The sequence below is a fragment of the Sparus aurata genome, chromosome 5 (genome assembly GCF_900880675.1).
Source record: "Sparus aurata chromosome 5, fSpaAur1.1, whole genome shotgun sequence".
In the NCBI taxonomy this organism is placed as follows: domain Eukaryota; kingdom Metazoa; phylum Chordata; class Actinopteri; order Spariformes; family Sparidae; genus Sparus; species Sparus aurata.
The window spans coordinates 4241104-4385282 of NC_044191.1; the positions used below are offsets into that span (position 1 = coordinate 4241104).

The 144179-nt window shown below is 41.7% G+C and overlaps 2 protein-coding genes across 5 annotated transcripts; both read left to right on the top strand.

Moving 5' to 3' along the window:
* The first annotated feature begins 16512 nt into the window (after positions 1 to 16512).
* On the top strand, positions 16513 to 116105 carry LOC115580980 (ankyrin repeat domain-containing protein 31-like). 4 transcript variants are annotated; one of them, XM_030415747.1, is made up of 11 exons: positions 16513 to 16635; positions 24316 to 24408; positions 82810 to 82971; positions 83108 to 83250; positions 85919 to 86093; positions 93945 to 94084; positions 94315 to 94411; positions 95861 to 95957; positions 109472 to 110072; positions 115545 to 115611; positions 115901 to 116105. In XM_030415747.1, exons 2-11 carry the CDS (start codon positions 24330 to 24332, stop codon positions 116035 to 116037), a joined length of 1698 nt encoding a protein of 565 aa, XP_030271607.1. In that variant the 5' UTR covers positions 16513 to 16635; positions 24316 to 24329; the 3' UTR covers positions 116038 to 116105. The 4 variants fall into 4 exon arrangements, 3 of the variants coding, with proteins under 3 accessions (XP_030271607.1, XP_030271608.1, XP_030271609.1); XR_003983969.1 differs by lacking the exon at positions 109472 to 110072 and having other exon boundaries at positions 115901 to 115970; XM_030415748.1 differs by lacking the exons at positions 93945 to 94084; positions 94315 to 94411.
* Positions 116106 to 118820: 2715 nt separating this feature from the next.
* gcnt4a (glucosaminyl (N-acetyl) transferase 4a) lies at positions 118821 to 121570 on the top strand. Its single transcript, XM_030417861.1, has 3 exons — positions 118821 to 118998; positions 119232 to 119300; positions 119943 to 121570. Exon 3 carries the CDS (start codon positions 119944 to 119946, stop codon positions 121237 to 121239), a length of 1296 nt encoding a protein of 431 aa, XP_030273721.1. The 5' UTR covers positions 118821 to 118998; positions 119232 to 119300; position 119943; the 3' UTR covers positions 121240 to 121570.
* Positions 121571 to 144179: the final 22609 nt, after the last annotated feature.

Genomic DNA, 144179 nt, shown 5'->3' on the forward strand with positions numbered 1-144179 from the left:
TGCACCGGCGTTTAAAGGGACCCTGCGGTTAATTGAAACCTGGCTATTATTTGGTAATTTACGGTATGAACGGCAAACTACTTTCGAAACACTGCCAGATGGTTCGGTCGATAGGACAAAAGTTATCTGCACTACTGTCGACATGAAATGAGTTACCATCGAAGTACATTGAGTCTCAAATATCACTTGCAAGCCAAACACACGGCAGATGCAGAGAGCCCCCCCCCCCTCACCAAAAGCAGACAACAAAAAAGGCCTTTTATTTTCCTGCATGATTTGAAGTGTTAAATAAAAATGTTCTTAATGCAAGCATATTTGCCCTTTCTTATGTTGTTAAAAGTATTAAGAACATGAACAAATACATTAAGGTACATTTAGAACAGAAAAAAATGATTCTCCTTTAACTTGCGATTAATCGCAAGTTAAAGGAGAACTTCGGTCGATTTAAACATGCAGCTTCATTGCTCAAGCTACCCTTGACTTGCCAGTACCGAAGACGCAAACACATTTGGTCAAACCATTACAGAGCTCCGTGAACGGAGATTTAGCATTGAACGCTAACAGCATGGGGTCAGAACTTTACACTGTGTTTTAAGCGTCTTAACATGCTCCACATCTCACACCAAAAGTTATGCAACATCAGCAGACACCTTAGCACACAGCACTGTAGCGTGTATGACTCAAAATGAATAAAAAAGTAGTTAAAACAGTGTGTTTGTGCAAGGAGCTACTTACCTGTTTGTTGAAATCCGTGTCTTCCGGTAGCTAGACCAAACTAGTCAATCCGTCGAGCGTGCGCTTACTCCCTCACTGGCGGAGACGGAAACGTATTCCAGCATTTTCGTGTTTATGTTCATAATTTACATGTCCATGTTACAGCCTGTCATGAGCCATGAGCCTTACAATAGCCTGATAAGCCTGTTGAGTGCACACTCGGTGGATATACTAGTTTGGTCTAGCTACCGGAAGACGCGGATGTCAACAAACAGGTAAGTAGCTGCTTGCACAAACACACTGTTTTAACTACTTTTTTATTCATTGTGAGTCATAAACGCTACAATGCTGTGTTGTAAGGTGTCTGCTGATGTTGCATACCTTTTGGTGTGAGATGTGGAGCATGTTAAGACGCTTAAAACACAGTGTAAAGTTCTGACCCCATGCTGTTAGCGTTCAATGCGAAGTCTCCGTTCACGGAGCTCTGTAATGGCTGGACCAAATGTTTTCGCGTCTTCGGTACTGGCAAGTCAAGGGTAGCTTGAGCAATGAAGCTGCATGTTTAAATCGACTGAAGTTCTCCTTTAACTATGGACCAAATGCGATTAATCGCGATTAAAAAAATTAATCGTTTGACAGCCCTAATATATATATATATATATATGTGTGTGTGTGTGTGTATAATATATATATATTATACACACACACACACAGACACCTACCACTGTTTTTAATGTAAATGACTAAAATGTACACAAATTAAATAGATTACCTTAAATGGGAGTCACGTGGGTACGTCGAGCAAGATGGCGGTACAGTAAAAGAGCTCTGCTCACCCACCAGTATTTACATTTACATTTTTTACATAATACTCCACACTTTTTGGTAATATGAGAGAGAGAGGTTATTTTGACCCAAATGGCGACTTCTAAGTATTTCAAGGCCAAGGCGACAACGAGCCGCATGTCGACTAGAGGCAGCCCATCTCCGGACAAAGACACGGAAACTCGTGGTTCTCCACCACCAGGTGAGGGTGACCATAACACTGTAGATATAGATAACCTGTCTGCTGACCAAAATGAGTACCATGCTGCAGGGGGTGGCAGCAGATATATTAACTATCAAACAAACAACCTCTGAGCTAAAGATAACGGTGAATGGGATTCAGGAAAAGTTGGAAGAAGCAGAGGGCCGTATCCACCACCTGGAGGCAGCGCCGTCGTATAGGGGGGAAAGGTGATGACAATTCTAAGGGCCCACAGCCCGCTATAGGGCCCACACACAGCCCCCAGTAGCCTCTATGACAAAATGGTTATTCATACACTGAACTAATATATATTCATACGAATGAATCCGAATTAAAACAAAGCCACAAGTCATATAATATTCAAATTTTAATTATTTCAATAACCCCCTTGGCCCCTTCTTAAAAAATGGTTTGGTCCACACCGCGGTTCGTTCTTCCCATAGTTCTTCCTCATCGGAATTAAGTGAGCGCGAGCGAACTCCAGCAGGGTTAGGATGCCCACCAAAAAGCACAAGTCCGGACACCAGAGAAGAGTGAGGAGGCCAGGAGTAGGAGCAGCAGAGCAGGGGCCCAGGACATCAACAACTTATTTTCTAAGAATGGTGAGAGTAAAACTACCGAGGGCGGCTGAAACAATTAGCCTACTTGTTCATTAATTTAATGTCTGTAACATTACCTTTGACGGGGCGCAGGCTAGAGCCTACGTTAGCTGTCATCTGGCCGCGCTACACTCTGGACAAGCCGCCAGTTCACTGTAGAGCAACGGTTCCTAGAGTAGCTATAACTGAACGTTACTAATTTAGGAGCTACTACCCACTGCGCAGAGAGACGTCCAAACGAGGTCTTTTCCAAGTCATTTTTGCACATCTAATTTTGGTCACCTCAAGGTGCAGACTGTTACTCCAGACGACGTCTTTTTTTCGACGTACACTTAATGTTCATTCATGACATCCACAGTACCTCCGTACAGGAGCTATTTCTAGTCCAAATATGGTCTTTGTGGACGTCATTTCAACGTCAAATTAGAACTCATATTAGACATTGTTTTTATACTGTAGTGCTTCTAGTTTCTATGCATAAATGTAGTCCCATTTCAGAAGGTGGCATTCTGTTAATAATAATAAATCACAATCCAATCTCCAGGATTCAGTTGAGAAATACTAGTTACTAGGCTACTACTTCTTAACAGCAGGCTGCATAACCCTCAATTAAGTTTGAAAAAAAAAGTGGTAAAATACAATAAATAAAATTACACCTCTTTGGTCTGTACTACAAAAATAGGGTTAGTCCTGAGTGACTATGTACAAATATAAGAACAATTAAAATATAAAACAATTAAACACATATACATATATATATATTTTTATCTATTTATTTTCTAAGTATGAACACTGGGGTAAAAATCAAACTGAACACAGAAAAATTAAAGGGCTTACCAGATTCATCTTGTGAAAATAAACACAAATCTGGCTTTTTTTTCTCCACACTTAAATGGTTAATTTTCAAACACACATTCCCTTTGTCTGTAGCCCACTGTCTCAGGTCATCTTCAAGGCTGCTGATCACTTCAGCTTCATCATCATTTGGTTCATATTCAGAGTCAGTGGACAAACAGTCCACATCAGTGTCAAAATCAAAACCATGTGATGTCTCAGGAACGCTGTCACTTGTTAAACTGCGTGGGGTCCCAGGCACACTGCTACAACTACACTGCTACAACTCCCAGCCACAACATCGATATTAATGTCAATGCTCTGATGTCCATCCTCGCTGTCATAACGTAGAAGTTCATCCATGTCTCTTAGGTGTTTTCGCCATTCTCTCATTTTCATAGCCATCTGTAGACACAGATGCAGTATAAGTCAGTTTAGTCTTACAATTTATTTGACTGGGCGTGTGTGCAAAGGAGCATGAGGTCACAATCTGTACCTTGTTTAGGTGGCTTCCAAAGGGCTGGAAACCCCACTCCACTTTCAAAAGAGGACCAAACACCACCTGACTAAAGGATAAGACTGATTTAGAAACACCCAACTAAAGCTTCACAATACTTAACTCAGTACTCCATTGCACTAAATTGTTATGCATTTGGCTGCAAACCCCCACGTGGTTGTGTCTGAAGCTCCCCCTCCCCGCCTGTATATTAGTATTTTGCTTTGCTTTGTTTTGTTGTGCTGCTAGCCCAATTAGCTGTCCCGGATGTTAGCAAGTGCAGGTACGTCTCTGTCAGCAGCAGCACCGCAAAGAAAAATAACTACTGTCATGACTGTAGATTCTTGGTTGTTGTGTTGTGTCTGGTTTTGTCTTGTGGTTTCTTGTATTTGATTTCCGTGTCTATGTATCTTGTCTTGTGTCTGGTTTTTCCCACGCCCTCATGTGTCCTTTAAGTTCTCCTGTGTTTTTTCCTATGTTCCCTCTGGCTCCCTCTGTCTATTGCTTTGTTCCCTCCATGTTCTCATGTGCTCCTCCCCTTCGTTATCTCACCTGTCGGTCCACCTCACCTGTTCCTCGTCTTGTCATCAGTGTCTGTGTACTTAGTCTCTGTGTTCCCCTCACTCCTTGTCTGGTCACTGTATGGACTCTGGATGTCTTCTGTTTGTTTCTGTCAGCCCCTGTCTACGTCCATGCTCTTGTCCATGTTCAAGTCCCGTTATGGTAGGTTTTGGTTTTGAGTATTCCATGTTTGATTTGAACTTTGCCTTTTTCTTTGTACTTTGTCTTGCCTTTTAGTTGCTACTTTGCCTCGCTGTTTTTGTTTGCTACTTTGCTTCTTGCCTCCGTTTTGTCTGCTTCTATTTTTGTGTTCAGCTTTTAAATAAAGCTCGCCTTTTGTTTCCCCATATCCTTGCCTCTCGTGTTACTGCATTTGGGTCCACCTTCCCCTTTCCATAGTCTTCCCTTTAACCCCCCACCTGACAACTACAGTCTGAGTGAAGCGCTGGAGCCACGGATCTATCCACGGCCGTCACCGACAAAAAAGCCTTGACCGGTAACTTAACAAGTATGATGGCCGTTGTGATGAGGTAGCTTTATGCTAACTTCGATGAGCGGTAGCGGTTAACATCCGCTGCTAACACCCACTTCCCTGCTCACCACAATGGCCTTCCTGCTTGTTAACACTGGAGGCTCCTGTTGCCGACGATGGTCGGGTAACAGCCCACGGCTCAAGCGCGTCACTCTATGTATTGATTTTTTGCCGGCTTCATTGTAAACAAAGTTGGTTGTGTTCAAAAGCTAACGTTAGCAGATGTAATGCTAATTATAGCGACAACAGATTTGAAGTAGATTAACACAACAAAGCTAAAACGGCAAACGTTATAAATGCATAAATTAACATAAAATTAACTTATGGGTCTATGAGCTGTCCGAACTCACCTGCAATTTAGTGGACGCTGATTTTCGGACTGCTGTAAGTTGTTGTATAGGTCAACGGTGCACAGAGCCCAGCGGCCAATTGCTTCAAACGAAGACAAACACCTGGGCCAATGGGAGTGGCTATTAGGATGTACGTTGTAATGACGCAATGCCTCAGCCAATCAAAATGGCGTTGACTGTATATATATTTGTATTAAACAGAATTACACTGTTTTAGAAAAGAAAAACAGGAAAATGTAAACAAACAAACATTACTTTTATTCAAAAATAATGTTTAATCACAAAATAATCATGTCCACACTACTAGTACTACTCCTATGATGATAATAATGATGATGATGATAATGAATAAATAAATAAATTACTTGCATCATGTCAATTCCCTGCACCTGTCTTAGACGTCCAAAAAAGTGACCTAGCCCGACGTTCAAATGTTCAACTGCATATTGACGTCCAAGTGGGGTCATGATTAGACGTCCAAATTGTGGACCTAGTTTGCACGTCGTGAAGAGGTCCAGAATTGGTCTTGGACTGACAGACGCAATATAGACATGATCTGCACGTCCATAAGACGTCTAATGTTTAGTGGGTACAGTGACTGTGTGTTTCACACATATCACTGTCGGACAGTGCTCCAGTATGCGCATTGAAATGTATTATGACGCATTCAAGTTCTACTCAGTAATTATGAGCATCTGACGAAGTTACGTTATCATGATGTGTTCAATGTGGTCTTGTAAAATGTGTTATTAGTGTGACATTTGAATAGCCTAAATACAAAAAATTTAAATGTTCAAAGATTTGTTTGTTTTCATAGCAATATAAAATAAAAGACACCATAATAGCTGACAACAACAAAGTAAAAAAGACTATTTAGAGTTGTGGACAGTTTACACTGACTTTTGAATGGTTTAAGAATATTTTTTGCCTGGGAAAGTGAAGCTGTCCACCTAGAGCTATGGTACTAAGAAGCCCATTTAGAATTTGTCCAAGAATAGGTTAGTTCTGCATCAGTTTCTCCATGAAACATAACATATAATGTTTACAATATATATAATACAACAATAAACCTTTATGCTCTGCTGCACTAGAATCAGCAGTGGCTGCTTCATCTGAGTTTGACCCCACAACAGTCGCTCAGCCCAGCAGTCCAATGATGCCTTTGATGGTGAGTGAGTGATGTAGACACTGGTTGGCTGTTTTGGTTTATTAGTGACCCACTACCTATTTGTTGAGTGGTTAATTGAAAATGTATTTGCAATCAGAGGTGTAATAACGTGTTGCGAATCAGTGAAATGAGAATAAGACAACTAATTATACATAATTACATAATAATACCCTGACTTGTTAAGTCGTTAATCGTAAAAAAGGAAACAAATTGGGTGTATTACACCAGGCACCGTCAAGAATACTGAAAAACAAAAAAATTGAAGGTGGCAATGGATGGGGTAGAGGGGCCCACACCGATATTCTTAGCAACTGCCCTGCATGGAGGACGCAACTGAGGGGCTCATAAACAACAGGGACCAAGATGAAAAAAGGATGGATGCTATGTGGAACCGCTTGCAGATGCTTGAAAATCACAGTAAGAGAAATAATGTGCGACTGGTGGGGCTGAAAGAAACCTACGGGACGAACGGCACAATGGAGAGTTGTGTGAGAAGAGTGCTGAGCGAGGGGCTCGGAGTTGACGGTGAATTTGAAGTCGAAAGAGCGCACCGCTCGCTCGCCCCCTTGCCTAATGACGGCCAGCCGCCCAGACCGGTGCTGATTAGATTCCTTCGAAAGTCTGCGAGGGATAAAGTAGTGAAGGCGGCCAGAGAGAGGCGCGGAATCGATTGGGAAGGCATCCGACTTTCACTGTTTCCAGATATGACACAGGAGCTCGCTGAGAAAAGAAAAACTTTTACAGCCGTGAAGAGAGCGTGAGAACGTGAGATACACGCTGGCTCATCAAATATTGAAGAGCAGAGAAGGTCTATGACGGACCAGCAGCTCCACTGGATAAGGATACAGCAGACATGACAGATATCTGCCTAACACTCCCTCACAAATATAATGCCAACGAACTGGACCTGCTGTGATTCACCAAAACGGGTTTCACTTCAGTCAATCAGTGTTATGGCATTCACATGTGAGATACATTTTATTTTAGCCCTCTCCTAAAGCAAACACTTAAGCTAGCTAAAAAATTCGGCATTTTAGCTAGCCCCTCCAACCCACATAATGAAAAAAAAAAACCCCATACCTTTATCCAGCGAGCGTTTCTCTTCATCTAGTTTCTTCTTTTTTCTGCGCCAGATGAATACGCTAGTTTGGACGCCACGCCGTGAATGACCTGAACTTACTGCTCTGCGCAATTCCCCGCCCCCTCCTAGTTTAGTAGTACTGGTCGTCATAGCAACGCGGCGTGGTAGACACCAGATCTGACCAATCAGCGGGCCAGGTGTCAGGTCCTTTTCATCGAAGTCCTTCTAGGCAAGTCATGCCACTCGGCGGCCATCTTGGCGACGCCTCGAAAAGCCCAAAGAGACCAGACCCCTTTCTAAATGAATGGAGGCATGGTCAAATCCACCCTTTAATGTGATAACAGGACGGAAAAAACATACAGACATGCTCGCCAGTGAAATAAGATACACATAAAAACCAAAAAACATTGACTTTACTGTAGAAATTATGTTTAAAACGCTCTTTTCCTACAGGGAGAACTCCACTGCGCATGCGCACAGATTTACGACACCGACGTCAATCGTACGGCTGAATCTGTGCCGGCTGCAGTGCTCTGGGGCTGCGTCCGAAATCACCCACTCATTCCCTACTCCCTAGTCACTACATAGTGAGTCCAACATAGTGCACTATATAGTGAGCTCAACGGCAGAAAGAAAAACGGACTTTCGGACACTACTCCGGTGCCATTAATGACTCTACCAGAGACGTTCTCGCTGTCGTAAAAACTACTTGTGTGCATGCGCTGGTGAAACAACATGATTGGGCTATAATTTTCCCGATTCGGCTGTGACAACGCAGGTGATTGGCTGTTGGTGAAAGGGGCGGGATATGCGCCATCTTTGGCGTCGCAGATTTCCCCATTCAAAATGATCAGAGTGATCTGTCTCTACAATAGTAGAACGTCTCTGTTTTCACATCTTTTCCTTCGGGTCAGGTATTGCAGCTGACCTTGCAACTTGAGGGGGCCCCCTAGTGGCGCGGGGGCCCTATGCACCCGCATAGTCCGCTTATAGCAAGAAACGGCTCTGACAACAGTTCTATAACGAATTATACACATCAGACATTAACCCTCAACAGGATGAATTGACGGACTTCTTTACAAACATCGATATGCCTAAACTGTCAACCGAACAGATTGAGTGGCTGGACAGCCCGATAACAGAGAATGAAATCAGGAGGGCTGTTTCTTGCATGAAAACAGGGAAGTCGCCTGGCGTGGATGGTTTTCCGGCAGAGTATTATAAGCAATATATAGATATCCTGGCACCAATATTAAAAGATGTATATAACGAAGCTTTCACATTAGGAACTCTCCCTCCAACATTCTATGAGGCCTTGATATCTGTTATACCTAAAAAAGACAGGGATGCAGCAGACCCTGCAAATTATAGACCGCTGAGCTTAATTAACATGGATTGCAAAATTCTAACCAAGATTTTGGCCTTACTTCTGGAAAGTGCATTACCAAGCATCATACATACATATACATCATCACTGTTTACTGATGGGATTCAAGTGGGATTTATGAAAAATAGGTCATCCACCGACAATATGAGAAGACTTTTACACTTGATATTGTCCAATAGGACAGGAACAGATTCGGTTGTTGCCCTCTCTCGACGCTGAGAAGGCATTCAACCGGGTTCAGTGGAAATTCTTGTTTGCGGCCCTATCGCATTTTGGATTTGGACAAACATTTATTAGCTGGATAAAAACACATATAAAAGCCCTAAGGCGGCGGTGATAACGAACGGTCTAATATCACCCTATTTAACCTCACTAGAGGAACCCGTCAGGGCTGTCCTTTATCCCCATTATTGTTCAACATCGTGTTGGAACCTCTGGCTATTGCTATAAGAGGGAATGGAAATATTAAGGGGGTGGATTTGGGTGGGAAGGAGCATAAATTACTATTGTATGCAGATGATATTTTGATGCTGGTAAAAGACCCACTGAATTCAATACCCCACTTAATGGATACAATAAAATCTTATTCTCTATTATCAGGATACAAGATTAATTGGACAAAGTCAGAGGCCATGCCTATCTCGGGATTATGCCATTCGAACTCAGTGACAAATTTTGGGTTTAAATGGGTATCAAATGGGATGAAATATCTGGGAATAAAACTAAGCCAGGATGTCGAAGAAATACCAGCATTTAACTTTGAACCAGTACTACAAAAAATAAAAAACAATTTGGATAAATGGGGAAAAATTAGGCTCACATTATGGGGAAAGGTTAATGTCATAAAAATTGTGATTTCACCACAATTCAACTATATACTTATGATGGTACCAGTTACTATATCTCCCCACTTCTTTAAACAATATGATACGATAATTAAAGACTTCTTATGGGGGGGAAAAAGACCCAGAATTAAGCTCAGTAAAATGTGCCCACCTAGAGATAAAGGAGGACTCGGATTGCCGGACCTAAGATTATATTACATTGCCTTCGAGATGGCCAAAATAGCCAAACACTGGACTAAAGATAATAAATTAGATTGGGTTGCTATTGAAAATAAGTTGGCATCTCCATTTTCGCCTATAGATACACTGTCTCAGTCTTCACTTGACTTACTCAATCCTATCATGTCACACTCCAAAGAAATTTGGACTAAAATGCATAAGATGTATAATCTGTCACACTGTAAGCAATCCTACTCCTCCCTATGGCATAACACTTTGATTAGAATTGGAAAGACATCAGTATTTTGGAAGAAACGGCATGATAGTGATATATGTACCATTGCTGACCTTTTTGAAAATGATGTTTGTGTCATATTCGGAGCTAATTAGAAAGTATAAGCTCAAAGGGAAAGATCATTTTTGGAGATACCTTAAAATTAGGAGCTGTATTACCTCCAAGATTCAGTACAGAAATGGAAACCACATCACAGACTACTTCACACTATCTGAGGAGTGCCATCGAGCTTCTGTATTTTACAGAACAACCAACAATTTGCTAAGCAGTGACTGCAATAACTTAAAGGTGATATGGGAGAAAGACTTAGGATGTATAATAGAGGAAGGGGATTGGTTGAAAATATTATCTGACAAGGGAAAACACATTAGGGAAGCGAAAGGGAAATTCATCCAATACAAAATAATACACAGATACTACTGGACACCTTTAAGATTATATAGGATGGGAGTAATAAATAACAATCTGTGCTGGAAATGTCAGAAAGACGCGGGCACTTTTTTACATTGCATGTGGGAATGTCCAATTATCCAGCCCTTCTGGAGAATCATTTTGGAATATTTAGGTAACTGGGTTAGAAGAAACTTACCAGTATCTCCTAGACTCTGTCTACTAGGTGACAGAAGTCAAATACACAACATATCAGGTAGAGAGTTTTCTGTGATCATGGTTGGCATTACAGTGGCTGCTAGGACAATACTTAAACACTGGAAAACGCCTAAAACCCCTGGATTGAAAGAATGGGTAAATGCTATGATAAAAACAGCTTCTTATGAGCATGCTAAACAGGATAAATATTGTTAAAAAGGGTAAAGCACCAGCATGGGATAATTTCTGGACATATATCACGCTGACTGATAAACCTGTAATATGAACATGGCTAATAATTATTTACGTATTGATTTGCCCCTGAAGCTGATGTGGATCTTGACGCTGTGTATTGGATATTGGATTTTATATATATATATGTATGTATGTATTTTTATATTTCATTATTATTATTCTTGTTATATATATATTTTTTGCTTATAAGACACTATCTGTACTATAACAAGAAATGTCTCTGTATGTGATGCACTTATCTGTCATACACCAAAGGAAAAACCAATAAAAACTTGAATTACAAAAAAAAGAAATTACCTTAAATTTATTGAGGTGACGAACACATTTCCTCAATACTGTACCGTACAGTACATTAAAGAGCATCAGAAACATTTTGACTTCATCATATCTTCATACAGTAGTATATTTTGTGTTTTTATGGGTTTCATTTGGGTTTCATTGAATAAAAACATGGGCAGATCTCAAATTGATCCAGTAAATGTTTGCATACCAAAATTGTTCTAAAAATTTAAGTTGTAAATATTTTTTAAAAAAATTTGCAAAGATGAGATATTATACTCGTGACGTTATGTCAAGTTAGCATACTAACCAGCTAGCAGTGAAAACACCAACCCTCCCCATGTCCTCTGTGCTTCCAGCCCAGGCAGAGTAAGCTAAGAGGGCTGTGGCTTATGGGGCTAACTAGCTAAAAGCAGCTACTGTTAGCAGCAGTTAACAGTCACTCTGGTATTATATGCAGATAAAATGAATCAGACAGGTGGCTAACTCTCGTGCATTACACCTTTAATTATGATTTATTATGTCTGCTTCTTTGCAAAGCAACAGTTCACCTTACACATACAAGTCATTCGGGAACTGCTTGGTGCTCTATGTGTGCAAATATGTTTTGGTACTCTTGTAGGATTTTGCCAAAATCAAATCATCAGCGTACTTTCTTTGGCTATGCTAATGTTAGCCCGGACCATTGAGTCAAACGGATAAACAGCCTTCACGACACATGACACTCCATTACACACTCGTTGGATGATAATTAAAGACTATTTCTCTTACCGTTCCCTCGCTCTCTGTTCATAATCGGTATGGACACCAAATAAGCAATACATTACACGAAGAAGAAACTTCCGCTTGGGACTTCCGCTATGGATTGGATATATGGCGGCGCCCTTGTCGGCCATCTTGACTACAGATGGGTGCCTCTCACTCCCTCTGGATCCATAATCTTGATGAACATCCTCATTGTTTCCTGAGAAACAACAAAACTTCTTTGAATGGCACGCAGATGTAACCACCGATAGCCTTGCAGTTGACCACTACCAGACAGCTCCTTGTCCACAAAAGAAGCAATTTCTTTACAAGTCCGTGTGGTTCTTTCTTCGAAATGTATACAGTCGTTTGCAAAATCGCTTCAAAGTCTTGATAATAATTTGATGCTGATGTGCCAAAAGATTAAGTATTTCCTTATTTGTGAAACCGATACCAAAGTATAACTTTACAAGATACTCAACATTCCTGACTTTAACGCAGGGAGAATACTGCTCTTTCTTGTAAGAGTTCTTATAAAATTACTACTTTATTCTCGTAATATTATAACTTCACTCTTGTAATATTATGACTTCATTCGCGTAATATTATGACTCTATTCTTGTAATATTATGACTCCATTCTTGTAATATTATGACTTTATTCTCGTAATGTTACAACCATATTCTCGTAGACCTAATGTTTTTGACTTTATTCTTGTAATCCCCCCCCCCCCAGTTTTTTTTTTTTCTTAGTCTGGCCCTAATACATGCAACATGCATAACAGCGACATTAGCCTAACAGTATCTTATGTATAAAGGTAAACCACTCCCAGAGATCAAGCGAAACACCTCTGAAGACCTGGATTATTGCAAAGAAGGATGGAGAAGTCATTGCAGCTCATTGAAATTGCATGGCAGGGTAAGTCATTTATGTAGGCTAGGATGTTTACCACGACATCACACACACACACACACACACACACACACACACACACACACACAGACATTAATTAATTTAAAGTGCTACTCCATATTACTATAATTAGTTTATTGCACATCATCAAAATATGCTGATATAGATTGCACTTTGCCCCTGGTGTAGATTGCATTTGAGGTTTCAAAAAATGTCATATTGTATTCTATTCACAGACTATGAGACTCATGTTCTCATGTAGGGGCAGTTCTTTTTTCCACTGAAGCTGGGGTAAAAACGCCCACAATAATACTACTCTAAAAATGCGAGATACAGCCTCCTGCAAACAGACCAGAGTCATGACTACTACTACCAAGTTCAGGCACAGCTTCACATTGTAGATGCTGAGTACTGTGACTTTGTTGTGTGGAACCGCAATGACATTTTTGCTGAAAGGATTTTGCCTGATTTTGAACTTTGGGATGATGTGATTCCAAAAGTTGAGTGCTTTTTTTAAAAAACAATATACTTCCAGAAATACTGAAACATTAAGTTACAAATGTACATGTGTAATGTGATGAAAGGATGTTTACTGGAAAGATTAAATGCCTTTAAGAAGAAAGAATAATACATGGTGGTTTATTTACAAGATTAGATTTTTCAACAATTGTTATAACTACAAGAACATAGTGTGCAATAATACATTGGAATCCATTTCATCATATATAATACATATCGCCAGTACAATTGGACTAGTGGATAAAAACTTACATTTCAAAACATACTTACATTACGTTACATTAACATTACAGTTACCGATGTGTGTCAAGGCTCAGGTACTGGACTGACTGATTATTCCTACCCCCCTCCCTTCTCTCTTCTTCTCACTCTCTTTCCCTCCTCCTTACTCCAATAGGACGACAGACTCTGAAAGATTAGACAAGACACAGCAAATAACCCCAATCTTGTCAATCAATGCTAGTGCCTCACCTGGTTTTGTTGCAATGTGCTCTATGGGCATAGCCCTGCTTTGCAGAATCTGATATTTTCTACTTACTAAACAGATTACTTTCTCAACATGGATACGCAAATTAGCTATTTTTCTAGTTTCTGCCACCTCATATGCTGACGGCTGTTTTCTCCCCTTAGTAAATGCAGGTATCTCTAGTGAAGCACAGTAAAATCCCACACTATCGCCAATATTGAACCCACGGTCTGCCAGGACAATATCTCCAGGTAACAGGTTTTTTAGGAGGCCACTCTCTATTGTGATCTGTTTATCGCTGACTCTCCCTCCCCAGGCACAAGATATGTACGTGACATAGCCTTGGGGTGCAACACCAATCAGAAATTTTACAGTATGGTGATGCTTGTAGTTTGACCACGTTTGTGCTTGGGCTAGTAAATAAGAGGGCTTCTCAATAAAAACTTCAAAGCAGTCAACTATCGCAACAACTTTACATCCAAATGCCTGTCTGAATCCCATTGGCATTGTAGCTTGTAGTACATGTCGCTCTGGCCACTCAATTAGAACTTCTAACCTCTCATGAAGTATGTCAATTATTTTATGCCAAATTCTAGAAGCAGTGGGCAGAGAGATCTTGAACCTGAAAGCTAAATCTTTCAGTGGGAGATTTAGTCTCAGCCCAAGCAAAACTAAAATTAACTGTTCAAATTTTGACAGCACAGACATAGGACCACAGGTGATGTAGGGTTCACACAGCTCAAAAATCTGAATTAAAACTAAGAAGTTGGGGAGCCCCGTGTGGAATTTTGTCTTGTCTTCGTTTTTTTCAAAGGACTCCTGGTTGAACTGTGTCCAGTGCTTTGGTTCGAAGATCTCCAAGCTGTGTTGTGTTCTGTCTCAGAACATCCTCCATCTTCTCAGTGTCGTCCATCGTTAGCTCAGTCTGGCATCCGGCATCTGCATAGCCTGCAATGTAGCAGTGGGGTGCATAATTAGTTATTTCATGAATATGAATTATGTGAATGGTTGTGAAGTTATCTTTTAGACAACCTTTTTACAAACATGCAAGTTCTCTGGCCCAATTATACAGGATGATTTTCTGACAATCACATTTGTAACATTTACCGTAAATTACCAAATAATAGCCGGGTTTCAATTAACCGCTGAGTCCCCTTTAAAAGCCTGGTGCAGGTGTATATTTTGGTAAATAACCGCCGGTTCCTAATAAATGCCGGGTCTTATTTTTAAAAAAATTTTTTGTAAACGTATCAAGGAAGAAGACGTGACCACTGACACTGCACTTTTTTCTTCTTCAGTTTTTACTAACGTGTTGTGCTGCTTTATGTCAGTCAATATCACATTGAAGATCACCATGGCTCCAGTGCAGCAGAAAAATAAAAAGGAGGGCTTTAAATTAAAACTTTGTGTCTTAAAATATGCAGAGAAAAACTCGGGAGAAGCAGCTGCTAGATGATTCTCTGTCGACCAGAATAGAGTGAGGGACTGGCGAAAAAATCAAACTGAGCTTCAGCGTCTGTCCGAGGATGACAGCAACAGGGAGGAAGAAAGAAGGCTAGCGAGGAGCTTGAGATAAACATGCGGGAATGAGTTATCAGCAGACGGGCACGCCACGAGAAAGTGTCCCGCAAAATGATCAGGGCGATGGATAAACAAATGTACGCCACCTTGAGTGACAGCAGAGTTGAGAAGTTTGCCGCGAATGCTGGTTGGCTGAATCGTTTCCTCCGCCAAAACATCTTCACTTGCAGAAGACAACTATTGCCCAGAAGGATGCCAGAGAATTCACCGAGATGCTGGCGAAGTTTGTGACATTTTCATCCCGGATTTTTGAGAGGAAAGAATTAAACGGCTGCTCCAAATTGCGCCTGGTCCCAAATAAACGCCCCGGCTATTATTTGGTATTTTACGGTAATAAAAATGCTGGTTACACATCAGAATAATTTACCTTGATCATTTAATGTCCCATTCAAGCTGATGCCCTCTGATTGTGAGTTGTTGTCAGCTGGCTGTTTCGGTTCAAAACAGTCGGCTGTCTGCGTTAGATCCGGGCTCATAGACTCTGCACATTCCGACTATCTTTGTTGGTCTTCCTTCGGCTTTATCCTCTGCTCTCGCTGAAGAGATGCCTCTGATTTGGGCTTAGTTTTTTGGTAACCCAGGTTGACAGTCGGAGCCCAGTCTACCCACTCAGCTTCACCCAAAGCGCTAGGGCAGCCTAAATAGTCCATATTAGACTACCGGTAACTTAATAATCATTACTAAGAAAATGAGCATTTAACGACAACCTAATGCCACAATAACCGAGTTAGCTAGCTAACATAACTTACCTCCGACGAAGTGGTCACTGTAGACACGGGCATCAGCACACTGCTCCTCCAGACCGCAAATGTAGGTTTAAAATCCACTTTTTACGGCGTTGTTCTGTTAGCTTTTTTTTAAATTAATTAATTAATTAATTTATTTTTTTTACATTTTTCTCCTTTGTGAACGACAATCTTTGGTACTATATAAAACCTGTTTCCCTTTTCTCGATTAGAGCGATTGGAGCAGCCATAAACAACACAGCCATTGCTGTGAAAAACCTGAACCATTGCAGCGAACAGAGGTGGCGCCACTCTCTCTCTTAAGGCACTCTAATTCATACGTCGCTCCACACGGTCCCTCAACCAATACTGTCGTAGCAATACAGCAGCACAAACAGAGAACTTCAGTTCCGCCTCGGAAACATGATAAAATATTTTCGTGTGGTCATCCCGCCAAAGACACGACAGACACGGGAGGAGAGAGGGGTGCCCAGCTGCCACCAGAGCTTCTGTTGCAGGTAATCCCTATTCAACCCCCCCCCCAATAATCTATGTTTGTATTTTGTATACATGTAGTTTATAAAAAAGCAAGAGAAGTTTTGTAAGTTCATCGTCAGTCTCTGGCTGGCAGTCATTGTTTAAGCTAATGGCTGAACCATATCATTGGCAATTAAAGGAACATTTGGCATTTTACCTGAAAAAAACAACACACCATCAGCATCAAAATCAGGGTGAATGGTGTGTTTGTCTCAGCCACTCCGCCCCTATGTCTTTTTTATGAATTCAGGGTTTTCCCTGCCATTATACAGCTTAGGCGCGGCGCCCAAGCATTTTTGCCTCCCGCCTAAGCAGGGTTCTCCCCAGACGCCGCTATACCGCTAGGTCAGCGCCGCTATACTCCGCGCGTGACGGTGACGAGCGTCCGTCCGTCCGTCCCCCGGTTGACGGCTAGGAGCTCCCGGCTGACGGCGATGAGCGTCCGTCCGTCCCCTGGCTGACGGAGTTGATGACCGTCTGTCCGTCCGTCCATGTCTCCCCCCCCACCAGACTGACGTTGACGAGCGTTCGCCCCCCCCCCCCCGGGACAGACGGTGCGCCGCAACACTAAAAATTTCTGGGGAGAACCCTGCAATTCATAGCTGCAAAAAAACAAAACAAAACCCCGGAGTGAGATTTTGCCACGCATGCAGCCACACAAGTTGGTTGCTCAGATATCAGAGAATTGGAATTCATTTGATGTTGTACCCATGTTGTACCCTGCATTCTGGTGGTTTTTGGGGAGGACCAAAGCCATTGATATGGGCAGTCTACTAGAGATGGACAATATTGGTTACATTCTGTGAAGCAGACATAGCTGAAGGTTGGTCAACCCCCAGGAAATTTTGGATTAAGTAGATGTGATTTCCTGCATTCTAGTGGAGTTTTTGGGTGGTCTGATAAAGATGTGCAATACCTGAACTTATTCTGATTCATGTTCGGCATCATGACTTGTAGGGACTTCATGACTTAAGCTGAACATTCAACCAGAAAACCATTGTTGTGCCTAAATGACTGCCTATGTACCACAATATAGCATTATTCATAGACCAGTGTTTAAGATTTGACCTAGGTAGGTTGATTAATATTTTGATTAGAATGGTATTAAACTAATTCTTAACTGAAACCTAACCTATGTTGTGAATAATTGTATTCTTAAGAGCACTTAGGCCTAATGATTTATGTTCAGCCAAAAACAACACAAGATTAGTTGGGGGGCATTCTTCATTCAAAGCCTCCCACCACATGGTCCATCAGAAACAAATAAAATACAGTACTCTGATACAGTACAACTTAAGCAATAAAACAGATGAATACGTTACAAAAATAACTAAAAATAGGTCAACAGTATCAGATCAGAAGCTAAAATCCTTGTCTATGATCTGTGGGCATGGTTATACTGGCTTGTGGCCTTCTTGGAGGCCTTGATGATATCTGAAGGGGGCTCCCATTTGAACTAGGGCTCCAGATTGGCCATCTTTATGGTCGTTATGGATGACAGTGTGCCATCCAATGCTAGGCTGTTTCTTGTCTTGGTTTTGTTCAGTCCCACAACTGAAAACGCCCTCTCAGTGTCTGCATTTGAATGGGGAAACACCAGGACCAGCTTGGCGATGGCTTGCTAACCCTAACCCTAACCCGGCTCAAATTCTTTCGCTCCTGTCACCTATGGAAAATGCACCGAGAACACAATGGAAAAACATACCTTGTTTTTTGATTAATATTGTAAGTATACTGTAGGTTGATCCATTAACAAAGTTCAGATAAAAACATGCATCATTTGCAACATGCATGACACAGTATATGCATGCAACAATTTTAAAGCAACAGATGTAGCCATCCACACCTGCCAAAAGGAAAGAAAAAAAAAAAAATGTTTACCTTATGTAGGGGTGGGAATCTCGCACCTCACGATTCGATTCGATTCCAATTCAGAGGTCAGCGATTCGATTCTAAACCGATTATCGAATCATCTTGTTTTTTTTAATGTACATTACCATGCGTGATTTTAAATTCTATGTGTATATATACAGTTGTGGTCAAAAGTTTACATACACTTGTAAAGGACATAATGTCATGGCTGTCTTGAGTTTCCAATGATTTCTACAACTCTTATTTTTTTGTGATAGAGTGATTGGAGCACATACTTGTTTGTCACAAAAAACATTCATGAAGTTTGGTTCTTTTATGAATTTATTATGGGTCTACTGAAAATGTGACCAAATCTGCTGGGTCAAAAGTATACATACAGCAACATACATTATCAATTTTGGTGATGTAGAAAAGTTACAATCAAATCAAATTAGCTTCATGGCATGGCCTCTTAACTTCATGTGAGTGATTATGATTGACGACACCTGTTGACTTCTCTGAGCCCATTTAAATAGGGCTCATGTGATGCAGTCATTAGGCTCGGTTACAAACGCTACAATGGGAAAGTCAAAGGAACTCAGCACAGATCTGAAAAAAACGAATCATTGACTTGAACAAGTCAGGAAAGTCACTTGGAGCCATTTCAAAGCAGCTTAAGGTCCCAAGAGCAACTGTGCAGACAATTGTTCGTAAGTATAAAGTGCATGGCACAGTTATGTCACTGCCACGATCAGGAAGAAAACGCAAGCTATTACCTGCTGCAGAGAGAAAATTGGTCAGGATGATCAAGAGTCAACCGAGAACCACCAAAAAGCAGGTCTGCAATGAATTGGAAGCTGCTGGAACACAGGTGTCAGTGTCCACAGTCAAGCGTGTTTTGCATCGCCATGGACTGAGAGGCTACCATGCAAGAAGGAAGCCCTTGCTCCAGAAGCGACACCTTAAGGCTCGTCTAAAGTTTGCTGCTGATCACATGGACAAAGATAAGACCTAGCAGGTAATAGCTTGCGTTTTCTTCCTGATCGTGGCAGTGACATAACTGTGCCATGCACTTTATACTTACGAACAATTGTCTGCACAGTTGCTCTTGGGACCTTAAGCTGCTTTGAAATGGCTCCAAGTGACTTTCCTGACTTGTTCAAGTCAATGATTCGTTTTTTCAGATCTGTGCTGAGTTCCTTTGACTTTCCCATTGTAGCGTTTGTAACCGAGCCTAATGACTGCATCACATGAGCCCTATTTAAATGGGCTCAGAGAAGTCAACAGGTGTCGTCAATCATAATCACTCACATGAAGTTAAGAGGCCATGCCATGAAGCTAATTTGATTTGATTGTAACTTTTCTACATCACCAAAATTGATAATGTATGTTGCTGTATGTATACTTTTGACCCAGCAGATTTGGTCACATTTTCAGTAGACCCATAATAAATTAATAAAAGAACCAAACTTCATGAATGTTTTTTGTGACAAACAAGTATGTGCTCCAATCACTCTATCATAAAAAAATAAGAGTTGTAGAAATTATTGGAAACTCAAGACAGCCATGACATTATGTCCTTTACAAGTGTATGTAAACTTTTGACCACAACTGTATATATATTAGGGCTGTCAACCGATTAATTTTTTTTAATCGCGATTAATCGCATTTTGTCCATAGTTAACTCGCGATTAATCGCAAATTAATGGCAATTTTTTTTTATAAATTTCTTTCTGTTCTAAATGTAGCTTAATGTATTTTGTTCATGTTCTTCATACTTTTAACAACATAAGAAAGGGCAAATATGCTTGCTTTATGAAAATGTTTATTCAACACTTCAAATCAGGGGCGGTGGGCTCTCTACATCTGCCGTGTGTTTGGCTTGCAAATGATATTTGAGACTCGACGTACTTCAGTGGTAACTCCTTTCATGTCGACAGTACATGCAGATAACTTTTGTCCTATTGACCGAACCATCTGGCAGTGTTTTGAAAGTGAATTTGCTGTTCGTAAGTCCTTTCTCCATTTCCTTTCACTTTCGCTTTTCAGTCTCACTGTGTTTTTCCCGAACGCCAACCCTGCTTCTTCTTCTTCTGATTCCCTTTCTTATTCTTCTGCCACCCTCTGGATCAAGACTACAGGTGCCACTGATGGCCGTAAATCAAACAATGAGCATTTCTTTTTTTTTTTTTTAATACCGAGCATTAATAGCGCTTTAAAAAAATTAATGGCGTTAAAAGGATGTTGCGTTAACGCGCGATTAACGCGGTGCTGCCAGCCCACCCACACGGCCCACCTCCAGAGTCGACAGACCGGATCCACGGCACGTCCAAAACTAGGGTAAATAATGTCCGCCACGCTTTTTCGTGAACAGTGCCGTCACATTTGCATTGTGTCTGGTGCAGGAAGAAATGGTAAAAACGCAAGCAGCAAGTTTGGTTGTTAGGGAGCAGGGAAAGTTGTGTGAGGGACGCCGATAGTGATACAGACAGCAACAGAGATGGCGAGTTTTGAGAGTTGAGAGATTTGTGACATATAGCCTAGCGTGTTTGGAATGTATAGTTAGTATGTTATATAGTGTTTAGTGTAGTGTGTTTAGTGTGTAGTGCAGTCGTTTTTTTGTGTTGTGAGTCAAAACAATGAGGAGACTGCTGCATGTGAAGCAGGCAGTGCAGCTCTTCATTGAGCTGAGGAGCCTGAGGCATTGCCTGCATTTAAATGTGAATAGTTTTTTTAATTGACAAAGTTATATATAACTTTGTAAATTTCAAAAACTTATGTACAAATTTAGCAAACAACAAGTTATATTTGCATTATAACTAATGCAATTGGGCAGCTGTAGCTCAGTGGGTAGAGCTGAGGACTAGTGACTGGAAGGTCGCTGGTTCGAATCCCTGGCTCCCCGGGACGGGACTGGGCTACATGCTGAAGTATCCTTGAGCAAGATACTGAACCCCAAATTGCTCCTGATGTGCAGTTGGCACCTTCATGGCAGCCACTGCCATCAGTAAGGGCCCTGCGATGAGCTGGCGACTCATCCAGGGTACTTGGATGGCCTTCGCCCATAGAGTCACTGGATTTGGCCCCAGCAACCCCCGCTCCACCTTGAAAAAGGTGGTATAAAGCGGTAACATCACCCGTGACCCGCATGGAGAAAGCGGAAGAAAACGAAACGAAATTAAACGAAACTAATGCAATTGGTTCATTAAACATATTTGTGGTTTTCACTGTAAAAAATCGAACTGAATCCTACTCTGATTTTATGTTTTTGGTGATTTTAGGTCCATAGTGTTAATAATAATACTCTGATTTTATGTTATTTTATGATTTTAGGTCCCTAGTTTTACTATAATATATCAAAATGAAAAAATAACTGTACAGTCACTAGAGGTGGGTGCAATTCATCGATGTGGCGATGCATCGCGTGCGTCACGTGACGATTTGGCATCGATTAATTAAAGTCAATGCTTTGCCGCAAGACCGGAACAAAAAATACGTAACCGGAACCTTAGAGCGTGCGCCGCCCGGACTGTTTAGTGAGTGGGACCGCAACAAACGGAGCAGTAACGTAGTTTCGCTTAGTGGTGCGCACCATGGAGCCGCGCTATAAACTCCCTCACCAATGAGCAGTCCTTCCAGAAAAACACAGAGTTTTTTTGTGATTGTTGCGGGCAAAAATCCTTGATTATGCGGCACGTTTTCTTAAAAAATGCGATGGAATATGCGGGATATTTATGCAATTTTATGCAATGAAATTGCGGGAACTTGGAAAAAATTGCGGGAACTTGAAAAAAGTGATTCCCCCAACACCCTGTTCTCACTAGGCTACTACCTTAATGTAAAGAGTAATTTCTTACTACTTCCTATGATAAGCAGCATACTACATCACCGAAAGTGCTGGGAATATTTAAGTTCTTGTTTTATTTCAGACCTTAAAAAATACATGGCTCAAACTTACAAAACATTGATGAGTCAAACAAGTTCTGTAGCTTTACAAAAGGAATATGCTACAACTTCTGTAAAAATGAATAAAGAAAATATAAAAAAATGTGTGTTTCCTGTTTTACAGAGGTAGCTATACAAAACAGACATCTTCTGTTAAAATTAGTGCTTCCAATGCACAAAGTGCAATCTCTTACTGTACCATACATTTACATACTACTACTTACAACTGTAAGGTTTTCGAAACTAGTATAATTTTTTTGTTGGCAAAACTGATTTGCGGGCTTCATCATGGCTTCATCGCGTGGTTTGCAGCTTTTTGATGATGTTCAAGTCGCATAATTACGTCACTTCATAACGTTCCCATGGCAAAATGGTTGCTCTTGTGTGAAGCAAACACAACATTTTTCAACTTTCTGCTGAGATATATGTGACTTATTTGCAACGAAAATGCGGGGATTATGAAATCATGCAAGCCCCGAATATTTTGCGTGGAAATCGGCAATTTATGTGGCGAAAGTGCGGCGAATTTGAAAAAATGCGGCCCTCGCATAAATATGCGGACTTTGGCTGATTATGCATTGAATTATGCGATCGCATAATTGCATTTTTCTGGAGGGACTGAATGAGTGTGAGTGCCACTCTGCTCTACTGTGTTTGTGTTGTGTTCACAAAAATACATCATACAAACAGCAGCTTTTGCAGCCTTGTCAGTCTGATGGCGAGTTATCACCTTTCTGTCATCACTAACATACTGTTGATAATCAAAGAAGCTCTGAGGCTTTACATTTGTTCTGTTATAATACAAGATTTCAGCATTGAGCTACAATCAGGCTACACTCATGATTTTGTACAGTCAAACTAACCAAACACTTCTTATTGATCTTCATTATAAAGTTTCAGGGCGTTCCTGTAACCATGGTAACTCACGGTGCCAGAGGGGAGGGAGAGACGCTGAATGAAGCCGTTTACACAGATACACTGCAGACAAAGTCCAGACTATAGTTGTTATTTCACACATGTAGCACGCAACAGGAGACTCTCCGTGTCAGACGAGTTCTCACGTGTTGACTAAACTCAAAAGCTAATTGATAACGTGGCAGCGCGACGAGTCCTTGCTAACTAAGCAGCTAAACTTTAGCGCCGCTCCGTGTGGGTCACTACACTGTCATTGGTCAGGCGCGCACACGCTGTTAACGATACCATTGGCTGTAGAGTGTGACAACCTGTCAATAAAAATCAGCCAACAGTTGTCTCCTCCTATCTACACTGATCTCATAAGTCGCCCCTGTGAAGATTGAATGACGGAAATCCGTCGTAGCGACGGAGAACTTTAATCCATGCATACTTTACGTCCTCGCTCATGCTGCCGGGCGTATGACGTTGCACGCACGACAGAATGTGATGTACGTAACTAGGAGCGTTTGTTTTATCTGTCTGTGTGGAGAGATGAGAAAGAGTGAGAAAAACCTGTAGTTCAGTGCCCGCGACTTAAAGCAACTGCGTGACAATTGAATGTATACTCGAATATTCACGATATAGTCATTTTCTACATCCCACAGAGAACAAGCCGCGATACATCGAGTATATTCAATATATCTCCCAGCCCTATCTGCATTAGAGAACATGGTGTGTGATGAGGCTGTAAATCTTATTTTTTTAGCACGTGTCAAGTAACGTGCCCTGTTTCACAAATTACAAAATGGGAATATGACTTGGCTACCGCTCGAAAAAAAATTTCCGTCAAAAGATTTTTTTTGCTTTAATGCATGAGTTCAGTTGAATTATGCACTTTTGTTCAGAATAATGCAATTTGTTCCCTTGGAATATGGCAGCTTTTTTGTTAAGTTATCCTATCCATATTCCAGGCATTTTTCGTCAAATGATGGTACTGGAGGCAGGAGAACGACAGCTGTGCTCAGAGACACAGAGCTGCGCCTCAGAGATGGGTAAAGATAGAGGTAGGTTGAAAACAAGCAAAGTTTCCCTTTAACATAAAAACATCCCAAAAACACAGACATCTAGCCACTCATTCAATACCGACATTCAACATTGACAACATCACAAAAAGCACAAAACACATTCAGCTATTCACATCCAACATCTACAACACGATCTAAGGTTTTGTCACTTTACACAAATGTTTCTGGATATAACTTGTAACTTGTTTTGTTGTTGTTTGGTATTACTTTTTTAATTAAGGTTTTCAAAACAAATAAAAGAACAGGAAGATGGGAAGATGCCCACAGGGGGACAAAGCACACCTGTCTCTCCCTTAACAGGCATGAATCAGTGTTATTCAAAAGGTTTCAACACACATCGACAATCAGTTAATTAGTACACAATTATTATTAGCTTCATGTAGTTAAAGAATCAGTAGTACAAGTTTGCAAGTATTATTAGCTTCATGTAGTAAAAGTACACAAGTATTATTCATGTAATGCAACTAATTGTTGCAGCTCTAGTTCATTCATACAATTTCACGGAGAATGGGTGTTTGTAAATTTGTAAGACACACACATACTTTAAGTATCTTGTGGATTTTTTGTCTGAACTGGTATGGGATGTGGTGCAAAATGGCAAACAATTTCAGCCTCTGAATAGATCGCTTCACGTGTATCCTGCAGCTGGAGATTAGTCTGTTATTGTTCACTTCCTCCAGTGTGAACTGTCCATTGACAAGGAAAGACGGGATGTTCAGCAAAACACTGTTACATCTCTCTATAAAAGCAAGTAACCTCTGTCTGTCTGTGTGTGTGTGTGTGTGTGTGTGTGTGCATTCCTCAAATATCTCCGCGGATCAGGATCAGACTGACCTGAGAGTTTCAACATGGCTGCTGCGTGGTTCAAAGATGTGCTATTTCGCATTTGTTTGGACTGCAATGATACCGTTAATAAATTATTTCATAAATGCTTTACAAATTCCATGAGCATTGTCCACAGGAGCCACCACAGTCACGTACGCACCAGAGCCAATCACTGCAGAGCCCACTGCGACCCCCCATCTTAAGAAACAAGCAGGTTTATACCTGCAGCGGCGCGAGCACGACCGGGATTTTTCCGGCGGTTCGGTCCCATTCTGTTCTGTGCATCTAAACTGACTGTTGTGGATTAATGAGACTAAACGAGTCCGGACCGAGTCTGTTCTCGGGGGAGATCCGGAGATGCGCGGACAACAAAGTGGAATCGTAATCTGTGGATGTTCGTGTGTAGCTAGCTGCTAGCCGCTAGCCACTAGCCAACCTACACGGCCCTCCTCCCGAGGCGACCGGACCCACCGGCACGTTCAAATCCGGACTTAGGGTAAATAATGTCCGCCACACTTTTCGCGAACATTGCCCTCACGTTTGCTTTGCGTCTGGTGCAGGAAGAAACGGTAAAAACGGGCTTTTGTCACGAAAGTGTCCAAGCAGCAAGTTTGGTTGTTGAGGAACAGGAAGTTGTGGGAGGGACGTAGGCAGATGAATGACAGGACAGTCTGTGTATAGACAACGATATTGAGAGTTGAGAGATTTGTGACATTTAGCGTGTCTGGAGTGTATAGTTCGTGTGTTATGTAGTGTTTGGTGTAGTATGTTTAGTGTGTAGTGGAGTCGGTTTTTTGTTTAATGAGTCAAAACAATGAGAAGATGCTGAATGTGGAGCAGGCAGTGCAGCTCTTCATTCAGCTGGAAGGAGCTCAGGCAGACCTGAGCATTGCCTGCATTTAAATGTAAATAGTTACATATAACTTTGTACATTTTTTAAATGTATGCACATATTTAGCAAACAACAATTTATATTTGCATTATAAGTAAAAAAAAAAGCTTTTTTAAACATATTTGTGGTTTACAAAAATCTAACTTTTTCTACTCGGATTTTGTGTTTTTTTTGTGATTTTAGGTCCATTGTGTTAATACAGTATGTCAAAATAAAAAAATAACTGTACAGTCACACATGTGAGGTTGTGCTGAAAATAATGACACCAAGTAAATAGTTTTTAGGGTTAAATATAAGAGCAAAATCAAAAATAGTCAAAAACGGCCAATTATACCCTGGAATATCAGATTTCACAACAAACCTAAATATCCCTGACGTCCCACCTTCAAACACAGCCTCATTTGGCCATCCATGAAAAAGCTTGACGTTGTCGGATCCGACTGTTTTCATGCTTTGGAGTACTGGCACGAGACTAGCTGTTATTATGTCCGCTCAGGACGAATTAATCTCTGTTCGTTTGGTAATGCCTCGCTGCATATTTAGTATGCAGCTGTTTTTGTCTGAAATAGTGAAGTTTCGTTTTGATCGAAAGTAAAGAGAGTTGCGTGCGTAAACCTCTAGTCCAGCGTTTTTAACACTAGAGCCACTGGCTTATTGCATCTCGCACAAGGGCAGAATGTACACGCTAATGTGGAGCTGGCAGAACATCGAAGCGGTGTGTTCAATGCAACTTTTGTGCCGAATGGGTCAGACGAGAGGCAACAGAGTGGTCGGAGAGTGGTCCAAGGCAGTTGGACGTCTGGGCGGTGTGTGGGGGCCTTTAGAGACCGCAAACTCGGTGCAGTCAAGCACTACAGTTGGGAAAGGGCCGGAAGCAGTCTGGCAGCGATGTTTGGTTCTTGGCTGTGGAGGGGATGTTGTTTTCAAGCAGACCAACATACAAAATGTCATACAGCACACTAATGATGATGGTAAAGTTGTTTGTTACTGTGGCTGTGCTACATCTAAACCTTGTTGCAAGGTCTACGTGGCCGCAATTAAGTTTAACCCCATTAAGGTCAATCAGAATCCAATCAGAATGATATTGCAGCTCGAATTTGGAAAGAAGCGCCTCCAAAAACAGGACGGTGGCAGCATGAGGCAAATCAGAGAAATATTGGACTCTTGTCAGGATTGTTGGAAATTTGACTGAAGGAAAAAGTTTGCTTCTGTTTCTCCAGTTTTTTCAATTTCTTATTCTTTTCTCTCAGCATGTCATTCTCTATCTCAAGCACCACAAGACTTTTAGATGTACTAGGGGTCTGTGCAGTTACAATGTTAGCGGCGTGTAGTTGATCGATTTCTTCCTCCTCACCACTGGTAGGCGTTTTATTGTGCTTGTTTCTTGCATTTAGGGGTATGGCTTAAGTGGTTGGGGTATTGTAGAATCTTCCCCTTGTTCCATGCAAACTATGATGGCCCAGCAGCTTTGCTATTGGGGAAGTGCCAACTGCACACCCTAGGGTTGCAGTTTGGGGTGAAGTTTTCACACCTGAAAAAAGAAATTGATCCTCATGACTTAAGTTCTTTATTAGTCATATGCACAACAATTACAGTGAAGCAGCCATTGGCAATGAAAATCTAAAATCTGAGGCTCCCTCCAACAATGCTCAAATGATATACAGAAAAAAGAAAAACACAACTAAAAGTGAAAACAAAATTAAGAATCTACGACATGAAATAGTGCAGAAGTTAAACAACAGTAATACAAGTAAAAAAAAAATAGTAATAAAATAGAATATAGGCTTAATACTGTGGTAGCAGGTGTAGACAGGTTGTGCACTAATGTATATGCACTGGTAAGGACAGGATGTAAATAGGTAACATGATCTTGACGTTAGTATCAGCTGTGCTCTTCCTTGGTTAGAAGAAAAACCTGTAGCTACTCCGGCCTTTGCGGATACCCCTGATTAGCTAAACTGAACTTGGCAGCACAGATGCTGTCAAAGCTGATACCCCTGATATATGCTATGGGTTTTATGGGGTTTTTCTTGTTATGTAACATTAACGTAACCCAAATATTTATGTTTCAGTTGACAGACTAGTCAGTCAGACAAGGGCTAACGAAGATAGCTAGCTAAGTCGGCTAGCTAGAAAAAGGGCAGAAGATCGAAACACGCAGATGTGAAATTATAACAACAAACACCCAAACTTAACCCATAACCTAAGTTATATCAGGGGTGTCCGCAAAGAGCCAGTTTGGCTTTTGCGAGTGGGTGCTGACGTTAGCTAGGTAGTGAACACTGCTGTTGTTTTTCTTTATTTGTTTAAGAATTTAAATTTACCATATCAACTGCAGCCATTTCCTCTTCTCTTTGTTTTCGCAAGGAAAGCGGTAGAATGACAATTGAATACCAGTAGTTTTTTTTTAACTGAGATCTATTCAAACAACAGGGGGCACAGCACTGTTGCATGTTGAATGTGCGCCTCAGCCACCACAGTAGAGGCTTGGACCCATCTTGGACCCGGAAACAGTATTAGCGGAATGCCGATACGTCATGACTTAACAAGCGGATAGAGCATAGCGGTGCAGTGCATAGTGTTCAGTGGTGCTCATCAGCGCCACCTAACGTTGGGGAGTTTGAAAAGAAACAGATGACTCTCGGCCCAAGATCCGATCTTTTTTTTGAGTGAGAAATCGGATGTGTGGCGTGAGTGCATGTGAAAAAAAAGCGTGTGAGTTGGCAGCTATGTAAGTCCCGTACAGTTATTTCAGTCACTGTGTAAGCTAACGGCTGGAGAGCTCATGGTCCCGCCACAGAGCTAGACTGTTTACTCTGTTCAGCATTGGCATTTAAAGCAACAGTTATTTGGGACCAACAGGACCAGCCTCCATGCTAAATGAATAGGAAGAAAGCCATATCTTCACTTTCATTGGCCACTGGGCAATAATTACATACAGAATTACCAGTTAAATCTTGTTAAAAATGTGGCAAGTTTGCCCCTGCACAAACTTAAAATGCTCTTTGCACAAGCTATACTATACTTGCTTTACTATGGTTTCGCAACACTAAAGGCTGATTTATGGTTGAGCGTAGGCTCTACTCAGAGTCAACGGCAATAAAACACCCTTGCTCTATAACCTACGCAAGTAGTCCATGCCAAAGTAAGAGTTTAAACGTGTGTGCTTGCGTTGCTGGTGTGTCAGCGCTGCTGGTGTGTTTGCGTGGCTGGTGTGTCTGCTTGGCTGGCGTGTTTGAGCCTATTTGAACAACTTGGTTTTGCCTTGGGACATACAGCCTGTCCAAACTCTCTAACCAAGAATCAAAACCCCAGCAGCGAAGAGGGGCTTCAGTGGTGGAGGTAAAGTACAAACCTGCTGGAGGAGAAGCCAGAAAAAAAAAACATTTAACCCTGATCTTTTCATTCTTTCCACCATGTCCTTCCTCTTTACTACATATTTCCTGCACTTAACAAGCACATGGCCTACAGTTTCTGTTAGCTGACAATGATAACAGAAACCGGATGCTTCCCTATGATATAAAGTGTACTATTCAGATTACTGTGTCCTTTTCTAAATTTAGTCATTTGTTTCCTGCCCTACTTGTCACTACACCAACTCTGTTTTGAATGGAATATAAATGTCTTCCTCTTATCTCCCGATCCCAGCGCTGCTGCCACTTTTTATTGATTTTCCTTCGCAGAATGCCCTTCCCACACCTTGTTTGGCTGACCTGTCCACTCTTTCATTACCTATAGTTCCTATATGAGCAGGAACCCAGATGAATATGACCTCAGCGCTTGTCTCCTGATTCTTTTGTGTATTAACATGATTTCCTAAAGTAAATCCTGTTGATCACCTGGTATACCTGACCTGACTGAATCACTACAAACTAGGACCTTTTCAGATTTATTTTTTCCAACCCATTCTAGAGCCAAAAGTATTGAGTTCAGCTCAAAGGTATACACTTACATCATTTGATGACTGGGACCTAAAACTGCAGAACCATTTTTTTTGTTACTGGATCCTTTGATCCATCTGTGAAGACCTGCACATAAACATAATTCCTTAAATTCATAAAACTTTTTCTCCAGATCTGCACTTGTATTTCTTGCCTTGATTTGAATTACTTTCATATCTACCACTGAACAGACCATATTACAGTTGGACCAAACTCTTTTTCATGCACTCCAAGTCTCTTAGTGCTGCATTTCCAATCCGTCCAAAATTACATGTTTGTGTTCTATCCTTTTCACACCTGGCCTGTAACACTGTTTTATTGATTTATCAGATTTATCCATTAGTTTACAATGAGCTGTTTCCGACAGAGACACAAGGGCATCTCTCCTGCTTCAGCTTGAAGTGAACCCACCAGAGATGTTCACACTGCCCCCAAACACACTCTCCAGACTAGGAGAGCTGCTGATCCATATTCCACACTCCCAAAATCTAACCTGGATCTTATTAGAGCTACATATAGAAATATTTTAGTGATGCAGTTTCAGATCCCCATTCAACTCCCGCAAGACAGCTCATAATATTTATCACTTTTTTCACTTATCCACCATATATAATATGCTCTCTCCATGTTAATCTGAGGTCAAAATACATTCCCAAACTGAATACTTGGGTTACTTTTTAAAAAAAAAGTTTCCTTCCTGTAAGGAACCTAACTGACTATGTTCCATGTTTTTCCCTCCCTTCCCCATTGATCTTCCAATGTCCATCGGCACAAATATATCATTTATCATCATAGAAAACAATATGGGACTTTCAACACTCCCCTGAGAAGATCCTGTTTTAATGTGGATGGATCTTCGGCTAAGAAATTCCATAATCCAGTTGAATACTTTCCCTTTGACTCCCATATTATGACATTTGATCATCAGCCCCTCTCTCCATAACGTCAGCTTTTTTCCACATCAACAAACACTGCCTCCCACCACTGTGTCTTTTATTCAGTTGAGATTTCTAACTTCATACTCCAGACTCAACACTGGGTCCATAGCATCTGTCCTTTCCTAAATCCACTTTGGTATGTAGTCACCATACCTCCCATTGACCAAAGACTCCATCAATTTACATACATGGGACGTTAAGGCAATAGGCCTACACTTTACTGGTCTGCTAGCATCCTTCCAAGGTATCCTTATAAGCAGGGACGTGCACATGATTATAGAGGGGCAGGGGCTCAAAGTCAGAAAAGGGCAGTATGTTTGCGTGCAATTTTTTCGGGCCTTAATAGTACAATATGTAGATTGATTAATGTAAAAATTTCTAAGCTGTGTATCCTGTGTTAGGGTGAGTGATATGCAACCTCTTCTTCCCTCCTCAGATAAATTACTGGAGCTGTGTACTGTAACAAAGGTATCTCAGCCTTTTCTTGGTACTACAAACATATTTCCACAACTCAAAACAGGATAACTCCACTCCCTCTTGTCCCCATTTATCCTTTTACCAGCTTAAATGCTTTATTTCTTTACTTTTAGGAATGGTTTCTAATGCAGCTGATATTATAGCTTTTTTGATTTTATTGTCAGATGTTTCTATGTCTGTTTTATCATCAGTCTGAATCAAGTATCTGTTACTTTTGTTCTAAAATTTCTCCCAATCAGCACTCTCAAAATCAATTTCCCTCCCCTGTCTGACAATTCTTCTAAGACATGACCATTATTATATATTCTCTTACTCTCTCACAGCCCCCACACCATACAATGTTATTTCTATCCTGCCCCTCTATTTCCTCAAGTTTGTTTAACTCTATATACTCTATATACTATATATACTCTTTATACTCTATATTCAACTGAAGGAGTAAAACCATTAGTATTAACCCACACATGTTGATTCTTGACTTGACTGTACACTCAGCTCATCCTTCAACCCTACCATGTCCAGGTGGTGCACTGCTGCTTTAACAATAACCTGGATCAATAACGATAATATCGATGTCAGATGTTGCATGTATCAACCCTGCTATAAATGTCACCAGTTTCTTCTTCACTCTCCACTCATTTCTCTGCTGCAGCTCTCTGTTATACTCTCTATTATTGTTCTGTTTTTCCTGTCCAGTTCTCTTAACTGCCTCTGCATAAGAAACTTTCTTTTACATCTGTCTGCTGACCCTTCACCTCTTGACCCAACACTTCACATCCGCAAAAGACAAAACTATGATTAGCTCCACAGGTACTTTGGTCTCACACCTATTACATCTTCTTTTCTCTTTGCATACCTTAGCCACATTTCCAAATTCCTGGCAATTGAAACACCTCATAGGCTTTTGTATGTACTCTCTTACACTATATCTCATGAATCCATGGTACAGCTCCTTTGGAATAACATTAGACTCAAACTCAACCAAAATGGTTTCCGTCTCCATTTTTAAAATTTTCTTTGTCATTCTTTTAGCACTTTTCACTGATTTAGTCTGCATCCACAAGTTCCCCACAACAAGTACTTCAGACACTATCGCTATCTGTAAAATTCTAGCTGATTATATAATATGAAATTTAAAAATAGAAGTAAAGAAACATTCCTCAAGAGCACTTCCTCTCATCAAAAGTATCAATGTAGTATATAGTAGTAGTCTTAAACTGTAATAGAAAATCCAAAGGTAAACAACTTAGTACTAATATTGCAGCTGCATTGATCCACACGATTTAACAGTGAGGTAATGGACCAATGTGTTTTAGTCCCTTGAGTGGTAGAAGTAAATTTGTTGATGTAAAGTTAATTTGCAAAGAAGTCACTCAGTGGAAGTCAGCACCAACACACTCTGACAAGACTGGGGATTCATACCAGACACCATATTAAGGGGGAAGCCAATCTTTGAAGACACTGTTAGTCATGAGTATTCTATGCTAAACCTTTTTAATCTTTCATTTTTATTTATTTTATTTTTAAACTAGAAAAAAAATGCATTTCCTGCGAAAATCGAGTGTGAATGCTAAAATCTGCTGCATGTACTGTAAAACACTTGCCAGAAAGGCATAAAAATGTAAGAATGAATGGTCAAGAATGAATGGTTTTTCAATTCTTCAAAAGCTGAATAGGCAGAAAGGCTGATTATAGGCTGAAGAGCACAAAAAAGGTGAACATTTTGAAAACTGTGCAGTTTCTCTTGCTGATTATAAAGCTAAGTGTATGGAAAGAACCTAAAAGGCAGAAAGGCTGAAAAGTGATAGGCTGAATGGCCTAAAAAAGTTAACATTTTGATAGCTGAACATAAAGCTGAATGTTTTAAGGAGCTGACAAGGCTGAAAAGTAATAGCCTGAATAGGCTTAAAAGTTGAACATTTTTATAGCTTATCATAAGGCTAAATGTTAAGGAGCTGAAAAGGCAGGACGATGAAAAAGCTGAAAAGCTAAAAGTAATAGGCTGAATGGGCTAAAAAAGTTGAGGCTGAAAATGAATCTGAATGTTTGAAGGAGCTGAAAAGGCAGAAAGCTGAAAAAGCTGAAAAGTTATAGGCTGAAAGAGCATAAAAAGGGTGAATATTTTGATAGCTGAACAATTTCTCTGGCTGATCATAAGCTGAATATATGCAAAAGCTTAAAAGGCAGAAAGATGAATATTTTAAAAAAGCTGAAAGGCAGAAAAGCTAAAAAGTAAGAGGGCTTAAAGAGCTTAAAAAGGTGAACAGTTTCGCTGGCTGCACATGTAGGAGCAGTAGCAGAGCCAAAGTTGAAAATGTCCCCATAAGAATGAATGGGAAAACGCCTCCCAAACTCCTGCCATTTTTGAAAAAAGTGTAAAGGTTATCGCCAAAATATTTATATATTGAGTAACAGGAGACATGGCTGAACTCTGTCATGTCTTTTTTATTTCTATACAACAGAGATGGGCAACTTTAATCATAGAGAGGGCCACAAAAATGTTATCCTCACTACCTGAGGGCCAGATTGTAATCGCGCACTTCCACCAGTAGGATACTGTATCCCCATCATTCAATTAGCCAATTTAATACAGAGACAAGACATTTACATTCCTGAGTGATATACAGTTATTTCAGTGCAATGACGTCTCAAAAATCATCATTCAATAAAAATAACAGGCACAAAGTGCAACAGTAATAATAAAAACCAATATTCATGTTTGATGTGCATTTCTACTCTCTGCCCTCCCATTCCATGACATGTTTCATATTTATGGCGTGAAATTTGTGCCACATTCATGAAGGAGCAATGGGAGATTTTGAGCACAGAAAAATATATTTTGCTAGCACATAGATTATCTTTCTATAAATACGAGAAACCTCTGTCTGTCTGTCTGTGTGTGTATGTGTGTGTGTGTCAAATATCTCTGCGGATCAGGATCAGACTGACCTGAGACTTACAACATGGCTGCTGCGTGGTTCAAGGGTGTGCCACTTCGCATTTGTATGGACTGCAATGATACCTTTAATTCATTATTACATAAATGCTTTACAAATTCCGTGAGCATTGTCCACCGGAGCCACCACAGTCACATGCGCACCAGAGCCAATCACTGCACACCGTGGCTACACGCGCACCAGAGCCAATCACTGCAGCGCTCAAGCCCACGACATACCTGAAGAAACAAGCGGATTTATACCTGCAGCGGCGCGAGCTGGACCGGGATTTTGCCGGCGGTTCGGTTCCGTTCTGTTCATCTAAACTGACTGTTGTGGATTAATGAGATTAAACAAGTCCAAGTCTGTTCGGGCCGCTAGCTACACGGCCCACCTCCCGATCGAGGCAACGGACCGGACTCACCGGCACGTCCAAAACCGGACATATAGCCAGCGGTTCGCTCCCGTTGTGTGCATCTAAACTGACTGTTGTGGATACATTACACTAAACGAGTCCGGACCAAGTCTGTTCGGGTCTGAGGAGATCCGGAGACGCGCGGACAACAAAGTGGAATCTGATCTGTGGATGTTCGTGTGTAGCTAGCTAGCTACACGGCCCACCTCCCGATCGAGGCAACGGACCGGACTCACCGGCACGTCCAAAACCGGACTTGAGGTAAATAATGTCCGCCACGCTTTTTCGCGAACATTGCCGTCACATTTGCTTTGTGTCTGGTGCAGAAGAAACAGTAAAAACGGTCTTTTGTGACAAAAGTGTCCAAGCAGCAAGTTTGGTTGTAGAGGAACAGGAAGTTGTGGGAGGGACGTAGGCAGATGAGTGACAGACAGCAATATTGAGAGTTCAGAGATTTGTGACATTTAGCGTGTTTGGAGTGTGTAGTTAGTGTGTTATGGAGTGTTTGGTGTAGTGTCTTAAGTGTGTAGTGGAGTCGTTTTTTTGTTTAATGAGTCAAAACAATTAGGAGACGGCTGAATGAGCATTGCCTGCATTTAAATGTAAATAGTTACATGTAACTTTGTAAATTTTTAAGGTGTATGCACATATTTAGCAAACAACAATTTATATTTGCATTATAAGTGATAAAAAATGGTTTGTTAAACATATTTGTGGTTTTCACAGTAAAAAAATATAACTTTTTCTACTCGGATTTTATGTTTTTTTGTGATTTTAGGTCCATTGTGTTTATACAGTATGTCAAAATAAAAAAGTAACTGCACAGTCACATGTGAGGTTGTGCTAAGAAAATAATGACACCAAGTAAATAGTTTTTAAGGGGAAATATAATGGCAAAATCAAGAATAGTCAAAAACGGCCAATTTTACCCTGGAATATCGGATTTCACAACAAACCTAAATATCCCTGACGTCCCACCTTCAAACACAGCCTCATTTGGCCATCCATGAAAAAGCTGCTTAACCTCCCACTTTTCTATAGGAATACATTTTTCTTACGGGCACTGCACTAGTATTTTGAAGATGTTTTGTCCCCGGGTAAAACATAACTTCATTTGCGGAAACTGCAATATATTCTGTGCTCAATAAATGTATTTACATGTTTGCTTTCATGCATTTTAAGGTGCAATAATAACCTCTGTGCTCTCACAAACTCTTGATTGCTATGCAGATTGCTCACGCTTGCTCTCAATCTCTCCTTCTGTGCGCTCTACTTCGCCTGCACACTGGCTCAAGTTAGCACTGCGTTAACAAACAGTTAATATGAATTTAGCGTCTGTTCTCCAAGTCTCCCACCGAGTTGACTTTGTGGCACATTTATATCATTGCGCCAACTTGAGCGAGTATTCTCCATCATTGCTGCACTCTGTCCTCTGCTGCAGCAGCATAGTTATGCGCGTCTCCGAGTGACACCTCCATCCCGGGCGCGTTCAAGTACAGCAGGCTCCACGCTCCACAGGTGTTTGATATAGTAAATAGCTGCCCGTAGTGTCTCCACCCTGCTGAATCGTTCGTCTTCCAGCTCCTGCGGCGGGTGCTTTCTGAGCCGCGCGTGGCCTTCATTTACACAGCGCACTTGGTGACGCTCCTTTTGGGGATGAACGCAGGTTCGAAGGAGTAATCACACGCGCTGAGGAGTCCATGAAAGGGGAAATAGGAGAGCTGTAGGGTAAATTTGACCGTGCATGTGATTGAGGTATGCGGCGTCCAGGTGGAAAGGCAGTCCGAGTCGGAGCGCACCCTTGTAGTGCGCTCCGGTGTTTTCCATGGAGAGGCCATGGAGAGCACGCATGGACATATGAAACAGGCTCCACTAATGCCTCTCTTTCAGTTAAAAAGGATAGATGTTTGTTCGTTGTGTTTTTGAGGATGGAGGTATGGGGGTGTGATCCGGGGTGGAGAAGTAGGCCCATCTCTCATATCAAGATACAAATTGTTTACATAATGTTCCTTCCGACGACACTGTGAATTATTGATACTTGGAAATTGACTCGTGGGCCGAATTAAGTGAGGATGAGGGTCGCATGCTTAGAGTGCTGCTGTAGAGTGAAAAATGAGGGCACCAGAGCGAGAGACAAAACAGGTATTGTCTGCTCTCCTCCAGAAATTAAGGCTCAAAATTAACATTGTGGCTTATGGGGGAGCTGCTGGAGTGCTTATAGCTCCAGCTCATTTTATTTTATTGGGATTTTTTTTTGTATTTTTCAATGATAATCTTCAGATTTTTTCTTCATGTCACTTTTTTTTCAGTGACAGATTTTTTTACAATGTCAGTTTTTTTTCAGTGTCACTGATTTTCAGTTTCAACTTTCTGTCACTGTTTTGGCATCGAGAGGGAGGGGTCTGAGGGGAGGGGCAAGTACAGCGTGGTTTGCATATAATTTGAGAAGGTAATGGCAGCAGCCTGCGGAAAGGCGGGGCTGGACGGTCCAGCCATGCCTTGAAGGTCCAGCCACAATACTATTTTAGGATCCGTGTGCCAGCCGTCTCTGGGCAACACAGAGTCCAACTACCTCGTGGACTTTTCATTAAGCTCTCTCCTGATGTGTCCAAGTCTCTGTGTATCTGTTTCTGTTTCTGTCCCGGAGCTCCCGAGCTCCGGTCTGTATATGCGTATGGAGTGTGGTAGTAGTATGGAGCTAACGAGCATTAGCCCCAGTTGTGTCGTTCCGAGCCGGGGCTGCAGCGCCGACAGCAGTTCAATTGAAACTGAAAATCAGTGACACTGGAAAAAAACTGACATTGTAAAAAAAATCTGTCACTGAAAAAAAAGTGACATGAAGAAAAAATCTGAAGATTGTCATTGAAAAATACAAAAAAATCCCAATAAAATAAAAAGGTTAAGATTTTCAGACTTATTAATTATTACTAATTATTTTAAGTAGTTTCTTTTTTCAGTGCCAATACTTGTTTCAATGCAAATACAACTGTTTTCAATACAAATGTTTCAATGCCAATGTTTCCTTTTTCAGTACTGGTTTTGTTTTATATTTTAATTACAAAATCATTTTCATAATTTGCTGATTCTCTACAACTACATTCTCCTAGTTGGCATTTCATATTTACGGTAAATCCGATATGTGACTGTATCATTCATTCAGTGTATTTGTCGTAAAGTGGGAGGAAGCAGAGCCCACAGAAAAATATAATGTACCGGCTCTTCCCAGTCAGCAGGTCATATTTACGGAGAATAACAAATCACAAACTTGCGGTCTTTTGACTGTGAATGGCAGCCACTGTCTTCACAGAATGTGCATGAGCAAGGACGGTTAAGTGTCAACGGGTGTCTGGAGAGCTTCATTTTTCTGCCGTTACAGTTTCCATCGAACTAAAAGGTGGGTACAAAGTTCGACAGACTTTCATAATGTATAATATTTGTTTATAAATGCTATCTGTTTTCACCATGTTGTTTTAACCAGATTAGTGGCAAGTGCGGATAAGGTTACATGTTACGTTACCGTGGCTTAATGTAAACTAACGTTGCCATAATAGTTAGTTAGTTGTTAGTTAGCTAACCTAGCTAACCTAACGTTAGCCACCAGACTCCATTGACAAAAACAGTAATATAACCTTTCAGAATACAGGAGTTGTGTCGGTCTGTGAGTTTGTTTTGTCATTGTGTGACTTTGGTTAGCACAGGAGCAACTCCTGTGTTGTGTGAGGTAAAATTACTGTTACTGGTTGAAGTAGTTAAATCAGCACTATAAAAGAACACAAGTATTACCAGCTTCATGTAGTATCACAATACACAAAGTGCAGTGTAATGCAATGTAATATGATAAGTATGAAGTAATAGAAACTAACAATGATAAAAGACAGAATAAATAAAGTGTTTTACTGTTCGACTGATTGAACCAACAAGTTTAAAAGTAGCCTATTTAATCCTGAGTTCTTCAGTGTTAATGAACCATCACTGCTGCTGTGACAGCATTATTTTGGACATGTGGTCAGGAAAAGTGGACCGGCAAAGGAATTTGACCTTAAAAAACATTTGGTATATAAAATATTAATTTCTCAGCTACAGCAGACATGGTTTTTTAATGACCCTGATCTCATATCAAATTAGGAAAACACATTGTGTCTTTTTTTTCCTGGAAACTATATGTCCTGGACTTTTTTCCACACTTTCATTGAAGGTGTTCAGGGGCAGTGTTTTCATGTAAAGTGGGACAGTGTTTCATGCAGTACTCCTGCAGTGTTACACATTTATTTTTATTATTGTTATTATTATTATTATTATTATTATTATTTTTATTATTGTTATTATTATTGTTATCATTTTAGTAATGGTTTAAGTTAAATGAGGCAGGTACAGAGGTTTAGGATTTGAAAGCTTTTGTGCTGTAAAACAAAAGTTAATGCTTCAAGTCGGATTTGTAATTATCAACATTTTTAATCATTAATTATTTATCTTTTTTTTTTTATTTTTTTTTTTTTTATCTAATCCGAAATAGGTTTAATTCCAAGTACGTCTACACATACATGGAGTTTACTTCAGTGTTGTGCTGCATAACAACCATAACATTTATGGAACAGTAAGAAGAAGTAGAACAGAAAATGTGTTTGCCTTATTCTGTTGCAGCCTAGTTTGTGAGTGTTAGGATTTAAAAAAATAACAATGTTTTTTCTTTCTTTTCATTTCAGATGACAGACCAATGGAATATTGATGATGTATGCAAGTGGCTGCAAAACATTAACTTAATCGATACAAAAGAGGCCTTCACAAGTAATGGAAACCTACAAATGTACAGTCTGTGATGTTGTGAAGTTTCAACTGTCAAAATACTTGAAGCACCTCCAGATATTGCATCATCATCAGCCCGATTTTAGCATTGTCTGCAATATAGAGGGATGAAAGAGGAGTTGTAAAACTGGTCCTAGTTTTAGAACCCAGGGCCTCCTGAGATTTCTTAGAGGGCATTGTACCAATTTTTGTCTGTAAAGTTGTCACTGCGCTTCACTTGCTGAAAATTGTAACACTGAGTGACATCAATTCAGAGCTGGGAGCATTTAATATCGGAAAAAACAATAGACGTAACGTCCCACCGATATTATCACCAAGTATACTGAAGCACAACAAGTTGATCAGTGGCTGGTGTTTATTCTGGTTTTATATTTATATCTGGTTTATTCAGGATCTTACCATTCCTTATTGGACACTACATTCCAGAAGGTGAGATACACTGGGACGTTTATCTCAAGTGCAGAGTGATTGGAGATATCATCCTCTCTCACTCCATCAGAAAAAGTATCATTCCTGTCCTCAGCTTCCAGATTGGTGAATTCCTCTCCTCCTTCCTGACTCTGTATCCAGAGACCTTCACACCTTAAAGCGAAACTCTCGCCAAAAAGCAACCGAGGCTTTATTTGGGATTGAATATGAGTCAAACCTTCGTGTGAAAGCATAATTACGACGAAAGAGGCACTTTTAAGATTTACCGTAGTTTCGGTTTTGGGCACGTTAATTTTGAACGGGAGTGCATGGGGCAAGACACAACAAGTTTCATGTTGTGTCGAGCCTTCTTAGTGTTCTAAAAATAGCGATTTTGATGCTAGCGTGTCTTGCCCCATGCACTCCCTGTAAGAAAGAGTAAGAAAGTAGGAGTTCTTAGCTCTCTCTTGATTAATATCATCAAATACAAAGTGGATGACACCATAATAATTGATGTGGTAGAGCAGGATATTCCCATATTCATGAAAATAGCTAAGATTATCTAGTTCAGGGCTCTCTGGGTGATCTTTGGAAAGCCACTGACACCCAAGAAGTTTAACAGCCACTACCATGCCTTTTCTTTGGAGGACGAGTTCAGCCAGGGGATGAGAAAGACTACCATGCTTTGGACACCTATGTTCATGATGACAGTATGTTCCTTACACTTCATCATAGTGTGTATTTCCAGTGGTAAAAGCCTTATGTATTCCTGCAATTGTCTTAATGAAATGTTTTATTTTTTGTCCTTCTGAAATTGGTAACCAACCTCCTGTTTAGGATTACAATTTCCTGACAATTTAATGTAATTCTTAACTCAACAAAACAGCAACAGAGAGGATGGTGGAAAAAACTTTTCCCTGTGATGAAACACCAGGTCATGTTTTTGAGAGAGTTGGAGAAGTTGCGGAACACCTCATCTCTGGCCCAGTAAGTATAGCATGTTTGTTATCAAAAACATTCAAAAGGGAATTTTGTTGACATGAAAGTCTAGTATGCAATTGTTACTTTATCTTCCCATAGACAAGAAGGTCCAGTACCGTGTAATGCACTACCTGCAGAACAAATATTTAATGCCACAGCACCTCCAAGAAAAATATAGTTTTCTGGATTGAGAAACTCTGCATTTATTCACATCTTTATTAATCAAAGTTAGTTTTTAACACAGACAAATGTCAGTTGACTAAATCATGCATATTAACTCTGTAATTTTTGAAGGAGCCAATAGTAAAACAAAAAAAATCTAGATTTCCATGAATATGGTGAGTGTTGCTATGGAGTCTCTTTAAAAGAATTCCTCTTCATTTCTTTATATAGTCATGGAGCCCAGGAGTCTTGGCCAGCATTATATAGCCTGCCTCTTCTGCCCACAGAGCTGCAGGAAGCTCTGCAAAGAAAAGTTCCATCTTTCAAAAAGAAGGAGAAGTGCCATTTACGAGCAATGTTGGTCGTCCAAGTGTTGTTCGACAACTTAACCAAATACACATGGTACTTATAGTCAGTGTTTTCTCCTTGATTTATGCTTGACTAGTTTGATGTCAGGTTGCATTTAGATTTTTTGCATATCACTTTAACTATTGCTTTTTTAATAAAACTAAATTGCAGTGAATAGTCAAATATGTATGGAAAGCATTCTTCCCCAGTTGTATTTTTATAAATGTTTTCTTTGTGTGAGCATTATAATGTATGTCTATATCTACAGGAAACCTTACTGGAGTGCCTGAGAAATAAGTTCAAGAAAGAGAGCTCTCCTCTATTGCACTTAAAAACACTCCAGGAGATGAAAAAAAAGTTTGGTGCCAAAAGAAAGAGAAGTGGGGACTATGTGCCTTTGGAGGACCTAGCTGGACAACAGGTGCCTGTCGACATTTTTTTGACATTTTTGCCCAACTTCCTGTCTGTCTAGCTCCCTGTCTGTCCATCTGCAAGCTAAACTGATTGACAGTATGAACATCTCAGAGGTATCAACCACTGGCATTTAATGATCTGTGTAATGACTCATTTCAGAGCACGAAGAATTTATGAGGCAATCCAGATATCCTCTGGGGATCTTGATCAAACACAAGGGGGTTTGCAATTTTTTTGACGATTGAAATAATGTTGTATGTTTGGCATAAGAACATTTACATCATCTACACGGCTACACATTACATTACATGGCTTTGTCGAATACTCGATTCTGATTGGTCAATTATGGCATTCTATGGTCTGTTACTTCTGAATTGCAGACCGCTATGAATAACAGACTGTTGCTATTGACGCAGTTCTTATCAAAGACTCTTTAAATCAATAAAATCCTTTCTAAATAAATATTTAGTGTCAGATTATTTCTTTAGTAAGTAGCCGTGAAGCTCTCACACCGTTCACACTGTGAATACCAATACTGTGTTTCTTGTTATATTTCTTGTCTAGGGCTGGGTATCAGTACTTGATACTTTTCAGGTATCGACCGAAACAACCCAGTACCAAGTAGTATCGAAACTGCGCCTGTGAAACGATGCCTCCAATCGATTTTTTGTTCCCAGATAAAGAAAAAAATGACTGTTTGTATGGTTTTGCTCGCAGCCAATCATTGCAAGCATTCTTCAATTCAGTGCGCCGTGTGATTGGTCCACGGACAACAAAAGTTTGGCGGGTGAGAGCGGGTGAGAGTGAAGTGCGGTGAAGCTGCAGCGGAGTTTTCAGCTCTCAGCACTGCAGCTTTCCAAAAAAAAAAAAAAGCCACCTGAACGGTCAAGAGTATGGCTCTTCTACGAACCCATGGGGCCGGGGATTAATGCCTGCAAAAAATGCGGCAAGCATATTTTTGGGAAATCTGGGAACACCAGCAACATGATCAAACATCTGATAATACATGGAGAGAACTTCAGAGTGGAGAGCTGCACGGTGTTTAGCAAGAAGCCGGCTTCAACATCAGAGTTGTCATCTCAGGATGACATAGAGCAACCGTCGATAACTCCAGGTAATATATTTTGGTTACTAGGTTAACAGTAATCGTCTTTTGTGTGTTAAAACATTTATTGTGAAGTAAATCGTTTTGGGCATGTTAGGTATGTGTGCTAATGCTAGCTTTAGCTTGCTTGCTAATTTTAACTAACGTTAATTAGCAAATAAGCAGTGGCACCCTACTCAGTCACATCACTGCTTTGTTCAGTGTTTAACTTACTGGTAGTTTTAGCTTCTGTGGCAGCTTAATTACTTACTGATGTTAAGGTCCAACTACTACCACCACATTAAGATAATCAGTACTTGAGTCCTTTCCTCTGGTTTTGTCTCACTTGTTTTTTGTTTTTCTCTCAATTTTTACCTTGATACTTATCTTTATAGATTTCTGTGACTATGAGCCACTCCATGTGTCACTCTGCACTGGGGGAGCTGTTTGCAGAGGAGGACCTGGCCCTTAAAACCAACCAGGCAGCGCCACTGCTTGACCTATCAGAGAAGGTACGGAAGGAGCTTGAACTCTACAGAGCTCTACCTCCAGAGCTGACCTCCACCAATCCTGCTGAGTGGTGGTGGGAGAGGAGAGGGACATTCCCTATCTTGTTTAATCTGGCCTCTAATTACACACGTGTCCAGGCATCCTCCACTCCAGCCGAACGGATCTTTTCAACAGCTGGTGACACAATCAGCCAGGAAAGGGCTTGCCTTTCGCCAGAGAAGGCAGACATGCAAATATTTCTGAAAAAAAAAAGTTAATTAATGAGGACTGACTGATGAGTCAGTGTTGTTCAATGTTAGTTCTGGTTGTGATATTGACACAGACCAAAATACTTAATTGTACAGGTTTGTACAGCTGTTAATAAATATTTGAGCACTTTTGAAATGCATTCGTGTAGAAAATCTTTAGAATGGGGTGGAGTGGTGACATTTATGCAACTGATTGCTTTATTTTCACATGATTAATACTGAATGAAGTTGAAAAGAAAGTATCGAATGAAGTACTCAATTGGTATCGGTATCGTTTTAAGGGTACTGGTATTGGTACTGGTATCGAAAAATTTCAAACGATACCCAGCCCTATTCTGGTCAGATTTTGCAGGACCTTGAAGTTGTTGGGTAGGATGAATTGAGTTTCAGGGAGCACATAAATGCTATCAATAATGAGCTGCGTTGTTGACAGCCAGACTTCCCCAACATTAAGGACAAAGTGAAGCGCTCGCTATATAAGAGAGTTTAGCACATGGGCAAACCAACTGAGGAGGTGATGAAGATGTTCCCCTTTCTGCAGGTGCCACTGCTTGTGAGTAGCCATTAGTAATATTACAGGTAGATGATTTTATCTAGTATTGGCTGATCTCCACTTAGCTCAGAGTGGCCATAGTCAAGAGACCAAACTTCAGTCTTCAGATTAATTTTAGATTTTGTTTACTTTTTATTCTATGTTAGTTAAGTTTGGGGCCAGACATTTTAATTTCCTATTAATTTGGTTTATTTTACAAATACACTTGTTTTCTTATTTGTAAGTATACTTTAAGTTTTTTATCAAAGTTTACCTAAATGTATTATCATGCTTAGTTTTAGTCTACTGTTAATTCACTTAAAATAACCTTGGTCACCATCAGTTTTAAGGTTTACTAATTGTTTGTGTTTGTTGCAGATGCATCATGAAATGAGGTTGTGTTTTGGCCAGGACTTTGAGCTAAATCTTCAAGATGCTGTCAATGTGATGACACCCAACATTATAGGGATAGCTCGTAGTGGGAGTCAGAGGGGCCTCCTGTCACGCCTGCTGGGAACTGAGGTTAACAAATGGTATGTTACATACACACATGCATTTGCACTCTCAAACTACATGGTTTTATGCAGATCTATTTTAACTGAAATTGAAATTGTATTTTTATTTTATATGTGGTGCTTGTATATTTTCATTACTGTGTGCATGAAATGTACATCCCTATCCCATAATAAATTATACAACTTTTCAGAATCAGTTTTTGTTGGATATTTTTCCTCATAGTAAAAATCTTTATTTTGGGGGATTTAAGCTGAATGCAAACTATCTATTTCAGCAGCTGTCATGTAATTTTTGCCTGGTTAATCACTGTAATATTTTATATTTTGTAATGTATATGTATTGTAATGTTTTCATATGGTGCAACTACTTTTCGTATACAGTCAATTCGAAACCATCCCTCTTTTCTTTTTCTTCAGTCTGCAATAGGTTGGTAGTGGCAAAGGGCTGACTGTATGTTATTTAAGTTTTTAAATATTAGATTAGTAGTAGTAGTAGTAGTCAATTAACTTCATATCATGGTAATTCTGCAGAATTATTTAACAACAGTGTGGCCAACCAAAGCAGTAAGGGAATAAAAAGTTTGGGATATTGATTGAACCTTTAAAAGGTTCTATATAGAACCATTTTGTTTTTTAATTTTTTTTATGTTTTGATCCCATTTAGGGTGAGGGGATATTTTTTGAGCCTTTTATTGTCCTGCATGATTTGAAGTGTTGAATAAACATTTTCATAAAGCAAGCATATTTGCCCTTTCTTATGTTTTTAAAAGTATTAAGAACATGAAAAAAATACATTAAAGTACATTTAGAACAGAAAAAAATGTGCCAAAAAAATTGCGATTAATTTGCGATTAATCGCGATTAAAAAAATTAATCGTTTGACAGCCCTATTAATAATAATAACAATAATAATTAAAACTGCGAGCAGTGATGAACGGGCCCTCGCAGTCCGCGCGCACGTCGGGGCGTGCCGCCGTCCAAACGCGCCGCGGCTTAAGCCCCGTTGCTCGGCCGTTGTTCACGGCTGGCTTGACCGCAGTCACTGCACTGGGCTGTGTGAGAAGATAGACTCAGGCTCTGCATGATCTGTTGCTGCTAAACAGGCAGCGCTGCGGGCAACAGTTGGCCTGTGGACTGTTGTTTGACCACTAATGACGTTACTTATTATAACATAACATTGCACTAGCACATAGCAAGCCTCTGTACTTAGGTCATTCAATGTGCAGGGCCATCGGCTAACGTTATTAGCTAGCCTGCCTAACAATATGACGGCGTTAGATATCTGACACCATCACACAAATTAGTCAACGTGAACTAAGTTAGCAAGCTTCATGTTTAATTGAAATATCAAACAGAGTAGGCTAATAACATGACACCAATCATTTTAATGCTGTAGTTAACAACTCCAGCACCACTGCTCCCTGGCTTGCTGGCGGCCATGACTTCCTTGTCAGAAAGACGTCGTTGGTGTAGCCACTTGTCACTCAAACATGTCTGACCAATGGGGAAGCACCCGCCCACTGCGGGATGTTTGTGTCAAAATAATTCAATTTAAAAAAAACGACTTCAAAACTTTTTTCACTTCATTCAAAGAAAAAATCACTTCAAATCGAAAAAAATATTTCAATAAAAAACAACAACACTTCAAATCATTGTATTTATTTTTTTAGGGGGGGATTCAATTTTATTTTTGCATTTGAACAGTTTTTTCTTTGATTGAAAATATTTTTTTGGATTGAAGCAACTTTTTTGGGATTGAATAATTAAGACACAAATGTCCTACCCATAATATGGCCCAAACACAAAAGAGATTACTTCAATCAAAGAAAACATTTTCAATCAAAAAAAGTGTTCAAATGCAATTTTTTGAGTCTCAAATATTTTTTGCATTCAAAAACTTTTTATCTATGATTGAAAAAGTTGTTTTTTTTCATTGAAGTGATTTTTTTTATGGGAATTTTTTTGTTGTTTGAAGCCACTTCTTTTTTGATTGAATTATAAAGACACAAATGTCCTACCCATAATAACACAAAACAGTATTACTTCAATCAAAAAAGTTGCTTCAAACATGAAAAACATTTTCAGTCAAAGAAAAACAGTGTTCAAATGCATTTTTTTGAGTCTCAACTATATTTTTGCATTCAAACACTTTTTTTCTTTGATTGAAAAGGTTTTTTTTGATTGAAGTGAAGGTTTTTTTCATTGAAAATATATATTTTGATTGAAGCAAACTTTTTTTTGATTGAATAATAAAGACACAAATCTACCTTCATAGGAATGCAGGACCACGGATGTGTTTGGGGTAATAACAAATACAGAGTTGTTGGACCTCTGACAGCTGTGTGACATTGATGAAAAACAATATAATATGGGGCTTTTATCCAAAGAAATCACTCAGTTGTTTAAAATGGCAGGGGAAGCCACTTTGTTCATCTTGGAAACGTTGGTCGGAAACACAACTACACACATCTTGTTGTGTGCCACACTGAGAGGGCAGACACAACACACAAATGGCATTCTTAGCAAATTGGCTTGATTGAAAATTGTGTGCTGTAGTTTACTACCACTAACTTATCCATTATGTGGCTCTAAACATTACCGTCCAATTATGCCATGTTGTAATGTGCAAGTCAGACAAAACTGCCTGCAAATGCCATGTACATCTGACTATGTTTGTCATCACTGCAGATAAATGAGTGTCAAATGATGCTTCACTTGCCTCCTTACCAAAATGTATGTATGGCTGTCTATGAATGTCAAGCTTTTGATCTAATGTCTCCTTTGTTTGCTAGTTTTTATTCCATGAAGTGCATGCAGCCACATTTTGAAGTTTCAATAAAATCTGATACATTTGAGGCTGAATTCCTGCCATGGAATGGAATAATCTAGAGGTTATCCAGAGGTTGCAAAGCACAAAGGACACCTGTGACTTGAAAGACAACACTGCCATCTAGTGGCGACTTGTGTCACTCACAGCTTGTAGGAGCCCTAATGGAATGAGATTAAAACTAATTTATGTTTCCAGTGGGTAGGGCTATGGATATGACACAGCATTGATGCACAGATCTATTCAGGGCGACTCCCTCTAGATTCCCTCTAGATTTGGCCGAGCTAGGAAATAGTATGAAGGAGATATCAGGACTTGATGCTTCATGGCGAAGGATTGTTATGGCGAGCTCCGCAACTGCCAGCAGGTATGACGTAGGATAAAGATTTCCATAACTTTTCATCTTCAAGGTCAGAGGATGCTACTGAGTGACTTTGAAGTCGGTGGTGTTACATCTGTAGGAGGAGATTATTTAAGCACGAAGATTGGCGTAATTCAACATGGCGGCCAAGCGCAAAATGGCAGACTAAGTATTGATGCTGAGATTTGTTCGGGGAGACAGCCTCTACAGTTACAAGCAGTTTGGTGTGGATAGGAAATTGTATGTTGAAGTTATAAAGCCTCGATGCTTGACGGCGTGAGGACAAAATGGTTTCCACCGAACGGCCAACATAACCATCGCGCATTTGAATGATTTCCAGAAATTTTGTTCTTCGAGGCATGAAGAAAATTACTGAGTTAATTTGAAGACTGTGGTTTTTAAGCTCTAGGACAAGATAATTTTCAAAGTAGGTATGATTTGGACAAAAACGCCGCCACACATCTAAATGGCTGCCTTCCTGTTGGACTGACACTAGGGGTCCAAATGGGCTTTTTGTGCGTCCGGTCATGAGGAATCTGCGTACCATTTTTTCGTCCTTCTATATTACATGTAGGAGGCGGGGCATCACAATAGGGGGCGCTACAGAGCCCACGCGTCACGGCCACGCCCCATGACTACACAGATCTCATCAGGGCGACTCCCTCTGCATTCCTGAGAGATTTGGCTGAGATAAGACATTGTATGAAGAAGTTATGAGGACACGATGCTTTACGGCGAAGGATTCGAATTGACCGCTCCACTGTGGCCAGCAGGTATGACGTAGGATAAAGATTTCCATAACTTTTCATCTTCAAGGTCAGAGGATGCTACTGAGTGACTTTGAAGTCGGTGGTGTTACATCTGTAGGAGGAGATAATTTAAGTACGAAGATTGGCGATATTTCAACATGGCGGCCAATCAAAATGGCAGACTAAGTATTGATGCTGAGATTTGTTCGGGGAGACAGCCTCTACAATTAAAAGCAGTTTGGTGTGGATAGGAAATTGTATGTTGAAGTTATAAAGTCTCGATGCTTGACGGCGTGAGGAAAAAATTGTTTCCACGGCCCCGCCCACTAAAGTTTGGCGCAGCTGAATGAATTCCATAACTTTTGTTCTCCAAGGCATGAAGAAAATTACTGAGTTAATTTGAAGACTGTGGTGTTTAAGCTCTAGGACAAGATAATTTTCAAAGTAGGCATGAATTGGACAAAAACGCCGCAACACATCTAAATAGCTGACTTCCTGTTGGAGTGACACTAGGGGTCCCACTGGGTTTTTTGTGCGTCTGGTCATGAGGAATCTGCAAATTGAATTTCGTTCTTCTACGCACTTGTGGGAGGCGGAGATAAACATTAGGGGGCGCTACAGAGCCCGCAGGTCACGACCACGCCCAACGACATTGAATTATCAAATTTTTCGCTTAACGTGACGAATGTTCCAAATTTGGTGAGTTTTTGGGTATGTACAGGCTTCCAAAACTGCAGTTAAAGCGCAACGGAAAAATAATAACCAAGAATAATCCTTCCAATTACAATAGGGACCTCACAGGTCGATGACCTGCTCGGGCCCTAATAATAATGATGATAATTCATTTGATTTTATGGCGCCTTTCAAAGCACTCAAGGACACTGCACATAACAACAACAGTTCAACAAAAGACAGTACAAGTACAAGACAATGTAGTGCAAATAAATGGATAAGTAAGATGATGCAGTTACATGGTGCCGGCTCGGCACAGAATTCAGACTCTGCAGTCCTCACCATACAGGAAGTCAACCGGTCTGGGTTAGGCAGGGCTGAGCTTCCGGGGTGAGAATAGTGCAATAGATTAGAAAAGGGAAGAGTGTGTGTAGGATTCAGATTCCGCAGTCCTCACCATACAGGAAGTCAACCGGGCTGGGTCAGGCAGGGCTGAGCTTCCGGGGTGAGAATAGTGCAATAGAGTGGAATAGAGAATGGTCAAAAATATGTGCAGGCTTCAGACTTCGCAGTCCTCACCATACAGGAAGTCGGCCGGGTTAGGCAGGGCTGAGCTTCTGGGATGGGAATAGTACAATAGAATGGAATGGAAAATAGGCAGGAGTGTGATTATATGATTAGGCTGATACAGAGTAAGCCACGTGGAATAAGTGTGTTTTCAGATGAGATTTAAAAGTGGAGACAGTGTCAGAAGTGCAAATGTCTAGTGGGAGAGAGTTTCAGAGGCTGGGGGCAGATCGGCTGAAAGCTCTTGACCCCATGGTGGTAAGGTTGGCAGATGGGGTAAAGAGCTGGATGGTAGAAGAGGATTGGAGAATGTGGGAGGGTGTGTGGGTATGGATCAGTTCAGCAAGATATGATGGTGCCAGGTTATGAAGGATCTTGAAAGTGAGGAGTAGAATCTTGAAATCAATGCGGGATTTGAGGGGGCTGGAGTGATGTGTTCAGCAAAGGTAGTTCTGGTGATGATACACACAGCTGCGTTCTGGACCAGTTGGAGTTTATGGAGTGACTTCTGAGGAAGACCATGGAGGAGAGAATTACAGTAGTCCAGACGAGATGTAACCAGTGTGTTTACGAGAATAGCAGTGCAGGCTGGTGTGAGTGAGGGACGGAGGCGCTTGATGTTGCGTAGATGGAAGTATGCAGACCAGGTAACATTATTTATGTGGGCTTCAAAGGTTAAGGTGCTGTCCAGGATGACACCCAGGCTCCTTACCTGGGGTGATGGTAGGACAATGGAATTGTCGATGGACATGGAGAAGGGGTTGTGCTTTGCCAGGGTGGATCTGGTGCCAACGAGGAGGACCTTGGTTTTGTCACTGTTCAGTTCAAGGAAGTTGAGTGAGAACCATGATTTAATCTCCAGTAGGCAGTTGGATAGAGCTGTGGGTGGTAGAGTGGAAGTAGGTGTCGGGTTTAAATCTGTTAAGAAATGAGACACGGACACGGAGATTGTCTTTCTAGGCAAAGGGGAAGAGCAGAAGTCAGCACACAAAGTCTGGGCTTCCGAGTTCCAAGGAACTGCTCTCCCCAAGCATCTTTTATTCACCTACAATAGGGCGTAAGCGTATATGATTGGCTCTTTGACAGTACATATGAGTCATACAGTTGTTATGCATGATGGAGAAGTACACGTGCACACTTTCGGACCTACGGCCTTCAGCATATATCCTTCACACAAACATTCTTATGTTGTCCACCAAATGTTATTCACACAAGATGCCATTCGAGGCCTTGTGGTCCCGCCGGAGGGTGAGTGTGTTTCTTCGCAGTACTTTTCCAGGAGCTTTTCATATAAAGAAAGACAAGCAGGTTATATCAATGCAATGCAAGAAACTGATAATATAAGCATCATTTTTCCAACATTTCCCTCCTGTTTATCAGTTTTATTGCTCGTACTTTTAGTTCATCAGGTTATTATCTCTTGTCGCCATTTTTCGGTAACACCTTCATTGGAAAAAGATGAGGCGTAAAACACTTTTTACACTCGGGAATCAGCATAAGGTTGAGGATTAACAAACTCATACCTTTGGGATAATAATTGCATTTGCACAAAACTTTGTTGAACCATTTTCTCAAACATCGATCGTGTACAGGGTATCACACAAGAGATAAAACAGAGGAACAACAGCATGACTACGAACACGGGTACCAATGCCTTTAGGAGAACCTGCCACCAGGTGCCGTTAAAGAATCCAGTCATCCAGTCCGGGAGTGGGTCAGCACCGGGGGTTTGCTCCAGCACATAGCTTTGGAGATCGGTCAGGTTTTGCAGAGCTTGGTAGATATCTCCTCCATCCGTCATGCCATCAGGGATGTAGGTACAGCATGTTTGTCCAATAACTGCACACACTCCTCCTTGTGATCCTGTTAGCAAGTCCAGAACAATCCGATTCTGCATCACCTTGCTCTGTCATCCTAATAGGACAGGGATCAGTTGTTTTCTTCACTGGGGTTTGAGACGGCCCTGCCACTATATAGCAGAGCCCCCTTTGTAGCCCAGACTTCCCCACTGTCCAGTTGAGACAGAGGTAGGCTGCAGTTTGCAGTGGCTGAGGTGGATCCAAGTTGTCCTTTCTGCAATCTTTACTGCTGTCGGTGTTGTTAGCAGGACCTGGTACGGACCCTCCCACCGTGGGCTGGACCAACATTTTCTTTTGATGATTTTGACGAATATGTAGTCCCCTGGTCTCACTCTTTGGCTGTCCTGTGGAGGGGGAAGAGAATCAGAGGGCAGTAAATTTGTTTTGGCAACATCTTTTTGGTCCAACAGTTTTCTCATGTGCTTTGCCAATGTTGTCTCTTCCTCAGACGCCTCAAGGTCTTTTGAGAAAGCAGGGAGTCTAAATGCTCTACCATGAACTATCTCAAATGGGGTTAACCCTTTATCGGTCGGAGTGATTCTCATGTATAATTTCACTAGATCTAAACAGTCAGGCCATGGTCTCTTTGTTTCTTCCATGCATTTCTTTAACCGAGATTTGACAGTCCCATTTGTTCTTTCTACCAGACCTGCACTTTGAGGGTGGTAGGCACAATGATTTTTTAAATTTATTTGTAAGTGTTTTGCAACTTGACTTACAACTTGGTTTACAAAATGTGCACCATTATCACTGTACAATATTTCGGGGATCCTTCGGGAATTCTGTCATCCCTCCTGTTGAGACATGGCAAGGCCCATGACTCAAAATGGCGGCAGCTTTGTACAAGTTTTTAGGGAGAATAGGTTTGTTAGCCTGTGTATACAGTCCTGTTTTGTCTGTTTCAGCGCCTTGTTTGACCCAATACTGTTTTTCATTATCAGGAGCAGAGGTCTGCATATCACGAAGGACATCGAGGGTGATAAGAGGGTGTATTGCCTCTGCTGAGTATGTGTCAGAATTGCCAAAACATCCCGAGGACAGGCTTCCCTGTTGAGGTTATCATCCCCCTTCGTTTCCACTATGTGACAATCTGGGCTGTCATTGAGGAAAGCATCACAGTGTTCGTCATCATAGAAAAATGTGTTCGCTCCTTTACCTCCTTTCCCTTTCTTATTCTTGGAGTCTAAGTGTTTGGTTGCATGGCGGACCCACTGCATAGTGGTAGGAACGTCCGCGGTGTCAAATTCAATGAAATGTTTGCGGACCCAGCCTGCAACATCTGGGTGTAAACCATGCATAATAGCGTGTTTGAGTTGTTGTTGGTATGCATCAGTTTTAATTTCACTAAATGCTATACCACTATTAGCACGGAACACGGGTTCCATTCGGGCCCTAAAATCCTCAGGATCCTCGTCTGGTTTCTGTTTTATGGCAGCTATGCGAGAGTAGTTCGCGGTGCACGCAAAAGCAGCCTTCACTCTAGCTGCTATTGCATCGAGAGCCTCTTTATATTCTCCCGTCAGCACTCCATCGGCTGGATATGCAAACACTGTCCCTGCACCATTTCTCCCTGTGTAATTACCCTTTACCCTCCCCCATTTAATTTTCAATGATGATTGCATAGCTTCCCCTGCTTCCTGTCCATTCAAGCGGTAGGAGTCTATCAGCTCTCTCATACATTTTATCCATTCCTCTGGATCATCCTCCGGTGGAGGAATGCCGGCTACAGCATTCGCGGCCTCCGCGAGGGTCCAAGGACGAAAAACGTACAGGATTGGAGGCTGATCCTCACCCCCCGCCTGAGGATTGGCAACTTGGATCTGGGAAAACACTTCTTCAGCTATCATATTTGAGGAGTTTTTCACTGGTGGTTCTTTTTTTTTTAAGTCTGATAGTTAGGCTGGGGCTTCCAGCCGGGCTGTTTGAGGGGGTGTATCTGTTGGGTGCTTGGAGGAGGCCTGCTGGTCGCAACCCATGACTAGGGCCCCCCCTATCGTTCATTTTTTCAGTTTTAGGAGTTGGCACCTTTGGGTACAGAGGCGGCCAGTGGGACAAATGGGATGGTTTAGCTGCAGATGCCAATTTTGGCTCTGGAACTGGCTCTGGAATGTTTTGTTGCTCTGGAATGTTTTGTTCGACCGGCGCACTGGCCACTGGCACGTATGGGGGAGGTTCAGGCGCTTGCCTGCAGTTTGTCTCATTGTCTTCTATGCGCACAAAAAGGATTTGGCTTTTCTTAGCTTCCTTTTTCACTTCTTTTTGCTTCTTAAGGTTATCCTGTCTGGCTTTAGACTGTGTTAACCATCCTTGCGCTATGCGGAGCTCGTCAGCTCTTTTTTCATGCTTTTTCCCTCGCTTGGTGATGAGACTAGTCTCCAAACGGGATATTAAATCCTCTATTTCTCTTACTTTTAGGCGGCCTGTAAATCCATACTTCTTTTTCCATTTATCTAGATACTTGACACTTTGAGGATTCCATTGCTTCATATACTTTTTATCACCTGTACTGTCTTCATCTACAGTTTTACAAGAATTCTTCCCACCCATTGTATGCAAATTTTCTTTTCAGTGATTGTTATTTTTAATGCTTTTCCCTAGTCTGCGTTGTGTTTTTTATGCGTTCTCTTCTACTTCAACAGGCCATAGACGTTCGTTAACACCGATAAGGTTTCAGTCTATGCTGCTGCTTCAAAGAGAAATACTACTTAAACTGATTTTAATTTTGTTTCTATTTTACTTTACCTAGGAATTTGCAATATCCTGTTTCTAAATGTAGGGTGTTTTTACTCACAAGATAGGTGATATGATTTTTCCTCAGTTCTCCGGTCCCGTCTCCTTAGTTTCAAAGTCCGGATCCCGTCAATCCAACGCTGTTCAATTGGAGGGGACGCCTCCTTCAGGCCACCTGTTGTGGTCCTGCCCGTCGACGGGCTTCGGTGTGTCGTCCTCCTTCTGGCAGAGCTGGGTATGTTGAGATCCGGGTCACGGCACAAAGAAATGTTGGGTTTAAATCTGTTAAGAAATGAGACACGGACACGGAGATTGTCTTTCTAGACGAAGGGGAAGAGCAGAAGTCAGCACACAAAGTCTGGGCTTCTGAGTTCCAAGGAACTGCTCTCCCCAAGCATCTTTTATTCACCTACAATAGGGCGTAAGCGTATATGATTGGCTCTTTGACAGTACATATGAGTCATACAGTTGTTATGCATGATGGAGAAGTACACGTACACACTTTCGGACCTACGGCCTTCAGCATATATCCTTCACACAAACATTCTTATGATGTCCACCAAATGTTATTCACACAAGATGCCATTCGAGGCCTTGTGGTCCTGCCGGAGGGTGAGTGTGTTTCTTCGCAGTACTTTTCCAGGAGCTTTTCATATAAAGAAAGACAAGCAGGTTTTATCAATGCAATGCAAGAAACTGATAATATAAGCATAATTTTTCCAACAGTAGGCATGGTGGAGATATAAAGCTGTGTTTCGTCAGCATAGCAGTGGAATTGAATATGGAATTTCCTGAGAATGTGGCAGAAGGTAAATAGTGAACAGGAGGGGGCCAAGGACAGAGCCCTGGGGAACACCGCTGGAGACTGGAGTGGAGCCAGATCTTAGATTCTTGAGTTGGACAAATTGTGTGCGACCAGTGAGATAGGATTTCCGCCAAGCCAGAGGGATGTCGGTGATTCCAATGGAGGCCAGTGTGTCCAGGAGGATGTCATGAGAGACAGTGTCGAAGGCTGCGCTGAGGTCAAGGAGAACCAGGATGGAGAGTAAGCCAGAGTTGGATGCCATCGAAAGGTCATTTGTGATATTCACGAGGGCTTTCTCAGTGCTATGATGGGCACGAAAGCCAGACTGAAATTGTTCGAAAAGGTTGTAGTGAGACAGATGGTTGTTTAGTTGAGCTGCAAAAGTTCTTTCGAGTATTATGGAGATAAATGGCAAGTTTGAGATGGGATGAAAGTTGTTCAAATCATTTGGGTCTGCACTAGGTTTCTTGATAGTTGGAGTGATTGCAGCAGTCTTTAGTGATGATGGAACAACACCAGAAGTCAGTGAGGAATGAATGATATCAGTTATGAGAGAGGACAAGGCAGGCATGCAGCTTTTTACCAGGTATGTGGGCATGGGGTCTAACTGGCAGATAGATGATTTGGATTTAAAAATGAGTCCGGTTATTTCGGAGACAGTTGGCAGTTTGAAACTGGCATGTGGAGAGCTGATGGAGAATGTGGGCAGAGAGTGCAGAGAGGGTGTAGAGTTATTTGAAGCAGTCAATGTCTGGTGGATGTTTTACATTTTGGCATTGAAGAAAGTCATGAAGTTGTCATACTGTGCAGCTGTGAGTAGGTTAAGTGGTTTAGCATCTGGTGGTTTCAGGATATTGTTGATGGTTGAGAATAGGGCTCTAGTGTTCCCATCTACTGTCCTGATTAAGGTTGAGTAGTATGTGGCTTTGGCTAGAGAAATAGCATCCTTGTATTGGAGTATGTGATTATGATACATTTCTTTGTGCACTGCTAGGCTGGTTTTGACATAAAGGCGTTCCAGGCGACAGCCTTTGGTTTTGAGCTGGCGTAGTGCTGGTGTAAACCAAGGAGCAGAGTGGGCAAAGGAAACAGACCTTGTTTTCAGAGGTGCAAGAGGTGCTGAAGTCTGAGATTGTAGGAGGATACCAGTTCATCTGTGAAAGTCAATATCTTTGATGTTTTGAAAAGAGAGAGCGAGGAATGTTAGTCCTGGATAATCTTAGCATGACATCAAAGGATACTAGCTTGTGGTCTGAGATAGGCAAATCTGAGGCACAACAGTTTAGGGGGGTTACACCAGAGCAGCAGATTAAGTCAAGAATGTGTCCTTTGGAGTGTGTTGGAAAGTCAATATGTTGCTGTAGTCCAAAGCTGTCAACACATGAAGTAAAGTCCTTTATAAAAACGTTGTTGATGCTATCCCAGTGGATATTAAAATCACCTAGCAATATTAAATTTGGGGACACACAGCATAGGGTTGTTAGAAAGGCTGAGAATTCATGTAGGAAGGCGTTATTTGGCTTGGGTGGTCGATAGATAGTGGCTAGAATAGTGGGAGTTGGGCCCTAGATTTGTAGAGCAATGGACCTAAATGAGGGCTATACAGGCACTGTGATGGAGGACACCTTCCATATTTGATTGTATAGTATCGCCAGGCCACCCCCTCTGCCAGAGGTACGGGGTTGTGATGAGTAGACAAATCCTCAACTCAACTCAACTCAACTTTATTTATAAAGCGCTTTAAGCAGCCGCAGCTGGGACAAAGTGCTGTACATAAAACATAGGAAACAACAAATAGAATAAAATAAATAAAAAAAAAAAAAAAAAAAAAAACAATAAAATAATAAAAATGTTAAAACAATAAAAACAATAAAAACAATAAGACATTAAAACACTAAACAACAGCAGAGTCTCAAGCTGGGTTGAAGGCCAAGGAATAAAAATGGGTTTTAAGATACGTTTTAAAAATGGACAGTGAGGGGGCTTGTCTGACATGGAGCGGGAGGGCGTTCCAAAGTTTGGGACCGGCGATAGAAAAGGCTCTTTCCCCTCTGAGCTTCCGCTTAGACCTCGGTACCTCCAGGAGCAGCTGGTCAGCTGACCTGAGGCACCGGGCAGGAGCGTAGTGATGGAGCAGCTCAGAGAGGTAAGGCGGGGCGAGACCATTTAAAGATTTAAAAACAAATAAAAGAATCTTAAAATGAACTCTAAAATGCACAGGCAGCCAGTGGAGGGAGGCCAGAATGGGAGTAATGTGCTCCCTCTTACGTGCTCCAGTTAGGAGGCGAGCAGCAGCGTTCTGGACTAACTGGAGACGTGTGAGGGAGGACTGGCTGACTCCAAAATAAAGTGCATTACAGTAATCCAGCCGAGATGTAATGAAGGCATGGATTACCGTTTCAAAGTGCTTTTGTGCAAGAATGGGCTTCACCTTTGCCAGCTGCCTCAGGTAAAAGAAGCTGGACTTCACTATTGCACCAATTTGCCGGTCCAGTTTAAAATCACTGTCCATCTTAAAACCCAAGTTTGAGACTGTTGGCTTCATATAGTGTGCCAAAGGGCCCAAGTCAACAGGGGGGGGTTCACTAGAGCCGCTCGGACCAAAAATCATCACTTCTGTCTTTTTTTCATTAAATTTTAAAAAGTTCAGCGACATCCATGCTTTAATGTCTTCAAGACATAAAAGAAGTGGTTTCAGACAGGCGTTTTTCTTTTTCAGCGGCACATAAATCTGACTGTCGTCAGCGTAAAAATGAAAGCAGATGCCATGTTTTCTCAGGATGGAACCCAGGGGAAGCAGATACAAAGAGAAAAGCAGAGGCCCTAAGATTGAGCCCTGTGGAACCCCATATGACAGCGGAGCAGAGCGGGACTCAGAGCCACCAAGGCGTACACACATAGATCTTCCCTCAAGATATGATCCAGGAGGAATAGTTTGATTAAGGTGTGAAAAATCATTAGGCTGCTGCCATGTCTCAGTCAGGCAAAAGAAATAAAACTTCCGATCATTGAGTAGATCAAAGAGCAGAGGTCCCTTGTTGGTCAGTGAGCGGATGTTAAATAACCCAAAGGTTAGTTTGCTGATGTGAGGTTTGGTGTTAGCTGATCTGGCTGGAATAGCAAGCACACTGTGATCAATAATTCGACTACACCTGTGCAGGTGTATTGATTTACTATGTAAAGTAACAAAGGGGATTGGAATCAAGTTAATCACAGCAGTGGAAGTAGATTTATCACAGCCAGTAGGAGACAGTGGGCCATGGTAGGGGCACTGAGCCATGGAGAGTGTCAGTACCTGGGTTGGCTCCCAGGGGGAGCTGGTGAGAGACACAGTGCAGTGTGCTGCAAGAGTAGGTGGAGAAGTAGAAGACGGCTCCAGGTGGTAGGGGTGGGCGATTCTGCAAATTTTGGTATCGATCCAATACCAAGTAATTACAGGGACAGTATTGCCGATACGGATACTGATATTTTTTACTTGAAAATTACTGATCATTGAATGATTTTGTACTTTTGCCTTTAATAAGTTGATCATGATTATGATAATAATAAAACACAGGACAAAGATTTTAGCCAATAAGAAAATAATATTTAACATAATTAAATCTATAAGCTATCTGCATGTAGCCTTAATAGGAATACTTATGTTCCCTTAACAAATACAAAAGGGTTATAACACTCTGCTATATTCATACTTTAGGTTTGAGGTATGCTATATATCTAAATATAAGCATATTTTTTTGAGTTCCAGTAAAACAATTAAGATTTATTTCAACTGTCTGAATATAATAGTTTAATCACTCTGCTAAAATTACATCACTGACTACCAATTACACTAACATTAATTACTGCTGGAAATAGCTTTCATTGCTAGAAATTGCTACCTGGATATTGTTGAGGTTTTTGTTGGGAGGCATCTGACAGTGATGTCCGTCTCTGTGCCAGGGATCTGGTTTGGGATTGGGGAGCTCCCTCCTCCTCCCTCCATTTGCTTTGCAGCTCAGCGTTAACTTTTGGGTGTGCTGCTTTTAAATGCATACAAGTTAGTGGTGTTACCACAGAAACATGTTGCTATACATCACAGGTAGCAGTTTCTCTGTCTGAAACTGTGAAGTAACTCCAAACAGCACTGCTCCTCCTCTCTGCCATCATTAAGGGTCGCCACTCCGTCTCTGCTCTGGCATGCAGCGCAGGAGGGGAGGGGGAGAGGAGGGGCACAGTGAACCTGAGTGAGCGGAGTGAGAGAGGTGGAGAGGAGCGCTGCGCAGAAGGACTAAGAGTGATGCTGTGCTCACACAAACTCTGTGAAGAAATATGAGTGATTTGCTGAACTTATAGAAGAAAAACTACAACAAAAATATCAATCTCATCACGCTAGTATTAATTTGACACCGATACTCTTGGTATCGATACTATCGATATTTGGATCGATCCGCCCACCCCTACCGGGGGGGGGCAGCTTAGCTGTCAATCATGCCGAGCAGCGGTCTGTATAGCATGCTGGATGTTAGCTGCTAATACTGTGCTACCGGGACTGTTCGTGTGAAGTACTACGGTACGGAAAAGGGAAGGACGGTTCCAGAAGAGGTTCTAATACTCTTCAACTCAACGTACAGTCAGTCATAGACAACATTTTTTTCATTTGTAACTAATTCATGGCTGCTTCGGAGCGGCACACAGACCCACCATCTGTCATCACGTGTGTGTGTTTGTGTGTGTGTGCGAGTGGAGGAGCCTCCGAGGGCGTGTAGCTCACTGCTCCAGGTCCGAAAACAGCTTTATATTATTATTCTTATTTTCACTAATTCAGCCCTGAATTAGTAGTTCTGAAGTCATTAAAAATTATGCAAAAAAACGAGACTGACTGAAACGTCGGTATGCGCTGGAAAGGCAGAAATGTTTTTTCACATTCCATATTTAGAATATGGCTGGCCGCCACAGTCTCGTCAATGTATGGGAAACACTGAATTTTTAAGGTGTGGCAGCTTTTATTTTGCCGTGGCGGTGCGCCACAGTCAAGTACATGTAGGGGAAACCCTGGGTACAGTACTTTTCTTCTTTCATTGATCTCTCAGGGATCTCTCATGTGTGCCCTTCAGTTCTCTTCCTGTGCTTTGAGTCAGTCATTTTTTTTGAAAATGTCTAAATTTGGCTATGGTCCTTTCCTGGTTTGTGTGAACTTCTTAGTGTTTTTGGGTTTGTCTGCTGTTGTTTGGCTATGCCTGAAAAGTTGAGACTGGCTCGTATCCTTCGTGTTTTTATGTTCCTGTTTTTGTCTAGTTTTTTATTTATGCTGGTGAGAATACTGACCTCAATGTCCGTGGTGCTCAGATATTCTGTCAGTGGATGAGTCAGTTTTCTTTCGTTATGTCAGGGTTGTTGGTGCTGTGTTGTGGGGTGCCAGTGTCTGGGTCCATGTTTGTATCTCTGTGAAAATATTGGTCAATGAAGTCTTCCAGTTATGTTATTTCTTCCCCTTTGGAGTTGGTTTAATCTTTATTTATGGAAATAGTTGGTTTTCCGGAGTTTAGAAAAGTTTGTTGTCAGTCACTGGGTATTGCCATGTTGGATCTTGCCTCTGGTCTCTGGTCTCGCGATCACAGGGTCATCCCTCCTTTCACACTCGGTATGGAAGCGAATCTGTACCATGATTCAAATATAAATGGATTTACAGAAATGCTTTTTCATTTTCAAAATATAGCTGCATTTTTTGACTCATAAATAAAATGAGTAATAAATCATCCAAATTACATTTTCATTTTCTTTAAGACTGCTCCTTTTGTAACTTAATTAAAATGATGAAGAAAAGGAAGTTTAAAGATTAAAGATTTAATTTTTAAAAGATGCCCCAGCAAATAGTTACCAAAATTCAATTTGAAATGTCAAATTTGAAAATTAAAATGCAATAGCAGAAAGGCCTTTTCATTTTAAGCTCATAGCTGCATTATTTGACTCAATTGTTAATAAATCATCCAAACTGCATTTTCATTATCTTCTTCAAGACTGCTCATTTTGTCACACAACTAAAAAGGAAACAAAAGGACATTGCTTTTTCGTTTTCATGCCCGCCCCCCGCAAAAAATATTCCAAAATTCAATTTGAATTCATAATTCCAAATGGCGCAGGGGAGTGACGTCAGCGGCCTTTCTTCTTGTTCAGCCCCCAGTCTGACCAACTGTGCTACGAATCTATCGACTATGTCTATGTCAAATTTTGTATTGTGATTAAGCATCTCTCTACGTATGATACTGGCAGCCTTAGCTAAGTGAATGGCTTCAGCTTTACTCTATTTGCTCAGAAAGAACAGAGCTGCAGTCCTTCTTGAATGCAAGTAGTACATTGTGTCCTGCATTGTGTTCCTTTAGCTCAGGTATGCTAGAAAGCAGCTGCTCCTTCAGTCTGGTTGAATTCACATTTGGTGATTCGACACCAACACTGCATGAAAAGTGGGATTTTCGGCCCCGTAAACGGCCGAAAATCTACCTAATTTTCGGCAGTTAACGACAATTTACAGGCTGTGAATGTGGCATTTGTCTGTGCCGAAAATTGTCGGAAACGAACCATGACGTCAGTGGAGCTCCCGGAGGTGCGAACGCCTCTAATTTGCATATGAATAGCAGCGAAACCACGCCTGGCCTGATAATGTGTGGGCTGGCTTGAATATCCTCACTCAGTATTGGATGAAACCACTACTCATAAACAAGCAAAATCACTCGTGATTGGTCACCCTGGGTCATTATAAATGTGAACCCCGGTGGGAATATATATATATATTATGTTTATATATTTATATTTATATGATTTATTCATTCATTTATATTTATGATATCATCAATGACATGAATGAATTTACTGAGGAAAGTAACATTTGCCAGGAAGGTGTTGTTTATTCAAAGAAAGAGTTTTATTAGCACAAACACAAACACACAGCATGTACAAAGCATAATTTGCCCACACAACAAACGGGAAGCTCACAAGAGGCCCAAAATCCTGCAGCACCGCGAAGTGTCTGTTTCTGCAGACGTCTGTGGTGCGCTGCCCTGTACTTCGGAATCGCCTCTCATGTGACAGCAATGTGGCGCAGAGCTCGGTGAGCTCCCGGCTGCGAAAGGACGGAGGTCGCACAATTCATCCAGACACCCGCCATCTTTGTGCCGTCTTCCTCCTCAGACATCAGGTCCATGGCGGCGCACTTCCAAAGGTCCACCTCATCCTCAGCTAGCACTCTGTCTCGCTTCCAGCAGCTGTAAAAACAATCAATAAAGACAATCAGTACTGCGCGATGCACTGCGTATGGATACAACACATATATTATTTGATAGAATAATAATCACATTGACCAAAAACGGATCTAATCTAATAAATCTTACCCTCTTTGTTCTCGATCGACTCTGAGCTGAACTCCTCACAGCTTCCGCCTGCGATGCGAGATCTGGTTGTTTGTTGTCCTGCGTACTGTCTCGTAATGTCTTACAGGCAGCTGGAAAACAATTAAAAAGACTGGTATGAATAAAGAAACGTAAGTCACAGTAAAATTAAACGAGGGAGAAAACAGTAACAGTTACTTACATACAATGGCGTCATTATCGGCATTGTGTAAATCTGGACTTGCAGACGTGGCTCCGAGCTAACAGGAGGTCGCGGCCTTGTTATGAGGCGAGGTTAGTCTGTGAAAACAAAATGCTCGCAGCGATAAACCTCCGTGTCCCTCTGCGGCAGCGAAGCTCCGTCCGTCGGCGACATTCTTCGTGGCGACCCGGCAAAGCTTCTCCCGTCCGCGCAGGCCTCCTCTCGACAATGGCCGGGCCGCTAGCCTAGCTCTTGCTAGCTAGCTTAGCTCCTGCTAGCTAGCTTAGCCGAACTTGCCTCGTGTCCATTAAAACACAAACACTTCGACTGCGATGGAGAGTCCAACTCACACACTCACAGCACGTCGTCCGACAACAGTTCACAGTCTGTTAGTGATAAAACACGACACTGACGACACACACAGTCCACTGTCAGCTGCTCGACGCCATTAACTCGCCGCTCCTTCTTCCTTGTCACTCAAGCTCCGGTCTACCCGGAAGTGTAAAAACTCTTACAGGTCATGAACTCTCACACGCAATAAGAATTACTTTTCAACTGCTTTTGAAACATTCAGAACCCATGAAATTATAGAAATACTTTTTTTTTTTACATTTTAATATCTTGGTTATCTCAAAATATTTAATGCAAATTTTAACTTCTTAACAACTGGCGTTTTATCTTTAACTTGTTCCCAGGAGAGAGAGAGAGAGAGAGAGAGAGAGAGAGAGAGAGAGAGAGAGAAAAGAATAAATATTCTTTTTTACATAACATTGGCCATTGCTAATGACATACACAGTAATTAATCTAGAATACTTTCATTAAATAAATCCATTCAAGCTCAAATATAAGGGTCTATAATTAGGCTATACTGAGCCTGATCTATTTATACCAGAGATTTTCTTAAATGAAGTTAACACCTCTTAGAAAAAGGTCACCTGGGGTAAAACTCCCCCTGCAACACTGATTTGCATTTGTATAGCTCACAGCATTTTCATTTACATGTTAAAGCCTCCCCTAGAATCAGGGGGAGGGGGGTCATTGGGGGACAACTGCCAAGCAAGGCCCACATCAATTTCCGACAATTTACGTCAGTTTTCAGTGTTGCCTGCAAATTGCCGCGTGCAGCCGCAAACCTGAAATTCCACGTCAATCTACAGTGCCGCATACTGACGAAAATCCCACTTTTCATGCAGTGCAAGTTGCTGCAGTCGTTGCTTGTAGAGAGAGACTGGATCTGCAAGCTTGAATATAACTGTATCTGTGCCGTCACTTGTGGTCTTCATGTCCGTGATGTAAATGACAAGTTCTGAAAAAATAGAGGGGTACCAGTTATGGCTAGCTGAGCTTTTGAGGCTCTGCTCATGCTTGAGGGCATTGAGATTGTGTCGCTCTGTTGTATAGTCCAATGAGACAGGCAGGATTGTATTTGAATTCCTGTGCAACAACATCACCAGCAATAAGCTTTGCAAAGAGCTTCACGTAGCTTAGATTCCTGGCACATTCATTAACCCTTTCATTAAGTTTCATTGTCATTGCTTCTCTTAAGGGGGGTGTTGCACCCTCATCTTCACAGATAAAGCACAAAGCTTATTCTACACTTATTCCGATCGTTCATTCAATGCCATTGATATCCTGTGCGATCTGTACACCATCCAGTTAACTAAAACCCAATTAACCTTGGCTCGGCTCTTCCGCGCTGGCACAACCTGTCAATTCAGGTGCGGCTATCTAACAGTTTTGGGGTAAATTAGACAGCATTTGGGATATTAACTTTCAATTAGCTGACATTAAACCCCACTCTGAGTTTAACAGAAGTGATATATCACCAGTGTGAATTGGTAGTCCAGATATTCACACTTGTCTAATCGATCACACAATTACATTAAAAGACATAAAAATTTCATGTAAAAGACATTAAAAAACATAAAAAATTGCATTTTAAAACCAGTAAAAACATTAAAAACAAACATCAAAACAAGTAGGCTAAAATAGAAAAGCTTTAAAAGAAACAAGACTGTAGAGTCAGAGTCATAATACAATTCAAAGACTTGAATTGCTTCAGTTAAAACAGTGGCAAAAAGAAATGTTTTAAGTCTTGATTTAAAAGAGGTGAGTGTTGGAGCAGACCTGCAATTTTCAGGGAGTTTGTTCCAAATATGTGGCACATGGTAACTGAAAGCTGCTTCTCCATGTTTACTTCTAACTCTGGGGACTGAAAAGCAGACCGGTACCTGACGATCTCAGAGGTCTGGATGGTTCACAACGCGGCAGCAGATCAGAAATGTATTTTGGCCCGAAACCATTCAATGCTTCATAAACCAACAACAGGATTTTTAAATCTATTCTTTGATAAACAGGAAGCCAGTGTAAAGATCTAAGAACTGGAGTGATGTGATCTACTTTTTTGGTTCATGTTAGGACTCGAGCAGCAACACCATTACAGTAGTCGAGTCTGCTGAAGATAAATGCGTGAACAAGTTTCTCCAAATCCTGCCGAGACATAAGTCCTCTTATCCTGGATATATTCTTAATGTGATAGTAGGCTGACTTTGTAACTGTCTTAATATGGCTGCTGAAATTAATGTCTGAGTTTTCTGGCTTGGTCTGTAGTTTTCAACATTACAGACTGTAGCTGAGCAGAGACTTTAAGTTGTTCTTCCTTGGATCCAAAAACTATTATTTCAGTCTTGTCTTTGTTTAACTGAAGAAAACTCTGACACATCCAATCATTGATATGTTCAATGCATCTATTCAGGGTATGTATGGGATTATAGTCCCCTGGTGATATGGTTATATACATTTGTGTGTCATCTGCATAACTATGGTAGCAAATTTCATTGTTTTCCATTATCTGAGCTAGAGGGAGCATGTAAATGTTGAATAGTGGAGGCCCCAGAATGGAGCCGTGGTACTCCGCTTGTCATTTTTAAGATTTAAACCACTTTAGTGTTGTACCAGAGAGTCCAACCCAGTTTTCCAGTCGTTCCAGTAGTATGTTATGGTCAACTGTGTCAAAAGCAGCACTGAGATAGAGTAATACTAAGACTGAGATTTTTCCGCTGTCTGTGTTTGAATAAATGTAGTTGAGGACCTTAACAAGAGCCGTCTCAGTGCTGTGATGTGGTTGAAATCCTGATGGAAAACATCAAAACAGCCATTTATTATTAAGTAATTGTTCAGCTGTTGAAAAACTGCTTTTTCAATTATTTTACTTAAAATTGGGAGGTTTGAAATGGGCCTATAGTTATTCATTACTGATGTGTCTATAGTTCTCTTCTTCAGGGTTGGTTTAATGACTGCAGTCTTAATTGCTTGGGGGAAGACACCTGAGACAAGAGACGTGTTAACAATCTGTAGCAGATCTGGAATCATGCAGTCTAAAACTTTTTTGAAGAACCCTGCTGGTAAAATATCCAGGCTGCAGGAGGAAGATTTCAAATGCTGTATAATGTCTTGCAGGTATTTGTCATTGATTGGATCAAATTGTGTCATGGTGTAAGAGTTGGGTTTAGGTGGACAAAACGACAACACACCTCCAGTAGAGTGGCACTGACCGCTTGTCTAATGTTCTGAATTTTGGCAGTGAAGAATGATGCAAATTCATTACCGGCCCTGGTTGACAGATGTTCAGAGGCTACTGGCACAGGAGGGAGCTCATGCCAATTTTCATGTTGGTATCACCAAATAAACCATTATATCACTTAACTGCTCCACTAAGGCGACGGCCATCTTGAAAAATGGCTGCCATCTTGAAATTTCAAATGTCTCTGACAATTTCTTTGACAAGCGACCCATGCAGACTGCTCATGCCAATTTTCACGCTTGTATCATCAACTGAAAAATTCTGACGAAAATAAGCACTTAGCCGCTCCACTAGTGGCCTTGTGAATGATTACATGATTTATAATACATGGTTCTTATGAAATTAATCTGATAAACATAATTGATTCATTCTATTGTCAAGCTAATGCACTTCTGTTTGATGGATTTGTTAAAATTTCAAAATGGTTATGAAATGTTTGTTGAAAACAAAACCAATGTGTTGTGCACTTATGTTTGGGGTTTTTTTTTTTAAAGTTCATAAAATATTTTATTCAGGAAACGGCAATGCGCAGCACATTCAGATTTTTATTGTAAAATATCGTTAAAATATTTGCTTAAAACAAAGTAGATGATTACTGCATTTATGTCTGAGATATTTCATGTTTAGTGTAATTAAATGGTGTTATTTGTATTGTTATTATTTAGGGCTGTCAAAGTTAACGCGTCTTCCTATTAACGCCGTTAATTTTTTTAAAGCGCGATTAATGCTCGGTATTAAAAAAAAAAGGAACGCGCATTGTTTGATTTACGGCCGTCAGTGGCACCTGTAGTCTTGATCCAGAGGGCAGCAGAATAAATAAGAAAGGGAATCAGAAGAAGAAGAAGAAGAAGAAGCAGGGTTGGCGTTCGGGAAAAATATGGTGGACTGAAAAGTGAAAGTGAAAGTACACGGAGAAAGGACTTATGAACGGCAAATTCACTTTCAAAACACTGCCAGAGGATTCGGTCGGTAGGACAAAAGTTATCTGCATGTACTGTCGACATGAAATGAGTCACCATTGAAGTACGTCGAGTCTCAGATATCATTTGCAAGCCAAACACATGGCAGATGCAGAGAGCCCACCGCCCCCCTTCGCCAAAAGCAGACATCACCATGTTTTGATCCCATTTAGGGTGAGGGGATATTTTTTTAGCCTTTTATTTGAAGTGCATGATTTTAAGTGTTGAATAAAAATGTTCATAAAGAAAGTATATTTGCCCTTTCTTATGTTGTTAAAAGTATTAAGAACATGAACAAAATACATTAAGGTACATTAAAAACAGAAAGAAATGTGCCAAAAAAATTGCGATTAATTTGCGATTAATCGCGAGTTAACTATGGACAAAATGTGATTAATCGCGATTTAAAAAATTAATCGTTTGACAGCCCTATTATTATTATTATTATTATAATTTTATTATAATCGGGTGTAAATCTATGTTTTGTATTAAAAGTATTGTTTATTAGCCTTTTTATTGACCTAGATGTATCATATGATATCTTAGTGTCATTTGATGCGACCACACATCATGTGGTGCGACCAGTAAAAGTTGTGACTTTATTGAATTCAAAATATGATATCAAGTTTCTGTGGCTGAAATATTAATCACTGATACAGTATAATTAAGAGAATGGTAGTTTTTTATATTTTTTAAATCCATGTAATGTAATTTAGAGGAAATATAGGTGTGTCATACAATTAAGAACAGGACTGTAATATTATAGAACACAAATATGAAATCATTATTGACAAAGAAATATAAAAAAAATAAAATAATTTGTTTCTAAACACTTTAAATAGATAAGAACTTAGATTAGAAAATTTTTTAAGGCCACGGCCAATTCAAATGAATGAAAAACCACTAAAAAATAATTTATTTTAATTTTGATTTCAATTTCATTGACACATATGGTGGAATCTAGGGGTTAGTTTACCCCCCCCCAAGTCGATCCCAACAAGCTCAAGAGGCTCAGTCAACTGAGCGAAAAGACAATAGGACGTGTGAATGTGATCAGTGATGTGTTTGAAAGCTGACAGTCTGCCATCACTGTTTCTACCTCTATTGGGTTGTATTGCCTCTTTTCTTTTAAAAAAAAAATGTTTTTGGCCTTTTTGGCTTTATTGACAGGACAGTTGAAGATATGACAGGAAACAGGTTGAGAGAGAGTGGGAGTGACACGCAGCAAAGGGACCCAGGCCGGGAGTAGAACCCGGGTCCGCTGCAGCAAGGACAAAGCCTCTGTACATGGGATGCCTGCTCTACTCACTGAGCTAAACGTCGCCCTGCTTCTTTTCTTTTGTTTGCCCTCTTGGTCTAACATTGGGAGACTGAGCAACCTGGAAGAGACCAAATAGTCAAATTTGTGATGAACAGACACATTAGTTCAGTGTTACATCCACAGACAGCCCCTACTACATTTGCAAGAATACACATTACACTCCCCAGTGCACCAGGGCAGGACTGTTTGCAGGTGGATGTATCACAGGTTATCAGTAATGAAGTGTGTGTGAACAGCACATGTATCAACACAAGAGTCTGAAGATACCTATGGATACCCATTTGCGGACATCTTGCAACATTCCTGGCCAATAGTATCTACAGATGTGGCACTGTGGGTCTTTTCACTCCACAGTGTCCACCAAAATGACTGCAGTGGAACTCCTCGAAGATGGAGCTGGCCTCCACTGCATTCAATACAACTTTGGCCATGTGCTCGGAGCGGTCCTTTTTTCTCCTGCAAATATAGTGAAGGTCCCCATCTGATGTTTCACTGGTATAGTTTTAGTTTTGTAGGGAGTAGAAACCATAGCAGATGCTTGTTGTGTTCGAGGGTTGATAGATTATGCATCTTTAACCTTTATCTTGAAGGTGTCTGCTCTCCTTCTGATAATAAAACGCTTCTTGGAGGTCAAACCAGCAGGATGCTTACCGCAGAGCTTTAGGTCCAACACCTCATGTATTCATTTTTTGATCCATGGTAACTTATCAGCCTCTATATTACTGTCTATAGTGCTGTCTTTCACTGTCCAACCAACTTATAAACCCACAAAACTGTGATATGTGTGTGAGTTTTAAAGGCTACTGGGCAAGCCAATCGAGCCCAAAAAAACAAAACATTTATATAAGAAATGTTTCATAGTTTTTATTGGTCCTAGTACCCACCTGAATCATATACTTCAAGTCTACCACCATAGATGGAGTGGAACATATTTTTTTTCGAGATTAAAGGCCAAAGTTGTGCCCAACACTCTAAGTCAATTGAGTAGAGCAGGGGAAAATTTTCAATTTATAGCTATCACTATGAAACTTCTCCAGTTGATTAGCGACATTATACCAAAGAAAAAGTGTATTGCAAGCTTTTTAGATTTTATGTAATGCAAATTAGGCCGTTCTTCATAAAATGTAGGGGAGACTGGGGTAAGATGAGCCATTTTTCAGATTTAGGATCCCTACATCAAGGCAATCATTGTTTTGTTGCTAATTAATATATCTGCATATATGTCGTGCATCCGTTCAAACAAACAGAATGAGTATACACATATCGATAATACAGCATGTCCAAAAAAAGTGGCCACCCTCCTCCCCGCCTTCACCCCACCCCTCCCTCACCTCCTCCCTCCCTAAATAACAGTCGCTTCTTCACATTCATGTATATTTTTATTTATTAGACACAATTCAACAGGTACAATAACTTTTTTATTATCATTGCATATTACTGCTAAACAGCTGTTTTGGAAAAAAACATTTTAACATGAGAATACCTTAAAGTGCACTTGGGAAGAGAACATGATCAGCTGTGTTTTTGGAAAGAAAACACTAGAACTGAATTCTTGGTCCAGAATCATAGTTTCTTGGTGTCCTTGCTGACGGTAAGGTCAGTTATGGACCAGTAACACAGTTGAACAATCTGAACTGAAACTCCCATCCTCTCATCATCCTTTTTTCCTTCCTCTATCTATCCTCTCTTCTCCATCTTCGTTAAACTTCTCCCATCTTCTTCTCGTTCCATCTATCCCCATTTTTCCCTCGATCCGTCCATTTCCCACCTCTGCTGGGTGGCTCAACTTACCCCTGGCCAAATGGCTCAACTTACCCCAGAGCTACCATTTTTACTAGTACCCACAGCTAAAATGGTGCACTTCTATGCTAGGTTTATGACCTCATGTTGTCGCTCATAGATACCACAATTGATGTATGAAATACATTTAAAATCATCTTTTTTGGTCTAAACACAATTCTCATGAAACTTATGATGATTCATCAATCAATCAATCAAAGCTTTATTGTCATTTTGGTGTACCAACAAAGCAGCACAACAAAAATGAGATTACATTTCACCAGGATCATTTACTCTCCTTCCTGATGGTCGCACTCGTAGATCGACACTTTTTGCCTGCCAATGACGGCTGCGCGCCAGAGATGCAGCAGCTAACGTGAGTAGTTCAAAAACCTTCTTTTTCATAAACTCTGTGTACACAAACAATGTTCTCAATGCTCATGTTTATGTGTAGAGACCCTGGCGATGCTACGAGGAAAGATTAAAGTTGCGTCGAGCCTTCTTAGTTTTTTAAAAATAGCAATTTTGATGCCATCGTATCCCTGCCCCGAGCACTCCTGTTCAAAATTAGCTTGCCCAAAAACAAAACTACGGTAAATCTTAAAAGTGCCTCTTTCGTCATACTTATGCATTTACCCGAAGATTTGACTCGTATTCAATCACAAATAAAGCCTTGGTTGCATTTTGGCAAGAGTTTCACTTTAATAACAATGTATACAGCTGGGAACGATGGCTTCAAGTTACTGTTTAAACGGAGTGTGGAATGACAGAAGTACTCGATAACAAGTGTCACAAGTTAACCTGGACGCTGCGCACTTAATGCCACAGTTAACAGTGATCTCCACGCTGCTCTCGAGCTGCTCAGCATGAACAAATGCCTCTGACTGTTCAACCCACCAGCTGTATGTAAGTACAGACATTCACGACAAAGATATAAGACCAACAACATGCACTTTTGGATGATTTATTGACAGTTGCATTTTTTCGGACAGGCATCGGCACAGTCACCTACACTGTCATTGTGTGTTCTCTAGCATTCGTTGAACAGTGGTTTACAGGTCGCAGACCCCAGCATCTCCGTGTGGTATAGTAGAGTTCAAAACACGTCAAAATGTATACAAATTCAGATACAAGTACATGACTTGGATCAATGAGCAGGGTGATCAGAAAGTTTTTCCTGGTTAGCGGACACAGCTGACAACCCCTCTTGAGACAGGATTCTCAAACCACACGTCCAGCGCATCTGGGATCCTCACCAGTTAAAATGAACACCAGTTAAACTGTCACACCACCTCTCACATACAGCTCGTCTGGCTAATGTCCACACAGCCCAGAGTAGCAGTGCATGTGTGAGTTCTTCTATATGGATTAGATCTGTCACACTATGTGGAAACTGGTAGAACCCAAGAGCGGATAGGAGGCTGGATCAGGATAGCAAGGCAATTTATTGATCTCAAACAAGGTTTAAGTAGAAGGTAGGAACTACGTAGACTTTTTTTTTTTTTTGTATGATTTATTTATGGGATTTTGAGCGTATCACATGCATAGTAAATCTCATACATGAAGTGTGATGAATACAAAGATTCAGTCTGTGAAGCACGGTACTAACAAAGAGACAGTTTACCCCACCCCACCCCCTTCCTCCCCTTACAGAGGGGTAGCAATGTAATGGGGTACAAAAGTTTTTGATATAAGTAGTGCTGGTAATGGTAGTCTAATATTGACCATGCATGCCCAGGCATATACATAGACATACCTACATACATGTCATGCATGCTCACACGCTTACAAAACACACAAACAAAAGAATAATTAAACAATACTGACAACACTAAAGAAAAATTAAATAAAACAATTAAAATATGAAAAACAAAATAAAAAAAAGACAGCTACTGTGCTACAAGCTATTGCTCATGGGGGGAATATAGTTATGTGAAGAGGTGATGACCTGCAGGCATTGGCAAGAATGTCTAGATGTTAAGGCCAATGTCTATCTGGAGAGATCTGACATGATCTAGGAAGGGTTGCCAGATTTTATGGAATTTTTGTTCAGAGAAACAAAGGGAGTATTTAATTTTTTCCAGTCTCATAAAGTGAAGAGCATCCTTTATCCATTGAGAGTAAGAGGGGGGGCAGGGGCTCTTCCATCGCAACAGAATGGCACATCTTGCTAGAAGTGTGAGAAAGGCAACAAGTTCAATAAAATAGGAGGGCAGTGAGACGCCAATGGGTTTGACACCAAACACGGCAAGTAATGGTAAGGGTTGGATGTTGGCAGATGTGATGGCTGAGAGGGAGTCAAAAACGCACGTCCATAAGGGAGCAAGGGTGGGGCAAGACCAGAACATATGACTGAGATTGGCTGGTCCTTGGTGACACTTGTCACAATTTGGATTAATGTCTGGATAAATACGAGACAGCTTACTTTTAGACCAGTGAACTCTGTGAATCACTTTGCATTTTAAAACTCCATGACGAGCACAGACAGATGATGAGTGGACCCGACTTAGAGCCTGCTCCCAGGCAGCAGAACCTATATCCTTACCAAGCTCTGCAGACCATGCAATGCGTAAAGCATCGGAGATTGTTGTCTGACTTTTGAGAAGAGTATTGTACAGTAATGAAATGGAACCTTTGAGATTGGGGTTAACTCCAAGTATGGTGTCAGTGAGGGTAGAGGGAGGGAGGGCAGGGAAGCCAGGAAACCATCTGCGAACAAAATCTCTGACTTGCAAATATCTAAAGAAATGTGTGGGCTGCAGACTGTAAGTAAAAAGTTGGGTAGAGCTAGAATTTAGAAAGCTAGAAGGTTTTGTAGAATTTCTTTTTTGATCCTAGGGGTGCTTTTGTTCCAAATAAATTGTGAGATTGAGCTATCAAGTGAGTGAAAAAAAGGTTTAGGGAGGAAAATAGGAATACATTGCAAAAGATATAGGAACTTGGGCAGTACATTCATTTTAATACAATTTATCCGACCAGCGAGAGACAGAGATGAGAGAGACCACCGGTGGATGTCTTGGGACAGCCTGGCTAAAAGGGGGGAAAAGTTAGATTTAAATAGTTCTGAATAGTTTTTAGTTACACGAACACCCAAATAATTAAAGTGCTCCAGAGACGTTCTGAATGGTAATTTTGAGAGGGGATAGGCTGTGGCCACAGCATTGACTGGGATAAGTTCGCTTTTATGAAGATTTAACTTGTAACCTGAGATATGCCCAAATTCTTTCAACACGTTTAGTACTAAGGGAATAGATTTGTCTGGGTGGGAGAGAAAGACCAAGTGGTCATCCGCATATAAGGATAATTTGTGTTCTATGCCACCTCTTGAGATGCCCTGCATCTGACTGGACCTAAGGGCTACTGCTAGAGGTTCAATAGCAATGGCAAACAGTAATAGAGAGAGTGGGCAGCCCTGTCGGGTACCACGTTCAAGGGAGAAATAGTCAGAATAGTCATTATTTGTGCGGACACAAGCAAGTGGCATTGTATATAAAAGCTTAATCCATGATATAAATGTATTGCCAAAGCCAAAACGTTTCAATGTGTAAAACAGGTAAGGCCACTCCACACGGTCAAATGCCTTTTCGGCATCCATTGAAATGACCAGCTCAGGGGTGTCGGAGGTTGATAGGATACACTCCAGTCGCCTAGCCAGCATTTTAGCTAATAGTTTGGCGTCTGCACAAAGCAGAGAGATAGGGCGATAGTTACCACAGGACAGTGGATCTTTATCCTTTTTTAATATAAGAGAGATAGTAGCCTGACGTAATGTGAGAGGAAGTAAGCCACTTTGCAATGATTCATTAAACATGTTAAGTAGTAGTAGGGACAATGCATCTGAAAATGTTTTGAAATATTCGACAGGGAAACCGTCAGGGCCAGGGCATTTCCCATTCTGCATAGACATTAAAGCACTCCTAAGTTCGTTTATTGTTAATGGTGCGTCCAGACTAGAAGCCACCTCAGAGTTGACAGAGGGGATATCTAAGGAACTAAAAAAGTTTTCATACTGTGTTTGATTATCTGGGCTCTCAGAGGTGTATAATGAAGCATAAAAGTCTCTGAACTGCTTGTTAATGGTCTGAGGGTCAATGGTCATTCCAATATCTGTGTTAATCTGGGTGATGTGCATTGATGAGGAGGAATGTCGAATTTGGTGAGCAAGCAGTTTACTTGGTTTATCTCCAAACTCATAATAGTTGTGGCGTGTTTTTAACAGTGACTCTGCTGTCTCATTGGAGGCCAGAATTTCATATTCTGCCTTCTTTGTGAGCAATTCTTTGAAAAGGTCAGCATCAGTGTGTCCACACACTTCAACTGCAGCTCTGATATATCCTTGGAGAGAGACACCTTCTTTTCGCTAGCAATCTTTTTCTGATAGGCCGAATAAGATATTATTTCTCCTCTTAAGTAAGCTTTACATGACTCCCATATAGCTGCTGCAGACACATCTGGACTAACATTGGTAGATATGAAAAGATCCATACGACTGTTAATTGCACTAATAAAGTTGGTGTCAGAAAGTAACACGAATTAAAGTGCCAGGGAGAGCGGGAGAGGGATCTGCCCGGAAGGGAGACATCCATAATGACGGCTGCATAGTCTGAAATAACAATGGGATTGTAGGGATACGACGTGACAGAGGAGAGGAGTTTATTATCAATAAGAAAGAAATCTATTCGTGAGAATGTGCCATGGACAGGAGAAAAGAATGAGAATTGTTTGGTGCTAGGATTAAAAAAGCGCTAAGCGTCTGAGACTGCGTATTGTTCCATGAAGAGCTGGATGACTTTAGATGATTTAGATGGAACACAAGGCCTATGAGATGAACGATCAAGCGAGGCATCAAGACAGCAGTTGAAGTCACCACCAAGGATAAGCTGGTGAGAATATAGGTCAGGGAGAGAGAAAAAAAATTCTTAAAAAAGTTCTCATTATCCCAATTTGGGCCATACACATTTGCCAACACCAGATTATTGCCTCCAGTTTTACCCGTAATAATTATAAAACATCCATTAGGGTCTGAGATGACAGTGGACACTGAGAAAGGGACAGAGTTATGAATAAGAATTGCCACCCCACGAGCCTTACTTGAGAATGAGGAGTGGAAGAGTTGGCTCACCCAACCTCTGCGAAGTTTAACATGATCTAATGGCTTCAGGTGAGTCTCTTGTAAAAAGGCTATTTTAGTGTTTAAGGATTTAAGATGGTTAAACACTTTGTTGTGCTTAACAGGAGAGTTCAAGCCTTTACCATTCTAACTAGTGAACCTCACAGCACCACTTGGTGCAGGTAGTGAGTATGTACTAGCCATTATACGATGGGACTGACGGTGTGAGTGGAAATGTCACCTCTATGAATGCCCCTGCCCACCCCCCACTGTTACTCAGCATGAGAGAGAGGGAATAAAGCATCTGTCTGGGTTTAATACTATGAATTATAGCAGTAGCACATAACTGATAATATAAAAATACACTGACAAGACGCACAATAAAGCAAAACTTAGAAAACAATGACAAAAACACACCACCTTCCCCCAACACAACCCACCCCCCCCAGCCTAAACCCAGTTGCTGCTGCAAGAAACAGCAGCAGCATGAAACTCACTGATTCACTGATCAGCATAACCTGATACTTCTTCAAATCTATCGCACTGATCCCACAGCTCAATACATTTCAAGAAAAAACATTGCATCTTAAAAACCTCAAGAGGAACACCAACTTAAGTGCAATAGGCATTTTCAGATATTATTTTGAATGCACGGTCTGTTATACCTGTTGAAAATATTATTAAACAGTGGAACATGAACGTCTAAACTAAAGGCTATTGTAGAAAGCCCATTAACAATTTAGAGATAACGTTTGGAAAGGTGTCTGCAGTGCAAACAACTCCTGACAGCTAGCATAACATTTAGCTGCACCCAGCACAAGTGCTAGCGCACATTATGAGAAAACAACACTAAACTGGAAAGCCACTCTTCGCCTTCGGGCACACAGTGCATTAACGATACTGTCTTATGTGTCTTTATTCAAGTCCTGGACAAACTTGTCAGCCTCCGAAGTAGACTGGATCCACGTCCTCTCGCCGTTGGAGAGAGTGATAAGGAGCTTGGATGGATACAGCAGAGCCGGTTTGTAGCCACGCTTGTACAGTTCCGCCATGGAGTTTTTGGTCGAGCTCGGGGGGTGAAGAGAGGACCTCCATGCCAAAGACATCCACAAGTAGCTGTGAAAAAAACGCGGTTGTAAAATAATGAAAGGAGAGGTTTAAAAGGTAGAGTAAAAGTTCAGTCGTGGGAGCGAGCTGCGGCACGTCTACTACGCACACCTCATACCGGAAGCCCCCCCGGAACTACGTAGACTTGAGTCTGGGTCTGAGAGGTAGAGGAAGGAGGAGATGCAGCTCACAGTGATGCTGGGTGCTGCGTGGTGGGCAGACACTCAAAGGAGCACAGGGCAGGCTGTGTGCTGCAAAGGTGCAGAGAGTTGGTCCGCTGAAGCAGAGTCACTGGTAGTATGGTGCACAGGTGATCACTGGAGGCAAAGCAAAGCAAAGTTAGATCTTGCTTTGGAATAGGGATGTAACGGTATGAACATTTTACACCACGGTAATAGTTACAAAAATTATCTCGGTTATCGGTATACCGTGGTATTTTTAAAATGTCTTCAAAATACTGAAAAAACACTGATAAATTTAAATAATTTCACCAAGATTTATATTTAAATAGATTTATTATATATCAAAATAGTCCAAATCCAAAACCTTAACAAATCACTGCAAAATCAACTTTAATAAGTATAAAAGAATGCATCAAAACTGTGCAAAATAAACCTTAAATACAGTAGAGTGAGATGTATCGGCAGTAGTACTCGATTGGCCAGCAGAACCTCTCTGTGAAAAAAATGAATAGAACATGTCATTATTAATTACTGTCAATACTAAGGGTGCAACCAACAGATCACAAAACTCACAATTCAGACCATATCACTTTTGTTGGAAACAGGTTGGATAATTTTTTAGATCAAAACAAAAAGGATTATTGTTGTTAAATTAATTATGAATACTCTATTTTGGCTCTTATCTCTATCTAGACATTTGTTATATTCACCATTTTATATTATTCTTTATATACAGTCTATTGTACAAATAATCCACAAGTATTATATATTTCTGATATTACTGGCTGGATATATATATTGGCTGTATGTCTCTCTGTCTGCCTGCTTGTATATTGTCAGTGGACTCGGTCAGTCTGATTGGTCAAATGTCTGCTGAGCCACAGGTAGACACTGCTCAGGTGAACGGAGCTCAGATGAAAGTCAGTCATCTGAGCAGTGTCTACCTGTGTCTACCAGTCATCTCAGTCAGTTTGACTGAGCATGGGCAACTTTTGACGCACGTAAATAACACAAACTTTTGATAGCCCCAGTGATGGTGAACGTAAATTCCCATGCTATAAACAACTCAATAATAATAATAAAACAAATTAATAAATCATCAGAGCCAGCCGCTCCATAGTAAAAACGTGTCTTACCGTCAAGCAGTTATCCATGTCTACCTCTTCATCCTCCTCTTGCTCATATTCCTGTCCTGTCTTTCTCCTGGTGTGCTGGCTCAGCTGTGTCGCTAACATTAGTGCTAGCAGTATTAGCGCTAGTGCTAGTTGAAGCTGCACTTGATTTTAAAAACAAATCAGTCAGTTTGCAGCATTTTTTACTGTCAGCCAACAGTGCCCTCTGAGATTTTTCTCTTTTTCTCCGCTCCCTCCTTGTGTTGCTTGATACCTCAATTAATTTTTTTGTTAGCTTAATCTCAGTCAACTCCCAACAACAACCACGCAGACGGTTCTACTCGATTCAATCTTGAAATTCCCAGAAGGCATTGCTTAATTTTAACGTTTGCAAACAAATAATCAAATAAAAAGAAATACTGGTAGATTTGTTTGTTTTCAAACCATGCATGTTTTTGAACATCTGAATAAGACATTTTGTTACAAAACAATGCAGACTGATATAAAAGTTTGTGAATGTAGAAGGTAACCATAGCTGTGATATAGAGACTCGTATGTGGCATATCAATACTGATTAGATAGGTGACGTGTTAGGTGAGAAGGAATTGGAGAATTTGGTTTTCATTTAGCATATGAACTTTATTGACACATGTAAGGGGGCCGACAGAAACGATCTTGGGGCCTCTCTCTGATTGGTCAGCCAGCCGGCCCAAACGGCCCACGAGGACCGGCGGCCCCTCTGGCATCTGCCCAAATTCCAGATTACCAGTGAGTCACTGGATGCCATCCTCGACCAGCTGTCCTGAGCATTCTTATAATAACCAGAATACGCCCAGACTTCACATTTGGTTTCTTTGAAGGGGGAAAAATGCCTTGAGGGCCGCTATATCACGTCCTCCCTCCGCCATGTCTTCTTCACTACATAACAAGTGCACATTTCTACACCGTGGTTATCGACCGCGGCGGTTACCATGGTAATTAAAACTTAACCGGTAACCTTCACTGTCAGGAATTGTACCATGGTTTACCTTGACACCGGTAACCGTTACATCCCTACATTGGAAACATGAAAACACTCGAGACAATTTAGGAGTCATTATCGATTGAGTCATATACCACGTATGGTTATCAAAATCATCTGGTAGCAGGTTGCATGGGGATCAGGGCTTATAAGGAGACAATGATTGCCAACCTGCTGCAGGTCCATGTGCGTAATCACTCAAGAGACAGCAAACTCTGCCCAGCCTCCCAGTGCACCTCTGCAAGCAAAACAGAAAAGACAAACCAAGCACCAAAACACACAGAAATCCACTGCAGCATTAGATCGAGACAAGATCCACAGTACGTCTAAACATTGGCCTGGGTGTTAACAGTATTGTTACATGTATACTATATTGCCAAAAGTATTCGCTCATCTGCCTTGACTCGGATATGAACTTAAGTGACATCCCATTCTTAATCCATTGGGTTTAATATGACGTTGGTCCACCCTTTGCAGCTATAACAGCTTTATCTCTTATGGGAAGGCTTTCCACAAGGTTTAGGAGTGTGTTTATGGGAATTTTTGACAATTCTTCCAAAAGTGCATTGGTGAGGTCACACACTGATGTTGGACAGGATCGCTTGGCTCTCATTCTCCACTCTAATTCATCCCCAAGGTGTTCTATCAGGTTGATGTAAGGACTCTGTGCAGGCCAGTCAAATTCATCCACACCAAACTCTCTCATCCATGTCTTTATGGACCTTGCTTTGTGCATTGCTTTGTGCACTGTTGCAAAGTCATATTGGAACAGGAAGAACTCTGTTCCCACAAAGTTGGGAGCACGGAATTTCCAACATCTCTTGGTATGCTGAAGCATTCAGAGTTCCTTTCACAGGAACTAAGGGGCCAACCCCAGCTCCTTAAAAACAACCCCACACCATAATCTCCCCTCAACCAAACTTTACACTTGGCACAGTGCAGTCAGACAAGTACTGTTCTCCTGGCAACTGCCAAACCCAGACTCATCCATCAGATTGCCAGATGGAGAAGCGCAATTTGTCACTCCAGAGAAACGTCTCCACTGCTCTAGAGTCCAGTGGTGGCGTGCTTTACACAACTGCATCCAACACTTTGCATTGCACTTGTATGTGTGTCTCACTCCTAGATTCCACCAGATACGTGTCTGCTGCATTAAGTCTCCGCCACCCCAGTGGAGCTGATAGGTTTCACTCTAGTCTATGTGTTAACTTCCACCAGGTCCGCTGCGCTGCGTATATGCTTCGTCCCAGCTCCGGCAGTCTGGAGCTCTCCGGGACAAATACGCAGGGCTTCTATATCTGGTGGATCCCGGATCACGACGCAGCAATTCAGCTGAATTTAGCACCAAGCAGACAGGAAGTCCAGCACCAAAACAACAATATGACATCCAGTTACTTTTCAAAATAAAACACTGCGTGTTGACATCAGCAGACAAATCTCAAAAGAGAGACAAACACAAGCTCTTCTGCTAATCGTTCGGTCAGGAACACTTCGTATTGTTGTTTATATGACACATACTTACAACTGCAGTCACGAGTGATCATGTGAATATCGCGGGAACTCCTCGGCCAGCTGTCTACCATACTGCGCCGTGGCGGACTCAAAAATGCGAGGGGGGGGGGGGCGGGTTGCTGGACGGTGGACAGTGGATCGGAGCCGTAACGCTGCAGACACGTACCTGGTGGAATTTCGGGGTCAGCGCTGTCATTTTACGTGGCCTACATCTTCATGGCTGAGTTGCTGTCGTTCCCAATTGCTTGCACTTTGTTAAAATACCACTGATGGTTGACTGTGGAATATTTAGGAGTGAGTAAATTTAACAACTGGACTTGTTGCACAGGTCCTATCACAGTACCATGCTGGAATTCACTGAGCTCCTGAGAGCGACCCATTCTTTCACAAATGTTTAAACAGTCTGTATGCCTAGGTGCTTGCTTTTATATACCTGTGGCCATGGAAGTGATTGCAACACCTGTTCAATTATTTGGATGGGTGGGTGAATACTTTTGGCAGTATAGTGTATTTATTATACGGCAGTAGTCTAGTATTTTAGCTAGCTAGCTAGCAAACATTAGCTTCAAACTGCCAACATTAGTGTTGGGCTAATACTTACGACAGCAACATAGGGAGCTTATGTTAGCTATGTTGACTACTTAATGCTGAGTGATAACACATTTCCCCAAAAAAGTAAACCAGCTCATTACCTGTCCAACAGAGACAAAGCAAACATGGTGTCCATATTCAGGCCTTCGTCTCCAGTTGTCTCCATAGTTGAGCAGCCACTGTAGTGGAAATTCTCCTTTGTGAGGTAGAGAGTTGCTAAGTCTCCGAAGAACTTCAGACTTCAGCGTATGAATCAGATCTCATTTAATGAAACACGCAGCATGGAGGGAAGGCAAAAGCATTCTCTCCCGAACTCTGAATTGTTACCCATCAAGTACAGAACAGAGAGGAGGTTACCTTCATTTACAACAGTCATAAAACATTTTCTTTACAGAATAATGATTCTTTGATATTTGGGTGTATCCTGTCTTCCCAGGACAGTGACCCTTTGATGTAACAGATGGGACAGCAAATGTCATCTTATCTAAACTTATGTATTTTCCCATGAGGGGTATGTGTTCCCACCTGTTGCTCTTGTGACACCTCAAGCAATGTGACAATCTCTCTTCCTCCTCCTGTCCTTAAAGCACATTTAATCACTAACAGGAAGACTATGTAATTTCTCACACCACTCCGATGTTGACTGTTGTTTTACTTCTTAGTTCAGTCTTTCTTTTCTTTCTTTGTTAAGCAGTGTGAGCTGCTGTAGGTACCACTGGTGATGAGGAGTGTGGTTGTAGTTTCTCTGCCATCCTTGTCGTAGATGGTCGCGATAGCTCCAGTGTGTTTATTAAACTCGGTCACGCAGAGTGATGGGTGGAGTAAGCACAGGGTGGGCATGGTGGTCAGGTAAGGACAGATTGTTTGACAGGTAGTCTGTCCATACTAGTTAATGGGTAGGTAAAACTGATCGGATGAAGTTTTTACAGCCCTGTCACTGCCATGGACCATGGATTTTTTTTGTTTTTTTCAAAAATCATTTATTGTTGTGATTGCTGTTTGGATGTTAAGAAATGTTATACATATGTGATAAAAAAAATATTTTGAAAAGAAATTATCTATCCCAGCTTTAAATCAATGGTAATTAATTACTGGAATTGGTTCAAAGAAACTGTCCTCGCCAGAAAAGTGACATACACTGTCATCCCACCAGTAGCGGTGTCATTCAGAAAACACTTATGAAGGTAATGGCAAATTAACTTTGTCATGGGCATGGCTGGAAGGAATGGCGATACATCAGCATCAGATAATGATTCTTAAAGCGTGTTGTGTGATCTTAATGTCTGCCAAACAGAGGGGCAGCTGAGGACATAAGATAAGTAATTCTGCTAATAAGCTGGCAACAAAAAGCAGAAAAAGGGAAATGGAGATAATTCAAGCCAAACCTCCTGAGTCAGGGATATCCAAAGGTACTAACTGTGCAGCAGGCTGCCACCATGTTACAACATATTTGTGTATTTGTACTTTTACCTTTAATTTGTCATGTTTTATCTGGTTTTACTTACTGGTAATCTTAATTTTATTTATCTCCAAAACAGCAAATGTCTCGCAACGTGTGAGAATCCCTACAAAGATGAATCTTCACAAGAGAGATGGAAAGGGAGAGACTCTTCTGCACAAAGCATGCAAAAGAAAAGATCTGGTACGAATCAAGGCATTGATTCAAGCTGGGATCAGCGTCAACATTGTGGATAATGCAGGTTTGTCTTGGCTAAGACAGTTGTTTATTTGCACGCGTTTGCCTCTATATTCTTAAATATTTTACCCCCATGAAAAAATAATTAACTGTCAACACAAAATACATCTTTATAAGTGAATGTTGACTTGAATTGTCAGGCTGGACTGCTCTCCATGAGGCTTCTGCTGTGGGTGATGAGGCAGTGGTTGAAGAGCTGTTGCAGGCCGGTGCTAATGTTAACGCTAGAAGCTTTGATGGTGTCACACCCCTACATGATGCTGCATTCTCTGGACACTATCAGGTGATGGAGAAACACAGAATGAGACTTTTAAAATGACTATGAACAAAATGCTATAAATAGGGTTTCTCAGTGTTGTTTATGGTCTTTAGTTTTTTAATCTGTTTATTTATTTAGTTACATATGGAAATGTTTGGGTCACTTGATATTTGGTGCAATACCAAAATTGAGATAGTCTGCTCTCCTTGGTCACTGTGGCTCCAAACTGGTGCGACCATTTTGCATGAAACATTATCAGCTGTTCATGAAGTTTTCATCATGACCGCTTAAAGACTTGTTCAATTACAACAAAAGTAAAGTGATTTCCAGTAAATATATTAAAGGACGTATCCTATATGAAATGTTAATCTACTGTGAAGGTTTTACTGCAATTCTCATGATTCTTGTGTTATGTTGGGTAAGGCTGGTATCTGAAATGAGTCATGTAATATAACATGGCTGCGTGGTATAAATCAGGCAAACCATTTTCACCAAAAAGACTGTTGAACTTGAACATGACATGATAGTTGCAAGTTTAAACAAATGGCTGTGATATTATGCCAGGATGCATGTAAATATTAAAGCAACATTATGTAGCAATTTATATTTTGTGCAATTTAGCACCCCCCATGGTTACTGAATGCAACATCACTGTCATAACTACAGTTTTAAGTAACAATTTGTCACATAAGGTAACTTTCCGTGCTAACTAAAGACAACACTCAGCATGTCATAACAATGTTATGTCTTGAAAACTTCTGTCTCGAAGGAACATTAATGCTGAGGCACTTTGTACAAAACTCAGAACAGCGAGAAGTACAGCAACTTAACATAACCTGAATCTTAAAGCCCCTGTACAGACTTTTCATTTAGTGTTGATTTTGGCGGCCCCGCTGGACGAATAGCGGTAGTGTTTTGCCGGAATGAAGACTGCATTTCCCATGAGCTCTAGCGCCCACTGTCGTGAAGACGTTTGTCTGGCCGGCGCGTGTAGATTTGTTTTGGAAACGTCGGAAAGACGACAGGACTTGCTTTGAAAACTTTTTTTTTTTTTTTAGCAGCTATCTGCAGCGTGCATATGGACGAGGTAATGTGTCTATTTGTATTTCTACTTAATATAATATGCCGCTGGTGAAACAAAGTAATGCTGCTGTTGCACTGCAATTTCCCAGCTATATATATTACCCACGGTGCTACAGAGCTAGCGTTACAGCAAAGTCACAGTGATTGTGATGGATGTTTTGTTCTAAGTAAGAAACTGAATCATTTATAATGACAGAGGATATTACCGATGCACCGTTGCAGGTCGGCTGGGCTGAAGCATACACACAGCTGAAATGGATGCGTGATCTAAGACGTTTGTTGTCGTTTTCTCGAGTGTAGTATCTAAAGCTAATCTAGTGGTAACGCTAGACAGCTTTGTTGTAACAACATAAATTCATGTATTGCTGTAAACTATGTCCCGCATTACATTTCATAAATGAAATAAAATTTACAAACCTGTCTAGGAGGAATCGGGCGAATTCTGGATCCGACCCTCCCTTCAAGCCCCTCTCTCTTCCACTCTCTCCATCTCTGGAAGGAATCGCCAATGTTTATCCGTGTTTTAGCCCTAGCTCGATCGGATTCCCTCTTGGCCTTTCATTGGTCTTCGGTTCGAATTCTTTTTCTTTTCTTTGTCTCATTATCAGCCATGACAAAAGTTTTAGCTCGGTTAGCACTGGCTAGCGTAGCAACAAAACAGCTATGCCGTATCCTGAATGTTGTCAGTTCCGGTCTGACTGCCGTAAATCGTTTCGTCAGTGGTCCGACCCGACCAATGCCTTTCAGAGGTATAGAATTAGACTACTTAGAAAAAGCGTATCTTCACGCTGATGGGCTCATTTGCTGTTGTAGGTAACAGAGACACATCAGCAGAAACCAGAGACGTTTCTATATCCAGTTAAAAACTCCGTACAGGGGCTTTAAACAGTATCACCTCAACCTAACCTTCTACCAGCTTAATCTCTGTCAAAATGGGATGACTTGGTTTATGATCAAAAACATCCACTCAAGACTTATGAAGCCAGCTGGGTACTAACCGGCAACAAGTCCCTTGGCCACTTGCCCAACTTCAGTTCTGGTTCCCATTCTAGCTTTGATCTGAAAGCTCCCTTCCAATGATCCAAAGCTGCTGTGATAGTGGTGTAAACACCAAAATTCCTTAGCGATACTCTGAGCTGAGTCAGCCAGTGAGCTAACTTTTAACTACGAAACTCATCACGGAGAGTTGAGGCAGAGCAGCTGGAGGACAACAGAACGAAAATAAGAAAACATTGTCTGCATAAAATATGATCCCGTTTTATCAAATTCACTGATTGTTGGTGCCATGCGTGATCTACAGTTGTAGAGCTTGTGCACTGGGATCCCACCTGCTCACTGAAGTCTCAAAACAGGCAACAGAGGCTGAGTCAGAGACACCATTCACTCTATTACATGTCACTGTACAATTGAAAAGATTATTGATGTATTTAAAATATAAAATAGTTACATAATGTTGATTTAATCACTTACTTGATTTTGTAATTATTGGTATACCATTCATCAGTTTTGTTGGATGAGGATTGACCATAAGTACCCTTTGGTGAAGACAGGTGCATTGACATTGATGTTTCTACCTCCTAACATGATGAAATGCATGTGTGTTATGTAGGTAGTGAAAATTCTTCTCCAGTATGGGTCGAACGCCACTGACAGGAATTTCAGTGGCCTCAGTGCAGCAGACATGGCAGAGGAGGAGAATATCAAAGAGCTGCTCCTAACTTTCCGAGCATCGTGTGTTATGCATGAGCAGCCTTGTGAGGCACCTGCACAGTATAGTCAAGCAGGTGAGCTACCTTTTACATTCCATACTAGGCTTTAGTCTCTTCCTATTTTCTCAGTACAGCTAATCTGATTTTAGCCAAAAGTGATATTTAAACATTTGTGTCATAGCAACACAGCAAATGCATTTGGTCATAAGGTGTTACTCTACTAAAATGTTTAAAGTAACCAACACACCCCTCTTGTAGTCTGGAACAGAGGCTCTGAAACACTTGTAGTTTACTTCGTCTTTGGGTTGTAGTCAGCTGGTTTCAAAACAGGTAACATGGATCCCACACTTCTCTACTTGCACAATATAGTGTGACATATATCTGTTCTACGAAACTGCACAATGGTTTACTTCCTGTACATGGATACAGTGAGACAGTAATGTTATCTATGCTTTGAACAATAGATGAAGAATATGCTTTGGTAATCACAGTGCTTTTTCATCCTTAAAGAGCAACTGAACCCCAGAGTTTTGCAAAGGTTTTACAAAGTAAATTCAAACACACACCGACATACTATATTCACTAATCTAATTGCAAGGTTGTAGGTCATCTCACAATTGGTGCAGCAGCAAAACACCGTTGTGGCATAAATCTTGTGTGAAGCTTCTCACTTCTGGAGTCTCCTGTCAACCAAGACTACAGTATTCCGAAACCGTTGTGAGCACAGACCAACTGTGCTGAGACAGCTGGGCCTTAGGGACAGAGGGGTAGAAGATGCCCCCTGAGGGATGTTAATGTTGTGGCTACTGGTCAAACAGAACAAATAAAATAGTTTTAAACAAATAGAATATATATTATATATCTCCATTTTGCCATCAATTCAAAAGCCATCATGTATATTTCTGCCTACCATGGTTATTATTAAAGATTCCTTCATTGCAACTTAATGTTAGAATAAATGAATTAATGAATTAATTTAGAATTGGTCAATTTCAGCAATGTAATACTATGCTAATGCTATCCAGTCCAGCAAGTCACTACAGCGCCAGCTGCAGCGTCAGGACAGCCAAGTGAAGACTGTCGAACAAAGACTTAAGGCAGGAACACACCAGCCCAACCGTTGGACGTCTGAAGCGTTTGGAGAGGCTCGGACGAGGTCGGGAACACATATGTTTGGTGTGTTCAGCTGCGTCGGAAGCTTTCGGAGCCGCGCGGACGTTGTCGGATCCGACTGAGCATGCGAAGTCTGAGGAGGAGGGCCGTCGGACGTCTGAGCCATTGGATCCTCTGATTGGTTGTGTGCCAGCTGAATGGCGGTTCTGATTGGCGGTGTGCTGGCGAATCAGCGCGGTGTGTGGGAGGGACGGAATGCTGTGTGCGCTTTGTTTTTCTATGCACTCCGTTCCGTCATTCCCCGTTGTCATGTTTTGCAGTGGTGGCACCAGACTAGTTGTTATGTCCATTCAGGACGAATTAATTCTTGTTCGTCTGGTAATGCCTCGCTGCATGTTTAGTATGCAGCTGTTTTTTATCGGAAATAGTTAAGTTTCGTTTTGATCGAAAGTAAAGAGAGTTGCGTGCATAAGGTTCTCGTTTACAAATCACAACACATTTTCTCTCTCCCCTTGAAATCCACCACTCTTCTCTCCTTCCAGTCTTTCCTCAACAGTTCTTTCCTCCCTACCATCCACAGATCAATTCTATAATGTCCACGAGGAAGCCTCCTCGACTCTGTTATCCTCCCTCTCCTACTCTTTAGATGCTCTCTGTCCCCTCACCTCCCGACTGGCACAACGACCTTACTCACTACCACCACCTCCTCTCTGACTTCACCTGAACTGTTTCAGCAGCCAAATCAGCCTTCTAACTGTCAAACTTTGACTCCAGGAAACTATTCTCCTCCTCATCCCTCCTACCCAACCCTCCCCCTCTATCTTCCAGGTCAGATGGAATGTCTTCTTGTCCAAACCCTGCTTTCTGAAAACTGTGTCTCTCAAGGCTCAGTACAAGGACCACTTCTGTTTACACTATAGACTAGATCACTAGACTCTGTAATTACATCACATGGATTCTCTCTGTTCCTTCTGTTCCTCTCCTTTCCCCCATCCTCCGATACCAATATATTGATGCACATCTTGCAATGTCTGGCAGACATCTCCGCTTGGACAACTGCACACCACCTCAAGCTCAACCTTAGTAAAACTGAACTCTTCCTCATCCCAGGGAAAGACTGCCCTCGCATGGACCTGTCAGTCACTGTCATGGACGTCACAGTATCGCCTTCATCGACTGTGAGGAACCTGGGTGTAATCCTCGATGACAGAATATTCTCCACCCCGAACATCCCTGCTGTGGCCCGATCCCATAGATTTGCCCTCTACAACATCCGGCAGGTCTTTCCTCACAAAGGACACAACGCAATTCCTAGTCCAAGCGCTGATCATCTCCTGCTTGGACTACTGCAACTCGCTCTTGGCTGGCGAATCAGCGCGGTGTGTGGGAGGGACGGAATGCTGTGTGCGCTTTGTTTTTCTATGCACTCCGTTCCGTCATTCCCCGTTGTCATGTTTTGCAGTGGTGGCACCAGACTAGTTGTTATGTCCGTTCAGGACGAATTAATTCTTGTTCGTCTGGTAATGCCTCGCTGCATATTTAGTATGCAGCTGTTTTTTATCGGAAATAGTTAAGTTTTGTTTTGATCGAAAGTAAAGAGAGTTGCGTGCATAAGGTTCTCGTTTACAAATCACAACACAAGCGCCACCCGCTTATTGCATCTCGCGCAAGCGCAGAACGTACACGCTACTGTGGCGTAGGCAGCACGTCGAAGCGGTGTGTTCAATGCAACTTTTCTGCCGAACGGGTCAGACAAGAGGCAACGGAGTGGTCGGAGAGTGGTCGGATAAGGCAGTTGGACGTCTGGGCGGTGTGTGGGGGCCTTTAGGGAGTCTCTCTGCAGGAGTCCATTGAGGGAGTCCAAGTAACTCACTGTCCACCACCAATTGTAGCCACGAGTCCTACCCAATCCCAGTCAGGACATCAAAACAGAGAAGATTTCACTGGAGACCCATTGCTTGAAGCTGTAACCCAGCAGTCTCTGTTACACAACATTCTCCACCAGTACTGAACTTGAAATTCTAGAAGGGCTATGCCTGTCTGCAGTCATAAGACAGACACCATTTCAGCCTATGCCTCCCTGCAGTCTCTCCACTTCCTGGCCTGTAGAGATAGATAACCCCAGAAAACACTGCCACTACAGCTGCCCTCTCAACTGCCTTCTCATCCTCACACTCCCCGAGACAAACAGGTAGAGGATAAGGATCTGAACTCCTCATCTAACCAATATGGTCTTACCAGGTCCTTCCCATGTGACCACCACCCAGATCAGCATTTGAATTCCATGCTATCTCTGTCACCTTTCCTTTTAAGCTCAACATTTTGGTGATCTATCACCCTCCTGGTCCTCTGCGTGACTTCTTTTATGAGATGGCGACCTCCTAAGCTGCTCCCCTGACGATGGCACACCCCTCGTTGTCCTGGTGACTGCAACATTCACTCAGAAAAGCTACACTCATCTGAATTTATCGACTTCTCCACATTTGACCTCACACTCTCCCCCTCTCCACCCATCCACCAGGCCGGGAATCCTGTACTACCACTGTGTCCGACCATCACTTTGTCATTTTCTCTCTCCCCTTGAAATCCACCACTCTTCTCTCCTTCCAGTCTTTCCTCAACAGTTCTTTCCTCCCTACCATCCACAGATCAATTCTATAATGTCCACGAGGAAGCCTCCTCGACTCTGTTATCCTCCCTCTCCTACTCTTTAGATGCTCTCTGTCCCCTCACCTCCCGACTGGCACAACGACCTTACTCACTACCACCACCTCCTCTCTGACTTCACCTGAACTGTTTCAGCAGCCAAATCAGCCTTCTAACTGTCAAACTTTGACTCCAGGAAACTATTCTCCTCCTCATCCCTCCTACCCAACCCTCCCCCTCTATCTTCCAGGTCAGATGGAATGTCTTCTTCTCCAAACCCTGCTTTCTGAAAACTGTGTCTCTCAAGGCTCAGTACAAGGACCACTTCTGTTTACACTATAGACTAGATCACTAGACTCTGTAATTACATCACATGGATTCTCTCTGTTCCTTCTGTTCCTCTCCTTTCCCCCATCCTCCGATACCAATATATTGATGCACATCTTGCAATGTCTGGCAGACATCTCCGCTTGGACAACTGCACACCACCTCAAGCTCAACCTTAGTAAAACTGAACTCTTCCTCATCCCAGGGAAAGACTGCCCTCGCATGGACCTGTCAGTCACTGTCATGGACGTCACAGTATCGCCTTCATCGACTGTGAGGAACCTGGGTGTAATCCTCGATGACAGAATATTCTCCACCCCAAACATCCCTGCTGTGGCCCGATCCCATAGATTTGCCCTCTACAACATCCGGCAGGTCTTTCCTCACAAAGGACACAACGCAATTCCTAGTCCAAGCGCTGATCATCTCCTGCTTGGACTACTGCAACTCGCTCTTGGCTGGAATCCCAGCCTCTGCGACAAAACTCTTGCAGCGTATCCAGAATGCAGCAGTGCAACTTGTTTTCAATTAAGCCACATTCTCCCATGTGACCACCCTCCTCTGTGACCTCCACTGGCTTCCTGTTGCAAGCTGTATCTGATTCAAAACGATGTTACTGGCCTTAAAGGCCGTCAACGGAACTGCACCCGTCAACCTCCACACACTGCCAGACCCACGCCCCAGCACGAGCATTTTGATTCACTACATCAGCTAGCCAGCTGGTAGACTCATTTGTTCAGACTTCGCCTGGACCCCCTGCATAGCATGACTCTAAGGTGATTATCAGAATGATCAGAAATGGTGCTTTCCTTTCTATCAGTTGCCAGCCAGTCAGTCAGCTGTCAGCTAAGTGGTTTACCTAATACATAAACATGCAGAAAATACTATAAACAAAAGGTAAATTCTGTTAACATTGTTTACAAAGCTAACTGTGATGTGAAGTAACTAACTTAAGGATGAGTAAACACTGTGATCACTCTTGCCCTCTTGTGTCCTTGTGTCAGTGTCTCCTGTGTTCCCACTGTGCATGTTTGTCTCTCTCTGTCTGTCAGTGTTTCCTCAGTGCTTCCCCCCTTGTTTCCTCACATGGCCTCCTCCCTCCTCTCTCTCCTCACCTGTTCCTCGTCTTATCGTTAGTGTCTTTAGTCTCTGCTTTCTCTCTTCTCAACTTTATTTATAAAGCGCTTTAAGCAGCCATAGCTGGAACAAAGTGCTGTACATGAAAAGAAATAGAACATGAAACATAAAACATAGGAAAAAAATAAAAAATAAAAACAATAAAACAATAAAAATGTTAAAACAATAAAAACAATAAGACACTAAAACAAGAGCAGAGTCTCATGCTGGGTTGAAAGCTTAGGAATAAAAATGGGTTTTAAGATGCGTTTTAAAAATGGACAGTGAGGGGGCTTGTCTAATATGGAGCGGGAGGACGTTCCAAAGTTTGGGACCGGCAATGGAAAAAGCTCTTTCCCCTCTGAGCTTCCGCTTACACCTCGGTACCTCCAGGAGCAGCTGGTCAGCTGACCTGAGGCACCGGGCAGGAGCGTAGGGATGGAGCAGCTCAGAGAGGTGTCTTTGTCCGTTCACTGCTTCTGTTTGGTGTTATTGTGCGTGATGTCACCTCCGAGTTCCTTCCTCAGAATTGTTTCATCTCTAGTCTCCAGTTTTTGGTGTGTTTTTGCATTTTTGATTTGAACTTTGCTTTTGATTTGTACTTTGTTTTCTTGTTTGCACTTTGTTCAACTGTTTGATTTGCTACTTTGCCATAGTTTGTATAACTAGCTCCCTTGGTTTGTCTACAACCTTTTGTTAAATAAAGCCCATTTTTTGTTCCCTGTGATCCTGCCTCCTGTTCTAATCTGCATTTGGGTCAACCTTTAGTTTTCCCCTTTAAACCCGTGACAGAATGAACGGACCAAGAAAAATGGACCCAGCGGTTACTGGCGTGGAAATAATTTGCTGGTACCAGGACTTTATGATGAATCCCGCTAGCAGGGCTCATCAAATGTATGCTAGCCACCAGCCTGTTGGCCTCCAGTCCGCCCCAGCGCCTGCCAATCCCAAAATGTCTCCTTTCTGGGGAACCTGGCTGGCCTACAAGGTACCCCCACCAAGAAAGCGACGTTCTTTCCGCGTCCTGGCTCCCTGAAGTTTGGCTCTGGAGCCCAAGCACCATGTCAGCTGCCCAGCCAGTGCTTGCCAGGTTTGCGCCGCTGATGGCGTGGCTGAAACCCAGGCTGACACCAGCCAGTGTCCCTCCATCGGCTCCTAGGCTGACACCTGCCAGTGGTTCTCAGTCGGCAGCCCGGTCGACACCTGTCAGTGGTTCTCAGCCGGCAGCCCGGTCAACATCTGCCAGTAGTTTTCAGTCGGTGGACCGGTTGGCATCTGCCAGTAGTTCTCAGTTGGCGGTCCAGACAGTGCCTATTCCTTTTCCTTGGTTGGTGGCCTGGCCGAGACCCGTCCCAGCGGTCGGAGGCCAAGCCAAGGTCAGTTGCTGCCAGCGACTCTCCGTGGGCTCCTAGGCTGCCAGCGACTCTCCTTCGGCTCCCAGGCGAACAGCCGCCACTGATCCTCCATCGGCTCCTAGGCTGACACTTTCTTGTGAACCTCCATCAGTTTCCGGGCCAACACCTCCTTGTGAACCTCCATCAGCTCCCAGGCCGACACCTCCCAGTGGTTCTTAGTTGGCGGCCTAGTTGACACCTGCCAGTGGTTCTCAGTCGGCGGCCTGGTCGACACCTGCCAGTGGTTCTCATTTGGCGGCCCGGTCGACATCTGCCAGTAGTTTTTAGTCGGTGGACCGGTCGGCATCTGCCAGTAGTTCTCAGTTGGCGGTCCAGACAGTGCCTATTCCTTTTCCTCGGTCAGTGGCCCGACCGAGTCCCGTCTCAGCGGTCGGAGGCCCAGCCAAGGTCGGTTGCTGCCAGTGACTCTCCGGCTCCTAGTGGGCTCCAGCCCACGCCCCCAGCTTCCAGAGGACCTTCATCTTCGCCGCTGGTTTTGGGTTGGTCCCAGCCCATGCCCCCGGTCTACACAGGGCTTCCACCTTCGCCACTGGCTTCCAAGGGGTCTACTGTCATGGTTCTGTGTCTTGTGGTGTCTTGTATTTGATTTCCATGCCCTCTTGTGTCCTTTCCGTGTCTCCTGTGTTCCCTCTGTGCATGTTTGTCTCCCTCTGTCTGTCAGTGTTTACTCCTCTGTGCTTCTCCCCTCGTTACCTCATCTGGCCTCCTCTCGCCTTTCTCTCCTCACCTGTTCCTTGTCTCATCGCTAGTGTCTGTGTATTTAGTCTCTGCTTTCCTTCTTGTCTTTGTCCGTTCACTGTTTCTGTCTGGTGTCATTGTGAGTGAAGTCACCTCCGAGTTCTCCAGTCTCCAGATTTTGGTATGTTTTTGCATTTTTGATTTGAACTTTGCTTTTGATTTGTACTTTGTCTTTTTATTTGCACTTGGTTCAACTGTTTGATTTGCTACTCTGCCTTTTCCCCTTTTTACGAGTTTGTATAACTAGCTCCTTTGGTTTGTCTGCATTCAGCCTTTTGTTAACCAAGCCCATTTTTTGTTCCCTCTGATCCTGCCTTCTTTTCTAATCTGCATTTGGGTCCACCTTTAGTTTTCCCCTATAAACCTGTGACAGAAACAGTTTGAAAGATGTAATTTCAAGTTATGTTTAAAGTTGGATATATCTTACATTATAGGACTATCGGCAACATTACAAGTCAGACATTCAAAATGTGTCCAAATCTTTGTGTAAATTGAGTTGGACTTATGTATTGTAAGACTTTGGATTTTGAGGGTGGATTGCAGCTGAGGTCTGAGCACAGGACTCTTTCAGGTGAAACACCCTCAGAGGCTCACTGCCAGAGCAGCTTCAGTCCTGGCCACAATGACACCAAAGAAGAATCAAGTGACAGAGACAGAGGCAGACAGCCTGGTGACATTCAGCTGAGGAAGAAAGACACCACCACTGATAGCGTGAGAGCTCTTTACACTTCCAAAACCTTCAAACTCAAGCGCATTAGTGTCAGCTGAGGCTGAATAAAATGTTTCTAGACAAAAAAGGTATTTTTAACCATTTATGGCACAGCCCCAGTTATCTATTGTCATCCCTCTTTTTAGGAGACATGCAGCATGCAGTTATCGAAGGATTCGCTCGCTTTACAGCTGTGACACACTTAACTTTTCACAAATTTTTCTTATTATAGCTGAATCAGTCAGAGGTCATAACAGCAGTTTTGGAGGAGGTGGGGAGGAACCAAACGGAAATGTCAACTTGGCATTTTGCAGATCCAGAGGATGCAGGTAGAGCAGCTGCAAACAACCCAACCTGATGAGTCAGTTAGTTTTAATAGCTTAATATCACAAATCACAAATTTGCCTTAAGGGGCATTACAGTCTGTTCAGTACAACACCGTCCATCCTTAGACCTTTCATTTGGATAAGACACACCCCTTACACGTTGGAAAATAATGTAAGCAACCTCAGGAACAGAAACAGAGGAGGCATCTGTCTCTGAAAAAACAGACAGACAGTCTGGTGTGGTGTGTTGGTATGTGTTGTATAGATGTTAAAATTACAGAATGGACAATCAGGATGACAAAACCTTAGGTAGATTGTAAACATATAATATTATGGATCTGGGAGGATGTCAAGCAAATTCCAGGTGGTGGCATGCTCTTCTGAGCCCCTCATCCAGTTGCTGCTCATCATTTGTTTTATAATATTTGAAATACATACAAGGGTTAATTTTATGCCAACTCACCCAGACTTCAGAACTTTTTGGACCGTGATCATTTCTACTATAGTCTCGCCAGATAGATTTTTAGATTTTATGGGATCTGTTGTGTGTATTCACTTTACTCTTGTAAGTGTGTCTTCACCCCAAACAGCCAGATTACTTTACTGTACATAAGCCGTAAGATTGCAAGCAGTTTGTGTTTTCTGTTTGTTTTGAATTCAGGTTAACCACTCAGCACTCATCAGAGACTCCAGTTCTCTCAGTTCTTTTTGCCTTCTTTCCTGTTTCGTTACGTCCATGAAGTGAATTACATTTTCCCATTTACCCCTGTCACTTAATGGCTCTGAAGCAGAGCAGAATGTGCTGTGACTCTGGGTGTTTGTTCCTTCAGAAGGTCTGGCTCTGCACCTGAGTCTCTCCTCCAGAGCTTAGTGGCTTTTTTTATTGGAAATTTACATATTTTTTATTAGATATTTGAAAATGAAAGAATTTTTGGTTTTGGCAAAAATTATGTTTTTACTGTAAAGATTTTGCAACACCTATTTACATGAAAACATCTAACAAATGTATCCTTTTCAACAAAATCCAGTGAAAAGTAAGCAATTTGGGAGAATAATAATCTTCATACAATGAATCACAAAAATTCTAGTAGCTCTGAGGCACAAACCTCAGAGCTACTAGTAACACTGGCTCCCTCTATCCTTTTCAACCAAATCCAGTGAAAATTAAGCAATTTGGGAGATTAATAACCTTCATACAATGAATCACAAAAATTCTAGTAGCTCTGAGGGACAAACCTCAGAAAGTCCTTACTAGAATAGTATGTAGAACAGCTTTAGGGTTTTGGTCAAGTGAATTTATGACATGAACTAGGAGGTCCCAGGTGAGTTGGTATGGAATAATCCCAAAACAGTTGTACACGTGATTAGTCAATAGGATCTCAGCATATACACTGAGTCAATATGCCAAACACTGAATTTGTGTCATTCACTGTAGCTGTGTTTTTTCTTTAGGCCAATTTCATGCTGCTCTAACACGTATCCACTACATGCTGATTGAGGTGCTCACCAGACAGCATTTGGAGAACGTTAATCTTGGCCACAAATACCGGTCAGTGCAGTAACTTCAGTCATTCTTGATTTAAGTGTAGCTTTTTGAGCTCATAGTAAAACATTTTTGTGTATCAAAATCCTGTCATTATTAAAACAGGTAAAAAATCTGTTGAGAGCTTCTTCCTTATAGTGGGGCAGCTTAAAAGCAGAATCGTGCATGTGATAAAAGTGTAAAATTTGGTACACTTATATCCAAAGACAGTCCAAAAAAATTAGATATCAGGCCATTGCAAATTTTCAGTATTGGGCTGTGGCAGCTATTTTTCAAAATTGCCGCCATTGACTACCATTTCTATGTGAATTTTCTTTTGTGTTGTTTATAATATGATATTGATTATATAGTTAGCTACATTTATTTACCTTTTTGGAGTTTGTACATGAATGATACAAATACATTTCAAGTTGGCTGTTATTTTTCAAGATGGCCGCCATGACTGGTTTGAAAATCGTTACTGCTTCAAAGTTGCATGGAAACCTGTGATATAAATGATATTGGGGTAAATCACAAATTTTTATGATTAGGAATTCAAGTAGCAACTTTAGTAATTAGCCTATTTGGTAATTCACGATGCAAGATAGGCCTATCTGACAATAGTAACTGTCCAAACATGGGGTCAATTGTGGAAGACTCTCAGCAATCTCCTCCACAGTAACTGAGAGCTGTGCAGTCTAAGGCAGCTTTTTTGCACGTACACTGCTTAACACAACCCTTCTTAAATTTGCAGGAGATAAGTTCATAGCTGGACTCACCTGCATCTGGCAGGCATGTCCAAAAAGCTTCATAATGACCCTCAGATGCTGTTGACCAGCCCCATCTACAAGGAGAAGGAAGCTCTGGTGTTGACACCAGCATCTGACCCCACACATGGCCTCCTTGATAGACTGCCCTCTTAACATGCTCCTTTAGGGCAGCCTTTGTTGGAGGGATTGACTTCACATTGTGCCTCTTTGCAAATAACTTCCTTCTATGTCTGTGGATGTGCTGGTGCGATGATAGAACAGGATTATAAACCTTTTAATAGTTGCCATTACCTCCTGTAGAATGTCATGTGGGGCAGAAGACAATTCTAATAGGGCATTTGTAAGCTCTGGAAAGACAGCCCACACAGCCCAGCCCAGCTCAGGCCCAAGTGCAGCTGAGATTTGATGGGCTGCTAGGTATGGTAAACTCTTTCCAGTACCAAATGCCAACCAAAGCTCATCCCCTGCCTTTAGACCTTGAGCTGCTGCCACAGCTAGAACCACAACATCGGTATCAACAGTTTGGACCATAATTTTCTTGTGACCATTTCGTACTGCATTGGCCCCATGTCATAAAATGCCAGCTTCATCATGTGTTCATGGAGAAAGTGAAGACAGATAAGCGAGGGGTGGCTTGCTGAGGATAGCAGTCCACCATTTGAAACGTGGTATTAGCATGTTAGCACATTAACTATTTATGTGGAACAGGGTGTTAATGGGATAATAATAATAAGCGTTTTTCTAAAATAAGTTTCATTTATTTATTTTCAAGCCCAAATAAAGCAGACATAGTTCTGCGGTATCTTCCAACCAAGTAGTCTTATATTAACAGTAATCCACCATTTGAAATGTGCTATTAGCACGTCAGCACGTTAACTATTTATGTGGAACAGGGTGTCAATGGGGGAAAAATAAGGGTTTTTCTGAAATAAGTTTTATTTATCTAGTTGTAAGCTAATTGTAATAACAAGTCACATCTGACCTTTTCAATGAATTGAAGGACTTGAAGGTTACATCAACATGTCACTATTTGTGAAGTTTGAGGAAAAAGATTGAAATTAAACTAAATTCCCTTTAGCTAATTTAACTAGCACCGCTTACATTTGTGTGTGATCTGCAAGTAAATGGTGGCCATCTTAAATTGTGAGAACAAAGGAAGATTGTGGGCTTATTACACATTGCAGATTTTATTTATGCATGATAAAATATATAATTATTCATGGAGACCTTATTATATGCAATATACAAAACTTTATTAAAATTACAATGTTCATGGTGATCATGGCAATCATCTTGAAATTTTTTTTATACATTAACTGGACCAAATTTCATGCTTTTATCACAAAGTGCACGATTTTTCAGCTAAGCCACCCCCCCCAGTATATGCATTGAGTACATAATGGGAATTTGAACGGGTGAGATATATTTACAAAAATGTATTTGCAACAAGTGCATATGCGGTTATAATGATGCCTTACACAAAGCTGTCTTAACAACTGCTGTACTCTGATCATTTAATCAAATTTTCTTGAATGAGCAAATGGCTTGGTGTTAATCAAACTACACCAGTCTGATTCTCAGACAGAAAAAGGCTTATTTATTTACAGTGGTTAAATCAATCAATCAATCAAAATGTATTTATAACATAACAGTATAGATTACAGTAGCTGTTTTTAGACAGGGCACCAAGCCGCCAATTTGCCCGTCCTTTTGGCAGCTCAGTCCGCTGTTTTAGACAGAGGCTGGCAAATTGGGGGTCTGTTTTGGTCCGCTGATTTTCCGCCTCAGAGGGTACACTTATTTCCACCTCGCCTGCTATCTAAAAACATGGTGGCAATGTGACGGCCTCTGTGTGAGGTGGGCGGAGGTGTCAATGACCTGCACTGTTGTGCGACCCACAGCTGGGGAGTTTTAAAACCAAGAAACAGCTGATCACAGCAGTCAGTCTATCACTTAATCCGCAGACAAATGAGCAACTGGACAGCGGCTGAGACCAAGAAGATGCTAGTGTCTCCTTGGTCTCTGTAGCTGTTTTGTTGTGTTAGCTTGTTGTTGTGTCGCCAAGCTAAGACCGGTTGCTACTTTCAAATTTAAAGCCCACCGCTAAGAGCCCAGTTCTCCAATGGGGTGCAATGTAAAGCTCTTGTTTTGAAGTCATATTCCTTGTCACTGTTCACAGCCCAACTTCGAGTTTCACGTCACATCACATGTTTACGCCTGCCTAAGAGGCGGCTTTTGGAAAAGGAGGAATATTATGCCTCCGTTTTAGAAAGACGGGCCGGCACATTGCTGTCCTTACCTTGGAGCAAATGTGCAGCCTTTTCTATCTAAAAAGGGCTAGAATTAGTAACAGAATTACTCCACTATAGAAATACCTAGTTACCAGGGAAAGTAACTATTGTGTTAATTTTTTTTCTTCCTCCTTTTGAGCTCGGCATTCATTTTAGCGTACTCGGCATCTATGTATTTAGAAAATGTCTTTCTGCATGGCAGATCGGCACCTAATCTCCCAAGTATTTTACCAATGAGGGCTCTGAAGGAGTCTGAGTCAACTGTTGATAACAGGAGCATGTTCTCAACAACATACCTGCCTATCATTGCATTCAGTTCAGTCTGTGTCACAAGTCCAGCTTTAGCTGCTTGGATGGCTCCATGTCCTTCTTTGTTAGCGGAGCTCACGTTAGCCACACCTGGCCTGCTAATACCACATACAACGGACGTGGACAAAGGAGATTAAAGTAGTGTCTGCCCTTCCACTTTGAAAACGCCAACTTTCCCTCTGGACTCGCAATTGCTGCAGCTCACCTCTGCTAGTTTGTGTGTGTGAAACTGAACAATGCCTCTGATTGGCTTACGAGCTCTTACACTACTTTAGCCAATCATCATCACTTTTGCAGTTGTCTCGCCCCTCCCTCCGCCCTCACCAAAGAGAAAAAAAAACAGCTGTGCAGCTCCTGTGGCTGAGAGCCAAGTCGGATGACAACAGCTTCAATGAGTAGCTTCAGTTTATAATGCACCACATTTAATTGTCGGTAACGGTAAGGGCGTTGTAACGATGGAAATAGTAATTAGTTAGATTACCCATTAAAGAAAAAAATTAACGCCGTTAGTAATGACGTTTATTTTAATGCCGTTATTCCCATCACTGTGTATAGTTGTAAAAGGTCAGTAAGGTAGGCTGGAGCTAGACCGTTTGGTGATTTGTAAGCAAACAAATAAATCCTAAAACATACAGGGAGCCAGAGAAGGGAGGCCAGTATGGGTAAGGTGTGCTCTCGCGTGCGTATTACAGTTAAAAGACAAGCTGCAGCATTTTGCACCAACTGCAAGGGAGAGAGGGAAGCCTTGCTAACACCAGCATAAAGGGCATTACAGTAGTCAAGCCAGGAAGAGGCAAATCATGTATAACCCTTTCCAAGTCATGAAATTTTACCATTTGAGTTTATCTGTTTGTCCAACTTAAAATTACTGTCCATTATCACACCCAGATTTTTCACAGCAGGTCTTATATATGGTTCCAGAAAACACAGGTGCATATGAGGGGCATCACAGACACCACTAGGTCATAAAATCAGGTCTTCAGCGTAAACTCATTAAAGTTTAGAAGGTTTAAGGCCATCCCAGCGTTGATGTCTTTAAGGCACACAAACTATAGCTTCCAATTCAAAGTCAGGTATATTTGAGTGTCATCTGCATATAAGTGAAACGAGATGCCATATTTTCTGAAGATGGGCCCTAGAAGAAGAAGGGTGAGGGAAACCATAATTGGTCTGACGATAGACCCTTGAGGGACTCCACAAGGGAGAGATGCTGAAGAACAGACAGAGTCACCAAAGTTGAAAGAAAAGCTTCTGTCAGACAGACTGTTAAAAGTGCATTCCTATTAGCTTATGATACCATAAATAAATCCTCCATAGCTCCATCCTTGATAGAAATTCATGGATGTGTTCCAGTCACTCTTTATACATAATACTACTAATAATGATATTAGTAAATGTTATTATCACAATTTAAGAAGCCTTAACATGTAAAATAAAGTAAGTTAAAAAAAAATAGCAATGTTTGGACAGAGTGCACAAATCATTTCTATATAAATAATGTATACGTGATAAATATTTTAATCCATCACCTTTTCAATAATGTTTTTGTCTGTGTGTTTCTCTAGTCCGATATGAGTGCCATGTAGGGCGGCTGTGGCTCAGTGGGTAGAGCGGGTCACCAGTTTGAATCCCGGCTCCCCCTAGTTGCATGTCGAAGTGTCCTTGAGCAAGATACTGAACCCCAAATTGCTCCTGATGAGCAGTTGGCGCCTTGCATGGCAGCCTCCGTCATCAATGTATGAATGTGTGTGTGAATGGGTGAATGTGGCATGTATTGTACACACCTTTGAGCTGTCGTTAAAATGCAGACCTCACTGTAAAAAACAAACACATTCAGCAAACAAAACTTGACCTAAACTTGACCTTAACTTCTCACTTCACCATAAGAATAAGTAAAAAAAAATACAATAGTCAAAGTTAAATACGTGGTACGCCCAAATCAGCATGCATACTGCATGCCTCATTCAAACATTAGTTACCTAGTCCTCATTATAAGGCAGGGAAGGCAATCCCTTAACATACTTTTAGAAAGGATGCCATGTTTGTCTTAATGTCTTAGTAAACATTGTGTTTTGTGCAAAATGTCCCTGAGCAGTGCAGAATGAGATGGAGGACTGGGTGATTCCCACTGTAGTAAAATAAGGCGTCTCTCCAGAAGAGCTGCAAAGGCTACCAGGCCTTGTTTATATCATGGCAATGGTAGGTCACCAGGAGGGACACCAGAGCAAGCAGTGAGAGCAGTCGGTCTAATTGGGACTTGAATTCAGGCTGAGACTGAATCAAAGATTTTGGTACAAAACACGTGACCATGTGTTGCTTGGGCCTGGTGGCATCGATCACAGGTCAGATTGACATTCCCATGAATTTTGGCTAGTCTAACGTTAGTTAAATGTGCTCAATGGATGAGCAAAAAAACTGTCTATAGTAGGGATGTCCCGATCAGGGTTCTTTTCCACCATACTGTTTCGAGTCCTTTAATATTTAGTAAATACCGATACCGAGTCCCGATCCGATACTTAGCCTTAACTAATATTTTCCTGGATAATACAGCTACATTAAGAAAAGAAGTACCTACATCCAAGCTGTTGCTTAATAGTTTTTTTTATTTTGTTGAAACAAAATACTTTCATATTGCTCTTTCTTATTCTATGCTATTACAACACTGGCCTACCATCTGCCTCTCGTTAGCAGGTGAGTCTGTGATGCTGCTCTGCAGAGGTGGAGGACTCGAGTCACATGACTTGACTCGAGTCGGACTCAAGTCACAAATTTGAGGACTTGAGACTTACTTGACTAACACCGATGAAAGACTCGGCTTGAGTTTGACTTGGCATTCATAACTTGAGACTTGACTTAGACTTGACACAGATGACTCGAAAGTCATGGCTTTTATTTCTCTTTTTTCTCTCATATTGAGACAGTTTCGTTTTTGATAATTTGCCCTCTGCTACTGTATGACGTGGTGCGTGCAAGCCTGGCAGGTGGCGGGCGTGCCAGAGTGGCGCTGTGGCAGACAGGATCAGAGGAGGAGAGGCAGCATAGAGGGAGCTCCGAAAATCATCATATTTGGAATCAAAGATTATTTCAGGCCTGGGTGACTTTGGCCGCCGTCTTGGTTAAAGCGCGTGTGTGTTTTAGACATAGCATCTCCGTCTGCACAAAGCCATAAATTAAGGCGTGCATTATGCACGCTCACAACCCAACATGACACCACATCGGCACACTTTCAGTACGATGCACTTGTTTTTTCGTGCACGTCTGCAACGGACCTGCTTCTCCCGCAGGTGTTGTGTCTGTGTCTCTCCTACTGTTTATCAAGGAGCTCTGCCGTGTTTGAAAGGAGAAGGGGCCCGTATGTGTAAAGACGGCGCCTCCGAGATGTAGAATGTGTTTTATGGAAGAGAAACACACATTTCAGGACAGAACAGACATGTCCTGTGATTTCAGCCTCCTTTTATAGAATTGGAGGGGGAACAATACCTGAGAGTAATATTCTCAGTCGTCAGGATGTGCAGTATTGTGCAGTTCCAGGGTTGATACTAATCTAAATCTTATTCTTGTATTCATGGGTTCGAAAAAAAAATCTAAAATTGATCAACTATGTAATTACATCCTATTATTGACTAACCACCCTCTTCTGTTTACTGTGTCTACAGATATGAAGAATACATTCATACAAACTTCTTGTGACTGGTTTGACCTTAGCCATGACTCGACTTGACTTCTTGTGTAATAGCAATGACTTGACTTGACTTGCTTGATTTTCATCACAGTAACTTGGGACTTGCTTGAGACTTGAAGGTTAAGACTTGAGACTTGCTTATGACTTGCACATATGTGACTTACTCCCACCTCTGCTGCTCTTTGACAGCAGACCCTTGTGTACAGCCAGTTGAAGTGTGTGTGCGACACAGCCCACACTTGGTACCTCTATATCATCCATTGCTTTTTTCATATTCCTTATGTTGTCGCGTAAAATGACATCAGCCCGTTGCTTTTCTATTTCACGTGTTCAGCATCTCCTCAATTGCCTGTTTTACATGCTTTACTATATGAGACCTTGAAATTTGTGCACATACTGGCACATTGTAACTCAAAAGTGGAATCATGTAATGTAATGCCAAGATGGTAGGGCATACCGGGGATTCAAAAACTCCAGATGATGAAGAAAACCCTGATCCTCTACCACAGAGATGAGCTGGTTATCCAGAGCGATTAATTCAATTACCTTCTGAAATACTTTATCGTATCAAATGAGTAGTAGCTCTTTTGTTACCCCCTCACGAAATGGTCGTATTGCAGATGTTACATGTCGCCGTTGGTCTACTTTAGCTTTCTAATTATAGGAGGTAGTTTCCAGAACCAACCATGCAGGAGATAAGGGGGAGTCTTCAAAATTGGCCCAGTGTTGTAGTACTCTGGTACTCCAATAATAGAATAAAAAAAAATTTTAAGCAAAGCTTCCCAAAGTTTTTGGTCTTTGTCGTAAGGGTCTGTAGCGCCACATTCTGTAATAATTCCCCATTATGTAATAATGTTATACATTTTCAATACATTATGTAATAACACCGCATTCTGTAAGAATTTTGTAATACAATTCTTGAACGCAATATGTAATAAACTTTGTCGCATTTTGTAATAAGTTCTTACATATTGCGTCAGTAATTACAAAATGTAGGTGTTGCACTTTTTTTTTATCAAGAAATTTTAATAATTTGGTGCATTAAAATGGATGTCTTAATTAGAAAAAAAACATTATACCATCAGAACGACATTGACTTTAAGCATACCAGCATGAATTGTAAATGTGAATTAATTTTAAAAGTGGCAGAAATAAGTGTACCCTCCAAGGCGGCAAATTGGCGGACCAAATCAGACCCCCAATTTACTCTACCCAATGTCTCTAAAGAGTACAGGAAGGTCATCACCAACTTTGTCGCCTGGTGTGAACTGAACCACCTGTGCATCAATGCCAGCAAGACAAAGGAGGTTGTGATCGATTTTAGGAGGAAGGCTCCTCAGACTGCACCAGTGAACATCCAGGGTTTGGACATTGAGATTGTGGAGGAGTACAAATACCTGGGTGTTCACATAAACAACAAACTGGACTGGACACACAACACAGATGTCCTGTACAAGAAGGGCCAAAGTCGTCTCCATCTGCTGAGGAGACTGAGGTCCTTTGGTGTGTGCAGGTCACTGTTAAAAACTTTTTATGACTCTGTGGCAGCATCAGCAATCTTTTACGCTGTGGTCTGCTTGGGCAGTGGAACCTCAGAGAGGGACAGGAGGAGACTCAACAAGCTGGTCAAAAGGGCTGGCTCAGTCTTGGACTGTCCTCTGGACTCCATTGAGGAGGGGGGTGAGAGGAGGATGTAAGCCAAGCTGACATCAATCATGGACAACCCCTCTCACCCCCTACACAAGACTGTGGGGGCTTTAAGCAGCTCCTTCAACAACAGACTGCTTCGCCCACGGTGTAAAAAGGAACGCTACCGCAGGTCGTTCATTTCAACTGCTGTAAGACTGTTCAACACCAATAACTCCTAATTTAGCACCATAAGCACCTACTTATTTTGCACTAATTTACACTTCTACCTCCGTCATCTTGTGCAATTACCCTCTGCAATAATTACTATTTTATATTTTGTATATATACATATTCATATCAATACACTGAGTCTGTTTATTTGTAAACACTGTATTTAAACACCGTTTATTTATGCACCCAACCTCAACAAAGCAATACTTTGACGCTTTATTTAAATGTATATAATGCACATTTTGCCTCCTGTACATACAATGCACATAACGTATTGTCCTTTCTATATTTTATTTTATTTATTTTATCTTTTCTCTCTTATTCAAACCTTTTTTAGTATTTCTTTAGTATTCTAAGTCCTGTACTTACTGTATGTCTGCCCACCTGCTATTGTGACGAGCACATTTCCCCAATGTGGGATAAATAAATGTCTAAAGTCTAAAAAAAGTCTAAAAAGTACGATGTAAATCAAATATAACTGAATTCAAAGAGAATGTGTTTGAAAGCTCAAAGAGACAAAAACTGCACTAAATGAGTGTTACTAGCATGAACATTATCAGTGCACTGAAATGTTGGAAGACATACACACATGCAATCTGGACTATGATATGCAAATATTATCTGTGATAGAAAGCAGACAAAACACAAACAAATATGGAACAGAAAATGTAACAAATGTTGCCCTTTATTTGTAGTTATAGGATATGTAAAACAAACAAGAGTGAAAAGTAGTCTACAGACAAGAGCTGACAACTTTTTTCTCTAAATTCTAGCAAAGAAAAAAGTAACTCACTCAATACATTTGAAATTGTTTACTATTGTAGGAGACACTACTTCAATAAAAAGGGTAATTAATTACTGGTAATCAATTATACTTTTAGACGGGGCACCACCATCGATGATTCTCTGTGCGACTAGCTCGGAGGGAACTAGCCAGAATATTAACTGTCCAAGTTTGGCTTGAACACAAAAGATCAGTCTCGAATTGATCTGTTGAATTTCAATTTGCTCCTATTCTGAAGTCATGAATTCTTTCCACTATACCATCGGTTTCCCACCTCAAATTAAAAGAGCACAGACAACGACATGCGGTTAAATATGTTTATTTACTAAATAAATGCAGAATAAAGGATGTGAAATAATAATTCAAATATGTGACAATATTAACAGAAATTGTGAAATAAAATGAGGACAAGATGAATTCTAAACGATGGTGGGTTTTAGTGTAAGTAACCGGTAATTTATCACTACGAATTAATGTTTATTCTATTGAGGCGATATGGCGAGGGCTTTGAATTTGTGTGATATATCTATATATATTCAAAGCTTCCACAAACACCAACTCTGATCTCATTCGAGTGTGACTCTTGTCGTGTAAATGTTTTAGCCTACTTTAGTTGAAGAGCGGGGTCCCGGACTCTGGACGGCCTGGAATAGCTTCGTCTCCGTGCAGGAAGGCGGCGGCGGTTTCGGAGCCGCTGTGGAGCGATGTCATCTCGGTTCAGCTGAGGACAGCTCCTGGCCCAGCAGTGTTCTTGCTTGAGTGCGTGGGAGGCGACCTGAACGATCGGATGCTACTTCTTCTCTAGGCTGTGGATTTCTTCACGGCTTCTTGAGCAGTTAACTGCACCGACTTGTAATAATCACGAGTTCTGGTCAGAGTCTCTTTCTTGAGCTGATATTGCGGAGCTCCGAACATATATCAATTAGGTCTTTTGTATAAAAATAACGGGGAAAGAAACGCTGGCCTGGCGAGTCCGTCTTAGTTACTTAATACAAAAACAAAAATAGCTTTTTTCTTGGTAAGAGTTCTGGGAGCAATTCAAATCTCCGGAGAAAAAGTCTGGAGGCGCGAACAAAGCAAAGTACGGAGATTAAGTTTGAAAAATATAAGTGTAAACGCGTTGTAGAAAAGATTAAGCAGGTAGGGTTACGAAAAAGAAGAGGAAGAGCGGCGTGAAGTCTGCTCTTTTAACACTTACGCTGAAGGCAGAATTGAGGGCGGACTGTCACGTCACTTCCTCCGGTGACGTCACAGCTCATATTACAGCTGATATTGCGAACTTATTACTTAATGAAATATAATAACGGTGTAACGTTTCAAGATCACGATCGACTTATTCACCTAAATCCACCATGGTCTTTACATCAACCTTTGTTACATAAACATGAAAAGGACATGACAGGAATTGCCTAATAAAGTAAAAAGGGGAGTCATTGGTTATAACAAGACACACACACAATTGCATACGATTTTAGCAGCACTGATGGCTTAAAAACATTTCGAAAAGGTTAGCTTAACTTTTGGTACAAGAATATATGTTGGAGGTAGGTAATCATATTTATAAGTACAAATATAAAGTCTGTTTGTGTCAGAAACTCTCCTCTTAACTATACCCGGACTTACCACTAGGTGGAGCTGTGGCTCCATCACACTTTCAGGGATTAAATCTGAATTTACTAACTGTAGTTTCCTTGAACTTAGAAAACAGGGGGAAAAAGTATGTTTGGGTTTTCATCCAGCTGAGTTAGGATATTTTGTCCTGCAAAAGATGAGATTACATTAAATACCCTTTTAGCATTAAGACAGAAATCAAGGCTCTTCCTTTCTGCTGCTTGGAATGCAGAAACACTCGGGCTGGGTTGAGTGTCGTAATTCACACGTGTGGCACTTTGATGGCTCATACCAGATGTGGAGGGTATCTGTTGATGACAAGTCTGGTATAACAAATTGGGACCTTGTTTTTCCCAGTGACCACTGCGCCCTGAATTATCAACAGCCCGTCAAAGTGAACAAAATCCAGATGTGAAAGGAGACCTTTCTGAGTCTCGGATGTCCAGTGTCCTGTTAGCATAGACCCTATATAAGTCAGGTAAGAGGGAACTTAAGGTGACAAATGGTCGTCTTCCCACTCTCAGCGGTAATCCTTTGGGGTCTGGCAACCCCCCTTTGTGAACTCAGCCAGCAGTCCCTTATCACAAGAAATGTTTATTGCCCAGCACATGTTGTTTAACCCACCATCAGAGTGTGAATGGAGGGAGGGGGAGGGAGAGAGTCGGGCCATTAGGGTGTCAGAGAAAGTGGATCAGAGGGGAATCTGTGTGGACCTGAAGATCGCGTCTCCTGTGATATAAAGAGGATTAAAAGGGACATGTTCCTACACTATAGTAGACTTGTTAGACATGTTATAACGTGATAAATTGGTCTCGGGTGGAGGGGGCAGAAGTGTGTATTCAGACCATTGATTGAGACTGGATCAGGTGGTAGGGGGTGAGGTGGGTTGTGGGGCTTTGTCTATATGTGTTGAATGTAAGCATCAGGCTATAACTTTTTATTCATCTGATTAAACAGCTTTATCGAGGCTGGCGCTTGCTCACTATCTATAGCCGTGTTTATACTGGGCAGCAAGCCGGCAATTTGGATGTCCTTTTTGCGCCTAGGTCCGCGGATTTAGACAGAACGCAGTAAATTGGGGGTCTGGTTTGGTCTGCCAATTTGCCGCCTTGGAGGGTACACTTATTTTTGCCATTTTTAAAATTAATTCATTTTTACGATTCATGCTGGTATGCTTAAAGTCAATGTCGTTCTGCTGGTATAATGTTTTTTTTCTAATTGAGACATCCTTTTGGTGGTTTATTACATAATGCACCAAATTATAAAATGTTCTTGATAAAAAAAAAGTGAGACACCCGCATTTTGTAATTACTGACGCAATATGTAAGTACTTATTAAAAAATGCGGCAAAGGTTAATACATCTTGCGTTCAAGAATTTTATAACATAATGTGGCGTTATTACATAATGTGGCATTACAGGGTCCACTGAGCTGGTCCAGCTGAATGCTGACACCAAGCTAGACATTTCAGAAAAATTTACGATATTGACAGTAAGCTAATACTCACACATAACAGTGGATCATTAATCTTTTTTAGTATTAAAGAAATGGAAACCTGGGTGAGTGAATGAACAGTTATTCATTGTACATGTCCTTAAGAGATGGGGCTAATTTAAGAAAAAAAATCGGAATCAGAATTCCTTTATTTGCCCCACAAATGGGAACATTTCTTTGTCACAGCAGCCAAAGGAATATTGATATTATATTAACCAATGATGATAGTAAAAAAGATCCAGATGTGTAAACCAGAAATTAGATTTGAAAATGAAATTTCGGAGCCATCTGGATCCGTGCTCTTTTAAGTAATAGGCTCATCCAGTCTTGCAGCCACATCAGAGTCAACTTTAGGAATGTGTAAAGAAAAGAGGCATCAGGATCATAAGACTGCTCAGAGAGGAATTTGTTTGTTTAAATTGTTCATTAATTAGATTTGGGTCTGTGGATTCTTGTCTTAACTGGTGGGCTAATACCTTATTGTGTTGTCACCATGTTCATAGTGCACATCTGTCTATCTATTTGAATAACAGCTCTTCACTATAGGTGGTTGAGAGTACATCAAATTCAGCTTGTAACAATAGGGGTTCTTATATACATTTACTCAAGCCTAATCCACAATCAACTAAAACATATTTAAATCTGCTAGATTATTTTTTTTTTTTACTAGGATTCACATCAAAAAGTATCACCTCATTGGCAAAGGCAGTAACTGCAGTATTGTTTGATTCTCTGTGCAGGGGTGTTACTGACTACCTTCGGCAACGTTTGTTGAAAAGTCAGCTCGTTTCCCTGGCAGCACGTCAGAGGACCTTGGTGGAGATCCTCCAGAAGCAAATGCATTTGTTAGAGGTGTATGTTACCAAGAAGGCCCAACTTTCCAGACAGCCTTCCAACCATCCAAGCAGTACAGCAGTGACACATCAGCGAGATCCCTTCTCCTCTCCAGCTTCCACACCAGCCTCTGCTAATGCTTCTGAAATGCACAGCTTTTATCAAGACAGTCAAAGAAAGGAAAGCAATAGACCATTTACAGTGGCCAGTTTATTAAGATCAGCACCTACAAACAATATTAAGGCCCTTGAAGTGCCCAGAGCTTGTGGTCCTTTACTAACCCAGGAGGAGAACACACTGAAAAACACTGATGTGCTGAATAAGGAAGCCAGCAGCTTTCAGAGCTGCGCCCTACGACCAAGGAATTCTTCACAATGCATCAACTTTCAGATGAAAGGATATAATGCACTGATACATACAAGAGCTGAAGACAACAGCAGACATCACTCTCAGCACATACGGACTGGAGTCATGCCATCTGGTAGAACTTCGCAGATGTTGTTGAAGGTCAGGAAAAACTTGTCTCACACAACCTATTTAATCCTTGTCTAACAGGGTATTCTTGGCATACGGGTATTATGAACACTTCCCAGGAATACAGTCAAGACCTGGCAACACAGAATTATTAAACTATTGTCATCCTTGAAATGCTATAGTGTAGTGCTCCTGTAGTACAGCAGTACTGGTAGAATAGATTATTTGCTGCCAGTACCACAATCAGCCTGTTTGTCGCGTTCCTGCAGGGTCAGAGGCACCTTACTCATGTGCTGGGTAATGGCTCAATAAAGGACAGTAAAGGGAAGTCCCACCTGACTCAAGAACATTTGTCAAAGCTTATCGCTGGTAACTACATCTCTGTCAGCTCAGCATACCCCTGGGACAAGGTTAGACACCAGTCAAAACATAAGAATGGCTTCAGAAACAGGAAATAGTCAAACAAGCCTGTGTTCAGTTGCAAGACTCGTGAATGTGCCAGAGACCAGAGAGAAACATGATATCAAACATATCTGTGTGTTCAGCTCTCTTGTAGCGTCTAACCAAATCTCTTTAGTTTCTATTCTGCATCTCTGTATGCACATTCAGACATCTGCTTTGTTTACTGATTCACCATTTCAGCTGTTTCACATGTTAAGTAACTGCTTGTGAAAACTGAACTTTTACTGATTTTGCTGCTTCATTGTAAAACCTTTTACATAGCTAACTATTGGTGAAAATGTTTTAGGAAACTAAATATGTTTAATACTAATTTAGCAGAGGTTTATTGGAGGATTCTTTGATAATACTACAAGGAGGAAGAGTGTTTACAGCTGCTCAGTTCAGTTGCAGGATTAAACTGCTTTTTCTCCTCAGTGGAGCTTTTCCGTATGCATGTGCTTCCCTGGCTTCAATTGGTTTTATTACAACAATGATACCTACTTATCGTAATAAGTTCATCAGTTAAAGACACACCCTCAAGTGGGTATCCTTGTTGTAATAAAACCAATTCAAGCCAGGGCAGCACATGCATACGGAAAAGCTCCACTGAAAAGAAAAAGCAGTTTAATCTGTTTAGCCTGGATGGCAAAATGACCTATAACTTTACTGTCTCATAGAGTCATAAACTGTTGCACCGTGTCGTGGTATCTGATAGGCCTAAAACAAACCATTGTATTATTCTGACTGATAGTAATGGATTGTATTTCATTGTTTCACCACCACATCCTGAAACCATCTCTATAACATTTGTCCATACACCACTTAAGGTTCAACAAGATACAGTGTCTTGACAGCTACAGTATATGTGTATTCCCTCTGTGCCAGTTAGCTCTATTGTTGTTTAAAAAAAAAACTATTAAAAACACAACAATGAGCCACACTGTTGAACTGTGACATGTTCCTTCATTACCATAAGCACACACAGTGTAGATTGTTTTGACTCGATCCCACATACATGGACAAGATGCTGTAAATACTCTCTATGTATGTTACTCACCATTGAAAATAGTCCCCAGTAAATACACTATTTCCTCCTGTTGAGTAAAATTTGGTAAAAATAAAGTAACCAGCTGAATCTTTTTAAAAATGAAACTTTATTAGTGAGCTTTTTTAAGTCATTTTAACCCTTGTGCCCTCCTCGGGCATTTTTGTACATTTTTCTCAACTTTTTTTTTTGATTTAGCGATCATTTTGGCTGTGTTACAGCTTGTGGCATGGATTTTTGTAGGAACTCTTATTTTTAGTCAAATTTTTGAAATCCAGTGTCTTTTACTCTTACATGTCTTTTATTTTCCTGTAATGCATTTTGCACCCTCTAACCACCTTCGTGGCAAAAATGTACACGCACAAAATCTGCCATAAAATACTCATACATCAATATTTTTTTCTGCTTTTTTTTTTGCTTGAATCCCTTAGTCAACTTGTTCCCTGATCAAAATGATCAAATATTCAATAATTTTCAGGATTTTAACCCTTTAAATGCCAGTTTTATTATTTAAATTACTAACTATTTATTTTTAAAAAAACACAAAAAATTTATTATTTTCCATATAATAAGTAGTAGGCTGATGGGGCTTTAGTGGTGATTAGAGTCTTTGATATATCAAAGATTACCAACAAAATTGATTTGATTGCATTAGTATATTTTATGTAGTAACAAATACTCCCTCTAACCACCTTCGTGGCCAAAAATGCCCCATTGACTTCCATTAAAACCACATTTTTTTTATCTCACTACAATTACAGTATAAAACCATGCATTCTGTAATGTCAGCATGCCATTTTGAAGAAAAGTAGTGATATTTGACATTTTAGATGTATTTCACCAGATTCAACCATTTTCCCATTGTAGGCCGATGCATGAAATTCTTGTATTTTTGCCAGTTATATTATGTAGCTGGGTGACTACCAGGGCCCTGTGTGTGTGTGTGTGTGTGTGTGTGTGTGTATGTTGTGTGTGTGTGTGTGTGTGTCTGTCTGTCTGTCTGTCTGTGTGTGTGTGAGAGAGAAAGTGAGAGTGAGTGTGTGTGTGTGTGTGTTTGTGTGTGTGTGTGTGTGAGAGAGAGAATCTGTAAGCATGCACTGATCACTTCAGCGGTGAAAAAAGGTCATCTTTTGAGGAATCTGTTTCATGTGTCTTTGAAAAGGTGTTTGAGTGGAAACATGCCTTTGCTGTTCTCAAAAACAAAGCAAAAACAACGGTTAGTGTGTTTATGCACCTGGCTGCTTCACAGCCAAAGATAAACATGCAACTTGTCTGAGGGGTCATTTCATTAGTGAGCAAAGAGTGTGCAAAAATGAAAAGGCATTTCAGAAGAGAAGAGGCATTAGAAATGGTCATGCAGCCTTTATCTGACAGCGAGCTGCAGTGTTCATCAGGGGAAACTACGATCTTCGAGGGGGAGTCTGACACAGAAGGCTCACTGGAGTCTTCCACGTCTGTGAGTGCCTCTGACCCATCCTCTGAGAGTGAAGCGGGCACTGAGGATCCTGTCCATCCTAAAAGTCAGTGGACGGGCAAGTGTGGTCTCCATCTTATGCTGAGACTCTGTGCTACATGCAGGCACCCACCGGCATGATGCCAGGGCCCACGAGATATGCAATATCAAGAATCCATAATGTAGCATCATATTTTGACCTTTTCTTCACTCCTGACCTGATCCAGCTCATTTTGCAAATGACAAACTTATACGGGAGGTGTTCAGTGTCAGGATGGAGTGATGTGGATGCCCAAGAGATTCGGGCATACATGAGACTTCTTATCCTGACAGCGCCACTGACCAGCTCCACTAGAAGGAGAAGGGTGTACTGGTTGTGCAGAGGCATGAAAAAGAGGTCTTCCACCACCAAGTGTGCATTTGTAGGGAACACTAGGTCACATGCTGCAGGACCACACACACACACACACACACACACACACACACACACACACACACACACACACTTTGAAACCTCCTTTCTGTCCAGAAGAAGAAGAAGAAACAATAACTTTGATATTTCAACAGCAGCTGTAAACTTGTATTTTATTTAACCCTCAGATTACACACACACACACACACACACACACACAAGCACTATTTTGTTTTTTGTTGTCTAAAATTCCAAAGTTGTTGCAGTTTGCACAATAAGAGTTCACACTGATGAATCAGATGTTGATTTAAAAACATTTCACACACACACACACACACACACACACAGGGCCCTGGAAGTCACCCGGCTCCATAATATAACTGGCAAAAATACAAGAATTTCATGCATCGGCCTACAATGGGAAAATGGTTCAATCTGGTGAAATACATCAAAAATGTCAAATATAACTACTTTTCTTCAAAATGGCATGCTGACATTACAGAATGCATGGTTTTATACTGTAATGGCAGTGAGATTAAAAAATGTGGTTTTAATGGAAGTCAATGGGGCATTTTTTTTGGCCACGAAGGTGGTTAGAGGGAGTATTTGTTACTACATAAAAAATACTGATGCAATCAAATCAATTTTGTTGGTAATCTTTGATATATCCAAGACTCTAATCACCACCAAAGCCCCATAAGCCTACTACTTATTATATAGAAAATAATACATTTTTTGTGTTTTTTAAAAAAAATATAATTGATAATTCAAATAATCAAGCTGGCATTTAAAGGGTTAAAATCCTGAAAATTATTAAATATTTGATCATTTTGATCAGGGAACAAGTTGGTTAAGGGATTCAAGCAAAAAAAAAAAGCAGAAAAAAATATTGATGTATGAGTATTTTATGGCAGATTTTGTGCGTGTACATTTTTGCCATGAAGGTGGTTAGAGGAAGTTTTTTTTAAGGAGGGCACAAGGGTTAAATCCCAAAGGGGAAGAACCAGATTGGGTTTGGACAAGTTACATATCATTAAGTGTTTTCTGCCTCTGCTGCTCAATTTGCTGTAAACTGGAACAAGAAAGATGAAACTTGAAATTATGTGTAAATGCGGTATGAGAAATATCATCCTAATCGACCTCATACTGATGCTATAATGAACTTTGAAAAAAAACTATTTTGTAAAGGTGGGTGGATTTCTCATTGTCAAACATCTGATTTGGTACACAGCCCTGTGGGACTGATATACACAGACCTATTATAATTGGGTATGATTGGTCCAAATACATGGTGGCTAACAATCAATAGGGTCCTCACAGAAAAAATGTCCATTGGTCAGTAACTGTGAGTACAACCATCATAAATCTTAGGTTTAGCTTGACCAATAATTGGCACCATTTATGCCAAAAGAAAACAAAACACTGGTAGGTAGAATTTTGTAAATAGTGACCACAGTCAGAAATTTCATATTGTTTCATGCATGTGGGTGTGGCCTGGCCCACATTGGCCCATAAACCTAGTTGTCTTAGATCTATATATTTGTGAGTGCCCCCTAGTGGTCCGCCAGTAGGTTTGGTAAAATCTCAACAATTTAAATTGCCTTAAAAAGCTTTGAAGAGTCTTAAATATTTTTGGTCACTTTACCACAAAAATGTCTCCAGTCTTACAGGCTGAAGAACAATAGTTAGAAGAATATTTAATAGTGAATAGTTGTAGCATATACTCATCATCGGCTGGGAGTCATGTGACAATACATGGACGTATATAGACAGATGTTTCAGCATAGCGCTGCTGGTCTTCCACCTTATCATCAGTGAGCTCCCACAGACTGTTTCCAACTGTCTTTTCTGTTGATGTGGACCAAGGTTCACTTCTCTCTGTTTCCTGCCTTCCAGTAAGGGTCTGTGGAGTCAGGGCAATTAACAGGCATTAGGCTGTAAATTATTGAGTGTTCATCTTCCACCACATGGAGAGAAGTGTAGTGCTAGTGTCCTGTTGTACCAGAGTAATGCTGAAAGACATTTGATAGGCCCTCAGGCTTCACAGATGCCACCATATCTTTGCTACTCTCATTAATAAGTCATTTCTTTTAGACAGGCATGTCAGTGGTGTTAACAGATATTTCTAATGAAGTCCTCCCACTGTTTCCCCAGGTGACACATCATGAGGACTATGTTGAACACTGCAAGGCTGGCTCTTTTCAGGAGGCACTGCCCACAGGTCTGTAGTTCTGTCAGCTGATATGCCTAGCCCCAGCCCAGCTCTACATACATCATGCCTTTGATATTTCCTTCTGAGCGACTCAAACAAATCAAGTGTGCAGGCAGGCAGACACTGATGTGTGCTTTTGTCTCTGCCAGTAATTAATCACCTGCCTCATATATCTCCCACCTGAAGCTTCTCTGACCACTGTTGTAAACCGTCTCTTCTAAATGAACTGTACATGTGTATTTGAAAAGGGAGTTCAGATGGTTTTGAGTGTATTTGAATGCCTTTTCTGTTTCTGCAGAGCCAACCACCCTGGACCGCATCATGAACGTCAAAATAATCCATTTGGTTGATGATGAGGAACTACTGCCAATAGCTACGCTGGAGTACTACTGGGATAAGCTCGAGTGTGAAGATTGGGGGAATGCATTTTCATAATTATCTCTCCTAGTCTGGAAGATATGCGAAACAATTGTCTTGGTGTTTCATAAAAGCTTGAAACTTGGTATACTTGTACAGTTTGGGACCCTGAACATGTTTCTGAGATGATACCATATACTCCATCTTTATTGTTCAGATTAACAGTTAGTGGTGAATTCAGATACATTTTGATAACAAAACTAGACAGTCCAGGGGATATGTCAGAAAACATTTTACTTCTTCACAAAAGTATGAAACTAGGCAAAGTTGTACATTTTGAGGCCCTGAACATTTTCACATATGGAGCCATTGCAAAAATGTCATGTGGCAGCCATGTTGGCAAGTTTACTTTATGCCATAACTGAATTGTGTATTTTGCATCAACCAAACATGACAACACAGAAATAGGTGATGTCTGTTCAGGGCCTAAAAGTTTACCAAGTTTCATGCTTTTATGAAAAATTAAAAATGGTTCACTTCAAATTTGGCACCTATCCCCACAGTTTGTTCATAACCTGTTGTCATGATAATTTAACTTACTGAGTTTTAATTACTTAACTAATTTGTATGATCATTTTACTAAACTCATTGTGATTGTAGTATATAAAGAAGGTCACAATGTGAGTTCCACTGGGTAAAAAGGGTTAAAAAGAGACTCTGTTGTATGGGGTTCACTCAGTTCAATATCCCACAGTATATTCAGTTACTTGTGTAGTATTTCTATTAAAATACACTTTGAATTGTTACTGGCATTAAAGCAAAAATTATAAATACACAGTTAAAGCATGTAGAAATGTGTCGTTAAAAGTTATGTAACATGTATTTTATTAAAATTCTTTGAAATGACCCCAAATTATCACAATTATTAATTAAAAATGTATTTAAAAGTCCCCAACTGGATTTAATAATGACATTTAGCTTTTAGAGTAGTTCGGCATTATTTCAAACTAGTTATTGTTTAAAGCGAAACTCTCGCCAAAAAGCAACCGAGGCTTTATTTGGGATTGAATATGAGTCAAACCTTCGTGTGAAAGCATAATTACGACGAAATAGGCACTTTTAAGATTTACCGTAGTTTCGGTTTTGGCACGTTAATTTTGAACGGGAGTGCATGGGGCAAGACATGCTAGCATCAAAATCGCTATTTTTAGAACACTAAGAAGGCTCGACACAACATGAAACTTTGCTTGTAGCATTACTAGGGTCTCTACTCAGGAACAAGAGCATTGAGAACATTGTTTGTGTACACAGAGTTTATGAAAAAGAAGGTTTTTGAACAACTCACGTTAGCTGCTGCACCTCCTGCGCGTTGCCGTCATGGCAGACAAAAAATGTCGATCCCCGAGTGCGACCTGACAGGCACGCTTGAGGAGCGGTTCACTATTACTCTCCTGCCTGTCAGGTCGCACTCGGGGATCAACACATTTTGTCTGGCATGATGGCGATGCACAGGAGCGCAGCAGCTAACGTGAGTAGTTCAAAAACCTTCTTTTTCATAAACTCTGTGTACACAATGTTCTCAATGCTCTTGTTCATGAGTAGAGACCCTAGTGATGCTACGAGCAAAGTTTCATGTTGTGTCGAGCCTTCTTAGTGTTCTAAAAATAGCGAATTTGATGCTAGCATGTCTTGCCCCATGCACTCCCGTTCAAAATTAACGTGCCCAAAACCGAAACCACGGTAAATCTTAAAAGTGCCTCTTTCGTCGTAATTATGCTTTCACACTAAGGTTTGACTCATATTCAATCCCAAATAAAGCCTTGGTTGCTTTTTGGCGAGAGTTTTGCTTTAACTTGTTTAACAAAGTAGATATTGTTTAAACATTTTTATACATTTGCTTCAGTGTCTATCAGTTAAGCAGATCGGTCCAACTAAAGAACCTTTTTCCTAAAAGTATTTTTTACGGCGAGCCACCATAAATTGCTAAGTTCCAACAGACACCTCAAGGGTCAACTGATCAACTGATTTTCTGTTTCAGGAGTTCCTTAACTGCCTATATTTGTTCTTTGGATTGATGAAAATGTAAATGAGAAGAAAAATGTCAAGTTACTGACCTGCTGAAATTAAACAGAAATTAAGTGGAAATTAAAATGGCATGATCGGCAGAAGGTAGGCAGAAATCAGTTTAAAGTTTCTTAGAAATGTATTAAAATACTAGCTACAGTATATGCAAAATATTATTTAAGGGATAATGCCCAGGGAGATGTCCTTTATCAGGAACTGATGGACGATGTAGAGGCCTTAAGGGTTGCCTCCATGGTCACCAGCCAAGGAAAACATAAAGCCAATTTGCTTATATGTTTGTGTGTTTTACGATCAAAAGTTTTTCACTAGCAGTCTTTAGTTTCCCTTCATCACTACCTGAGAGTTTAGTGAAGGTGTTTGCAGACAGCTGATGGCAATGCCGCTCATTTTATTTACAGAATAGTGCCTTCATTTAGAACCGTAACCGGTCAGTTTCACTGGATCTACTGGAGGATAAATTACCCAGACCAGCAGCAGCACCAGTAACAGCAGCAGCCAGGGACCGGTCTGGAAGGACAGATGTCTGAAGCCCGGCACTGTACGATGGACACACATAAGGCTCCACGCACACATACACTGATGTGTTGTGGTGTTCAAGATAAAATTGGCTTGCCTTTGTCTCATTGTCGCGCTGTGCTGGTTGGTGCTAAAGCGGGTTTGTGATGAGTGAGTGGGTGGTAAATATATCGGGTGGTGGACATGTGCTGGATGAGACCAAGCAGTGGGCGGTCTGCTGCCGTGACTCCCCCCTCTGCCACTCTCCTCTCTGCCCCGGACGTAGGAGACGGGACTCATGACTGCTCGGCTCTTTACGCACGTCGTAAGTTTTCTGCTCGTTCCAACTACATTCCGCTCCCGGATTTATAAAAAAGACTATATTGGTTGTAGCGCACTGCCTCAGTATCACAATCCTCCTGGAGCAAAGGACAGCTTTCAGACGCTGAAGTGGGACTGGTACGTTAAGCATTGATTCCCGACTCAAACTGTTTCTCTCTCTCTCTCTCTCTCTCTCTCTCTCTCTCTCTCTCTCTCTATATATATATATATATATATATATATATATTTATATATATATATATGTACATATACATATATGTGTGTGTATGTTATAAAATGGATTGACTTGTTTGACAGGTTTAGTGTTGGCTCTCTCTCCTTACTGCATAACTGTTTCTCATCACATGCAGGCTCTTACCTGGAGCTGTGGGAGAAGTTTGCTTGACAAGAGCCGCCCAAAGACAACTTTAAAGAGCAAGGTAATACAGGGCAGGAACAGATTCCTCCCAGATTGAATTTCATTTATTGCTTTCAATACACAATTATCAGACATATATATTCATTTGAAATGTTAAGTCCATGTATTCATAAAGTTAATTACGTGAGATAAGAAAGTTGCAGTGCTGTGTCCCAAAAATATTTGAATTAAGCCAAATAAATGTAATTTCTATAGCACAAGGCTACCTGAAATGCATTGCAGATTACACAAGCAAAAGCACGATAAAACATATAGAATAAAAAAGTAAAAGCAAATAGGTCTATGTTACAGAGGATAAACAACAAGGAAAAAATCCAACACCCACGGTAAGAAAAAAACTGAAAAGCAAGTAACTTTACAATAATGTTTACTCAAAGCAACTGTAAACATGTCAATGATTTTTATGTTTGGTACCATCTATTAAGTCTTTCAAGAATTCCATTCTCCTCAACAACATTCTAAAGATAACTTTAACTGTAATAAAGCAATAAATGATTTTGACGGTGAGGTTCTGTCACTTAATTATACATATTTAAATATTACCTGACTTCATTGCCCTTCTAACTATGACCTACAGTAGCTGACTACATAATAAGACCTCAATGCTGAATCTCATGTCTTCTTTTTATCCCTTTGTTTGTAGAATGAAAATAAGATGTGGCTACTACATACATAGATTGAGACACAGGTGCCTCCTGTTATCTCTGTCTCTGCTGGCAATCTGTCTCCTCAAGCTGGTCTACATTAAAGTGACAGTGAGGGACAGCATCTACATTGAACCCTATGGAATTACTGTGGACTTATCGAGGATTCACAGCCGCAGGTACGATGTTAATTGCACTGCCATCTATGAGCTCGACCCTGTGGAAATAGGCAAAGCTCTGGAGATAAAACGGAAAATCATTGTTGGCGTGGACGATGACAGCACTGTGAGTTTGACCTCAGACTGTCAAACATTTATCAAAACCAGGGGTTACAATGATGTACCAGTGTCAGTAGCAGAGCGAAGCTTCCCATTAGCTTATTCTCTGGTGGTCCATAAGAATGCCCCCATGGTGGAGCGTATTCTTCATGCCATCTATGCACCTCATAATATCTATTGCATTCACTATGATCATAAGTCCTCTCCAAAGTTTAAAAAGGCAATGAAAAACCTGGCTCAGTGCACTCAAAATGTGTTCATTGCCTCAAAATTGGAGTCTGTGGAATATGCTCACATCAGCAGGCTTAATGCTGACCTCAACTGTCTCTCTGACCTGTTGAGGTCAGAGGTGAAGTGGAAATATGTTATCAACCTGTGTGGCCAGGACTTTCCTCTGAAGTCAAACTATGAGCTGATAATGGAGCTGAAACATCTGAACGGTAGTAACATGCTGGAATCCAGCCGACCCAGTGAACTCAAGAAACAGCGCTTCAGTTTCCAGCATGAGCTGAAAAATGTGCCTCATGAGTACCGTCGTATTCCTGTCAGAACCAAAGTGGCCAAAGATGTTCCTCCTCATGGAATAGAAATATTCATAGGCAGTGCATATTTTGTCCTCTCATGGGATTTTGTGTATCACATTAGCAGCAGTCAGGTGGCAAAGGACTTTCTGACCTGGTCTGCTGACACATACTCTCCAGACGAACACTTTTGGGCCACACTTGTTAGGATCCCTGGGGTGCCAGGACACATTCCTCGGTCAGAGGCGGATGTGACAGACCTGAGAAGTAAGACACGTCTTGTCAAATGGAACTATTTAGAGGGAAATCTTTACCCAGCCTGCACTGGTACACACATGCGGAGTGTTTGCATCTATGGAGCCGCCGAACTCCGCTGGCTTCTCAACTATGGCCACTGGTTTGCTAACAAATTTGACCCCAAAGTAGACCCGATCCTGATTAAGTGTTTGGAGGAGAAACTCATGGAGAAACGCCAATACTTGCAAACATGTTGCTAATGGGAAAAGGGAATGAGTGGTTCAGGGGCGGGTGCAGAATTACAGATAAAGAAGTGTTATAAGATGCATCTCCTAAATCGCTGTATTTATGAGTATTTTCATGACATTAAACTCAACTACCTATTTCATCAGAAAATAATGAAGTTGATAGTGTACTACTTTGTGGGGTGGTTTTTCAGAGGATTTCTTAAACAAACATAACAAGGTCATAAAATGTGCCTGGCTATAGTTTAGACTTCCCAAAATCTATATGGAGAGGCATCATCTGAGCCACATGCATATTAAAACTCTGAATCAACTCTGAAAATGTGCCTCCTTTTATCAAGTGAGAATCCACGCAAGTTTCCTGGAAATCAGTTCAGTAGTTTTTGGTTTTTTTTACTCTGCTGACAAACCAACCAACCAACAATCAAACAAATGGACATAGCCAAAACATCCCCTCCCTGGTGGAGGGAAAAACTATAATAAGAAAAAAAACTTTATTGCTGTTACACAGTACACATATAAGTTGGTATCAATACAATTAGACACAAGTCGAAACAAACAATGCAAGAGATCAGTCTTCAAAAATACTGGATATTTATAATGGAATACTGGACCTTTACTTCTAGGTGCTATATCATAGGCAACTGGACGTGTTTCAGTTTGTTGAAGACGTTTCACCTCTCATTTGTGATCATTGGTAGCAGGTCTGCTTTCAGTCCATGGAATCAGAACTAAACATGGAGGAGCAGTGTTCAGTTATTATGCACCATATATCTGGAACAAACTCTCTGAAAACTACAGGTCTGCTCCAACTCTCACCTCTTTTAAATCAAGATTGAAGACCTTTCTGTTTGCTTTGCATTGAAGCAATTTCAAAGCTTTGAACTGCACTGTGACTTTTATTTTCTGTTTTTGTCTCTTTAAAATCTTTTCTATTTTAGCCTACTTTGGTATTTCTTAACTTGTTTTTTTGTCCTCTTACTTGTTTTAAATGTATTTTGAATGCAAATTTTAATTTATTTTAATGTTTTTTGTATGCCCCTGTGAAGCACTTTGAGTTGCCTTGTGTCTGAATTGTGAAATACAAATAAACTTGCATTGCCTCATCCAAGTAGCTTCCTCAGTTCTAACTAACTGGAGGTAAATTGCAGGCTTTTAATCTATGTGTGGGAGTGTCCTTACAGACTTGTTAAGTACATGTGTGAGCTTTAACTTTCAGAGTCATTAGAGCCACTTGTGTGTCATTGATCTAACCAGACATCATTAGGGTTGCTAGTGCTGGGTGAGCCCAGATGAGAATGGTTGTTAAGCTGTCTGGAGAGAGAACTCATTGGGGAGACCATCAACCTCCATAAACGAATGGCACAGGAGGACCGCTCCTCATTGTCCTCAAGACTCTACTGTCCACTTACACCTGAAGGAGAAAAATCATTCCTTTGAGAACAACAATGTAAACATCTTGTCCGGAGAAGACAGATGTTTGAAAGAGGAGTAAAATAAATGTCTATGCTAAACTGGAATGACCATCTTTGAACAAAGGAGGTGACCTGAGACATTACTTATCACCCACCTACGATGCTGTACTAAGTTCTCTTCCCAGAGAGCTCAGCTAGAACTAGCAACCCACATGAAGGCTGGTTGGGTCAACGACCCACAAGTGGTCCTAACAACTCTAAAACTTAGAGCTCACTCGTGTCTTTAACGACTCTGTAAGGACACTCCCATACAGAGATTAAAAGCCCGCAACTCCCCTCAGTTGGTGACAACTGTAAAAGGAGAGGTGAAACGTCTTCAACAAACTGAAATAAGTCCACTTTTCTACAATACAGCACTTGAATATCCATGACCTGGATGACAGAACCTACATCAACATGGACTTGTACTTGTTTTTACAGTGTATTATTGCTGGGGGATTTAAATTCTCTATCCACCTCTGCTAGATTATTTCATTGTGTTTAATCATTGCCAGTCTGTAACTATTACTGACCAAACAAGGCATTTAATCTGTGAGAGAAGGAGATGAAAAAGTGCCTATATAGTCTGAAAGAACTATCAGTTATTTCAGGAAATTGATATGACCTCCAAAAACAGTTTCCATTTTGTTCTTGACTTTTGATTTCAGAGACTTCCCGTTTATTTAAAAAATGATAAAGTCTCATGTTGTGCTCATGAGTTCTATACTTAAATACTCCACCATCTTTTGTCAGGAAGATAGGTATTGATTTAAAAAGGTTTAGATTAGTACAAAAGCTTGCATCCTTTATTCATTCCTAATTAAAGGTATGAGTGGAGAATTTAACTTCTAGTGGTGTTGCAGAATCCTAATAAGCAGGTACCTGTAATTGCTGGTATGTTTTTACAGTGAAGCATTACACTTGGAGGTCATGTGATTTCTGCAGACTGTAGGGATGCATGTTGACAGCGTTTGACTGTAATGTGCTAATTAAAATAATTCAGAGAAACAATAGAGATTAAGAGCCTGACACATTAATCAGTAACAGGCCTTAAGTGAGTACAGTAAATATTTGTATTGGCGTCAATGTTTTCCTATTTGTGCCATAATAAAAACTTTATTTACAGATAATGTAGTTCAGAAAAACAATGCTTGAAAACTTGGGAGATTTCTGGTCAAATTCTACCAACTTTTTCAGCATAGAAAATGCTTCATTGTTTGTTGGTTGCATGAGAGATGGCAATGACTAATGTGAAGGTATTTCTCTGAAGTCATATTCTACTTGCAGATGAAATTTGGTATACAAATACATCATTAGAACGCATTTAATTTTTCATTTAAAATGTCTTAAATGCAAAGCAGCATTAATTGGAAATTAAAAATTGTATTTACACCTGAAAAGCTGAATACCGTACAGTACCTTTAGTGGAGCTGTTAAGCTCAATAATCTTGCTTTTTGTGAAAGAAGCATGAAACTTTCAGGGTTTGTTCTTGATGACCTAAGCTTTAATTTAAGATGTGGAGGCGTTCTCAGTTTGACCCCTGAGGTCAGCTAGAGGTCATTGACCTCTGTAATATCAATTTCATGCACAAAATTGGCAATGTGTGTATCTTAGGATCTAAATGTGATCAAATTGTAAACCAAATATGTTTTTCCAAGCTTCTGGGCATGAGGAACTTATTTATACCATTGATAGCACTCTAAGAAGTCAACATCATTAAGTGCAGTGACGGTAACTAGGAATGTGAGTGACTTAAGGCGAGACACTATAGGTGAATAGGGTAAAAAAATTAAATAGTAGATATCACCATGAAACTTTCTCAGTTGATTACTCATGTTAAGCTAAGAAAAAAATGTAATGCAAGTTCTTTGTATTTTAATGTTTAAATATGCAAATGAGGCCTTATCTCATTAAAAATGCGCACATTTGCATACATTTTAAAAAACGAAATCAGATTGTGATTGTTATTTTTTTTATTTTGTTGTCATATTAGATGGGAAAATAATTACAGAAGGGTTTATGGACATCTACTTCTGTTATCCTGTAAATCAGAATATACTATCAATAGATGAGTTTTCAGAAATACTCGTTTTCTGTGATAAAATCTGGGTTTTTGTGTAAATGAGAGGCCAAACCAGGTGGAAATATCTGCGTTTTCCCTTCGTGTAAACAGGATCTTATTTTCCTACAGTTTTGGGGTACAGGGTGGGGCAATGGGTGTGGCATGGGTGTGGCAGAGGTTCCAGCACTTGGGAACCTAAAAGGTTGTATGCTGCTCTCTCTCTCTCACTTTCTCCTTCGACTGTCCAACAGTACAGAGCGATAAACAGCAGGCTAGTAGTACCTCATTGGTGTCCAAATGACACAAAGCACAAAGATCCCAATTCATTTGTGATTTGGGTTTCTTGGGCATAGGACATTTGTCTAAATCTACTAGCACATGACGTTTAGCCATGATTAGTACCTCAACACTACAGGCAACAACACACCTCACACTCCAGCTAAACTTAATACACAACCTATCACACCCGTAACACACATGTAACAAAGCTGACACACAGCCAACACATAGCTAACACTCCAAGAAAGATAGGTTAGCAGATGATTTTTAGCTGAGGATAGCAAATGTATTTTAAATGGGCTTCAAGAAAAGATTCAATGGCACAATTATACTACTGAGTCTGCTGTTTACGGACTACAACACATAACTCACACACTAGCCCTAACACACGTAACATACTGTGGGAAAATAAGGTCTCATTTACACAAGGAAAAACGCAGATATTTCCACCTGGTTTGGCCTCTCATTTACACGAAAACCCAGATTTTATCACAGAAAACGAGTATTTCTAAAAACTCTGGCTATTGACAGTATATTCTGATTTACACGACAACAGAAGTAGATGTCCACAAATCCCTCTGTAATTATTTTCCTATCTGACAATAAAATAAAAGAAATATTTTGAGCCTGGCTTTATTACAAGATCTGTTTTCGTTTTTTAAAATGTATGCAAATTTGCACATTTTTAATGAGATAAGGCCTCATTTGTATATTTAAACATTAAAATACAAAAAACTTGCAATACATTATTTCTTAGCTCAACATGGGTTATCAACTGAGAAAGTTTCATGGTGATATCTATTATCAAATTTTTTACCCTATTCACCTATAGTGTCTCGCTTTAAGTCACTCACATTCCTAGTAACCTTCATTGCACTTAATGATGTTGACCTCATAGTGTGCTATCAATGGCAAAAATGAGTTCCTCATGCCCAGAAGCTTGGAAATACATATTTGGTTTACATTTCTATCACATTTAGATCCTACGATACACACATTGCCAATTTTGTGCATGAAAATGACATATTACAGAGGTCAATAACCTCTAGTTGACCTCAGGGGTCAAACTGAGAATGCCTCCACATCTTAAATTAAAGCTTAGGTCATCAAGAACAAAACCTGAAAGTTTCATGCTTCTTTCACAAAAAGCAAGATTGTCCATATTTTAAGAGCTTAACAGCCCCACTACTTTTACTTCACTGCATTTATCATTTCACAGTTATAGAAGCTAGTTACTTTTCTGATCAATATTTTATATATATATAGTACAAAAACAATGATCACCCTCCCTCCGAAAAAAGAATAGACCTTAAATAACAAGATAAAGCAGCCTAAACACTGCCATCTGGCCCATTGGCACCAGGAATGGTCTCTCCTCAGGTTTTTAAGTACCAAGCCTAGATTGTGAGGGTCAGATCCTCAACCCCCTTTGGGCAAGTTTGAGGTAAAAGGGTGGAAAGAGTGGAATCTGGAGAGAGGAGAGAAGATACAAACACATCCACAGCACGACAGACATAACATGGAGAAAGAGCTGATTGGTCAGTGTCAGCCCCAGGTCGTCAAATATGGACACTTTGGTTTGGTTGGCCAGGCTGGTACTTTCACACCTCCTGCAGAATGCATGTGTGGTTGTCATAGCTGCAACAGAACTTGAAAAACAGGAAGAGAATGTGTAGCTGTCCTTGTTATTTCCTCTTTGATTAGATTGTTGTTACAAAACACACCAAAATGAACAAAACAGAATTTTTCTTCCACATGATTGTTTACTCAGACGGGCTCCAAAGACAAACAGGTGTATTGAAAAATGTTATAAGAGACATACATTCACAGGAAAAGCAACTGTCTTGTTTCCTGTTTACATCTTCCGTATTTATAAGCACCGTTCAGACAGCGCCTGAGTGTTAGTCCGTGACACTTTTCCTCAAACAAGACAAGCACAGACGCATTCAGTTGAAGGGCTTTACAAAAAAAAACCCAAAAGAACACTACAGTGTTGATTCATCTTACCCCGAGATTCCACCAGATACGTGTCCGCTTGCGCTGCAGCTCCCATCCGTTACGGCTCCGATCCAGTAAGTCCACCGCTTGCGTTTTGAGTCCGCCATGGCGCAGCTGTCGACAGCTGGCATCATGAGACTGAGGAGTTCCCGCGATAATCATAAAATCACTCGCAATTGCAGTTATAGGTAGCCTATGTGTTATAAAAACAACAACACAAAGTGTTCCTGACCTAAGGATTAACAAAAGAGCTTGTGTTTGTCTCTTTTGTGAGATTTGTGTGCTGGTGTTAACACAGAGTGTTTTGTTTCTAAAAGTAACCGGATGTCATATTATTGTTTTGGTGCTTGACTTCCTGTCTGCTTGGTGCTAAATTCAGCTGAATTGCTGCATCGTGCTCCAGCATCCGCCAGAAATGAAGCGACACCTGCGAGCTAGTTCAGGCAGTCAACTCGAGCTGCACTGACACATACACATGTGACATGCTTCACTCACCAGACCATCTTACAGACGCACCCTCTCCATTGGACGGGCTATTTAAGCTGCAAAATTTCCCTTCTCTCCCTCTGGCTTGTCAAACTTGCTGCTGCCCTGCACAAGCATCGCTGCCTGCTCCTTCAGCCCCACCACCCCCCCAGCATCCACCTGCAGGCTCTGTGTAGGGGGAATATATTTAATCATCACTCCCCAATATCTCATGTAAACATATCTGCGGGGAGTGATGTGGTCAGAGCCTAGATGCCAAACTCTATCTATGTTCTGCTTTGTAATAAACATTTCAAACTTGAGTTGTCTGACTGAAATAGAAGTCTGGGATGGAGCAGATACGCAGCGCACCGGACCTGGTGGAAGTTAACATATAGATTAAAGTGAAACCTATCAGCTTCGCAGCCAATTCTCTGCTCTTGTTTGTTCACACAGAGCCACACAGCTCCTGAAGTGCACTAGTGTGTAATTCACACAGCAAGCTGGCACTGCAGATCCAAAAGAGGTGTGACATAGGACACTACAGGTGTGAAGTGTTACACAACAGAGTTGGCGTCTCGTGTGGTGTATAAGGAACACGCCAGACAGCAACTTCCAAACAACAATTGCGGAACTCAGTCTTATGATATTGCTGGCTGTACACATTTTTGTAAACGCAAGCAAAGTTGCTCTTCATTTGTACAACATGATGCGAACAATGGCTGATTCGAGTGAGCAGCATGGTTGTGCTATAGGGCTGCACAAAAAAACGTTAAAAAATTGCGATCTCGATTCATACATACACGTGATCTCATATCTACACACAGCGATTCTGAAGCATTTTATATCTCGAGCTGAATCACAAACAAATGCTCCTATTTTCCTCCAGGATTTTTTGAAGCGCCCCCAAACGCAGCACTGCCGCTGCCTCCGCCCTCAACCTGTGGTAAAGCGTCTTTACAACACGTGATTCAGTGGCGGAAGCCCGCCTGCAGTTAAGTGTATGGAAGGAGTGAGTGAGAAGCCGTTTTTAGACGGGGCAGCCAGTCGCCAATCTGCCCGTCTTTTTGGCGGCTAGGTCCGCGGTTTTAGACAGAGGGCGGCAAATTGGGGGTCTGTTTTGGTCCGCCGATTTCCCGCCTCGGAGGGTACACTTATTTCCGCCTCGCCTGCTAGATGAGCAACTGGACAGCCGCTGAGATCAGGAGATGCTAGCGTCTTCTGGATCTCTAGCTGTATGGTTGTGTTAGCTTGTTGTTGTAGCTACAATCTAGGAACGGTCGCTACTTTCAAATTAAAAGCCCCCCGCTAAGAACCCAGCTCTAAACTCCAATGGGGTGTAATGTAAAACTCTTATTTTGAAGACAAATTCGTTGTCAACTGATCACAGCCCAACGTCGGGCTTCACGTCACGTCACATGTTTACCTCTACCTCTGAGGCGGCTTTTGGAAAAGGAAGAAAATTATGCCTCCGTTTTAGAAAGCCGATCACAGCAGCTATCACATATCACCTAGCTTAAGATACGGCCCCAATAAACACTGTACAACATGAGGTTTAAAAGGATGCCCTCTCATCTTGGGAGACTTTTTTTTTTTTTTTTGTGTAAAAATAATTTCTCATCCAATGATAGAACTTGAAATGAACAAAAAAACATTGCTTTGGCAGAGGCATAGTAGTATCTGCCATACTATCATGTTTGTTTGTTTTTTTGTTCAAGTTCATCAGTGCAATAAACATTTTGTGAAAAAAATCGTGCCAGAGAATCGAGATCTCAATTCTAAGCAAAAAAATCGTGATTCACATTTTTCCAGAATCGTGCAGCCCTATTGTGCCATCAGATATACTATGGATGAGCGATTGAACTGAGACGCAGGGAGTCATTTTTGTCAGTTACGGAACACATTTGACTTTGTGTTGGAGCTTGTTGAGCCACTCCTGAGCCGCAAGACAGCAAACTGGCAAGAGCCTCTGGAACCTCGGCTTCGACTTATTTTATTTTTGGTGTGGGTATTCCACCATGTGTGTACTGGTACTGCCTTTCAGGAGACAATGGACGGATTTGCTGAACGAGGCTATCCAATATGTGCTGGTGCCATAGATGGCATGCACATTCCAATCATCGTTCCCCATGAAGATCTACAGGCCTACTACGATCAGAAGGGGTGGAACACCATTGTTCTCCAAGCTGTTGTGGACCACAACTACAAGTAAGGACCATAGCCGGTGCCACACAGACTTTTTTTCACAGTAAGAAAATGATGTGCTTTTTATGTCAAGCTATACACTAAGTGTTCGTTCCTTTTTTTCAGCTTCACAGATGTGTATATGGGTTGGCCTGGTTGCACACATGATGCTCAAGTTTTAGCCAACTCGCCCTTCTAGAGAAAGGCCGAAGACCAAGGTGGATAACTGTTTCCACGTAAAGTAAGTAAATATGTTTGCTGAATAGATTCTGTTATTGACATAAGCTGATATGAAACCATTTTGGTTTTAAAGATCACATTGCTGAAAAATATGTGTATATACTTTATATTTTTGTCAATGACTCATAATACCAGTATTTGCATAGGTCCCAAGTATAGCTAAAAACACATGCATCTTCTGATTAATCTATATTGCTCTGCCCACAGGAATCCATCAATGTTAATGGAGTGGAAATCCCTGTCCACATCATCGGAGACCCTGCTTATCCCCTCAGGAAATGGCTATTGAAGCCACCATGCACTTGATCAACTGCAGCAGAATTTCAACTACCATTTGAGTTCGACATGGATGGTGGTGGAAATCACATTTGGATGTCTCAAGAGTGGTCTTGTTGTGTTCTACACAATGTATGCGAACTTACCAAGGAACGCTTGGTGGATCAAGGAGCAACCTCACCAAGGTGCTTATCAGGGTGCAAAAGCACACAGCCATCAGGTTGTCTGCAAAGCTATTGTGTCCATTCTGTGAACTGTTAACAGTACAGGCAGATCTACTGTTTGGTCAAAAACGTCACAAGGCTCATTCATCAATTTTTTTTTATCCAAACTTTCTTTATTGGTTTTTTTCACAGAGCAGACAGGATCTCAGTTTTCACAAAGGCAATGATTCCAGAACAGGTTAAAAGATCCAGTTCTTATTAACCCATATCAGCCCAGAAGTGGCACCCACCCACCCACCCACATTCAATCCATTCCGTCTTACGACATACACGTGCAGGGCACAGATTCATTCATCATTTAACACAAGGCTTTACAGCTGCTTGCTAGAAGTACTGCTTTCAAATTATGAATGTCCTGCATCGTTTGTATATTCTACGGTGTGTTGATAAAGCATTGCTTCATAAAATGTTGTACTTATCTCCGGCTTGGAGGTCAAAGTTCACCTCTGATCAAATTTAACTTGCAAATTTCAACATTTGGCAAAAAGAAACAATGTTTGTAACAATTTACCAGTCTGCAAGCTGCCGCAGCACTGTCGCAGACCTTTCACATCTTGTGATCAATCGCATAATACTTAACCATTACCTTTGGTGGATGCATGACATCACATCAAGTTCAGTGATGGGTGTGGAAAGATTTTATACAATGTCCTGGAACGTCGCACCAACCATGTTCACATGTTCCGTCTTGCACTGTCTGGCAGCCTCCCGTGCCTCTCTCTCCGCCTTCCGTGTCTCTCTGCTCAGTTCCTGCTCATGGGCCCTTTGTCTCTCAAGTTGTAGCCACTTCGCTCCTCATCCTTGCAGACCATCACAAGTACAACGTCTTTTATTTCCTTGCTGACCACCTGGGCCTTTTCCTTTTGCGCGGCGGCAAGCATTCTAGAGAACAATAGAAACCAAGCATTGTCGAGACAGCCCTTTGTTGGCAAGCACACAGAAAAGCACACGATAAAGACACGTAACAAAAGAACAACACAAAGTTTTACCTGCTTTGTCATGAAAAAGATCCCTTTCTTTACTGGTGTCGGTGTCCGTGCTGTTGCTGCAGGGTAGCTAATGGCTAGCTGGCGCTTCATCTGACTAGACCTCTGATAGGCTAAATGTTGGCATGCTCAAGGTGCATGCATGGCGCATGTAAACAAAATTATTTTTCTTAGTCATTGCGTGTCAAGCAGTCTTTTGCGATGTGTTTATGGCACATGTTCATATCGCAATGACGATGAAAATTCGATTTATCGGGCAGCCCTAGTTGTGACCTGCGATTTGCCCCTCACATAGCCATGCTAGGCAAGTAAATGTTACTTGTTTACTGCTGCCAGCTGATTTTTATATCCCCCGTCTATGGGTCGACCACTTAACATGTCATCAGATCTTCCCCATTCACACAGGTATGGTTCACCTCTGATACAAACAGGCAATGAATGGGACCAATTCCAGGGTCCAGTTGAGAGTGTAAGGCTTCATTGATGATCTCCCAAGCTCCCAAGCAGCTGTGCCAACAGTACAGGGAAGGGGTAGAATGGTCACAGGGTTGGCGGACACACAGTCAGAAAATAGATGAGAGTAATCGACTGAGAAACAGGGACCAGCAGGCTTGAGTTGAGGCATTTGGCAGAGCGTACATACACTAAATTACCAAAAGTATTCATTCACCCATCCAAATAATTGAAATCAGGTGTTCCAATCACTTCCATGGTCACAGGTGTATAAAAGCAAGCACCTAGGCATGCAGACTGTTTCTACAAACATTTGTGAAAGAATAGGTCACTCTCAGGAGCTCAGTGAATTCCAGCGTGTTACTGTGATAGGATGCCACCTGTGCATCAAGACCAGTCATGGAATTTCCTCGCTCCTAAATATTCCACAGTCAACTGTCAGTGGTGTTATAACAAAGGGGAAGCGAGTGGGGTCAGCGAATGCTGAGGCGCATAGTTACGCAGAGGTCGGCAACTTTCTGCAGAGTCAATCGCTACAGACCTCCAAACTTCATGTGGCCTTCAGATCAGCTCTAGAACAGTGCGTAGAGAGCTTCATGAAATGGGTTTCCATGGCCGAGCAGCTGCATCCAAGCCATACATCAGCAAGTACAATGCAAAGCGTCGGATGCAGTGGTGTAAAGCTCGTCGCCACTGGACTCTAGAGCAGTGAATACATGTTGGAGTGACAAATCGCGCTTCTCCATCTGGCAATCTGATGGACGAGTCTGGGTTTGGCGGTTGCAAGGAGAATGGTACTTGTCTGACTGCACTGTGCCAAGTGTAAAGTTTGGTGGAGGGGGGATTATAGTGTGGGGTTGTTTTTCAGGAGCTGGGCTTGGCCCTTTAGTTCCAGTGAATGGCCCCTTCCTGTTCGAACATGACTTGACATGACATGACATGACATGACCAGTACACAAAGCAAGGTCCATAAAGACATGGATGAAAGAGTTTGATGTGGATGAACTTGACTGGCCTGCACAGAGTCATGACCTCAACCTGATAAAACACCTTTGGGATGAATTAGAATGGAGACTGAGAGCCAGGCCTTCCTGTCCAACATCAGTGTGTGACCTCAAAAATGCGCTTCTGGAAGAATGGTCAAAAAGTCCCATAAACACACTCCTAAACCTTGTGGAAAGCCTTCCCAGAAGAGTTAAAGCTGTTATAGTTGCAAAAGGTGGACCGACGTCATATTAAACCCTAGGGATTAAGAATGGGAGTCACTTAAATTCATATGCAAGTCCAGGCAGGCGAGCAAATACTTTTGGCTATATAGTGTAAAATAGATTACTGTGGTCATTCCAGATGAGAAAGGGAGATTGGTAACCCTCAAGCCATTTCCTCCATTCCTCGAGGGCCAGAACCACCGGCAGCGTCTTCTGATTACCAACAGTTAGTATAGTAGTTTTTAGGAGCTGGTTGCAAGAGGTAGGAATGGGTCAGAGGTTCAAACTAGGGATCAATGAGGGGAAGGGGATACTTTTTAAAAGGTATGTTATTCAGTCCATGGTAATCAATGCAAGTGTGAATACTGCCCCTAGAGATAAAGAGGGTCAGATTAATCAAGCCAAGTAAGTGGTGAGTAGGTGCAGGAGGGGGCACCAAAGGGGCTTTGTTGGTGGAAACAGCAGAATGGAGGCAGTGAGAATGGCAAAAAACACACTATCTGAAGATTAGGGATCTAGTCCAGTCAATCTGGGGATTGTGGATACTGAGCCTGGAAGTCCGAGTACAATAGTGGATGTGTGAGAGGGAATCACAAATAGTTGGGAGATGGTTGACAGAAATCCCAAGGAATAATTTGACAGTACGGTGAGTGGCAGTGGCTAAAATCTTGCCACTGAGTGCGTTTACCTTCCTGGGATTATGGAAAGCCTAGACAGGATTTTTAGCTTGTTCTACATAGGCCGAGGGTCCGTACAGGAATTGATGAAGCTGTCATTGGCTTCAGAGTCCACCAAAACGTTCACAAGAAGGGAATCACATGACCGCTGGAGCGAGGCTGGGCTGAGGAAAGCTCCAGAGTTGAGGACATTGTGAAGGTTGTTGTTCAGGAGGTGTTTGAGTTGTTTGAGGGAGGAGAAAAAAGCTTGCCCACAACTCTTGTTTGTCTTCTCCCTGTGCCTATCTCTGAGTCTTTTATCTACATAGATAGCTTGTGAGGTTAATTCTTTAGGGTTAGGCTCAGATTTGTCACGATTGCCTAACTCATCCTGTAAATTGTCATTTAACCCCTTCAAAAACACTCCAATAAGCACTCGCTCATTCCACCCACTCTCGGCAGCTAGAATATGAAAGTCTACAGAGAAAGGAGCAACTGACTAGGAGGCTAACAGGCGATTACCTGCCTCAGGGTCCGTACAGGATGATCAAAAAGTGAATTTGTCTCGTCAACAAAGGTAGAATAGGAGTTAAAAATACTGATTCACACTCCCATAAAGCTGTAACCCACTGAGCTTCCTTACCTATCAAAAGATTAAAAACATATGCAATAAGGGACTATCTGTACGGGTAACTTGAAGGCTGCTGATCAAACACTAGGAAAACCTGAAGGAGAAAGCGGCCACAGGTGCCCAGATCTCAATTTATTGAGCAATTGTAGAGCTGAGTAGACGTGGCTGTTGTCAGCTGCGGATCACAGGTGCAGAGGACAGCTGAGACGGTAGTGGTTCATTGAGAACACCTGAGGAGGAGACACAGGTGTAGATTTAGGCTCGGGGGTCAGCTGGTGTGGTAGCAGGGCTTACCGTTGCGCCAGCTGTGGTAGGAAAGGAGACACTGGTGGGGTGAGACACTAAGGGTCCTTGGTGTAGTTGGGACTGGTGACAGAGGTGTGGGAGGTTGGGTGGCAGCGTGGCCTAGGCTGTAAAGTATACCCCCCCAGACCCCGCAAGGCAGGGGGATTCCGCATCCCATATGGGCCCCGCCCCTGCCTGTAAAACAAGTCTTTTTTTTTTTTTTTTTAACAGCAATGTAGGGTTCACGTCATGATATTGTCTCCAAAAACAGAACATTGATATTTTGCAGGCAAGCAAATGTAGCAGAATGGGGCTGCAGTATATTCTGCTCCAGTTTCTGTGGTCCCATATGTTGGCTCGGTGATTGACAGCCAATCATTGTGTACAGGCAACCTATAAAGACAGGTAGGCCTATGCTCTCCCCTCTCTGTCGCTGAAACCACACATCACTTTCGGTGCGCCCAATGTCCGCTGCGGCAGGTATGATAGCAGTGATTGTACAGGTTGTGACTGCAGTGATCTCTGTTAGCATGTCTAAACTAGCTCTATATGGTTTTCTAGATGCCTGTCTTGGACCCTCTTCTCTTCCTCAGACCTGCCGCTCTCCTCAGTCAATACTGGTAGGTCGATCTATGCTGTGCGTTGTGACCTTATGTGCGGTGTTTAAGCTAATTGGCTGTGAATTGGCTCATATGACAGACTAAGCTCTATAGACACTCGTCTGTTCCCCTCCCCAAGCTTGTAGGCACGGCTGGATCAGGACAGCATGTCAGTATTCCGTGTCTCTAGCATTCAGCAGCTAGCAACATAGCAGCTACATCTGTCTTTCCCACCTGTCCCTACACTGCTGATTTGCCTTCCCTCGTTTTGCCTATTATTGTTTTTGCTCACCGTGGCTTTGCCATTTGTTTGAGTGTTGGCCATTTTAGTATCGTGTGTGCGATCAGTGGGGCTTAACCAGGGCCGCCTTGACCTAATGTTAGGCCCCGGGGCTGAGAGGTTTTGTAGGCCCTCCATCCCCTCAATTTATAGAGTCTCATTTTAAAAAAGCGTAATATCTAGGTAATCTACATCACAAAATGCAGTAGTTTCTTTCAAGACATACAACAGTGAATTTTCCCTCTTTGAGCCAGAAAACACCAAAATATTGTTATTAACATATCACTGAGCCCACTTGAGCATAAACACAACACGCTTTTTTTAACAACTACACAGCAACTTATGGTGATAATAAAACCAAAATGTGTGCGAATATGATTTCAAATGATATTATGAAAAACATCCCCAACCATCATCTGTCTGCACAAACATTGATAATAACTAATAACAGCATAGGCGAAGAACAGCAACAGATCAAAGTAGAAGCCTCTTCTCTGGCCTCAGCGGGCCCTGTCAACCAATCACATGCACCTGCACACACACACTCCATTCAGCCCCATGGATAGCAACCTGGCCAAATGCCAGGTGCCAAAAAGAAGAAACTGAGCAACATTTATAGAAGGTTTGCAGTATAATCTTAAAACATAATTTAATTTGCGGAAACAAAAATATATTCTGTGCTCAATAAATGTATTTGCATGTTTGCTTGTATGCATTTTAAGGTGCAATAATAACCTCTGCGCTCTCACAGACTCTTGCTGGCTGCGCTGCAGATCACTCACTCTTGCTCTCAATCTCTCCTTCTGTGCGCTCAATTTCGCCTGCACACTGGCTTAAAGGGACAGTGTGTAACGATTTAAGTAATTTATTAACTCAAATCAACGTCTCTGTTCATTAGTAAGTCCTCATTGGTGTACAATTACCTCTGCTAACAATCTGTCTTATCCTCCTGAGTGAAGAATTACCTATCTGAATATACATAGCACGGGCAAGCTCTATGGAGGCCGCCATGTCTTTCCGGTTTTAAAAAAACTACGGACTGCCGAGAGGGACACAAAGCACTACGTGGTACTACGTAGTAAGGCTAAACGCGTTTTCGCTCAGAGCTAGCTTGACTGCGGAACTGAGAGGGAACCTCTAGTTTTATAGCCTTAATAACTAACTACATCTTTACCTCATTACTTGAATCAGTAGAAATACTCGACGCTGTTGGGAAAGAGTCCATATTTTGAAAATTAGTTTCTTGTCCGTCAGGGCCACCGTAGCTTCCGGAACGTCTCCAACGCCTTCAGAACGGGAGGGGTGAGCAAAGGAGTGTTGCAATGTAGAACCTCACAGCTAGATGGTGCTAAATACTTGATATATTACACACTGTCCCTTTAAGTTAGCACTGCGTTAACAACAGCTAATCTGAATTTAGGGTCTGATCTCTAAGTCTCCCACTGGGTTGACTTTGTGGCACATTTATATGGCTGTGCCAACTTGAGCGAGTATTCGCCATCATTGCTTCACTCTGTCCTCTGCTGCAGCGGCGCAGTTACGCGCGTCTCCGAGTGACACCTCCATCCCGATACAAGTCCAGCAGGCTCCACATTGATATAGTAAATAGCTACCCGCAGTGTTTCCACCTCGCTGAGTCGTTTGTCTTTCAGCTCCAGCGGCAGATGCTTTCTGAGCCGCGCGTGGCCTTCATTAACGCAGCGCACTCGAGCCGCTCCTTTTGCGGATGAACGCAGGCTCGAAGGAGTAATCACACACGCCGAGGAGTCCATGAAAGGAGAAATACGATAACCGTGTGTAAGGTAAACTCTGGCCGTGCACGGGGTCGAGGTATGCGGCGTCCAGGTGGAAGGGCAGTCCGAGTCGGAGCGCATCCTTGTTGTGCGCTCCGGTGTGGAGAAGCCATGGAGAGCAAGCGTGGACATATGAAACAGGCTCCACTAACGCCTCTCTATTAATTAAAAAGGATAGAACATGTTTGCATGAGGTGTGATCCGGGGCAGAGAAGTAGCCCTATCTCTCTCATCAAGATACAAATTGTTTGCATAATGTTCCAACGACACTGATATTTGGAAATTGACTGACATTGAGTGAGGACGAGGGCCGCATGCGGCCCGCGGGCCGCCAGTTGCCCCTGATCTAGACAAACATTTAAGCAAATGTGCATTTCTCTTAAAACAATGCACAACCACAACAATTTAAAACCTGCACAACCTATAAATACAGCAATTTCTTACCTTTTTAGAAGTGCTTTCTCTCAAACGTCCTCCCCGACATTTTCCACTAAATGTCACTCAATCATAGGGACACACCCCAAAACTAACTATAGACATTCTGATAGGTCAGCCAACGGGCCATAGGCTATGGGGCCACGTGGGTCACTCCTAATTTGGATCAATCAGCAGCCATGTAACGTGCGATTAGAGTGATTGACAGAAAACCTGACAAGTTACAAAACAATATGATCTTTTCAGCTCATCGTGAACCTGAACTTGGGAGGCCCCTGAACTTGTGAGGCCCCTGGGCTTCAGCCCATATAAGCCCGTGCATTAAAGCGGCCTTTGGCTTAACTCTCAATTTTTGATTGTTTAATTGCCAGCTGACTTGCTGCCACTATTACTGTAGTTGATTCTGTTTATTTCTTTATCCTTTTTTGTTTGTTTTTGTTCATTTCTTATTTACTCCTACCTGGCTGCTTAGTCCCAAGCGATAATCTGTTTAGTTTGTGTTATTATATTAATTGTATTATTTTCTTGCAGCATTTTGGCCAGTGTGATCCAGTGTTTATTTGTACAAGTGATGTCCCACTAATTGTCGCGTTTGTTCCCTTTCTGTGTAGCCTCAAGGTGGTGGTGGTTGGTGCCCGTCGGTGGTGGTGTCCCCTCATTGCGTACTGTGTTGTCGACCCCTGGTGTGATCCTCTATGTGTGTGTGTGTGCGTGTGTGTGTGAGTGTGTGAGTGTGGAGGTGTGTGCACGTGTGATTGGGGTGTCTTTCTCCCTTGGATACCTCACTCCTGGTAATCCATCCCTCCACTGGTAAGCCTCAGCTTCGGCCATTCCTCCCCCTCCATAATTGTCTTTGTTCTAGCCTCATAAGTATTGCGCACCTCTGTGCTTTTGAATGTCTGTTCTAGTATGAGGCATAAGTGTTATTCCTTGGGCGAAATCTGAAGGTGGCGTTGTTGGCTCCTTAATTATACCAGCTTGCTGGTCAGCCTCATAACCGCCCGCTACACAAATATCTAGCCAGTGCATCTGAGACCCTTGCGTCACTTGGAGGAGAGTTTCAGAGCCTTAAAGAAACTGCCAAAAATCTTGCTCAGTCTTGGGGTATTTCACCTTCATTTCCATGAAAACGTGCAAGGTGCACCAAAAGACATTTTGATGAGACATGTGAGGATAAAAGGCTATCAAATACAGAGGAGCTCTTCAAAGTGTCAGTATTTTAAGCAGCTCTAGACACTGCCATTGGGCAGGTAAAACGCAGGTATGATTGTGACAGATGAGTCTGTGGGTGAAATGTGTGGAAGATGTATGGAAGGTGTGTATGTGATTATGTGTGTGTGGTTCTGCAGATAGAGAATAAAAGGGAACAATTATCAGAACAGCATACATTATTAATATACAATATACAGTACCTGTAACATACAGTAATAATACGAACACATTTACATGTGAGAGACTTTTCTATTAGCACTGTTAGCATAAACAAGCTAACACATTAGCCGGATTGTCAAAATATATAACATAAGAAATACCATGAATAAACAACCTTAACTATCACACTCACTGGTCTCTGAACGCACACTGTCAAGCTCCCAACTCCTGACAGAAACGACAACATTAATAATCCAGCAAGGTCTCTCTTTCTCTCTCTGGCACATGTCCACCTGCTGCAGCGACTCACTCTGAGGAGGCTCCTTTTAGACAGCAGGGGGCGCAGTTCTGCCTGTATATCTGTCCTTCAGCACAGCCGCCCCCAAATTTGTCCATCAAATTTGTCACCTTATGAAGGACAGACATAATCAGTGTCTGGGATGGCTGGCAGGGCAACAAGACGAGAGACCAGTCTGGTGTAGGTCTTGTCTTTGACCTTGACTACTGCAGTCCTGACTCTATTATCCCGTCCTGGGATGGCTTGGGTGATGTGGCCAATTGGCCAAAGTGCTCTTGGCAGCTGGGGGTCCACTATCATAACTATGGTTCCAGGTTGAAGGTGGGGCTGGGCTGAATCTTTGTGCCATTTAGAGCGTGTATGCAGAGTGGGAAGATAGTGTCGAATGAAGCACCTCCAAAACTGATCGGCCAAAACCTGAGTATGTCTCCAGCAGCGCCGGCTCAGCATCTCAGTCTCTCCATATATAGCCTGTGGGAGCGAGGGGTCCAGCCGCCCCATGAGGAGTAAGTTCGGGGTCAGTGGATCAGCATCTGCTGCATCTGTTGACACACAGCCTAAGGGCTTAGAGTTTAAAATCCCCTCCACTTCAATCAGTACTGTTCTCAATACCTCCTCTGGAACAGGCTGAGTCTGGATGGTGGTGTACAATGCAGCTTTAACAGATCTTACTTCCCTTTCCCATACACCGCCAAAGTGAGGTGCACTGGGGGGATTAAACTGAAACTTTATCTGGTGTTTGGCCAGATGAGCCTGGAGTGTGGGGTGCAAGGCCTGGAACGCTTCCTGAAGTTCTCTCTCTCCTCCTTTAAAATTAGTACCCTGATCAGACAGGAGCTCAGCTGGTTTGCCTCTTCGTGCAATAAAGCGACGGAGGGCCATCAGGAAGGAGTCTGTATCCAGGCTAGAGAGCACATCTAAGTGCACTGCACGAGTGGTGAGACACTTAAATACTATGCCCCATCTCTTCTCATGGCGACGGCCTAACTTCACCGTAAAGGGCCCAAAACAATCCATACCTGTTGAAAAGAAGGGGGGTCACTCCGCCGCAACCTTCCTCCAACTCGATTAAGTTCCACAGTCTTATCATACTCTGGGGCTAGAGAGAGCAGTCGGCTGGTGGCATGTACTGCCTTACCAGAACGCAGAAGGTTGAATTCCTCTGTATAGCTGTCCTGCTGGGCTTTTCTCAGGATTTCTCTCTCTGCCTCCTGGATCTCTCCAGCAGAAAGACAAGCTTTGGTTCCTGCCGCCCCATGACAGGACTGTGCAACAGCTTCTGTGAGAGTTCTAAAGGAAGAGAACTGGTCAGCATTTGGCATCAGAACAGTCTGTGTAGTTGTAGCAAAACAACATATGATTGGCTTTCGCACTTCTGTTGAATCCTCTGTCTTATCTATCACTGGCTGCGTGGGCCAAAGCTCAGGTGATTGTTGCAGAAAGGCAGGGCCATGACGCCACCTGCGGTTGCAAGACAGCTCCAGCAATTTCTTGCCCCATGTAATGTCGTCAGCTGGATTGTTGCCAGAATCAACATACCTCCAGGCCCGCACATCTGTCAGCTCCTGTACTTCTGCTAACCGCGTTCCAATGAAGACTTTGTATCGACAGGAGTCTGATGTGATCCATGTGAGGACAGTGGTGGAATCAGTCCAGAGAATGACATCTCTTATGGTCACAGTCAGCTCACTTTGCAGTAGCGAGGCCAATTGAGCAGCAGTCAGTGCAGCACAAAGCTCCAACCTTGGCATTGTTCGCTGTTTCTTTGGGGCAACTCTGGATCTGGCAGCCAGGAAGGACACTTCAACCTGACCATCTTTACTCTCTGCACGTAAGTAGGCCACTGATCCATAAGCTCTCTCTGATGCATCAGCAAAGATGTGTAGGTCTATGTGAGGATTGGAACAGTCCATCTCAGGGCTTACATAGCAACGAGGAAGTGAAATCTGTGAGATATGCTGCAGCTCCTCTTCCCAACTCCTCCAAGCCTGAAGCATCTCCTCCGGGAGTGATGGGTCATCCCACTCTCTTTCTTTGACCCACAACTGCTGCACCAAAACCTTGGCCCGTGTTGTAAAGGGAACAATGAAGCCTAAAGGGTCATATAGGCGTGCCAGGACTCGGTAAATGTTTCTCATGGTGGGTATCAGCTGATCCTGCATTTGGTATTTATACCTCAAGGTGTCTGAATTGCAGAGCCAGCGGAGTCCCAAGGCGAACTCTTGCGGATCAGCACCTGTCTCACTGATCCATAACTCACTGCTTTCGGACCTGGCTTCTCTTGGTAGGTGGCTGAGACATCAGGGGTGTTACTGGCCCACTGGCGTAGCTCAAATCCCCCTGTCGCCAGAAGGGAGGTCAGTTTGTTGACTAGGTGTCGGGCTTCATCAACAGAAGAGAGGCTCTGAAGGCAGTTATCTACATAAAATGACTTTTCAATGGACACCCGAACATCCTCACCTGGCTGGCTATGATCGAACACATGCTTCTGAAGAGCAAAAGTAGCACAGCAGGGGCTACATGTGGTGCCAAATGGGAGAACTTGCCAGGTGTAGATACTTGGTGGTTCCTCTGTCTTGAGCTCTCTCCACAGGAAGCGAAGCAGGGATTTATACTCTGGAAGCAGCCTCACCTGATGAAACATGCCCTTAATATCGCTGCTGACAGCGATGGAGTACTCTCTGAAGCGCAGCAGCACACCCATCAGACTGGAGCTCAAGGTGGGGCCAGGCAACAGCAATTGATTGAGATTTTTCTCCCTTGTATGTAAAAGAACAATTGAAAACAATCCTGTTCTTTCCATTATGACTCACCATGTGATGAGGGATGAACCAGGACTCGGCTGATGTGTTCAACTCCTCCTCTGGTACTTTCACTGCATAGCCCGCCTTCTCTAACTTTGCAATCTCTGCGCAGTATGCAACTGCTCGTTGAGGGTCTCGTAGCAGGCGCCTCTCTGTGCTACGGAGATTGGCTAACACAGCCTCCTTTGGCGCACAGAGCTGGGGCATTTTCTTCATCCTGAGAAGAGGCGTGGCATAGCGTTGGATCCCTTCGACTTCTACTTGTGTTGTTGTTGTCTCCAACAGGTGGACTGCCTCCTGATCCTGCCTGGAGCGTGTTACAAGCTTCTCACTCCTGTAAGGGATGACATCCATCTGCCACAATCTCTCTACATTTTGCAGAAGCTCAGAAGTGGGAGAGTGGGTTGAGATATGCAGGCATTGTGACTGAGTTGACTGCTGTTTGATGTGCTTGGTTGGGCCCTGAAGCGTCCAGCCCAACCTTGTCTTGACTGCTGCTGGTCCCCCAGGTGGTCCCAGGAGCACAGGTGCCACTGGAGTAATGAGGTGGGGGTAGTCTGACCCAATTAACAACAGGGGCTGCGCTTTGTTAAAGGACTGGAGGGGGAGACCCTGTAAGTGTTTGTGTTTCCTCTGAAGGGCTTTCACACGGTATGTGTGCTCGGCCAGGCCCAGATGATCTGAAGTGAATGCTTTATATATCCTGAATGACTTCTGGGGCTGGTCAGCAGGGGATATGGAGAATGACACAGCAGTCCCATGCAGTGTCCTAATATCCTGACTAACAGTCCTGAGGAGCAGATCCTCTGGTTCACCTGTGAGCTTAAGTCTCTGAGCTGCTGCAGGGAGAAAAATAGTCAGATCCATCATCTAGAATGGCCAATGTCTCTAAGGTATGCTTACCATTCCGCAGCAATACCTTACTCATTTTAAGCAGGACCTGACTGCACCCAGACCGTCTATCCAGGTACAGGACTTCATTGGTGGTGCTGACAAGACAGGATGTATCTGCAGCTGCAGGTTTTGCGTTCACTTCATGCAGAGCTTGAAGACGTTTCCCTTTGCACTTCTGACATGTAACCTTAAGGCGGCATTGTGCAGCTTGGTGTGAGCGCCCACACCGCCAGCACCTTCTGTTGGTCTTAATCCAAGCAGTTATTTGTTCAACAGTTAGCTGTGCAAAGTTAGAGCAACGGTCAAGGAAGTGATATGTGTTGTTACAATAGGGGCAGTATGCTGTCTTCTCTGATGGTTTGGTGCTCGAGGGCTGTTTCTCTGCTACAGTTGTATTATTAACCTGATCGGTAGTTTGCAGGATGTTGGTGCTCCTACCTGTCTTGTGATCACGCCGATGTTCTTCTTTAGATCCAGCCTTGCTCTTGGTTTCATTAGGCAATGTATCATAAACTGTTTCTTGGATCAGATGATCCACCAGGATTTGGTATTAAAAACGCTCTGTGGCATCCTCAGGCAACAAATTGTCGAGTGCAACTTTAAGCCTGGCAAATTCTCTTGGATCCCCTTTGGAGAAGAAAGGAATTATAGGCTTGGGGCCACGGTACATAGCCTCATGTTGGGGGGATGGCAATGGCTTACTGCGCAGTGACTCAGCCCTTGGTGGGGTATAAGGTGCACAGTATTCTGGTGTATGCACCCATGGAGCTGGATGATGTAGATCTGGCTGAAATGGAGGTTGTTCCTGATGTATTGGCCTCATATTTCTCAGCAACGTTGCCAGTCTAGCCTCTGGGTCTTGTTGTGGCTGTAATGGTTGGTTAATTTCCTCATCTGCCACAGGGGGTGGTGGTGGTGGCCAGTCGTCCTCTTCTCCTGTAGACTCATGAGGACCACTACGCTGCTCAGGCAGGTCTGATGATGTAAAGTGGTGGGTGGATTGTAGTCGTATAGGTGGTAGATCACGTGCAGGGACATGGGTGTCAAGTCTCCTGTGCATGTCCCTCATCTGTCGGTGT

Excerpts from the sequence above, each read along its gene's own strand:
- LOC115580980 (XM_030415747.1), top strand. The coding sequence starts at position 24,330 with ATGATGGTACTGGAGGCAGGAGAACGACAGCTGTGCTCAGAGACACAG. Across the intron at positions 83,251-85,918 it reads CATTCTCTGGACACTATCAG|GTAGTGAAAATTCTTCTCCA; the intron begins GTGATGGAGAAA and ends TGTGTTATGTAG. Across the intron at positions 110,073-115,544 it reads CTTCGCAGATGTTGTTGAAG|GTGACACATCATGAGGACTA; the intron begins GTCAGGAAAAAC and ends CTGTTTCCCCAG.
- gcnt4a (XM_030417861.1), top strand. The coding sequence starts at position 119,944 with ATGAAAATAAGATGTGGCTACTACATACATAGATTGAGACACAGGTGC.